The sequence below is a fragment of the Pipra filicauda genome, unplaced genomic scaffold, assembly GCF_003945595.2.
Source record: "Pipra filicauda isolate LSUMZ 115617 unplaced genomic scaffold, ASM394559v2 scaffold193_size2426894_pilon, whole genome shotgun sequence".
Lineage (NCBI taxonomy): Eukaryota > Metazoa > Chordata > Aves > Passeriformes > Pipridae > Pipra > Pipra filicauda.
This window is the reverse complement of record NW_024104302.1, coordinates 200,796-320,290: the sequence shown is the minus strand read 5'-3', so window position 1 is coordinate 320,290 and position 119,495 is coordinate 200,796. Positions and strand designations below refer to the sequence as shown.

Here is a 119,495-nt window from a genome sequence, read left to right as displayed (position 1 = left end):
TTGGTGTGAGGAGCAGTCGGCAGCATCGGTGTGGTGGGGACAGTTAAAGCTCTTGGTGAGGCCAAAACCCCCTCAGAGCCCTGCCAGGGTCTGTGCACAGTCCCTGCTGTGCTGGTGGTGCGAATCCCACCCAGGAGCCCTTTTAAAAGCCCTTAAGTAAAAAAAGAGAAATAATTCATCCCACATCGGGCTCCTGGGGCCATCCAGCAGGTATTGTCCCCAAAACCAGGTGTGACAGGGGCTGTGTGACGTCTCCACTGGGGCTGTGTGACACCTCCCTGCCCTGGAGGAGCTGCCTGGCTGTGGGTGCACCCCCAGAGCCCCAGAAGGGCTGTGCTGAGGGGGGAGCACCCCGGAGACCTGGGTTAACAACACATCCCTGGATGTGCCATCCCTTCCTCCTGTGGACTAACCATTCCCTGTCTCTCTCCCTCTTCCATCCTTATCTCCTGTTTCCATGGCTGTGTCTGGGTTCTCCCAGACAGGACGTGCTGGGTGCAGCTGATGGTATCAGTCAGTGCTGGCAAGGGGCTGTCACAGGCTGTTGCTCTGCTGTGGGGGCTCTGCAAAGCCAGATTTCTGTAGAATTTGAAAGACACGGGGTTCCTAAACACTTATTCTTTCAATCTGATCTTACAAACCCGTGGGTGGAGGAAGGAGGTAAATAATTAAAACCAGACTCACCCACTTTCCCTGGTTTTCCTGCGTTTGGCTCTCCTGCCTGGCAGGGCTTGCTGGGCTCATTAATTTGTGTGGACTGTGCTATCCAAAAATTGGACATGGGGTGGGTCCAAACCAGCCAGCCCAGTGCTGATGCCCCTCCTGCCCCTGGCAGAGCCACTGAGGAGAGACAGGGCACGATGGTCTCTGATGTGGAGGGGGACTGAGAGAGCCCTGAGCAGGGCCAAGGGCTGGATCCAACCCTGGGGGATCCGGGTGTGATGGGGGTGGTCTGGGCTCTGTGTGGAAGCTGGTGTGAGGTTACAGCTGAGCTGGGCTGGGCAGCTCACAGGGTAACACTGGGGTGCAATTTGAAATCCTGGGTTTGCTCCCCAAAGACTCGGGGGTCCCATGAGGGGCAGGCGCTTCTGGTCTGATCTCACGGGGGAGAGGGGCATGAAGAGAGAATGTTTTAGGTCTGGGGGCTGCACCTCTGTCACCTCTGACCCTTGTGGCCTGCAGGACCCCTCTGAAAAGAGGGGTGGGCTGCCTTCTTCCCTCCCTTCCCTCCTTTCCCTCCCTTCCCTCACCACCTCAGTCATAACATTACTCGCAAACACCCAGGAATAATTCCTTGATCCTGCATGGACAGAGGCTCTTTCCACAGCAACTGGGGCAGCAAGAGGGGGCCTGACCATTCCTCCCACCTCCCCAGACACCCTGGGAACACAGGACAGGACACAGGGAAGGCTCGGAAACCTTGTATTACAAAAATAAAAGAGCGCCTGGCGCAGTGTGAGGCAGAGCCGCCGCGAGGCTCCTGCAGAAAGTACCAGTGGAAGGCAAATATAAAAAAGACAGACACTGTTACACAGTCGCAGGGCAGCGTCCTGGGGGCTGAGCCACCCCAGCTGAACTGAGCTGATGTAAACCAAGGACCTTCGTTGTCCAGAGCCCCAGCAAGGCGGGATGGGGTGGCAGGAGCTCTGCTGGGACTCACAAGCTGGTTAAGCCCCCAGATCATCTTCTCCACGGTGACAGACCGGCAATGGATGAACAGGGTTGGGGGTCCCAGGGGGGTGGGGAGGGGTTGGCAAGTGCTTCTGGTCTGATCTCATGGGGGAGAGGGGCCTGAGGAGAGAGAGCTTCAGGTCTGGGGGCTGCACCCCGTCACTTCTGCCCTGTCCTTGTGACCCGCAGGACCCCTCTGAGCACCCTCAAAGCAGAGTGGGCTGCCCCCCTGCCCTGCCCTGCCCTCCCCTCCCGCAGGTCCTGCTTTACATCAGCTCAGTCAGTGCTGGCTCAGCCCTGGGCTCCAGGGGGTGGGTGGGCTGGCCCCGCTCACGCCGACTTGGTGCCACTCTCCACCTCCTTGTGCACCCACAGCTCCTTGTGCTGCTTGCGCCCGAAGCCCTCGTCGTAGTTGCCTTTACTCTTGAAGAGCTGCTGGAAGTGGGGCTTGCAGTAGAACTCCCCGTGGAGGGCGGCGTAGCTGCCCAGGCTGCGGAGGGAGGGCAGGGTTAGGTGGGCTCGGGGATCTGGGGCTGGGGGACACCAGGATAGGGCAGGAAGGAGGAAGGAAGGGGCAGGAGGAGACCCTTAGACAGGGCAAACTTCTCTCTCCAGCCAGTGCAGGCTGTTGGGGGCTATGAGCAGGTCTGTAGAGGGGGGGGTCTCCAGGGAGCTCAGCCTTGGCTCTGAGTGCTCTGGGAGGAGGCTCCGGCTCAGCTCCGTGTTCCCCTGGGGCTGCTCTCGAGGGGAAGCATCTCTCCTTCCATGCCAGGTGGGATTTAGCTGAGACTTGGGAGCAGGTGGGCAGATAAAGGTTTCTTTGCTGCCATGAGTGGGCTGGGGGGTCTTCGGGCACCACCCAAGCGAGGGGCTGTGATGGGTGAGGGGGTGGGTGCAGTGTTGGGAAGGGTTTCCCCCACCCAGGCCCAGCAGAGCTGTGGTGACACCTGTCCCAGCACAGGCCCCAGCCCGGCTCACCTGAGCTTGGTGTGGCAGTGCTTGCAGCAGAAGCAGGAGTTGTGGAAGACGAACTTGTCGGCCACCAGCCGCTCCATGGGGTACACGGTTTTCTGGCAGGCAGTGCACATCTCCTTCACCTGAGCCTTCAGGCTGAACGACTGGGCAAGGGGACACCAAAGGGAGACACGGGATGAGGAAGGAGCGTGGGATTCCCCGTGCCTGGCTCCCATCACAGCCCTCTTCCCTGGTATTTGTGCTGCCACTCACTGGAGCGTTGGTGAGCGTGAAGCAGCCTCACCTCCCCCCTCCCTGGGCCACCCCACTGATGCTGGGCTGGACTGGTGCTTGGGCCTGGGGTGTTTGGTCCTTCTCCCCTTGCCATGAATCAGTAGGATGAGGCACTGACAGAGAAGCTGTGGCTGCCCCATCCCTGGAAGTGTCCAAGGCCAGCTTGGACGGGGCTTGGAGCAACCAGGGATAGCGGAAGGTGCTTTTCCCATGGCAGGGGGTGGAACTGGATGATCTTTAAGGTCCCTTCCAACCCAAACCACTCGATATGACGTGGTAAATCCCAGGTACCTTGGAGCGCTGCACTGTGCTGCCTCCTGAGCTGCTCTTTGCCTCCTGAAAAGGGAAGGAGAAGAGAAATCAAAATGAGAGCTTGGCCTGACATTGAGCTGTGCTTGAGGAGGAGGGGAGGAGGATTGGCACAGGCAGCTGCTCTGCAGGACCCCGGGGCACACCAGCCCCTGTCACAGCGTGGTGACCGTCCCTGAACTCACTTGCCCAGAGGCCACGACATCTGTCAGGTCCTGGCGTGTGTTACTGCCTGTGCTGTGGTGCTTTTCCCAAAGAGAAAAGGAGGAGAGGGAAATGGAGAAAGAAGGGAAAACGTGGACATTTTGCAGAGAAGGAATGGAGCACCAGGCAGCTGTGGAACTTCCAGGGGCAGAGCAGCCCTTATCCAGCAAGATCACGGCACAGCTCTGTATTTTCCATGGCCAGGTACAGCAGAGCTGTTTTGTGGTGGCAGCAGCACCCACACATGGAGCCAGGAGATGTCACAGCATGGGCATTGCAGGGTAAGAACTGTCCCCTGCTGAGCAGCTCTCACCAGCTGCAGGCACTGATCCCTGTCCTGGGCCACCCAGTGCCACCACCCCGCACATCCTGGGATTCACATCCTCCCTCAGGAATAACAACAGCACAGCTGCCACATCCCTGGGGATAGCAAGGGCCTGTGGCAGGCAGAGAGGGTGAAAGGATTTGCTGAGCTGCTGCAGACAAGCCCTTGGCAAAACCCCTCTGTGACCTGCTCTGGCAAATCCTCACCTGTGGCTGATGCACCTACCAACAGCAGCTCTGCTCCCAGGTGCTGCTCCTGCTCCTTCCAGCCAACACCTACCCCCGGGCTGCAGGGGGATGATTAACTCCTCTTGCTGGGGGTGCCCAGGGCTCCAGCAGTGCTGCCATATGGCCTTGCCTGGGCTCAGGGGGTGGTGCCCTGCCTGTTCCCCCAGGAGCCCCTCGCTCTCCTGGAGCTCTGGTGCTGTTCCCCCTCAGTGGATGTTTTGTTTTGCAGTTTCCCTGCCCTGTTCCCAGCCCCTCACGCTGCTGCTGCTGTGCAGGAAATGCCCCCGAGGCCCTGCAGGCTCAGGGGGGTGCGGGGAGGGCAGAGGGGCAGCGAGTGAGGGCAGAACTGAGGATGTGCTTCATGGGGTCTGCAGCTTGTGGGGGGCAGATGCTGCTCCAGCACCAGGGCAGAGAGACCCAAACGCTGAGGTGCCCTGGGATTTCAGGGCAGGGTCTTGGTAAACACTCCTTCATCTGCAGCTGCAACAGCTCCTCTCTTCCCAAATCCCCCTCGCTCCCCTCCTCACCCTCCCCACGCCCACTGCACAGGTCCCGACAGCCCCCTGGGAGTGTTTCACCCGCCTTTGCACTCATGGAAATTCTCCCTCCTTCCTTCAAACTGTCAGGATCAAAGGGGCCATCACACTTCAGCAGGTCACCCTCAGGGCTGGCTCACCCTCTGCACTGCTTGTTCCCAGGGTCGGGGCACTGTGACCCCAGGATGTCACCCCAGGACATCTCCCCGCTGTCCTTGTCCTTGCCCTCGCTGCTCTTTGGCCCTGCCTGGCCAGTGCTGCCCCTCTCTGCCCCCAAGCTGATCCCCCACCCACCCCCCGTTCCTCCCTCTCTGCCCTTCCCCATCGTTCCTCCTTTGTATTTTTGGAAACAGTTTGTCTGAGAGACGCACAGGAAACTCTCCCCTGGCTGAGCTGCCTCCTCAGACGTTTCCCAGCTGCTCTCCCTGACTCAGGTCAGGGACGTGATTTTCCTCTCCCTTCCACGAGGCTGGAAGCAGGAGCCAAAGTCAACAGTGGGACACGGGCAGCGGGGAGGCTCCGGCCGTGTAAAACCAGTTGCATCCCCTGGCAGTGGCAGAACAACCGCGGGTGCTCTCCCGGGGTCAGGATTTAATGCGCTGTTTCCAGGCTCAGCTGAGCCAGAGCTGAGGAAAACGCTGCCTCTCTGGAGCTGGGATACATCCGTTCCCAAGGCTGCAGCAATCCACCGCGGCTCGTCACTTCTCGGCAGCCTCCTGGCTCGGGGCAGGCTCTCCATCTATCCCGTATCTGATCTATCTCCCCTCGGGGAAGGGCCGTATCCTGTCCCAGCAGGAGATGTTCTTGAGCCTTTATGTTTTTCCACCTCCGATCGCTCCGGTCCTAAGCAGCTCGAACGCTCTCAATTGTGATCACGGAAAGCCATGGAAACACAAACAAACAGAGGCAACTGGAGATGGGAGCGGGGTGAGAGCTCTGGATGGACCCGAGCCTGGGCGCCGGAGTGCTCAGCAAACAGCACCTTCTGCTGGAACATTCCTATCCCCAGCTCTGCTGTTTGAGCAGCAGTGACTGTGCCTTTGATCACCCTGAAATGTCAGGCCTTCTGTACACAACCCTCCCTCCCTGAGAACCAAAACTGGGGTGCAATTCCCACACGAACCGCGGGATCTACGTACGTGGGCTGGGGGTGGGCTGGCGGCTCCCGTGGCCTGGAACATGGTTCCTTCCCCTCCTCCGTCTGATTAGTCCTGAGCTTGAAGTCTGTGGGTCGATGTTCCCTGGGTAAGACAGCCTTTTTGCAACACCTGGAAGGAAATGTCAACAGCAGCGGGGTTGGTTTCATCACCCCAAACCCAGCAGCTCTGCAGGAGGTGGTGTGTGCTCGGCTCTCTCAGAGCAGCCTCGTTGGTCTGAGAGATTCCTGAGGGAGCCAAGAGGTTCAGGCACACCAGGCTGGACCAACAGACAGGAGATGCAGGTCTGGAACACTGTGATAGGGAGCTGGAGAGTCTGGGACTCTGAGCACCCTGGTCTGGTGTCCCTGCCCATGGCAGGAGGGTGGAATGAGATGAGTTTTAAGGTTCCTTCCAACCCAAACCAGCCTGGGATTCTGTGATCTGGGGCACTGAGCTCAGTAGCTCCAGTCCTCTAATCCCATACAAAGATAATCCCATACAAAGATCCTGGGCTGGGATGGGAGAGGACTGCTGGGAACATGAGCAGAAGGTGATGTGATGGCTTCTGCTCCAAACCCACATGTGGAGGCAGCTGCCAGGCAATGTCCAAGCCAAGGGAGCAAAACCAATGCCCCGTGTTTCACTGATGCAGCCACTGAAGGACTGGTGTTGCTGGAGGAAGGACTGTGATTTTAGTCTAATTTTAGCCCAGAAAAGTCTCTCTGATCACAGCTCAGCAGAGCGAGTGATGGGGATTTTGTCTTCTCTGGGGAGCCCACGTCACCCTCAGGCTGAGCCCTGTGAGCTGTGGCCTCGTGTGATGAGCTGAGTGCCCGGGAGGATGGGGCTGACAGGGACCAGCACAGGAAAAAAACCACCAGCACTGCAAATCACCCCTTTTGGTAAAAAACAGCTGAAAAGGCACTGACAGCTCCTCAGGGGTTTTTCCCCACCACACTTTACCTTCAAAGCACCCGTGAAAGATCAGCCCTGGTTTGCATAGACGGCACTGAACTGAGGGGTTGAGCGAAGAGAGGAGCAGAGCAGGGAGGAGGAGGGCGAAGGGGCAGCTCTGCAACGATGGGGATGAGCTGGGGGATGGAAAACCAGCACCACCCCTCCTGCCTGAGGCTGCTCTCATCTCCTGCTGAACCCCCTCGGCCTCATATTGTCACCTCAAAAACTTTCCTGCTGCCCTGAGAGAGCCCCGAGGGCAGAGACATGCCAGGGTGAAGGGCTGGGGGCAGGGGTGTCTCCTCAATGCCCACCTCACTGGGACATTTGCAGACATGCCCTGGGTTTTGGGGGCTCTTTGGCTGCCAAACAGCCGACACCAGGCTCGTGTTACAGCCAGCAAAGCACCCAGAACTCGTGGCTGCTTTCAGAGTTGAGAGACCTCTGCCCCAGGTCCTGGGGGTGCACAGCCCTCATCACAAACACTTCTCAGCCCCATCTGAGGCATGGCTCTGTTTTACCCAGATCATTTCCCGTCCCTCTGCGGTTTACTTGTTATTTCCTGCCCTCCCAGCTCGCTCACAGGCAGCTGCTGCCGAACCCAGAGTCTGCTGGGGCCAGTGCCCAAACCCACAGCCCCTCTCTGCCCCCGTTCCCTGGGACAGGACCTTCCCTTCATGACCCCGGGGTCTGTCAGGTGCCTGCAGCCCAGCTCAGGCCAGAGGGAACCTGAGGAACCCAGAGAACCTGCTGTCCCCACCTCATACACGCCTCTGGCACAGATGCACAACCCTCCCCCTTCCCACCTGCCTTTCACCTTCACCCCAAACTTTGGCACAAATGTTTGTCCTCCCCCTGCTTCCCTTCCTCCTCCCTCGCAGCTCATCTTCCTCCCCCACCCCAGCCACCTCCTGCCCCTCAGTTTTCCCAGTCCTTTCATCATCCCCCTCTTGCCCTTCCCCACAACCTGGGCCAGTGGAAGGTGTCCCTGCCCAGGGCAGGGGGTTGGAACGAGATGAGCTTTGAGGTCCCTTCCAACCCAAACCACTCTGTGATTCTGTGATAACCACACGGTTTCTTTCACCTACTATTTGTTTCTTTGCTTCTCATTCCCCCAAACTCTGTCCCCTCCAATTCCTCCCCACTTAGCCTACCCCATGGCTTGATGTTCTCCATCCAGCCCCGTCCTCCATCCTCTCCACATCCCCTCTGCCCTCCACTCACATACCCTCTTGTGCCCACGCTCTCCCCGCCGCTGTCTCTCAGCTCAGGGTGCAGAGAGTCCCTTCAGGCACAGGAGCAGGAGTTACTAAACCTCCTTCCTGCTGAAGGGCAGGAGGCAAGAGCAGAAATCTCGAAGGGGAAGGGTGTGCTGAAGCGATAAGGGAACCAGAACAAGTGAGACGCTGCAGGAGGGTTTCTAGGAGGCTCTCAGCTGCTCTCATCGTACTTCCAAGGAGCGCAGGATGGGATTTGAGCCCAAGGCAGCCAACACCAGCCTGATGAGTGGAAGAATGCTGTGGCACAGGCTTTGCTTAAAGACACACTGCCACACTGACATTGCAAAGCCCTCACAGTGGCTCGGGCAGCCCTCGGGGCTGTGCTGTGAGGAGCACAGAGGGCACCTCTGACAAAGCCAGAAAGCCAAGGCCAAGGCTCCAGGGTGGAGGTCAGCACCATGACTAGACCTGCCTGTTCCAAACCTCTGTTCCCTAAAGCCCTTGGCCACTTATGCAGCCTGGGAAGAGCAGGAGTGAGGACTGTGCCCTCCTGGAAACGCCACCAGCTTCAGGTATTTGGCTCAGGACAAGGTGAGAACACCTTTGCCTTCCAGCCTCTGTTCTTCCTGCCCCTCCTGGGAGCGACTGACGGCTGGTGTGGACTATAAAACATCTTTCCAGGGGACTTGGGCTCGTGCCACCTACCCGGGGTGATGGAGCAGCTCCTGCTGGGAACACTGATGGGCACAGCACGGCAGACCCAGGGAGGTGGATCTTGGTGTGGCACCACAGCCAGTGGGATGCACTGACCTGCCAGTTCTGCTGCCCAGGTCACCACCAGCAGCTGCTGGTCCTGCTCTGGGGGCTTTTTGGGTGATCTCAGCGAGCTGGTGTTTGAGTCAGGACCTCAGGGTTGGAATTTGTCCATCATCCAGAGGGGAGATGTGCCTGCTGCCGTGTGGAGCAGCTGGAGCAGTGCTCGGCTGCCTTTTAGCTCCGAGCAGGAACAGTTTGGAGGGAGGAAGGCAACATCCCTCCCAGAAGCTGCTCGATCACAGAGCTGTTCCCTAACAGCCCCCTCTCCATGCCCTCTCACCCTCCTGCCCGACCCTGGGGCAGATGCAGGGAGAGGGAACATCTGGGGTGGCCCCTCAAGGGAACTCCTCAATCACAACGTGCCTAAAAAGGATCACGTTTCCCACAGCCAGGACGGGTGCAGGGAGTCTTTCCCTCCTTCTCCTCTCCAGTGGGGTCATCCTGGCTACCCCCACTGCTGATCCAGCTGCCCCATTGCCCTTCCAGCAGCTCCCAGTGGGCCCCAGCCCCGCGCTGGCCGTGGCTCTCCAGGAGCCGCGGAGTTTCCGGCCCAGGGAAGCAGCAGCGTGACTGCGGAGGGCCAGAGGCCCCTCTCTGCCATCTGGTTCCCATTACAGCCCTGGGAAGGGCGTGTTTCCTGCAGGGATCACTCCCCCACGGCAGGGGCTTTCCCAAAGGCGAAGCACAGCGTGGGGGATCCGGGCCCCTTCCTCCTCCATCCCCCGAGGACATGGAGTGTCCCCAGTAGCACAGCGAGGGAAGGGCAGGGGCTCGACACCTTGGAGGGGCTGTCAGGGCTTTCCCCCAGGAAATACGGGCTGTGGGGATGGATGTGGGGCTGGATGTGCCCCAGATCACGTGCAGGATTAGTGAAACCCACGCACACAGCACAGCACTGACCCTGCAGCTCCACGGCCAGCCCAGCCCATCGTCCCTCTCAGCAGGACAGTGAGAGCAGGAGGTGAAGAGGAGGTGGAAAAGCCTGTCCCCAGAGCCTGGGAATCACCCAGCTCACTGCCCATCTGCAGCCTTGGGGGTCTCATGGTTGACCCACACCATGAAACAAAGTGTGCGAAGAGCCAGCATCAAGGAGAGTGCCAGAACCGGGCACAGCAGTGCCAGGGAAGGGGCACAGTGGGATGATGGAGCCAGCCCCGTGGTCACGGCTCCAGCTTCAGCCATGGAAGCCCTTCATTCAGCTGCAGGTCTTGGCTCTTGCATGGCTTTGAGCCAACCACTTGACCTCCCCAGTATTCGGGACCAGGGCAGGTCCCTGCTGGGTTGGCACAGGGTGGAGGACCCCAGGGAGGAGCATTTGGACATTCTGGGATTGCCACGACCCTGCTCATCCCATCTCTGGGGGGTGGGCCCATCCCTGCACCCCAGGGCCCAGCGCTCCCTTCCACCATCCCGCTCCTCTAATCCCCTTTCCAGCCACGTCCTGTGCCAGGGCTGCCTCTTGAAAGGCTGCCAGTGGGCAGGAAATCTGCAGCCCAAATGCTGAGGGATGCTGACAAGGAATAGTTGTGGGGAGGAACAGGGCTGCCTTTGTCAGGGCAACAATGGGGGACCCGCACGGGCGAGGGGGGAGCCGAGGGAAGCCCCTGCCCACCCGCTCCCCTCTCCCACCTTCACCCCTGCCCTGGCTGCCCTCCCCTGAGGAGGAGCTGGAAGGACCAGGGCCAGGGGGACTGGGCTGGTCCCCTGCCCCTGCCTCCCAGCGAGGGGGCAGATGTGCCAGGAGGATGCTGCAGGGATTCACTGGCTTTCCAGAAGCAGAAACTGAGGCACTGAGCAGTTCCTTCCTGGGATCATGGCCATGTTTAATGGCATCCATTAAAAATCACGGTCTGAAGGGAGTGTCTGCTCCCTGGGAGCTCCTGTCTCTCTAGGAGCTCAGATAAAGCAGAGAAACACTGCTGGGGGGTGGATGAGAAGAGCCTTTTCCAGGCAGAGACAAATCCTCAGTAGTGCCAGAATGAAAACTGCAGGTTGAGAGGTTCAGGCTGGACATGAGGCAGAAGTGCTTCCCTGAGAGAAACCTTGGGAGCTCTGCAGAGTGGCACTAATGAGGTGCAATATAGACCTGGTGCACACAAGCACAGTAGGCAAACAGCAGTTCATGCTCCTTCCCTTCCCCTTTTCAGCTTTTCCATTATCTCTTCCATAAACCACCTGTAAAACTTTACCTCCTGGTTTCCTACATAAATGCACATCCATTTACCATTATACATTATGCCTCCAGTTCTTCTTCCACCATATATTTGCCTCTCAGTGGATTTGTGATGATAAATCACATTCCTTATCAGTTTTTTTTTTTTTAGCAGGAGAAGCCAATCCCTTTTAACCTGTTCTCTGTCCCCACTCTGGTGGCCTGACACCAGCAGGTGAGCTGACCTGGCTTCTCCACACTGTGGGAGATCTCAAACCTCAGAATTCTGGTACAAAACTCCCCTGAAAACATCTGGCCTGATGTGTCCTTACACTGTGGAAGGATCCAGGTGTCCTCCTTCCACTTGGTTCTCTTTTCCCTGTCCTCTCTCCACCTAAAATAACCATTTCCTTGGGGCACTGTATCATGAGGCCCTGTTGTTTCACAAGTCATTTATCATATCCAAGGAAGACACTGAGCCAACGTGACATGATCTGTGTAAAAACCACCCAGCACTTCATTCTGCTTCCCAACAGCATGTCTTTGATTACTCTTCCAGGACCTGTTCTAGAAACCAACCTTTCCTTGTACTCCAATCAATGGATCTGTAATTGCCTGTAATTTCCTCTCTCCTCAAACACAACCCGTCAATGTTCTGTTGGCTGATTTCCTCTCCTGGAATATCACCTGTTACCCACCAGACTTTGGACTGGCATTTCCTGCAGTGGAGTCCCCATCCCTGGAGGGATTTAAAGCCCTGTGGATGTGGCACCTGGGGACGTGGGTTAGTGCTGGGGGAACGGTTGGACTCGGTGATCTTGGAGGGCTTTTCCAACCTTGATTTTGGGGGGTGAGCCCATCTCTTGAACCCTGAGAGATCCCCCCCAAGAGCTTTTGCTGTTTCACCACCTGCAGATGCAGCAAGAGCAAGAGTGAGGCCTGTTCCAGGCACCCCAAAACACAGCACAGCCCCTTTCCACAGTCCCTGCCTCCACACAACCCCTACAAGAGCTGCTCTTTGCTGCCCAAATGCAGACTGTGTAATTAAAAAAGCCACCAAAATCATATTTATAGTTAAATCTCTCCACAGATCATTCTTTGTGAGCTGCCCTATTTCCAGCCTTCACCTCCATCCTCCCTTTTAGGATCCAATACACCACCCAGCCCAGTGTAGGACCTGGTGCTCTGAAATTCATGGCACACATTCCAGTGTGCTGGGAAAAGCAGTCCCTGGAGAGGCACATCAGAGGGTGCTGAGGCACCTTGTGTCTGAAAACCCTGAGCTGGCCATATGGAGAGGGTTATGGGCACACCAGAGGAGTGAGAAATATGTCTAAAGTGTGCTTAACATTGATATTGCAATAATCCCTTCACCCAGATTTAATGTTTTCCATCTCGGAGCTTTGGCTAGCAGCGAGGTAAGCACAGCAACCCCCCCAGATGGCTCATAAAAATGACTTAACTGGGAAGGAAAAGGCAGAAGGCACCTCTGGGGGGGACATGGCAGCTGCCTGGCAATGGCCAACAACCCTGCAAGGGCTGAGGGTGAGAGAAAAGGAAAATAAAAACTCCACCACCACGCAGGACCGGGGGGTTGTTGAAGCCTCACAGAATTGACCAACCGAAGGAAACCAGAAGAGGAACTCCCTTCCCTAATGAGAAGTCTCGTGGGATTTTTTGTCGACCAAAAAAGGTCAGGAACCCAGTTTTGAGCTGAAAAAAAAAAAAAAAAAAGAAGATGCATCCAGTCACTTTGCAAAGCCCACAAGGTTGGTTCTGACAGGCCCTCACTTCGGAACTGGGAATTCGCTTCTCCCATTTAGAAAAGGACACGAGCACTGGGGCTGTTTCAGACTAAGCTTGGTCGGTTGCTCTGCAATTATTTTGTAATCTCTGTTAATAATTCTGCAGATGTGCTACTCCTGGCCTTAAATACACGACAGCTCAGCTGAGGCACCAGATGTCTTCCCTGCGAGAGCCCTCACACGACGCCTTCGGTGGACAAAGCACGATTTTCAAGGCTGAATTATCACGTTTTTTCGAAACCAATGGTCGCCCCATGAACAAAAATCAGCAGAAAATTGATCATAAATGTGATCTGCAAGGTAGCTTAGCTGGTTTCAAGTGATCCAAGGGGATTAGACAGATCAGACTGGCTTGAAACACGGTAGTTACAGCACCAAACCGGGACTTGGGAGAGCTGGGCTTGATTCCCAACTCTGCTGCTAATTTTTTGGGTGGCAGTGGACAATTAATTTCATTTTTGCTGTTCCCTTTTCTCCCCTCCCCAGCAAAAACAGAGCTGCTCTCCTTTGTGAAGCCCTGGGAGATCCCTGGCTGTTAAGGGTTATGTCAGAGCTCGGGGCATTTGTGTTGTTATTAAATCTCACAGTCATGCAACAGCCTCCCCAGGGAAGTGATGAAAGACCTGTCGCTGGAAAGGTTTGCATCCAGGCTGGATGAGGCGGTAGGAGACACACCATCGGGAATTAGCAGGCATTAACGAAGGGGGGATAAGGGAGTCGGGATCTAACAGGTTTTTCTTCCATCTCTGCTCTTTCTGATCAGCTTAATAAAATGGATCTGTCCAGCCCCCCTCCGGCATGTGCTGCAGCACACAACAAAGAGGGAATTACAGCCCGAACGGGGAGGGGGAGCCCCGAAATTTGCACCCCCAGACACCCCTTGCCGCGGATCCAGCCAGCAAAGGCCTCTGCTCGATCCGGAGGGGACCAGCCCCTCGCCCCCCGGCTCACACCGGGCACGGAGCCTCCCCCCCCCTCCCACAGCATCGCCCCCCAACAGGCCCCCGGAGCTCCGGCAGCACCTCTTTGGCCCCACCTGACCCCTGCCCAGAACAGCCCCCCTTGAGACCCCCCCCCAAACCTGCCTCCCGCGACCCCCTCGGCCGAGTCTCCTCCCAGAGCGGAAAGTTCCCGGAGGTCCCGGATGGTTCCTCCTCCTCCCGGGGGGCTGCCCGGGGCCGGGGGGGAACGAACCCCCATCTCCCGGGTGGCTCCAGCGGTGCCGCTTCCCGGGGTTCTCTCCTGCCTTTGCATCCCTCCCTCCTCTCCATCCCTTTCTCCCCGGCCGCCCGCCGATCGCTCTCATCCCTCCCCACCCCCGAGCCCCCCGCGGTGGGCAGCGAGCCCGGGGATGGGCGAGCCCCCCGTTTCCCATTTCCAGGGACCATCATTGTCTCCCGCCGGCTCTCCCGCCGCCTCCCCGTCGCGTTGTTCTCCCGGAGCCCGGGCTCACCGTACGCCTGGGGGATGCCGAGCGGGGGGCTCAGGGGGTCGGGGGGGTCCGTGCCGGTGCCGGGGGGCTCTGGCCGCCCCTCTCCCGCCGCAGGGGCCGGGGCTGTGGGAGCGGGAGCCGCTTCCTGCGCGCTCCCACCGCCGCCTCGCAGCCCTTTTTATCGCGGGGCCGCGGCAGCGATTGGCTCCCGGCGCCGAACCGTCTCCCAGCCGCTCGCTCCTTTGTGTGCAGCCAACCTCTAACCCCAAACCTTCCCCAGCCCCTCTCCCCCCGGCTCCCTCTCCCCGGACCCCCGCGGCCCCTCCCCGGCTCAGCGCTTGCCGACCCCCCGAGCGTCTCTTTCCGCTTTCTGGCAGCGTGGGTGTAATTACCCCCCCCGCCGTAATTAGCTTTTCCATCCTCTCCCCCTCCCTCCAGATTGGCTTCGCTCCAGACTTTGGACGCGGCCTTGGGCTCACCCACCCGCTCATGGAAGGTTTCCCGCGAGCATCCCAAAGGATCCGTCCCTCCGGGGTCTGTGAAAGCCGAATTCTGCCCACCCTGCAACACACGCACCCCCCCTCAACAAACTGTTTGCAGAGGAAGAATCTTATCAGGCAGCTGCAGAAAAGGGGAATCCCATTGCTCCCCACTTCTCACCTCCCAGGGGAGCAGAGCTGAGCGGTGATGGCTTCAGAAATCCGGGTTTTATTCCATGGACAGCTGGCGTGGAGCGTGGGAGCGGGGCCGTGTAAGGTGGGCGGCAGATCTGCCAGGGCAGGGTCTCATGGAGCGAGCAAAAGCACTGCCTGGACCACGAAGGCAGCTTCCCCTGGGGTTTGGAGGGCTGGGATTTCCCCAGGAACAAGGCAAAACATCAGGAATAAATAGGTTAAATATTAATAGTTAAAACCTGGAGGGAACTTGGGGGTGGTTTCACGGCGGCCAAGGAAGCCGGGATGGACCTGAGCCAGCAGAGAGGCAGCGGGAACCTGTAGCTCTGAGGGCTTCACCTTAACCTCCCAAACCCATTCAGAGGGGGATCCATGAAGGAAAATAGGCAGTGGAGAGGTGGGAATAGCTTTGATAATGATGATGCAGGAGCAAATATTCTTGTTTGGCTCCCAAACACAGCGTGGAAAGAGCCAAAGCCGGCTGGAGGTGGCCCAAAGTCTGAACCCAGAGGCAGAGCCAGGTGCTTTGTGTGCAGTTTGCCTGTAACTCCCTGTACAAAAAAACACAATCAAGGATTTTATGGAAGTGTTTACTGGACAAGGAGACAGCAGCGATATGATTTACCACGTCTGCCACTCTGCATTGCCCAAATAGCATCTGTGCTGAAGAGGCTCCCTGTCACCGAGAGCAAATAAAGGAGGGATTCCACTCCATGGTAAAATCAGCTGCTGCCGAGCAGATCCCGGCCCAGATGGTCACACAGAGCAGGCAGCGGAGACCAGAGGGACATGGGGAGGAGAAGAGCGTCCAGGGGGTCTCTTTTTTCCCAAAACGAGGGTGGGCGTGTGGGAAGGGAACAAGCACAGCACCCACGGGCTGCCCAGGCTCTGGGCACGGACACGGGCAAAGGATCCCATCTCCCTGAGCCTCGGGAGGGGGGTCTGAGGGAGGACAGGGCTGGGGACTCATCCTGGCACCTTCTGAGGGGGTGCTGAGCTGGGGCCTGAGCCCACGGCCCGGGGGCTCCCCAGCACCAGAGTCCTTGTGCGGAGAGAGACGCTGCAGGGGCACACGTGTGCTCACACACACACACGTGCCATGGCCACACAGCTGTGCACACACACCACACACACATCCCATGTGCACACATGGAGTGCTCGTGCCCTCTCACACATGTTCACACATGTGCACACACCCCAGCAGACATACACATGTACATGTGCACACACATGCCCACGCTGGCAGGCTCATGCATCTCACACACGTGCACACACATGCCCATGACCAGACATCTTGCACACGCACGCACAAACACACACACACATGCACACATGCCCACGCTGGCAGGCTCATGCGTCTCACACACGTGCACACACATGCAGTGCACAGCCATAGCCACACATGCATGTGCTGGCACACACACACCTATGCACACTAATGCACACACAAACACACATATGCACAGGCTGGCATGCTCATGCTGTCTCACGTGCATACACACACACACGAGCACACATGCACACACACATGTGCTCACATGCACACACTGCCACGCTCGTGCCCTCTCACACCTGTGTCCACATGCACACACATGTCCCTGCCCACACACCTGTGCACACTAGTGCACAAATGCACACACGTGCACGTGCTGGAATGCATGCATGTGCACACACGTGTACATGTGTGTGCGCTCTCACACACACGCACACGCACATGCACACCCACGTGCATGTGCACACACACACACAAACATGCACACGCTGGCAGGCTCCTGCACACTCACACATGTGCACACACACATGCACACCCATGCCCATGGACACACATGTATGCACACGTGCACATGTACACCTGTACTTATGTACACACACACACATACACACACACGTGCAACACACATATATACACGTGTACACACACACACTCACGTGTACACACACATGTACATATGTACATGCACACACACCTGTACATATGTACACACACACACGTACACACACATACACGGGCACACACAGGTACATATGTACTCACACATGGACATATGTGTACACATTCACATGTACACACACGTGTACTCACACACGGACATATGTGTACACACACGTACACACACATGTACACACACATGTACATACACATGTACGCACACAGACATACACACACATACACACACATACATACACATGTACACACACATGTACATACACACACATGTACATACACATGTACACACACATACACACAGGTACACACACGTACACACACACGTACACACACATACACACACAAACACGTTCACACACACGTGAACGTGCACACTGACACCCCCGCGGGGCACAGGGCCATGCCGGGGCACACACCCTGTGCAGCCCCGCGGTCCGGGGTCCCTCCGGTGCCCACCCGGGGGGCCCGGGGGGCGCTGGGACCCAGCGGCGTCCCCGTTGCCATGGAAACCCGCCGGGCCCTCGGGGAAACGAGGAAACCGCCCCAGCTGCCGGGCTCGGGGGCCGCGGGAAGGAGCAGGGGGGGAACGGAGAGTGCAAGGAGGGAGCGGGATCGGGGATCGGGGTCGGGGAGCGGCCCAGGGACCCCCGGGGACCCCCGGCCCAGCCTGGCGCAGCCCGGGGCGCTCAGCCCTCCAGGCCCGCAGGGGGCGCTGCCCGCGCCGGCCACCCCCTGTGCCGCTCTATCCGCCGCCCCGCAGTGTCGGCGGCACAAGATGGCGGAGGAGAGCAGCGTCTGCAGCTTCTTGTTCAAGAAGCGGGGCCGGGCCGCGGGCAGGGGCCGGCGGAAACGGCCCAGCAGCGACCAGGAGCAGGGTGAGGGCTGGGGGCACCCCGGGGGCGCGGGAAGCCGGGCCGCGCAGGGTCGGTGCGCTGTGGAGGCGAGGCAGGGCCTGGTGCCGCCCCCAGCGCTGCACCCACGGAGGGGCCGGCCGCCCTCCTCAGCCTGTGTCCGTGTGGTACAGGGCGGGAAGGACCCCTGGAGCTGTGCTAGGGGAGGGTCAGGCTGGATCTCAGGAAAAGGTTCTTCCGCCAGAGGGTGGTTGGCACTGACCAGGCTCCCCAGGGCAGTGGGCACGGCCCCAAGGCTGCCAGAGCTCCAGGAGGGTTTGGACAACGCTCTGAGGGACAGGGTGGGATTGTTGGGGTGTCCTGGGCAGGGCCGCGGGTTGGACTGGACGATCCTTGTGGGTCCCTCCCAGCTGAGGGTATTTATTCTGTGTGGTTCTGTGACCCTTCCCGGTGCCATGGGGGGGTGAAGGGCTCTGCCCCGGGGGGAAGGTTCCTCCGGCCTCCCGCGGCTGTCCCCGGGGGGAGGCTGCCTCGGGCCTGCCCCCGGCAGAGCGTCAGGCCGGGCTGTCCCCGCAGAGAGCAGCGGGGAGGAGGGCAGCACGGTGGTGAGGAAGGAGCGGCGGCGGGAGACCCCCAACCCCATGATCCAGAAGGTAAGGGGAGCGCCGAGGGGGCACTCCAGGGCCTGCCGGGCTCCAGCCAGGGCCAGTGCTGGGCCCTTCCACCCCCAATCCCTGCCCTGCCGCCCCTCAGACCCGGAGGTGCACCAGGGAGAGGCCGGAGTACGCCCCGAGCAGCAGTGAGGACGAGGACCCTGCCAAGGACATCGGGGTCACCTACAAATCCACCAGGTCGGCGGTAAGGACGGGCAGCAGGGGGGCTGGGCTGTCACCTCGGTGGGACTGCGGATCCCACACTTGAGAGAGAGGATTTGTGAGTGTGGGAGCAGCCATTCCCTCTTGTTTATCTATGGATGCACCCCCGTGTCTCAGCAGCCAAGCACCGTGTGCTGGGTTTATTCTGATAGTCCCTCCTTCCACTGGGGGCCATCAAAGGTTGGCCTGTCCCTTCCCACTAGACTTGCCCAACATTGTACAGAATTTTCAGGAGAGGGAGCACTTGGATCAGCTTTGCCCAACTGCTGGGTTTGCGTTTTCAGTGTGGGACCACCTTCCTTCCCAAGGAATTCGAGGTGACTTAGAAGGTGCTCCTGTCTTTGTCCCTGTGATTCCTGATGGAGTAAAAGCTGCAGAGAGGTCATTGGTTTCTTGGGGTTGATGGGTGGCATGTCCAGCTGGGCTGGAGAGAAATCAGCTGTGAAGTTTGGGCACAGCTCAAATTGCTCTCCCCAATAGGTTTTACTCTTAGTTCCCTCTTGATCCAGTGACATTTTGCCCATCAGTATCAGCCTGGGCAGGATATCAATAGGATTAGAAGAAGATATCCACATATGTTCCTCTTCAGAGCTGGTTCCTTACTGTGTGTTCTCTGTGTAAATGGGAATAATTCCTGGCTGTCCTCAGGCAAAGCTCAGGGTCAGACTGAAGTCTCCTTGTTGCATTAGAGACAAATATGAAAATAACCTCGTGCTGTGATTATCCACTGCTTTAAGCTGCTCCCAAAGGGCTTTGTTTGCCCTCCTTGCTGGAGAGCATGGGAAGGGACAGGAGGAGGTGACAGCTTTGGTCTCCAGAAGCTTCTGGCACCCAAGTTGGATTTGTGTTTAATTGAGGCTGGCTGTAATTATTCTTCGGTTTCTGTGCAGCTGTTCCTGAAGATCCGATAAAACCTAGGAAGAGGTGTCTGTTCAGTCCATTACAGAGGACTCTAAACCAGATCACTGTGTTAAAACTGAATTTTGGCCGCCCCCAGCTAGGTCAGAAGTTCAGATGTGACATCCCGTGTGTGGGCAGGAGGGTCCCGTGGTTGAAGTGTTGGACGTAGGAGACCTGAGTGCAGCTTCCAGCTGAGCTGGGACTGAGTGTGCAGGAGTAAAATAAGGCCAAGTGTTTCCTGACTGCAGCCTAAAATTTGGGAGCAGTGAGGAATCGGCCTCCAGCCCATGGGGGATTCTCCCTGGCAGTGCCAAGGGATGGCAGAAACTGATAGAAGGTAAATCAGGTGTGTCCAGTTCTTGCTCTTTGCCAACCCTTCAGGTAGCCAGGGAGCTCCCTGCCTTGTCCAGGTTTTCCCTCCACCCTTGTCACAAGTTTTCCTTGCTTTTCAGAAACCTGTTGGCCCAGAAGACATGGGAGCCACAGCAGTGTATGAACTGGACACAGAGAAGGAGAAGGATGCCCAGGCCATCTTCGAGCGCAGCCAGAAAATCCAGGAGGTGAGTCAGCCTTGCTCTGAGGAGCTGGTGCTCTGCAGCAGGAGTGCCTGTGCTTTACTCATCCCCTTCTGCACACCAGCAAGAGTTGGAGTCTCTACTTCCCTGGAAACTTGAAAAACCAAGAGTGCAACCCTTGTAAATAGGGGGATTCTGTGGCTTTGTTGGCATCTTGGTGTCAAGGAGGGCAGAGTAGGAAGGGAGGCTGGCATCAGAGTGGTGACAGCTAACCTGTCATGAAGCTTTCCTGATCCTAATCACCTCTTCTTGCTCTCCCAGGAGCTGAGAGGAAAGGAAGATGATAAAATTTACCGTGGCATTAACAACTACCAGAAGTACGTGAAGCCCAAGGACACGTCCATGGGAAACGCCTCCTCGGGAATGGTCAGGTGGGTTGGGATGAGCCTTGGGGAACTGGGACCATCCCAAAGGCACCTGTTTGGGGCTTGAACTTTGCTGTCACTGCCGGTTTCTGTTTGTCTGACAGGGCTGGTGCCTGGTTCTGGCCAGGCCCTGCTCCAGGGGTGCTGTGCAGGCACCCTGAGCCCTCTCCCCCCTTTCAGGAAAGGCCCCATCCGTGCTCCAGAGCACCTTCGGGCCACGGTGCGATGGGACTACCAGCCTGACATCTGCAAGGACTACAAAGAGACGGGGTTCTGTGGCTTTGGGGGTGAGTGGATCGTCCCTGCAGCTGAAACAGTGATGCACCAGGTCTGCAAAGGGATCCAGTGCAGCTCTGATCCCCTTTTGTGATGCTGAGACTGATTTACAGGCACTTCTGTGCAGGGCTGGGGTGTGATGCTGGTGCAGAGCTGTTCATGGAACGTTCTTGTCATTTGTGCTGGCCCTCCTGAAAGCTCAGGGCCTCTAATTAGGGATTATGGGAGTCCTGGGAGGGACCCTTGGGATGTCTCAGTGACCCACATTCCCACAGGTGTGTGGGCCCACTGAGGCCATGGGAGGGATGGGATTTCCTGTTCCTTATCCCGCTTCCCGCATGTATTAACTGCTGGCACTGTCCCTGTGGCACAGGGAGAATGATCCTCCCAGCCTGTCAACACTGAGGGATCCTGTACCTGCTCCAGGAGTTTGGCACTGCCCTGGAGCGGGGAGCAACCAAATTTCACCTGCTGGGCAAAGCTCAGGAATGAACGTGCTGGTAACACTGTGCCCTCTCAGCCTGGCTGTTGATTCCTCTTTTCCTTGTGCTCCTCAGACAGCTGCAAGTTCCTGCACGACCGCTCGGACTACAAGCACGGCTGGCAGATCGAGCGGGAGCTGGACGAGGGGCGCTACGGGGTCAACGGTACGGCCCCTCTGGGGGAGGAGGCCACCACATCCCGCCTCTCATCATGGATTTCGGTCTAGTATTAATCCAACCCCTGGTGTGTGCAGTGTGAGACAGCAAAGGGCTCTTTATTCCAAAGCTGTGGAACTCCCTGCTGCAGGATAAGCTTAGAGCTGCTGCTTTTGGACCACCACCGACTCCACTCCAGAGGGTGATTTCCCCTGTTGCTCTGTGACAGGAGAGCCCTGCTGTTGTGTGGGTCTGTGGAGCTGGAGAGATGGGACCATCTGTCCCACGGATGCCCAGGAGCTGTGACCCTTCCCTGGGCACATCAGTTTTTCTCACTCAGTGCCCATAGCTGTGGCCCAGGGTTCGTGAGCATTGCTGTGCAGCTCAAGGGGAAGAGGGTGTTCTCTGTTCAGTTGGAGCCAGAGTTTTGGTGGCAGCTGGTTTGGAAGAAAGTCTAAAAAACATGAGGGGGCTGGAGGATGTTTCTCTTTATAGCAGTGAGTGGGTGAGGTAGAAAGGAATTTGCTCTTGTGAGATGAGCAACAGGCCCGCTGGCTCATTAGCCCTAATTATAGCCCAGGCCCACATGTGTTACTGACATCAGCAACACCCAGATGCCAGAGCTCCGTTGTTTCCAGCACAGATTCAATCCCACCTGCTGTGCTCTCCTCATATTTAATATTTCATGCCCCACACATGGGCTGGGCTGGCTGCTCTTGCTCTGGTCTGGTTCACTCTCTCTTCTGCAGACGAGGAGAACTACGAGGTGAGCAGTGATGAGGAGGACATGCCTTTCAAATGCTTCATCTGCAGAAGTTCCTTCAAGAACCCCGTGGTCACCAAGTGAGTGGTGGTTTGGCATGAGGAGCTACGTGTCTGCTGTGGACTCAGCTCATGAGTCGTTCACTGTTGAGACAAACACTGCCCACAGGCTGTGGGTGGAACCTGCTTGTCGTCTGCCATGGCCTTCTGGGTGGGTGGGGAAGTCCTCTGAGAACCAGGGAGCCTCATAGCTGCATCTGGAGCACCCCCTTGGAAGGGATCTCAAGCCCTCGTTCAGGCACTTCTTAGATTTTCACAGATGCTGACTCGTTACATAACTTTTCCCCTCAACCTTGGGATTTTGTCACGCCTTCATTCCTCCTGGAATGGCACACTGCACTGCCTGAGCAGAGAAATGGGAGAAGGGGGAAGCCAAGAGCTTGGTGAGGAGGAGGAGGCTGAGGGCAGCCCTCTCCCAACACTGCTGGCTGTCCTGGTACCTGTGTCAGAAGAGGTCACTGGTGGCTCTGTGCTGTCACTCTGCATCAGTGAAGCAGTGCCAAAACACCTTCACTGGGACAGGGATGCAGGGGAAGCTCTGCCTGCGGCTCACTTTTGCTTCCCCTGGGGACCAGCAGTCTAATTTTTGCCTGCAGGCCACAGTGGTTGTGTTTGGTGACTTGCAGTGAGCCCTGTGTCTCCCTGCAGGTGTAGGCACTACTTCTGTGAGAGCTGTGCCCTCCAGCACTATCGCAAGTCCCAGCGCTGCTACGTCTGTGACAAGCAAACCAACGGGGTCTTCAACCCAGCAAAAGGTAACACACACCTGGGGAGAGACCTTCCAGAGCAGCAAAGGCACCAGCTCCTGATGGATCTTGGTGCTGGGCCTGGCCCTGGAGCTGAGAGCTCTTGGCTGCCAGCAGAGCTTTATTAGTGCCAGGAGATATTAAATCATGGCCTGGGAGGCTCAGTGGGTGCAAAATGAGGGTCTGTGCTTGCCCTTGGTGTGGAAATTCAGGGAGTGAGTTCTGGAGAGGGAAGGGGGATATGCCAGGGGAGCAGCTTGTCCCATCAGTAAGGCAGTGATGGAGTGACTGTCCAGCTCGTGCCTGGACTCGGCCAACACTGGATACCCTCTGAGGTGAGCCTCTGCAGGCGAAGGATCTTCAGTAGTGCCCTGGTTCTGGGTGTTCACAGGACCTGGCTTTGGTGTGGGACAGCCCCTGCACCTGTCACCTCATCCTGCCTGTTCCTGTTTTTCAGAGCTCATGGCAAAACTGGAAAAACACAAAGGGGAGGAAGAGGAGGAGCAGCAGTCAGACCACGGCGAGGATCCGCAGTAGCAGAGCACCCTGTTTTGTATATAACTGAATAAAGCTTTTGTAGGATAAAAAAAAAAACCTCACAGCTGGAGCCAGAGGTTGTGTATCCAACCAGCAGCTCCTGGAACAGTGTCCAGCTGTGCTGGACTCCTTGTTTGCTGCTCTGGCAGAACAGGTAAGGTCAGGCTCCGAGTTGTGGCTGAGTAGAGCTGTTTGCTACCCCCAGGACCCCAATGCACCCAGGGAAGGAGATGCTGAAAGCTGAATGTTCAGTTCATAACTCACTGCTTCTGGCCAAGGGGCTGCTGTTCACTCCTAATTCTGCACTGATCCTGCTGCTGTGTAAGCATAAAACTATCCAAGTTAATTTAAGTCCATAAGCTCTGAGCATGGAGCAAGCTGCAAGCAGGGACAGGGATGAGAAATATGAGCTGGCATCAAGTTCATCCTTCACCCTAAAAATGCTAACTCAGGGGAAAGCAGGCTGGAGCACTGCAGGTATTGGGGATTTATGCCCTCCTGTCTTGGTTTCTAGAACTTGTGAGGGATGGAACTTCAGTGGGCAGCACACCTCCTGAATCTGCCCTGTTTGTGAGAAAACCCAGCCCCCAACCATCATTCACTGAGCCCCAAAGGTTTCATGACAAGTGGTACTGTGCTTTTTCTTGCTTTAAGTACCAGGGATTCAGCCCTGATAAGGATTTTTGCAAACTGCAGACTTCATAGCAAACCAAGAAATTAAGATCCACTTACTCTAATAAGATTAAATCAGGAGACAAACCTGATCCTGGGGAGGAACTGGGCCTGACCTTACAAACACCCCTGTGCTGGGAGAAGGGTTTCACTGAAAGTTTCAGAAAAGAGTAAGTGCAGGTGTTTGCAGCTTCTTGATTTCACTGAAATATGTCTTTGAAACATGAAGGCAGCTGCAATGAACCGGTGACCTGTATGGAGATAAGAGCAAGTATGCACAGCCAGCCTGTGTCACCCTCTGCTTCACTCCCATCAGCCTGCAGAAACAGCAGACTTAAAAAACAACTTCAGAAATATTTTATTTGTTTTGGCAAAAAACTAGAGTAACAAACTTTATCTGGGTTCAAGTACAGTTTATAAACACAAGAAGGACCCGTTGCCAGCACCACTACTCCCATCAACTGCACCCACACGAAGATTCTCAGTGCTCCAATAAAGAGTAGACCTCCAGCACCAGTGGTCCTTGGAAAAGTCAAACGAAAAGCCTTAAATACACCTCCAAAAAAACCCCAAACACCGTGGAATGGGGGAGAGCTGCCACAGCAGCAGGGCAGAGTCACACAGCCGTGAATCACAGGGAGCCACGTGAGCAGCTTTTACCTGTCAGTCAGTCAGGGAAGGCAGAAGAGCAATGGTGATGGAGGGGTGAAGTTCAGTTCTGTACAGGAGTCATCAGCAAGAGGATTTAGCAGGAAAATCAACTTACTGTTCCTCTCTGCCAGGGTAAATCACTAAGAACAAGCTGGTAAGAGTGCTGCGTGCTGTGAAACCAGCCCAGATAGCGTGAGGTTCAACTGGATGGGGATAAAAAAGCTGGTTTGTGGTACAGGCATCCACTGCTCTGGTGACAGAGGCAGCTGGGAGGGGAGGCTGGAAGGTCCTGTCTGACCTGGAGTTCAGAGTGCTCAGCATCGAGGGAGGAGTCTTCAAAAGCCTCTCCAGAACTGGCAGAATCCAGTGCTGCAGAGGAATGCCCAATGCAGCAAGAGTGCCTGGAATGGCACCAGGTTGTCTTTGATCTCCCATTTTCCATCACAAAGCAGTAACTAAGAACATAATCCCTTTTGTCCCCATCAAAACTTGCCCTGTGACAACACTGAAACAGGAATCTGACTAGTTCTAAGAGAATGCCCAAAACTAAGAGCTGCCCACCTCCCCTCAATTCTAAGGCACCCTTAAAAGAGAAAGAACCACACAGGGTAGGGACATGCAGCCTCAACTGTGATAGGAGGAAGCCAGTGATTTTTAGAAACACATAAATAGAGACCATAACTACACAAACTCACTCAACCCCCTCAAGTGATCTACCAGTGCTCAGCCACAAGGGTGGGGGCTCTGGGCACTGCACCATCTGGAATACTCCACAGTTCCTTGGGTTGATCCTTTCCCAGCTCAGGCCTGTCCATGTTTCCAGGCTACTTCTTAAGTAAACAGGCAGTTGAAGTTCCTTCCCAAGGACCTGTAAACTCTTCTGTGTGTAACATTCATCAGCTTTTATGAGCAGGACCAATAAATACAATGTCCAGAGAGCTCCTCCAGAACGCGGCGTAGTCCCTGCTTTTCTAGAATTCCCAGTCATCCACATCCAGCTGCTCCAGATTTGACACCAACCCAAAAATGCCGCTGGGATCCTGGGGCTGTGTCCCTTCCAAGTTGGTGATGGGGGTGACGGGGCGCAGGAGTTCCGGGAGCGCTTCGGACGCGCGGCGCTTGATCTGCACAGAGCGGAGAGAACTCGGCTGCTCGGGTGCTGCTCCACCCCTGGGCAGCAACACCCGGCAGGAAACCCACACATCACTTGTTTGGGCTTGTGAAGGACCAGGTTAGAACTGCCTCGCCCCAGAACTCAACAGCCTGTGGGTGAAGAGCTGCTGTGACACATGGGACAGGCAGATTTACAAGCCCTGTTGGATAAGAGATGCACGCCCAGGAGGATGAGAGGATCACCACTGCACTGCAGCCACCAAACTGACTCAGCCCTTCAGAGCACAGAGGATTCAGCGACTCAACGGGCCCACCCTCGGGTTCAGTGACACAGCAAGACAACTACAGCAAAGCCACTGTGCTTTACCTGCAGACAAATTAGTTCCTTACCTGCTTGAAAAAGGGGTGACTGAGCAGAGCGCCTGCGCTTGGCCTGTGGAAGGGAGGGAGAATCAAGTAAGCACACAAGAAAACATGTCAGCCTTTGAAGTCAGGTAGTAGAAGAAAGAAAAGACCAGTCCTTCCTGCCTCTCCCATTTCTCATTTATTGGGTATCTCTCTTTTGTCACCAGTAGCACAGTTATTAAGTATTTAATATCACATATTTTATGTGAGGTGAGTTCCACCTTCTTTCTAACCTTCCAGTTACCTACTTGCTCCCCCCAACATCTGGCCAAGGACAGCTTCCAAGCACTGGGACATGCCAGAGAAGTCTGTCATGGCTATAGATGACCCTGCCCTCACCACAGAGGAAAATGCAGCTCTTGATCCCTTCCCATCATAATTCTCTGCTGGCTGAAGAGCAGAGTGATGGGAACTGGTAAAAGTGGTCTTACAGGGGCCAGAAATTCAAGTTGTTCAGTTTGTTTTCTTGATGTGCAGCACCATTCTACTCCCCAAAGAAGGGTGTCAAGGAATCCTTCAGGCTCTCTCATAGAAAGTGCTCGAAGTGTTAACACTGCTCTGTTTTACACACTCGGACTGCTCTCCTCAGTGGATGGAGCACATCCTCCCTCCACCACACTTTGGGAAACAAAACTTTGAACTTTGCTGACTCCCACAGCTTAACCAGGTGTGAAGAGCAGCTTTCACCTGGCTTTACCTGAAGTCAGGGTTCCTCTGGAGGCACTGCTCCACGAAGTTATGGAAGTAGGTGGAGAAGGTGCGGAGATAGGGGTGCAGGGCTGGCTCCCCGTTGGCCGCTCGCACGTTGCTGACGGCCGTGCTCTCACCCATCCCATAATTAGCACTGGAACGGGATGTCTTCATGGTCAGCTCGTCAGCAGGAATTGTGGTGGTGTCCAGCAGGCAGGGAACGGTTCCATTCAGCTTTTCCAAGAGCATCTGGAAGAGCAGGGCACAGGCAACATGACAGACAGCAAGCAAGACAGTTGAGACTTCCCACTCACACAGGCACAGCAACCTTCTGTCCTCACATCCCAGCGCAGCGAAGCACTTCCATGTGCCAGGATAAAGGATGAGAAAGGAGCAGCTTCCAAACCTCACCTGAGTGGAAGGCATGTCTTTAAACGGGACGTGTCCGTTTGCCAGCTCACAGGCCGTTATCCCCACGCTGTAAATGTCAGATTTTGCATCGTAACCCTGGAGGTTCTACATGAAAGGGAAAAGAAAGATTAGCCCTGGGGACTTAGATGTGATGGATTGGGCAATACCCATCATTTGATATGCAAGTCAGCAAACCCACATGATTAGAGCAGGAACAGCACAACCCACAGACAGACTGGTTTATTGTGGTGGGGTGTTTTGGTCTGTTAAAACACACAGTTAAGGGCAACACTTGTGCAACTGCAATCAGCCAGTTAGTAGGGCTGGCATCTGCCTTGGGGTAACTGGCACCTGATGTGACCCCTTCCTAATGAGACAATCTGTAGAGGTACCTACAGTTAAACTATTTAATCAAATAGATAACTTTGTCAGAGTTTCCCTGCACCCACCCCAAATCTGTTCCCTCTAGTCTCTACCCTTCCTTTTCCTTGCATTTAAACACCTTCTTTCTGTTCAGCAATTTCCCCTTCCAAGAGGAATACAAGTTTCCCCTTGCTAGGGGGTCACTGTTTGAGGTAAAAAGGACAGAAAAAAAGGACAGAGCTCATCACAACAAAAAGTGGCTCTGTGGGTTTTGTCATGTCCCCCCTCCCTACACCCCCTGAAGGTGCCCTAACAACTCAGAATATTACACAGAGATGCCACAGATCACTAAACACAAGCAGGTTTTTTAAACACACCTGCTGCAAGACCTCAGGACTGAGCCAAGGCAGCACTTTGATGCTGTATTTGGGGAAGTCATGAACAACTTTGAGTCGCTGCCCGTGGTTGATCATACTCAGGTTACTCCTCAGGCCAGAGAGGTACACCTTCCCATCCACAGAGATCAGGATATGGCTGGCTTTGACACTCCTGGGAAAAGAAGGGAAAAATAGTCAGGTTCTCTGCCTTTACTTCACTGGACAGCTCAATGCACAGGACAACACCTGATCAGCCTCCTACCAGGACACTGAGACTCCTAAACAACCATCCTGGGACCACTTCTACAAACATTAACAGGACTCTCTTCACCCCCTTTGCATGTTCCCAAAGAATGTTTCTGTGGCAAGGAGAAATGCAGGACTAAAGCTTATGAGCTGTGATTTCAGACACAGTGGTCTTTGGGATAAATTTGTTCCACAGTGACACTTTCCTGCAGCTTAGTAAGGTCAGTGATATCATCTCCCATGAGTATCAAACTGACTTGCTCCAACAGCAAATACAAAACTTAATGTGTTCAGTGTCTCCTGAATCATCCTCTCTACTCTACTCTGAGCAGTATTTCCAAGAGCTTCCAAAAGAAGGAAAATGGGTCAATTTATTTTTTTAATACCTATGTACATAGCCCATGTGGTGGATGTAGTCAAGTGCTTTCAATACACCTTGGAGGATATATGCAATGGCCAGTTCACTCATCCCATCCATAAAATGGGTACAGATTAAATCTTTTGCAGAGCCTAAAAAGAAACAAAACACCACCTGTCAGAACAAAAGCCCCAAGGATGCTTCACCTCTTCCACTTCATTTCATTTCACACAATATGATGGTCAGACAAAGGTATCCCCTCTCCACCTACCATAGGCCATGAAAGATGTCACAACCCACAGCTCATTGTCAGCTATGAAGGTTGCTTTGTATGGCACGATGTTCGGGTGGTTGAAGAGCTTGGAAACATGAAGTTCCCCCTGAAATAAAAAAAAAAGATGTTTTGATTAGGTTTAGTAAACGCAGAAACATGGCTGCAGTGTTGATAAGCACAGCTCTAGCTGTCTCTGTCCTCTCCTCAGCTGGCATGGTGGGTTGGTGTTACCTGCAGGAACGTGACCATCTCGTTTGTGCAGGCCTCCAGGTTCACTCTTCTGACTGTCACATACTCTCCTGTGGGTTTATACCTGGCCAGGTTCACAACCATCAGGTCTTCAAAGCCTCTGCCTGAAAGAAAAGGCATTAAAGCTTCAGCAACACCTCTGGAAGCACAGCCCTCTGGAGAAGTCCTCCAGCCCTTGACCCTTCAATCATCTTTACACTCGTTTACTGAAACTATTTTTGGCCTTGTGAAAAAGAGTAATCATTCCATCAGACACCACTTTCCTTGGCAGGTATCCCATTGAGAGGAATCCTCCTAGCCAGTAATATTATCCTGTCCTTCAAATTCAAGACTGAGGTAGAAATGAAGTGATTAAGACCACCAAGGACAGGTTTCAGGCTGCTTCTGCTGACTGTACTGCACCCCCAGTATCATTAACCCACCTCCCAGTTGAAAACCTTCAGGACTGGCATCTCATTTTTTATTCAAGTGAGTTTAAAAATCAAAGATGACAGACACCTAATGTCAAAAATAAGCAATCAATCAAGAAAAGGCCAACAATCTGTCCAAGTTGTTTTCTCTGCAAAGCAGACCCTGATCCTCCAGCCCTCCAGAATTACCTATGATGGTGAGCAACTCATAGCAGCTGCTGTCTGGAAGGAAGTTGCTCATGGTGTCCCTTTTAGGGGAAGAAGCTATCGACTCGGAGCTCGCCTCATTTGTCTGGGGGGAAAAAGGAAGTCAGGTCAAAAGAAACAAAGATCACCTGCTGGAAAAATCACCTGTGCCTCATATCACACACACCTCAAAATAATGGCAGTACTGAATACAGAAGAGGATTTAATTGCTGTTATAATACTCTTAAATAGTCATTTATCAATTGAAATTCAGGAGATGCCTCATTTCAGAAGATCCAGAGATCTGTGTTACCAAACAAGTAACAGGTAGGTTGTTAATCACTGTATGCTAGAATTTATTCAGGAATATTTGGATAAAGCCAATTATTATTTCCCAGGAGAGCCTGAGCACTGCTTTAAGGTAACTGCCTTTCTCCCATGAATTACAAACTCCTGTGCCACCATCCTGTTGCCTGAGCAAGAGCCAAAGGGAAGCTTGTTCCCAGCACTTCCCTTCACTGTGGCAGTTCCTGGTGGATGCTGGGGCTCCTGCTTTTCACCTGCTCACCTGGGATAAGCCCAGCACAGCTGAAGCTGCTTAGCTGAATGGCACAAGGGATGAAGAAAATCAGACACATGTGAAAAGAGAAGCTCCAGATGAAAGCAAAAACTGCAAAGCATTAGTGCTTACAGAAAAAAAAAAAGGGGAGGGAAAAAAGGGATAAAAAAGCCCCACCACTACATGGGAAGCAGCATTCCCAAGCCTGTCAGCTTTCCCTCGCTCCATCTGACATAAAGCTGCCTTATTTTCATACACATAAATCTTCCCAAGCAGGATTTTGCAGATGATAAACTTCAACATTCTTACAAAGTTCCTTTATGCCTTCCAACTCCCTCAAATTCCAAAGTCACCAGGAACGCATCCAAATGGGGATTAGAATTTATTTGGTGTCTAAAATCGTCTTTAGTTATCTCGAATTTCCAGCACATTAACTCCTCCTGACATTTGGAACGTCAGCTCAATTTTTCCACCTCATTCTTCATCAACAGCAAATGCCCTTTATCAGACCTTCTCTCATGGCACATGAAGCAGAAGAGGTTTGTGCCTTTTCCTAGTGCGACAGCAAACTCCCTTTTTTATTTCCATCACTGAAAGATGGAAACAACACAGTGACAGCTGAAAAACAAGGAACTTCCTGTTCTACCCTCAGCACAGGGTAAATGCAAAGAGCACAGACAGGACTTTGCTGAAAATTACCTCTGGGTCCCCAAGTGTACTTTGGGAGTAAACTAAAGAGTCACACTTCCCAAGTTCCACCTTTTCAGCTGGCTATGAACAGCACACTGCCTACCTTTAAAATATTTTTCCAGTAAGGGAAAAGGCAAAAATTAAGATTTGTGACCAGTGCTAGGGTATAATTTCAGCTCAAACAACTCAGTCACGTCTCAGGACCAGCACTCTCAAATCCTTTCTCCTAGTCCTAAGACTACAGTGCTGTTCCTTGGCTCAGAACAGGCAGCAACTTCCCACTCAGGATTTCAAACTTCTGCTAAAGAGGCCTGTCAGTTCTGATCCCAATTGTGTCATTCATGACTTCTTGCAGCAATTTCACACAGTCCTGCCAACAGCCAGACTGCCAGGAGAGACACACAGGCAGATGGAAACCTCTGAAGCAGGAAGGCACCACCAAGGAGATGGAAGCGGGAGCTGGGAAGCAGTTATGGAGCGGTGACAGCTGGTGAGACACTGAGCAATATGTAAGTGCTTTGCTTTATTAAAGTCCACTCCAGACAGAGCACGAGCCAACAAAACAGATGCAAAGAATTGAATAAATTTAATCTTATTAATGGTGTAGGCTGTACAGTAATGGAAAGATGCTGTAAATTCTCTTTTTAAGTCTTCCAGTAGGAGGTCTTCACTCACCTCTCCTCATGTTAGCAGTGACCAATAACAGAGTTAATGCAAAAGGAGCTCTACCAGGAACTTATCAACATCATACAAGAGTTTAAAAAAAAGAAAGTTAAACTGAAATGTCATTTATGAGATACTGCAAAAAGCTCCTCAGTGGTTTCACACGGGATAACTTTTGGTGTATGGTCAAAAGCAGCTTTATGGCCCGGCATTCACTCAGAGCTGGCTTAACAGCTCCTGGAGCTGATTTAATTTGAGTTAAAGGAAATTAACCTTTGAAAGGCAACTACTGGTATAAATGCCACAGCACAATCAGTTATGTGATGCTTGCAAGGATCTGCATTTGCCAAATGACATTCCTCTGAGTTAGGAAGAGGGAATATCAGTTTTGTTCTGCTGCCTTCCTCTCCATCTCCTCATTCCCTCACTCGCAGCACAAGCAACAAAAATTTTCCTCCCACCCCTCTCCCCAAATTATTTACTTTTTTCTACAGCCTTGCTGGAAAAAAAAGGCTTTTATTTAGATATAAAATTCAAAATGAGAATCAGCAAAAGTGTCCAAACCCCAGGTGAATACTTAAACAAAACCAAAACAGATGCTAATCTCAACTTGCTTCCAGCCCAGCATATGTGTAACACTCAGCCATTTCAAAAAGGTGTGAATGGACTCAATTTTATACAAAGCATTCCAAATACACCTCCTATTTTCAGCTTTGTTTGTGACAGTAAATTACAGACACTGGCACAAAAATCAATTATAAGAAGCTTAAACTGACACAGTTATAATCAAATCACACTTGATTCATGTTTGTAATTAACTTAAACTAGAGCAACACCTGCACACAGAGATGTTTCAGTGTGTTGTGGGGTGGTGGGGAATCGTTTTGACAAAAATACTGTCTTGTAAGTTGTGCTATTTTACGTGCTCATTATGAACCAGAGAGTGATCAGGTCCTGGAGAACAAACACCAGCAAGGTGAAGCTTTCAACTGCCACATTTTGGCTGTACAGTTTTGAACACCCCATGGCTGGGAGTGATTTTACTTTTTAGGAGGCAAATCAGGCATGGAATTGGCTCTGAAAATGACCACCAAACTACCCTCTTCCTTCATTCTCTGAAGAATCAGCTCTAAATCACCTCAAAAAGAGACCCTCAAGAGGCTGGGGGGAGAGGGGATGACGACACCAATACAAATCCAAGAGAGACTTGAGTTTAAATTTTTGGCTGATTCACATAAGAGTTTGAAAACCACACACCAAAATCTCCACTCCAGGGTGAAACCTGTTTCCACACTTGTAGAGCTAAATACAGAGATGAGATATATAACTAAGATAAAAAGAAAAAATCAAACTTCCACAAGGAATAATCTCCATGCAATGAACCACAGCACCACAGCCTGCACAAGTCACTTACTTTTCTCCGAGAGTCACCCGGAGGCTGCTCTGGAGTAAAGAAATTAATTGTTCACCATGTTGTGTTCAACAGACACCCATTAAAATATAGTTGGAAAACTGAGCAAACAACCCTACATGGCACTTTCTGATACCACATACACACAGTTCTTTGTTATTATTTAATTTATATAAAATTTCAATGCACATATGGGAATTAAAGAGGTTCAAATAGTGCTACTGTTCATATATTTGACAGAAATGTCAGGTGACAATTTTTTTAATTATAGCCCTAAATATCCCTCTGCCATGTCCCTGCTCATAGCAGGGGGGTGGACTACATGATCTTCAAAGGTCTCTTCCAACCTAAACTCTTTATGATTCTAAACACATTCAGAGGTGACACTTAAATACAGAAGAAACTATCGAAAATTATTCAGAGCAATAAAAATTCTTCCATTCCACCTGAAAGCTCAAGGTCTAGACATATTTCCCATGCTGATTTTTTCCATGTCATTGATCAGGAATTCTGCATCCTAGTGGGCAATTTTGGGGCTTATGCACAAGGCAGAGCACAAACCCATCAGGTCTCTGCAGGCACACTGGGGAGCCATCAGCAGTTTCAAAATCCACTTTTACTCAGAAAATTAACTTTACCAAACCCCAAATCCACCTTTTGCATAAGAAAAAAAGTGGTTATGTTGAGAAACACAGATAAAAATGGTACAGTAATCAACATGGAACTGATTTCCAAAGGACACTTCCACATTAAATTTCTGTGCTTAGCCAGCCTGAATAACCAGACCTGGTGCTACAACCAGATTTAATCACCTCTTTTACTGTTAAGATACGTCTTTACTACCAAATTAACAGACCTTGCAGCTAAAATAAAACATTTCTAACAATGTCATCTTAGGAGAGTAGAGAACTTACCTCCAAACAGCTCGAACTCTCTCAAACCCTCAACAATGAACTTCTCAGACACCCACCGCTGAAAGAAAGAAAAATCCTCCACATAATCAGTTATTCCACCTGGAGACAAGTTTCTTTTCCCCCTTCCCCACAAAAACCCAGGAGAGAATCATGTAACTTCAACAATTATGGAACTGATTTGCTGCATCATCAGTTATACCCTTACTCTGGAAAAGGACATTCCCTTTTTGTGACACCCCAGAGGTGCTGCTGTTATTCCCAACCAACATGCACTAAAATTACCATCATTTTAATAATTCAAACAAGTTTTTATACATGCACATAGAGCAAAAATTACCAACATGCAACAACTCCCTTTTACAGGCAAATTAATTGAGTTTTAGGGTGTAATAGGTGTTAAAAAACAAAAAAAAAAAGCTTTCACTATTTACAATGAGGTGATATCTTACAGAATTTAAGTATTTTGGTTATATGTCTATTGATTAGAACATAAAGGTTCTAAAGCTGTTGTTCTCTTCCAGAACTCATGTTTGAAATTTCACAGCATTTGGTTCTACCACTATCCAACACTGTAATTCAAAGAAAGAAAAATATCTACACAGATAATAAAAAACAGAATATGCAATTTTAAGCTAGCAGAGTATTGATCACAAAGTTAGTATTAAACAGTAAATCACAAACATTCCCAGGGTAGAATTTGTCTACTTGGCAAAATAATTTAAAAAACAGCTCATGTTATTTAGCACAAGGGAAGCCAGTCCTAGAAAGCACCGAGTGTTTAGGTGATAGTAGCTCAAAACTTGTCTATAGCAGTGCCATTTTAAGGCATTAAAAGCTGTTGTGTTGCAGGAAACCTCCTCACTTTAAAAAGCAGAATCAAACACAGCTGTTGAGTTTAGCTTTGCAAGCGAAGTGAAGGGAAAACCAAACAAAAACAGGTGACACAGGTGAGGTGGCCACTTCCTAAAGAAAAGCTGAAAACAAACAGCATTATGGCCCTTTTTCTTCATTACAAGGCCCACTGCAGCCCCACTGCACACCCAGGAGATACGTGTGCAGCAATAAATCCTTTACAGTGTTTTTTAACCAGCGCTGGTCGCACACCCATCCCCGCCCTATAATTAACCCCGTAATTAAGTTTCCCTGCGCTTTCACGGTGCTCTCCAGGCCCGGCCCCCTCTGCACAAAGCGCGAGGCTCGTCAGTACCGACTCGAGGGAAGCTGGAAGGTCTTCAACACTCACCCTAATGCGCTCGGGTTTACTTACAAGGAAAGACATGGATCCGCCGCTGTGGGACCGCGCAGCAGAAAGGGCGGGACACCTGCGGGACACACAGCGGAGCGTCAAAGTGTCACCCCCGCACGGGCAGCGCTCACACCCCCAGGCCCCTCAGGGACCCGCAGCCCCGGTAACCACCGCCCGGAGCCCTCACAAAGCACCGAGATCCCTGAATCCCCCAAGGCCCCTCACCCGCCCTGCCCAGCAGCCCCAGCCCGGGAGGGCCTCAGGGGAGCGGTAACCCCGGTAACCACCGCCCGGTGCCCTCACAAAGCACCGACAGCCCCGAACACCCCCCCGGGCCCCTCACCCGGCCCCAGGTCAGCGTTAACCCCGGTAAGCACCGTCAGGAGCCCTCACAAAGCACCGATACCCCGAACACCCCCCGGGGCCCCTCACCCGCGGCCCACACAAAGCACCGACACCCCCGATGTCCCCCTGAGCCCCTCAGCCGGCCCCAGCGCGGGAGGGCCCCAGGGGAGCGGTGACCGCGGTGAGCGCCGCCCAGAGCCCTCACAGAGCCCCGACCCCTCCCCGGGTGCCCCCCCGGGGCCCCTCACGGACCCCTCAGGCTGCGGCCGCCGCTCACCGGCGGGACGCGCTGCGCGTGACGTCACCGCGCCGGCGTGCGACGCGCGGGACGTCACGGCCGCGGCTCCCGCGCGAAGGGGCGGGGCAGGAACGGCCGCCATGTTGGGTCCGTGAGGGGGCGGGAGGGAGAACCGGCGGGCCCCGCGCTCCGGGGCACAGCACTGACGGCTGGGGCGGAGCGGCTGCAAAGCGGCTCTCCCGGTGCTGGTTGACAGCCGGCTGAACGTGAGCCAGCGTGTGCCCAGGTGGGCAAGAAGACCAAAGGCACCTCTGGCTTGTGTCAAATGGAGCGGCAGCAGGACCAGGGAAGCGATTCTTCCCCTGTTCTGGTGAAGCCACACCTCGAGTCCTGTATCCAGTTCTGGACCCCTCAGTGCAAGAAGGACATTTAGGGGCTGGAGCGTGTCCAGGGAAGGGAACGGAGCTGGGGAAGGGGCTGGAGCAGCAGGAGCAGCTGAGGGAGCTGGGGGGGCTCAGCCTGGAGAAAAGGAGGCTCAGGGGGGACCTTCTGGCTCTGCAACCCCCTGACAGGAGGGGGTAGCCGGGGGGGGGGTCGGGCTCTGCTCCCAGGGAACAAGGGACAGGAGGAGAGGGAACGGCCTCCAGCTGTGCCAGGGAAGGGTCAGGTTGGACATCAGGAGGAATTTTTTCCTGGAAAGGGTTGTTAGGCATTGGAAGGGGCTACCCAGGGAGGTGGTGGAGTCCCCATCCCTGGAGGTGTCCAAGGAAGGAGTGGACATGGCACTGAGTGCTCTGGGCTGGGGGACAAGATGGGGATCAGGCACAGGGTGGGCTCGATGATCTCAGAGGTCTTTTCCAGCTTCTCTGATTCCATGGGTCCCTCAGTGGCCCAGGCTGTGCTCCCACCAGTCCTCGGGCACAGGGAACCCACTCACCCACCCACTCTGCTCTTGCACCCACCCATAAACCCCATCCTTAAGCCTGGGGGCAAATCCTCCATCTCCACCATCCCAAACCTGCACCAGGGGAGAGACACCTTCTTCCAGCCCTCCCCCAGCAACCACCACCCTCCCAGGGAGCAGATCCCAGGTGGAAGGAATCACTTCCACCACCCACCATCATCACAGCAGAGGGAACAGCAGCTCCTGGATGTTCAAAATCTACACCAAAACCTACCCAGGACAAACGAGGCTTTGAGATCCTACTAAATGAAAGGAACACTGAGTCAAGCCAAGTAAAGTAGGCAAGTGGAGTGTTTCAATTATATTTTACTCTTTAGATTGTTCATTTGAATGTTCATATTACAAAATTAGCTGCCATGGCCCACAACTGGATGGGACTTCAAGAAAGCTGTCCACTTACTCAGAAGAGCACAAACTAGCAATTCCTTTTAAAGAACTCTGTGAAACAACACTGTATTAATCTTTAAAGCTAAATAGTGCTAAAATTTCACATACTCTACATTAGTTTGGTTTTAAATATTTTTACCAACCATTATAAAATGAATGTATTTGCATGTATCAGGTTACAGACATTTGCATTTCAATCAGGGTAAAGTATCCCATGCTGGAACAAGTTTAAGCAGTTGCTGTTTCAACAGCAGCTCTTTCTTATTGCCTCAGAACCAAGTTTGCACAAGGTATTGAACAAGAAAATGCAAGACATTGTTTCCCCACAAAACTGTTCAAAGTCTGTTACAAGCAACAATAAAATGCCTTCTGGATAGGCAGCATTTATAAAATGCAGAGCTCTCCCAGCAAAGTGCTTGCACAGGGCATTCACTTCCTTCTCCCCATTTGGATTCAAAACCCTCAGGCGACCACTGACCAGATGAAGAGGATAAATGTCCTCTGAAACGTTTTGACTGGCTTGGGGACGTTGGCAATTGCAGGCACCTCACTGAATCTGGCTCCTGGCTGAAGTGAGCTAGGCAGCAGCTGCTGGGATCAGGAGGAGAGTGTCTGAACTAAACTTGAACAGTTAAAAACACCCAAGGAAAGCTGGCTGAATTGCTAACTCACCATGCACTCACTCCTGAAGGAACACTAAGCTGACATCACAGACTTCACACTGTGCCAAGCTTGCAGCATCCAAACCCACAGGTAGGAAACTATCCATGTATTCCACTCCCTTGGTTCTAACCATCCCTGTCTTTTATACATAAGCCAATCATGCCCACAGGTGACCTAATACTGCTTCAGGCCCTTGTTTGTAAAAAAAAAAAAAGAAAAAAAAAATCACTGCTATTCTACTGGGCTTAAATCCCTGAAGAATCCATACTGTGTATGGAAGGCTCTAAGTTTTGTGCCTTGATGCAAATAAATGCACAGTAAGTGTTTATTGTGCAGTTTTCCTCCCCATTAAGTTTTCCCCCCTTTCCCTCCCACTAACTAAACCCAAAGTTTAAAACCAAAGCATGAATATGTTACCAGCACACGTGGACAGGTTTACAATCTTCTGTTTTTAAAGAACAAATGACAAAGAGCATTCAAGAATATTGCAGTATTTTTTTTGTTTGTTTTTTTAAACAGACAAGTAGCAAAACTTTTTACCACCTGGAATAAGAACTGCCGAGACAAAGCTCTCCACACACACCTGCATGTTGCTGCAATACTTAAATAAGTAACACCAATGCAAGAACTTTTCTCTGAATGGCTACTAGTGTTCAAAGAAGCAGAGGACTATGGAGTTACGTAGGTCTTTGTACCCGTGAGTTACAATTCCCCAGGTGGCACCGAGACGCCTCTCACATGGCTTTCACTTTGATTTGCTTCATCTTCATCTGCTTCTTCTCCAGCTTCTTCTGCTCCCGCCGCAGAGCAGCTTCCTGTGGGCAAGGACAGGGCTGTGAATAAACGTCAGGGATCTCCTCAAAGAGCAAGTGGAGCATTTCAGAGCCAAACAAAGCTCCCAGTGCTGGGTTCACCTCCCTCCCAGTGTGGGCTTTCTCATAAGGTGTGTGGGGGGGTCCCCACAAAGGCAAAACCCTTTCCCCAAAATTTAAGAGGAAGCACATCCCTCTTTTATGCTCCAGCCAGCACAGGCTCCACCATCCTCCCTTTGGTTCAGACAAGGCACAGTGCAGCCATGCCTCAGTTTCCCCATGTTTAACCAGCAGGGAAATCACAGAATCCCAGAAAGGGCAGGGACACCTTCCGCTAGCCCAGGTTGCTCCCAGCCCTGTCCAACCTGGCCTTGGACACTTCCAGGGATGGGGCAGCCACAGCTTCTCTGGACAGCCATCCCCACCCTCACAGGGAAGGATTCCTTCCCACTATCCAGTGTAAATCTACTCTCCTTCAGCTTAAAACCTTTCCCCCTCGTCCCGTCACTGCATGCCCAAGGAATCTGGACGAATGTTCCCCTTCCAGCCGGTTTCAGGGTGAGGGGTTGCCCTGTTTCAGGGAGCAGCAGTAAATACCCTGACAGCTGTCTGCCTTCCAGCAAACAGAAATCAAAGTTTCCACTGCTGGACTGTGCCAGCAGGCTGTGCCAGTCTGACATCCCCCACCTCCAGCCGACGCTGTTTCTCGGGATCCTCTTCGTTCATGATTCGCTCCTTCTCCGCCCGTTTCTTCTCCTCCCGGCGGGACTGGGCAGCCTCCTGTCTCTGCACGTGGGTCAGCTTGAGGAAGTTCTCCTCCACACGTGCCCTGTTCTTGTCAGCTTTCTGTTTACCCTTTCCACAGAGGGAGGGGAAAAAAAAAAGTTTATCTAGATTTCCCCACGAGCAGGATGCAGCATCTCCAGCAGTCACACATGAAACAAAAGGCTCCTGATCTGAAGGATCCAGAGGCAATGGCTGCAGTTTCACACAGCACTCAGAAGACACAAAAAGACACTACTTACTTCTCTGTTCAGCCGGAATTTCTTTGCTTTGTCAATGGAGTAGATGACCATGCTCATCAGAGGCAGCAAAGACTCCATGTCCTTTGGGGAAGTGTTGCCTGAACCAGGCACTGAAATAAAGAGTTACTTGTTCATTCAGAGAGACTGGCAGGACTTTTCTACTTGCTCTAACGCTCTTTCCTTATTGGTCACTGTTCATGAAATAAAGATGCTCTTATCCTCCTCTTTAGGAAGCTTCACTTGGAGAGACAGCCTTGAATTTTGAAGAGAACTACAGGTCTTTTCTAGAAGAGGTTCTCAACAGTCTGCTTTTATTTCAAACCAGGGTTAACCAGGGGAGTCTGTGCAAGCTCAAATGCAAGGCTCGTGGCTTAAAAGTAAGCCACCTGTAGAGGGGAGCATGATTTAAGATCAGTAGAGCAAGATTGAGTGTCCCAGTGTGTTGCTGCCTTGTGTTTATCAATTAGTGATCCTGGTACATGCACTGAAGTCATTCATCATACATTATTCTCCATAGATGACAGAACTGGAGCAGGTGACTTGCACAAATAAAGCCCAACACTCCCCCAGACAGACACAGGCACCAGTTCTCTTACCGTTAAATGTAAACAAAAGTGTCTTTTTAGTTTCGGGCAGTTTTGTAAGCTGGCCCTCCCTGGAGGAAAGAAAAAAGCGTTTGGAATGAGTGAAAAAAAATACAGGAATAAAAAATAACCTCGATTGTTAGCAAAAACCTCATCAAGAACCAACAGACACTTGGAAATTACTTAAATAAAACAAACAAGATTAAAAGCCTGTCTGTAAACCAAAGTTAAGTTTCAAACTATTCTGGTTCCTGAAGTGTTCTACTCAAAAGTGTGCAGGGAAAAGGCAGGAATGCAAAAACATGCAGCACCAGCCCATCTGACTGTCAGAGGGCCTCTGAGTACCAAGGGGGCCTGTATATTTTTAATTACATTCGTTTTTACATGTCCTGTTGTTTATACTACTAAAGATCCATAAATGTGCTAGGAAAACAAAACAACTTCTAAAGAATTCAAGTCTTCACTGCCCAAAATCCCACAGTATTCCCATGTGAGAAACTCAGGCCTACATTTCACAGATCCTCCACAATTTCAGTACAAGGTACACACGCTGCTGTCTTACAATTAAATCAAAGTCTGTTCCTTTTTTTGGGAGAGTTTCAAGTTTCGATAGAGATCAGTTATTTATATGCCTGTGAGTATAATACACCCTTGCAAAAACCTACATGATAATTCAGATTAGATCTCCCACCACCTGGCAATCCTGAAGCAGCAGTAAAGCACCTCTGGACTGGGAGGCTCAGAGAAACAGCAGAGGTGCTGCATCTGAGTATTTCTGAAGCACAGCTGTGAATTATCCTGAACAAAAGTCACCAAGGGATGGATTCAGCAGCAGAGTGTTTGGCTGTATCAAGGAGGGAAGGTCAAGCAGCCATGATGGTTTGTTTGGGTTTTTTTTACACTTCAGACTTGCTTAAACCTAGTTTTCAGTGCATTCAAACAGCACCTGAGTTAGGTGTTGAGCTCTCCTGCAGTGTTATGCCGTGGCCCTCTCACGTCCTGCACACCCTGGGCAGGATTTCTGAGCTGTTTTCCGTGCAGCTGAGTGCACTGCACCTGCCAGGTGCTGTCTGATCCCCAGAGCTGTCCAACCCACAGCGGAACCAGCACACAAAAACAAACATTAGGGCAATCCAGCACCTTGATCTTCTCAATTAATGCAGCGTTTGGAAGCACTGGGAGTGTATTTATTCACCTGTCTGACCTTTGCTTCCAATTTCCCCTTTGTGTGCGTTCCAGCAGGTTTCACACTGCAAACAAGGCCTCTATTTTATTTGGAGTTACAAAAGCTACTGGGGGCAGAGATCTGGCTTTGTACCTACTCTTGCATAAGTTTTGGACCGGAGAACTGGTCCGAGAATTGGACGGACTCGATCTTGTCAGCGTAGTGTGTGAGGAAATGTATCATCTGAAAGAGAAACCGGGGTTAGTTTTTCCCAACACCGACCCATCTGCAGCCTCCCCACTCCATATGGGTTTGCCAGGTTGTCTGCCCATGGCAGGGGGTTCGAACTGGATGATCTTTAAGGTCCCCTCCAACCCCAACCAGGCTGTGATTCCATATATCACTCAGAAAACTGCTGTGCTCAGCTTGCCACAATGACACTGAAATTTCAACTCCAACTTATTGCTAGAACGGGCCCCAGTGCATGGAAATAACGTGAGCAACTCGGATTTGGAACTCTCATTTGGGATTTTCCAGTTAATTTGAAAACAAGTCAGCTTTGAGGACCTGCAGATACACCATCAACACCTTCCTTCAACTGGCTGGTGAAGCTACTCCCAGGCTCTGAAAGACAATTTTAAGTCTGGAATTCAGGACAGACTAACAGTTGTGATGTAAAAAAGGAATAAAGAGAATTACATCCTCCTTCCAGCCCTCATGCTTCATTAGGGTCTTGATTTCCCTAGATCCCACAAGGGCCATTTGGCTCTCTTGCTGTGATGCTCAGAGGACATAAAGATTAGAACCTTGTCCCACAGGCTGTAAGTGCCAGGGTTTCCAAGGGATATTTGTATTAATTCATTCCAGTTTACCTTGGCGTCCATCATTCCCTCCGTGACCTCCCCCATCTCCGACAAGATGGCCAGCGAATCTGGAAGCCCATATTTTGCACCAGACTTGGGTTTATCACTGCAGAACTCGCTCTGTTTCAAAGAGAACAATGAGAAAGCAAAATAAACACAAAGCTTCTAAGTATCTTATCAGACTGAACTGTGCTGGAACACCGGGACCCCTAAAAGTACCAGAAAAGAAACAATAAAAAATACACTCGCTGAGCCTGGCCAGGGGACATTTCAAACAAAGTAAAGCACAAAGCATCGACAGTCTTTAAGTTGGTATTTCCCTTCAATAGTCAGCACTTTCAGGAAAAAGATAAAACAATTCTAATACATCCATGCTGGAATGCTCAAAGTGGATTAAGGCATTTTTGCTTACATTGATAACAGAACAAAACCTGGCATCCTCCCAACCACACTCTAGTGCTGTTACTTGAGAAAAAAAGATTTGCAAAGCACTGCTTGTTATCACTGGATTCTTTGCAAGCTTCAGGGCTGGAACATATGGGAAGTTTTCATTTCAGATCACATAAAAACAGATGACTTAACCCCAAATTTTCCACATCACAGATCACTAATGAAGTTTACTTTTCAAGCCCTGAAAAACTCATTTGTGCAAATTAAATGAGGTGAAGTGACATGTGTGTCCTCCCAATATACCACAGCCCCTCCCAAATGAGCTATACCCCAAAAGCTGCTTTCCACTCCTCTTTTCCTGCAGCTCTCACACTTCCAACCTTTGATTCCATTAGACTTTCATCCAGTAGATGAAAATTTCCCCGCATATTCCAACAGGTCTGTCACAAGTTTCCAGCTGTTCCCAAGCAAACAATGAATCTGCAGCTCAGAGGTTCTTCCATGCTGTTACTTATCAATGTGCAGGTACATACCAGGTCCTGCATCTCCTTCTGAAGTCGCACCAGGGCTTTTCTGGTTCCAACAGCAAACACATACGTGTCCATGTCTTCATCATTCATTGTCACTTTTATTTGCTGTGAGACAGAAGGTTATTAGTCCTGATCAGATTCCAATGTCTGACACTTTGATTCCTTAAGAACAAAGACTAAGCAAGGCCAGACACAGCTAAGAGGAAGGTGGCTGATTTAAAGCTTCCCAGTGTGTCTTAAAGTAAGGGAGCTTTTTAATTAGATTGAGCACTTAGTTCAGTGTCGTGGTGTAATGACAGGGAGTGGAACAGCAGAGCTGTAAAAATAATTTGCAATTAAATATTCTTAATAGATATAAGTAAGTACAATTAGAGATAAATGGAAAGAGAATTCACAGTGCACACAGCCTCTTCCTTCCAAATGTAACCTCTCTAGGTATTTATGCTCTCCAAGAGCAAGGGAGAAAGTACAGAGTAACACATCCAGACCGACATATGGATTAAATACTGAGCAGACAAAAGAACAATCATTAAGTATTTCAGATTGTAAAACCACTTTTTGTCAAGCTGAGGTCTTGAATCATGACAGACCGCTCACCAAACCACTCAAACGATAAAGCCCACAGATAAAACAAATTTCCAGCCATCAGCAGTTTGCATTTCACAGGCAGGAAAGAAATACAAACAACTCTTTGAGATTGTTTCAACAGCTGCTGAACTGGAAGATGTGGAATACTACAGAAATCACCTGGAACAACCAAAAGCAGCAGGGCAGAACCAAAGGAATGCAGGTTTATCCCAGCTAATCTGGAGGGCTCAGTACGTACCACTTGGTCCGACGCCGGCCTCATCATGCGCGCCAGGACGTTCAGCAGGTCTTGTCTCTTGAGAAACTAAAAACACAAGTTGGTAAACACAGAAAACAGCTGAACGGGCCCAGAGTGCAGCACTCCGTTGGCAGACAGCAGCAGGGCTCAAGTTAAAACAGGGCAGTTGTAAGGAGATGTTTTTATAGAATAATTTAGCTTTGAGAGGTCCTCTGAAGTTGGAGAATCATAGAATTGTTAAGGGGTGTGAATGGGCCTTAAAGATCATCTAGTCCCAACAACACCCTCTGCCACGGCAGGGACACCTCCCACTAGACCAGGCTGTTCAAGGCCTTATCCAGCCTGGCTTTGAACACTGCCAGGGTTGGGGCAGCCACAACCTCCCTGGGCAACCTGTTCCAGTGTCCCAGCACGCTGACAGTGAAAAATGTCTTCCTAAGATCTAACCTAAATTTCCCCTCTGTCGCCAATAGAGCTCAAAAGCAAGCCCACTTTCTGCATTAGATGAGCTTCTCAGGGCCTTATTCCCTCCAGTCAGGAGCTGAACCTACATGTGAGGCTGTTCCATCCCAAGTGCAGGGCTTTGTATTTGCCTTTGTTGTAATTCCTTGGAATTCCTGTTGGTCCATTCCTCCCTCTAAGCAGCAGCTGAGCTCTTCAGAGTTACCTCTGTTCACATTATACCTCTGGATTCTATACTCCTTCTGTAAGTGCTCACTCTTACCTACTCTGGTGGGCAGAACATGGGCCTGTACGGATATTTAATTATCCAGTTTTTCCTTCATGTGTGCATATTCAGAACTCTGTACCTGAATGTGAGCACAAGAGCCGAGCTGGGACTCCTTGTTGCTCACACTGGAATGGAAAAGCCTCTAGAACCTGACAGCTGGTGACAGGTAAACAGCACCACAAACTCCCTCATCCTTACCTTTAACTGGATGAGCATTCCTTCACAGCACACCCTCCCAGAGCACCACAAGTTATATATGTGTTCATTTTCTTGATTTAGCTTCCCAGTGCTTGTAGCTTCTTTATTAGTGCCATCATCCCCTGAGGAAAACAGCAGTGAGAGAGAACCACAGCCTAAAGTCACAAACTGGAACACCAAAGTTCACCAGAAGGCTTAGAGCTCACACCACGTTACAGAAAAGGATTTGCTACAGCCTATGTGGTCGAAACCCAGCTTTATTCAGATACTAAAACTGGATCTTTGTCATTATGGAACTCACCAACAAGAGCAAAGTTACTTTCCAGCAGCTCCCTGTGAGTGTTGAACCAAGCGTGAGCCAGCCGGTTGTTTTTGTTCTTCCCGATGATGTAGTTCATGATGTAAGCCAGGAGACCTGTCACCATCAGGATCTCCATGTAGTAACTCTCCCAGCTGTTCTGAAGGTGAGCAGGGACCTGTGTAAGGCAACAGAAACTTTTACGTATTGAACAAGTGGATTTTATGTACACAAACCATTTTGGAAATGCAGAGTACTGGAGAAGCTCCATCCCCAACACAGCAGGAAGCTCCACAAAGGCAACAGGACAGAGCTAAGCCTACATAATGCACTTGGCTCTGCTGGGGCACAGTGAGCATACAGGAAACAACTGGGAACAGCATTCCCAAAATACTCGCTTAATACAAACAAAATACTTCTCATTTCCAATAGAGCTCAGAGTAAACAGCCCAGCATTTCAACTCGCTGAGCATTTGAGCTTGATGCCCTGCCCATCACAGCATTATCTGATCATCATGTAACTTCTATTGAAATCCTGATGTCCAGGAGCATTTTTAGGATGCCACCAAGAGCCACAGACTGTGTGGGGGAGCAGGGAAGCCTTCCTGACCTTGCCACCTGAGAGATTAATTAGCCATTCTGTTATCACTGTACCCCCCCTTCAGTCACAGAAGTATCCAAACCTTAATTTTCGCTAACATACTTAAAAAGAGATCTTAGGGGTAATAAAAACGCACCTGATCATTCTGTGAAACACTGTCCTGGGAGGCAACAAGGTGATTCAGCATGGACAGAGAGACTGGTTTCAAAACCCATCCATTTCTAAGGTGAAACTTTAGTCACAGACAAGCTAAAAACCACACTTTGTACATTGCAGGTGCACATTAGTACCCCAGTGACATTCCTGGCACACTGCCTTGAGAAAATAAGTGATGCAACTCCAACTAGAAAGCAGATCAGCAGTTATACCTACATTAACTATTGTTATGGGGTCTTTGTTTTTGCTATGAGATGCATCTGGTTTCTCTTCATAGCCTTCAAACTCCTCATCATCATATGGTTCACTCTCAGTATCACCTTCCTAAAGGACAAAAATCACAAACAGCATGAAAATCCAAAGCCCAGGAAGTAAAATCCAAAAAGATAAGGTGAGAGAGAAAGAGACACTATTAGGAAACACAGAAGATGAGGCCTTACCTGTGTGTCTGCATCATCAAAGTCTTCCTGATTCTCATCCTGACCTTCAAGCTCTACAGTGGCTTCTTCTTCATCGTCTTCTGTAGTGATGATCCTCTGAGGAGACTCTGTGACTGCATCTTCACTCACATCTTCAAATTCAGCAAAGTCATTATCATCATATTCCATAATGTCATCTCCATCCTCAAATTCATCATACTTTGCCAAAGCAAAGCTCCATGGGATGAACAGGAAAGCAATAAAAAGATATAAATTCTTCATTTTCACTGAAAAAAACAAAAAGGGGCTCTTTACAATGACAGATTTAATTATCAATTTTTTACATCACACCATTACAATCCCCAACTCCCATGAGCTATTTAAAAACACTACGAGGGTCAGACCAGAGAGAGAAGTAAACCCCTGCCTGATCTTGCCATTTTCTCTATAAAGTGACTACTGATACAAGAGAAAATAACTTTGAAGGTGAGATCGCTTGTGGCAGCAGCAAATTCACATCTGGCCATGCTGTTCAGATGAGCAAGTTTGGAAGCAGAAATGTTCCACTATAAAGCTCCCTCCACTAGCATCTCCCACCCAGCACTGCCAGCTCACTCCTGAGACCACACTCTGTGCCTACAGTTGTTATTAATTAGCAATTAGACACAGTCAGCTCAACCAATGTGGAACAGCAGCAGTAAATCCTAAAATGCACTTGATCAATTTTAGTGATGCTCCGATAGTCTCTTAGTTCCAAAGTGCCCATCTGTGATTTTCTAGGCTGCCTGCTCAGAATCAGGTCCCACAGTGTCCCAGCACAATTTCTGCTTAGAAACAAAGACCTTTTCTTGGGAGTTCAACCAAAAAAAAATAAAAGGCAGGAAGAGGATGGGTATTACACCAGGCCCTGAACCAACAGAGTAAACTGGGGCTCATGAGCCCAAAGCTCTCCCCAGATCAGCCACAAACCTGCAGAGAGTTTATCAGTTCACCTTTTTTCCCCCTCAGCTTCCCGTCTTTTCTGCTCGATCTCAAAACAGTCCCGGCCCAAGGAGGAGCTTCTCCAAGGACCAAAAACGGAGCCCCAAAAGGCTGCTCTAACCCTCCTGCTGCACTTCCCAACCAGCCCCGGAGGATCAGCTGCACCCGGAGGATCAGCTGCACCAGGCTCGGCGGGAGGCTCATTTTACTCCCTCCCGCAATCAGAGCCGAGTGGGAACCCGAATGTTAATGAGAGCGTGCTCTTACAAACTCAGAATAGAAACGATTTTGTTTCTAAATTTGACCAGCTCTCCTCTGAGTGCCTCACACAGGGAACCCACTGTGAGATAGGGATGACAAGGACGGCAAAAATAAACACCTCTGTCAAAGACTCCTCACTCCAGCAAAACCTGCACAGAACACGTTCACAGAATGTTAAAACAGGATGGAAAGCACAAGGCAGTACCATTGTGTGCATACCTCGTAATTTTATGTGAATTTAAGCAGAAAAAAAACCCCAAACCACTATTTAGATAGAACAGAATTTGCACCCAGAAGTTAAAAACCACCAGGACAACGGAGCCACCTGCTCGACCAAACCCCAGCAGTTTCACAGTAGGAATTTCGAGACTATTTGAGCATATCCACTCTCAGAAGACCCGACAACTCCAAAGAGCTTCCTGGAAAATAAACCGTGGCCAATTCCAAGGGCACGTTTAAGCTGGAGGTGGGTGGAAGCTGGAGCACCCCCTCAGCTCAGCATTCGCTTAGAACAGGGTCCAAGTACAAACTCCAGGAAGCAGAATATGCCTTGGCAGGCTGTCCACGCTCCACACCCCACCGAGGGCCGGGTTCCCTCCCCGATCTCCACACAGGCTGCCCAGAACTCAGTGGCAAGAGAAACAACTTCACCGTAACCCGAAGGTAAATAAACAGCGCTGCTGCTGCTCCTCGTGCAGAACATTCACCCGCCTGGGACTTGCTCAATAAATCTCGAGTCTAGACCCGGCTCAGTAGATTCTGGACAGGGGCCGGGCCCCGGCAGGTCGGGCCCTCACCGTGACCCCCCGTCCGGTGCGGGGACGCCCCCGCAGGTGCTGCCCGTGATCCCGCCGCTCCCGGCACAGCTCCCGGCACAGCTCCCGGCACAGCTCCCGGCACAGCTCCCGGCACAGCTCCCGGCACAGCTCCCGGCTCCTTCCCGGGACACGAGTCAACGTTAAACGAGACAAAATCAGCGACCTGCCTCCCCGCGGCGGTGCCCCCCTGGCCTCCCCGCGGCGGTGCCCGCACCCCCGGCGCCGCGGTGCCCGCACAGGCCGTGCCCTCCGCGCCAGGCTGCGCCTGCCGGGAGCACCGCCGGCACCGGGCACCCGGGAAAGGGGCGAGCGCCGCCCGGCCGGCCCGGGGAAGCGGGAGCGTGGTGTACCATCCCCGCAGGGCCCGAGCCCGAGCCCAAACCCGAGCGCCCACCCGGTCCGGCCCCGGCGCCGCGTTACCTGAGTCACGGGCCCGTCCCCCGCCCGCCGCTCCGTGCTCGCCGGCCCGCGGCGCATGCGCGGCGCGGCCCCCGCCGCATGTGCGGGGCTGCGCGGGCACACCCGCGTGGGCGCGGGGCGGGCGAGCAAGCCCCAGCCCTGCGGGCGGCAGAACCACCCGGGAGGCACCGGGGGAGCGGCGCGGTCAGGGGGCCGCCGGCGCCGTTCCCCCCGTTTTCTCCCCGTTTTTCCCGCTCCCGCCTTTGCCCGGTCCCGCCGCCCACACTTCGGCGCGGCTTCACCCGCGGGCAGCGCGCATGCGCCGCGCGCGTCGCTCGCGTGCCGTGCGTGGGCACGTCAGTGCGGCGCGTCTCCACCCCCCGCCCCGGTAACCGGGGCAGTGGCGGCGGCGGCGGCTGCGGGGCCGGCGGTGAGTGAGGGGGCTCCGAGGGGGCACCGAGGGCAGCGGGGCCGCAGAGCCGCCCCGTCGGGTCCCCCCGCGCGCCGGAGCCGCCGGGGTTGCGGCCTGGCGACGGGCGCGGGCGGCTCGGGCCTGCCCCGCACAAAGGGCCCGCCCCGCGCCGCGGCCCCGCGGGCGGGAAGGGCCCCGCGCAGGGCCCCGGGCGGCCGGGACAGCGCCCGCCCGCGACTGCCGGCCCTGCCGTGCTCAGGGGAGCGGGCTCCCGCCGCCCTTCGGCCGCGGCGCGGCCCTGGGGAGGGGTCCGGGCAAGGGTCCGTGCCTCGGGAGCTCCTTCCCGCGGGACGGCGGTCGCGGGGAAGCGAAGCCTCGGGAGGTTGCCCGTGATCCCTGTACTCGCTCGCCGCTGGCGCCGCGGGCAGACTGAGCACGTCTTGTGCTTTCGTGGCTGTACGGGAAATAAAAAAGTGGTTCTCCTTATTTTCTGCGGTAGTGGGAGGGGAAAAAGAAAGTGGATAAGTACAGGTGGATAAGTACAGTGAGGAAGGATCCTTGCAGTCAGGTTTTAACTCAACGGTTTTAACATAAAAGGTTCCCCTGTCAGCAGCAGAAGTGCAGCTCCACCTCTCACCCCTCTGTGGCACATTTTGAGCTCTCAGCTGCCGCAGACCCGCAGGTGTGAAGGCCACAAGGTGTGTCAGGGCTCCAGGGTCAGTCCCTGCCACGCAGAGCTGAATAGCAGAATTGTCCCTCAGATCTGCTCCTGAGCTCTGGTCTAGACTCGAGGTTTATTGAGCAAGTCCCAGGCTGGTAAATGTTCAGTACAGGGAGCAGCAGCACTATTTACCTTTGGATTATTGTGAAGTTGTTCCTCTTGCCCACAAGTTCTGATCTCATCAAGGATTCTCAGTGTGAGGATTTGTTTAATGAGACTTGTAGCCTTTGGACAGCTGATTATAATGCACTGGAAAGCAGTGGGTGTCTTGCTGTTTAGTGCCTTACAGGTATGATTTACTTGACCATGCAGATAATTAAATTATTCAGAATGGAAACTCTAAATCTTAATATATCAGTTCAGTCTTCATCTTAGAAAATCAAGGTCTGGGTGGACGTGGTAGGTGTAGTATTTAAAATATGGTTTGAAAAATGTAGGTTGGAGACCTTATATATTATCTAGAATATATATACACACATATATATACACATATGTATGTGGCTGAAGATGCTTTCTTAAGAGGAAGGAGTTGACTTTTTGGCAGAGGTGTGTCTGGTCTCACGAAGAAGCTGTTTGCTGCTCTGGGCCCACTTTTCTAGAGGTTGCAGGAGTGCTATTTACACTCAAGGATGGGACTGTGGACATGCAAAATATGCACCAAGCTGACTTTTCATCTCTTGTTCCTCCTGATGTTCAAAGTTCTGGCCCTGAGGTTGTTTGTCTTGGACTGCAAACAGATAGGATAGGTAACATCTTAAATATGCTTAAGTAAGCCTTGAGGGACATGACCTTTTTTGGAAAATAAGCACTTGGGGGTTTTTTGTCTCTGGAACTGTGGATGTGTTCCCACTGACAAGAAAAGTACAGAACCAAGTCCTCTGTGGGAAGCAGATCAAACTTGTCACTCACATTTCCATAGCTGGTGTGATCCACTAACAAGAAAAAATCGTGACAATTATCTCTAACCTCCTAAAGCAGAAAGGGCATTAATTTGTCTTTTCTCATTTTAACAGGTACATTGAGGACATCATGAATTGGAATAAAGGTGGACCTGGTACTAAGAGAGGCTTTGGGTTTGGTGGATTTGCCATAACACCTGGGAAGAAGGAGGAGCCCAAGCTGTCCCAGCAGTCCCACAGCGCTTTCGGAACAGCCGGTTCCTCGGCAGCCTTTGCAAAATCAGGGCCTCCTCAGCTGCCTTCCTTCTACAAAATTGGGTCAAAGAGAGCGAATTTTGATGAAGAGAATGCGTGAGTACAGTCATGCCTTGTGTTTATCAAGCTGTACATTTTACTGTTTTAAAGTTTCCAAGGACAAGGGAGGTATCCGTGACATTTATATACATACATATATATATAAATATACATTAATATATTTAAAGGACTGTGAGATACTCCAGCAGCCCACAGAGAGCTCTCCTCCTCCAGCCTTCCCCTCTCTAGAACAGATCCCAACTGAGCCCCAGTCAGCTCAAGCTTATTCACTCCATGGTATGTTCAGAGTTGGAGCCAAGCAGGAGAAATTTGGGTGTCTTTTGCACAGGGAAACGAATATTCAGCTCCACAGTTCTTTACTAGCCCTTCTGTTGGCTGCATAAATGGATAAATTAAGGCTGAGAGAATTGAGATTGTTCAACCTGGAGAAGAGAAGCTTTGGGGTGACCTGATTGTGGCCTCCCAGTGCCTGAAAGGAGCCTGCAAGAAACATGGAGAGAGACTATTGACAAGGGCCTGGGGTGACAGGGCATGGGGGAATGGCTTCAAACTGAGGTTTGGATGGGATATTGGGAAGGAATTCTCCCCTGGGAGGGTGGGGAGGCCCTGGCACAGGTTGCCCAGAGAAGCTGTGGCTGCCCCTGGATCCCTGGAAGTGTCCAAGGCCAGGTTGGATGGGGCTTGGAGCAACCTGGGCCAGTGGAAGGTGTCCCTGCCCATGGCAGGGGGTGGGATGAGATGGACTTTCAGGTCTCTTCCAACCCAAACCATTTCATGAAATCTGTCACATGGAAGGGGGGATGGGTCAGAAAAGCATCCCATGTCCACCAGCCCGGGAGAGTCACTCAAGAAGATCAGTTTTGTGATATCTGTTTGTCCTGCAACCACTTTGACCTTATGACATGAATAACTGTAGGTAAATTAATAAATCTCAACTGTCCATCCTGACTTTTATTACCCGTGTGGGAACCCTGACTCATTCAGAAGCCATGAAAGACAGCACAGTGCTGTAAACTATGTGCTGACTGGGCTGTTGGTCGTTTCTTTTCAGGTACTTTGAGGATGAGGAGGAAGATTCCAGCAATGTGGAATTGCCCTACATTCCCGCCGAGAATTCCCCCACTCGGCAGCAGTTTCATTCCAAGTCAGCAGACTCTGACAGCGATGATGATCCTCTGGAAGCATTCATGGCTGAAGTGGAGGCAAGACCCGGCTCGGGAAATGTTTATTCATTGGTGTGGCCACAGTCAGGAGCAGCAAATGCCACTCAGGGCTTTGGCAGCTGCAGTCAAAATGTCATTTAACTTTGTTTTTTGTGTGTTAGGACTCAAAGGTGGGTTAGGTAGGGAGAGGGTGGATCTGATTTACAATAACTTAACTGCTTTGAGCACATCAAAACAATACAACACAGAGCTGTGCCTGTCTCTGGATATCAGACTGAGGTTTTCTGCATTTTTCACTGCCAGAATGTTAATTATTTGTGTTTATCATGGGCTGTTTCTTAGCTACAGTTCTGTTATGAGCGCAGTGTTTTCAGGAGGAATATGGGTGATTTATTTTTTCAACAACACTGCCACAAACTTAAGAGTATATAACTTCAAAGGTATTAGTAGGAGAATTTATTTAGGATAATCAGATATGGAACACGAGCAAGTTTAGCCCAAAAAGTGTCATCTCTGTGACATAATGGTCTAGTTATGCAGGAACATTTTCCCCTTCCACGTTTTATCATCTTGGTCTTTTTAACATATGATAATTTTATGACCTGTTAGGATCAAGCTGCTCGAGACATGAAGAGACTCGAAGATAAAGACAAAGAAAAAAAGAACGTTAAGTAAGTTCTCTTTTGTCATTCCCATCCCTGCTTGTCTTGTGTGGTGCTGAGACAATTCCAATGCATTTTTGTTGATGATGGTTGTTCTGTAGACAGAATGATATATACCTAGTGAACAGCATTAAACAGTGCATGATATTCCCTGTGGGTAAAGATTCTGTGCTGTAAAAATGGGATAATAGGAGGGAAGAATCCATGGCAGCATCCTGTGGTAAACTGCAACAACACTGAGAGTTATCCCACGCGAGGAGCCTTTCTAGGCCACAGAAATTGGGGCAGCACATTGTACTCCTGCCACCTTCCAGAGCAGCCTGGATAGTTTTTCTTCTTCCCACACCCTTGGAAAGATCAGGATGGTTTAGTTTAAAATTGCAGTTATATGAGCAAAATAACTCAGTGCTGCTGTCCCTGAGTCCTGGAGATTCTTCCAAACTTCAACTAGGTTTTAAGACATTAAAGCTGGTATATCAGGTAGCATGTGATAATTGGGATACTAAATTTGGAGTTCAAAAGCAGTTTAAATTTTTGCAGCTGTTTTGAGCAAGGGAAATAGTTCTGCTGTTGATTCTTGATAGAAATGTCAGATACATTGGTTAGAACTTGCATTGCATGGGGTTGATCAGATTATACGTGGTCCTGAAACAGAACACCGGATCCAAATCACCACCTGGGGAAGTTCTGAACTGGATTTGCTCTTCCTGGCTCATATTCCTCTTCAGTTATGAGACTTCTGTAGCATCAAGAGCTTTAGACCAGGATGATCTTTGATGTGGCTTCTACTGGGAAGACGGAGTCCTAACCTTTCAGTCTCATTACTAGAAGTAAAGAGAAGTCTTGCAGGGTCGCTGTTATGGTTGGCACCAGATGTGAAAACTCCATGGGTTGGGATTATAAATGTTACCGAGTTGTTAGTGTTGTGTCTTCCACGAAATCTGGAGCTCAGCACTAATCAAATGAAACTGTGGAGCTGAGTCTGTGGAACACTTGCAGGGAAGTTTTTTTTCTCCGCTTGTTTTTCCAGGGGTATTCGAGATGACATTGAAGAGGAAGATGACCAAGTGAGTTCCTATGCAGTCTTTCTATCTTCTTTTTTTGTTGTTTTGTTTTCTTTTACCTTCCCTCTCCAAACACATAACTGCAAGGTACAAACAAAACTCCAGTATCATGCACAGTACCCGGACAGTTCAGCAGGAAGCTCTAGGGGTCACCCTGCTGCCTCTACCCTTCTAGGTGTTTCAAGAAGAATATTAGGAGACAATTGCATTCATTTAAGAAGATTTTTTTTCAGTCAGTTTGAACTTCAACTTCCTGTACAGGTTTTTCAGTATCTGAGGGTCTCATCAAATTTGAAATGAGCACAGTCACCATGGGACACAGGGAGAGGCTGTTAGAGTGTGGAGGTGACTTGCAGTGGAATTTAGTGTCTGTTAAGGGCAAGAATCAGGCTTTTTGCTCTTCATTTTCAGAGGAACTCCAGTTCTCACTGGGGATTATAAGCATCGCTGTAACAGAATTAGTAAAGAGGAAAGACTTCATTTCAAAACATACCTTACCACTAAGTTGTAATTCATAACTCTTGTGTTACTGGCATTAATGCAGAGTTTGGCGGGGTTGTCTGGCCTCAAGGCCTTTGCTTCCAAGTGTAGCTGTGCCAAAGTTTGAGCAGAGGTGACTTACACTTGGAGACAGCTGTTGTTCCAGTCTATTGAGTGAATAGCTGAGAGACTGAGGGATAATCGACCAGGAAAGGGGAAAAGCCAGAGGAGTAAATGCATATATTTTTAGTTGAACCTTGCTTTAAAAGTCTGATCTTAAACGTTTGCTTCAAGTCAAGTGAGACTGGTGTTTTCTCCCTGAGAAAGTCTTGGTGTGCCAGTGGGATTCTGAGGGACACAGACATCTTTGTGAGCTGTGAGGGTGGCATGTGACAGTGGTGACAGGGACTTAACTTGGGCTTGTCTTGAAAGACTCTTCTGAAATAGTTTCTTTCACATTTGTTGTTGACTGTCTCAATGAAAATTAGATACGTTTTCATTTCTTAGAGTCTAGTCAGGGGAAGAGACTGTTTGGCATAGTGTGTTTAAAAAAACAAGCGTCATATACTTAGTAACATCGTGTCCTCTGGTTAGAAACCTGCAGCATTTGTGCTTTGTTCCTGTGGAAATAAGAATAGATTCCCTTCTATTGCTGAACATAACAAGACTTGGTGGAAGGAGTTGTTAAGCAGACATGTAAGAGTAGCTTGTTTTTAAGAAGCACTTTGTGGTCTAGCTGACACTTAGAGTTGTTTTCATTTGTGCTTACTGTCCTTCTGGACGGATCTCTTGGTGCTTATTGCAAGAATCAGTTCTAGTGAATGTGGCTGGTTTTTTTCCTCAGTGGTGGGTATGAAAGCAAGCAGCCATTTAGCATTTACACTTGAACAAACAGTGGTAATTTTGCATCCTATTGTATGTGATGGTGCTGATCTGTTTTGCTGCAGGAAGCGTATTTTCGCTACATGGCTGAAAACCCCACTGCTGGTGTGGTCCAGGAGGAGGAAGAGGATAACCTGGAGTATGATAGTGATGGGAACCCGATTGCACCCTCCAAAAAAATCATTGATCCTCTTCCACCTATTGACCACTCAGAGGTAGGAAGGGATTTTATTCCTTTTTGTTCTGTTTGAGGCTTTCCAGAAAGCAGGAGCTGAGGAGGTCCCATAATGTTTCAGTGCTGTCGTAGGTAAGTCACATTAAAGGTCCTTGAAGTAGCTTCATATTAAAGGAATGTACTTGCAGACAGTTAAGAACCTCAGAAAGAAAGGAATCTTGAATCTGGACTAACTTAGTAATAAACTACCTTGCAGATTGAATATCCACCCTTTGAGAAGAATTTCTATGATGAGCACGAGGAGATCACCAGCCTGACCCCGCAGCAGGTGGTGGAGTTACGGCACAAGCTGAACCTCCGGGTAAGCTGGACACAAAACTGTCCTGTCACCATCTTTTCCCTCCCATTCCTTTTAGATAATCTTAGTTTTAATGGAGATTTTCACAAGGAACTCCAGTTTTTGAATCCAAGCCTCTCAGACACCTGCAGTGACTTTTGATTTCGTGAAAGTCTCCTCTGGGGTTGTGGAAGTGGGCAGTGAGTGTTGCCAGGATTGCATGGTTGCACTTGGAATAAAGAACTCCAGAGCTGGGAATTAAAACTGGAAAAGTTAGATGCAAAAATTAGTTCTTTTGCCATTTGTGCCATGTTACTGGGGTGACTTTCTATGAAGGGAATTATAAGAACACCAATTTTACAGGGAGGTAATTGTGACATTTAGTAGCTCGTCTTGATTGACACTTAATCTAAATTTTCACACCTGCAAGTCCTAGTTACACAACTCCTCTGGAATTTGCATTTGTTCATAAAGTAAAAATCCATTTTCAGAAGCAGTGATACCCTGTTTTTATTTTTTGTACAGATTGCTCTTTGTTTTTCTCTTACTGTTCCACAAACAAAGCTCTTTTTGTGTTTCCAAGGTCTCTGGTGCTGCTCCTCCAAGGCCTGGCAGTAGTTTTGCTCATTTTGGATTTGATGAGCAACTTATGCATCAAATTAGGAAATCAGAGTATACCCAACCCACTCCAATACAATGTCAGGTGAGTGTTGCTGCTGCTCTAACATCTAAAGAAAACTAATCAAACACATGCCAAGGCCTCTTGTCCATATGAGGATGTGATAGCTACAGTTCTGATTGTCTGTTGAGAGTTGTCACAGAGAATTTGTGTTTTTCCAGGAAAATAGCTTTGATGTTTTTTAAATAGAGGTTTACCCACTTTTGTTCTTGGTAAGTGACCACTGTAAATATATCCATATCCTTTTCTTCATTTGTTTTTTGATGAAGACTGAAGAGCATTCAAGTGACATCTCTTCCATATAGAAATGTGTGAAAGCCTTGGGGGGGTTGTGTTTTGGGGGTTTTTTTTAGAAATTGTATTAAAAATAGCAGTAGCTGAATAAAGAGCCATCCACTGACAAATTTATTCCTTCAAGAGCCATGCAAACAAAAGGGAATTACTGCATCTGTAGATTGGTTGCCATAAGTAATTAAGGTTATCAATAATGTGATTTTAACCACACCACTGCTGATGCTTTTCTTGAGGTACAAAGAAGGATGTGATGCTGTGTCCAAGTGATGCATTTTAGTCCTTAGTATTTGTAAAACCCTGTGGTTGAGAGGTCCTTGTAGCAGCAGTGGGGATGAACTGAGGCCTTCAGGCCTTCAGCACTCAGAGTGGCTACAGAAAGAACAGGCTCAGAGAACTTTTAGTGTTCTTAGAACTGCACAGGGTTCATTTGTGCACATGTAACTGTATCCTTGGGCTGCTGTACTGTGCCCAAACATTGATTTCATACAGGATACCATCAATCCAACATGGTAATGGCTTCCAGCCCTAAAAACAGACTAATTCAGATCTGAACTTGGCAATAAAACTCTGTAAGCATTGACATATTGTTGCTGTGAGTCCTCTGTAATGTGCTTTCCTCTTGTTACCTGAGTTCTCATGTAAAGTCTAGCACAAGGATATGCTGAGGTAGGCATAATATGGGCTTAGAATCTCCTTCTTTTTAGGGTGTTCCAGTTGCACTGAGTGGCAGAGACATGATTGGGATAGCTAAGACTGGAAGTGGGAAAACAGCAGCCTTCATCTGGCCGATGCTGATTCACATCATGGATCAGAAGGAGCTGGAGCCAGGGGATGGTCCCATTGCAGTGATTGTCTGCCCCACCAGAGAGCTTTGCCAGCAGGTAGGTGTGTGGCATTCCTGTGTGTGCCTTCCAGAGTTCTTGGAGAAGAAGACAAAACTCTGGGCAAAAATTATCAGAGAACCTCAGCAAAGTGTTTAAAGAAAACTGCTCTGAGCATGAGTAGCGTGGCTCCAGCTCACAGCTCTTCCCTGCACCTTTTTCTTGAGGGATCAGGACAAATCTGAAATGTTAAATTTTTGCACAGTGCTCCCATGTTGTTTTCAAGTATAAGAATGCTGTGGATCCATTGCTACAAACTGTATGTGTAAAAAGATAGAGCCTGCAGGCTGAATTACAGTTGGTTTCTGAAATTACTAAAACTTATCCACGTGTTCAAGTATTCAGCCCTGAGGATTTCAGAATAATTTCGTGAAGTTATTAGCTGAAAGGTGTATTTCAGGAGCTGGGCTGTATTTCCAAGGCAGATGTGTTTTCTCAGAGCTGTCTGACGTGGCCTGTGATGTGTCTGTTCCCAATTCCCAGATCCACTCGGAGTGCAAGCGCTTTGGGAAGGCCTACAACCTGCGCTCCGTGGCTGTGTACGGAGGAGGGAGCATGTGGGAACAGGCCAAAGCCCTTCAGGAGGGGGCAGAGATCGTGGTCTGCACCCCTGTAAGTACCTGTGTGCACACAGGGCAGCTTTTTGTTGCTTACCTGAAGCTGAGACAGGTCTTTAATTCCAGAGTGATTCAAAATTAGTTGTCTGGTCACTGAGACCCGAGTTCTTCACAGGCTGTCAGGTGTTGAGAGCAAATCTGTCGAGTTTAATCTTCTCCCAAGAGAAACTGAGGAGGTTACAGAGCAGCAAGCGAGATCTGTTTGTGTCAGCTGGGCACAACACCAGCTTCTGATTGCTGAGCCTTAAATTCACAAAGAGAATTCCCAAAATGTCATGATCTTGAGTGTCATCTTCCTGAATCCGTGTGGAGCCAGTGGCAGTAACACTGCGGGGTTGAAACATTGAATCAGGATGGGTGTTGGTGCTGAACAAGCACCACTGACAACTGGTTTTGCTTATTGCAGAAACTTGTTGTGAACTTGGACAAAACGGGGCAACAAATGGTTGGAGAAAGTTTTATTGTGGCTATTTATTTGGTACCAGGCAAGAAAAGAAAGTATGAGAAACTCCCTTGCCAAAAATTGGGGGATTAAGCAGGCAGTTCACATTTAAAATTTAATTATAAGGAAGAATGGAAAATTGTTAAACTGTTAACCTTGAAAAAACAGCTATAAGTTCAGATTGTCGGGCATAGTTGATGAGAGTTTTAGGAATCTTTCTATGATTTGAATATTGACATTTCTAGACTGAAGCCTTGAGATATTTTCTGTTCAAAGTCTCTGGTAAGTGAGGATAAAAAGCAGTGAAGTGCTCAAAGGTTGTATATATCAAGCTTGTTTAAAATACACTTTAAAATCTTGGTTTTTTTTTTTTCTTAATAGGGTCGTTTGATTGATCATGTGAAAAAGAAAGCTACAAACCTTCAAAGAGTCACTTACCTTGTGTTTGATGAAGCTGACAGAATGTTTGATATGGGGTTTGGTAGGTATTGAACAAAGGTCACTGTTTTTGGAAAGCAGGGGTGTTCAGTCCCAGCTTAGTGGGACTGTGAAATGAAATAATGAGTGAGAGGCACTCATTCATCCCGTGGTTGTCTGTTAAATAAAGCAGTGAAGTTGCATTTTGAGTTATTCTCCTAAATAATGAGCAACAGTGGTGATTAGAGCGTTATTTCTTCTCCTTTGCAGAATACCAGGTCAGATCAATCGCAAGCCACGTCCGTCCCGACAGACAGAGTGAGTAAAGGTCTCAAAGTAACCTCCTGGGAGTCACAGGAGGCTCTGTGGTGGGGCACCAGTTAGGAGTCTGGAGCAGAGCATGAATTCCCAGTTCTGGACACAACCACACAAGGAGACTTGTGCCAAAGTGCACTGGTGTGACTCTGAGCGTGGGCTGTGGGGAGGGAGCAGTTGTGGCTCGTGGGGATTTGGCTGCTCCTCACTCTAATCCCTCCACTGGCTGCACTCAGAGGAAAGCTGATGAGCTGAATTCGTGTCCATAATGCCTCGAAATTCAGTGTTCTGAGCTGCCATGAGAGAAAGTTCCCAGCAGTGCCACGTATTATCAGCGTTCCAGGTGCCAGGAAATGTGTTCCCACGCTTTGAGGCGTTCTGAGAGCGATTGATAATTTCCATTAGAACCTGGAAAACAGAACTCAGCCTCCAGATTCCTCAGGAATAATCCAGGCCCTCGTTCACAACATCTGTGCTGTGTTTTCACAGTTCTGAAAGCAAGTTTCCATTTCAAACCCTGTTTCTCTTCCAGCTCTCCTGTTCAGTGCCACGTTCCGTAAGAAGATCGAGAAACTGGCCCGGGATATTCTGATCGACCCAATCCGGGTCGTGCAGGGAGACATTGGAGAGGTAATCCCATGGTGCCTGTGAGACAGTCAGAGCAATGAATTGTTCCGTTTCTGGTCTCTGAAACTGAAGTTAAACTGCAGCAGTCATCGTTTATATTTAAGAGTAAATACTTCGTGCTTAACAAAAAATAGTAAAGTTTTGTGTGTTGGTTTTTTTTTTATTTTATTGACCTTTCTTCCAGCAAATGTAGTGGTGGAAGGTTTCATCAAGGAGGGAAACACCACTAATGAAGTGATTTATTTTTTAACTTTTTTGTATTAGGCTGAATCATGGGTATATCCTTTTATTTTGTCACAAAAATATAAATAAACCCATTAGAGCTCTATTTATTTTCTCTTATTTAATTTGCAATGATTTTTATATTTTTATTTATGTTGCAATGAAGGATTTGAAGCTTAAGTTGTAATGTCTTTCAGCTGGGTTATGTGGGAATGTTGATGCTGGACTTGCTTGACAGTAGCAGCTGAACTATCAGCAGGCTGAGGATTTGGTGGGAAGCTGATGAAGTGGGCAGAGGGAAACTTGCTGTAGGGAAACTTTGCTTATTATATATGAAAGCTGTTGAGAAATTTCACAGGATGCCTTCAGAACACTTCTTTTTTCAGCAATTCTCTGTGTTTATTTTTTCCATCAGGAATATGATGTTACTTTATAACAAAAAAATAATGGCTACCTGAAGCCCCTTCATTCTGGGAATTTTTCCTACTAAATTTTGCTTATGAAAAGAAACAGCTTTCCCAGCTCAATCACAGGGTTTTTATTCTTTGATCTGAATTATTACTGTATTATGAGAGCATCATCCTTGAATTAAATAATATTGAACCGTGTAAAAATTAAATCTTTCAGGGAAACTCCCCGGTGGTGCTGGGAGCTGGACTGCACGTTTATTACTTTTGATTCAGGGTGCACAGAGAGCTTGTACCTCCCCTCTTCCTGACTCCAGGGACATTTCTCCCCTCAGGCAAACGAAGATGTCACTCAGATTGTGGAGATCTTCCCCTCTGGCCCCAGCAAGTGGAACTGGCTGACCCGGCGCCTCGTGGAGTTCACGTCCTCCGGGAGCGTCCTCCTGTTTGTCACCAAGAAGGCCAACGCAGAAGAACTGGCCAATAACCTCAAGCAGGAGGATCATAACCTGGGGCTGCTCCATGGGGACATGGACCAGAGTGAGAGGAATAAAGTCATTTCAGAATTCAAGAAGAAGGGGATCCCCATCCTGGTGGCGACCGACGTGGCAGGTGCGTGACGTTCTGGGAGCCAGCCCGTGCACACCGTGGGGATCAGCAGAAAGGCAAACTTGTTTCAGTGGAAGGCAGCCAGGTTGGCTTCTGCATTTTCAGAGCACTGTGTTCCAGGTGCTTTTCAGAACCATAGAACTCTCTTGAGTTGGGAGGGACCCACGAGGATCATCAAGTCCAGCTCTGGCCCTGCACAGGACACACCACAAGCCTGTGAATGACAGCATTAGCAAGGGGGGTTATTTTTAGTCTCCTAATGATGCTTGCATTAGGCTGATGTATTGTTTAATATACAGAAGGAAAATAAGCTGTGTCTTAAGGATGTTGTTGCTATTCATTCATCAGCTGACATTATACATGTTTAAATGAAGAGGTGAACACACTTGAAACCTGCACTAGAACAGCTTTTGTACACAGATGTCTGCTGAACAAAGAGTGAACTTTGGTGTCCTCTGATAAAGCCCTCTGTCTTCCTTGGAAATACAGCCATATGAAGAGATCCCTTCCATTTCCAGTCCTGTGAATTTGGGGATTGGTGTAACTTATATGAAAGTTAGACAAGGTGTTGCTGCACTGAAGAGTTTTAGAACCATAGAATGGTTTGGGTTGGAAGGAACCTTAAAGGTCATCTCATTCTACCCCCTGCCATGGGCAGGGACACCTTCCACTAGCCCAGGTTGCTCCAAGCCCCATCCAGCCTGACCTTGAAGCCCAGGAAAGGTGTATTAACCGAGATGGGTTCCTGTGGAAACTCCTTTGGTGTGCTGGAGCAGAATGAGGTGACAGGCTGGTATGAGTGGGATTGCTGTGAGTTAACTGGGGATAACCACACTTCCCCTTATGTTGCCCTTTATTCCAGCTCGGGGGTTAGACATCCCTTCCATCAAGACTGTCATCAACTACGACGTGGCTCGGGACATAGACACCCACACCCACAGGATCGGCCGCACCGGCCGCGCGGGCGAGAAGGGGGTTGCCTACACTCTGCTGACTCCCAAGGACAGCAACTTCGCTGGGGACCTCGTCAGAAACCTGGAAGGTGCCAATCAACATGTCTCCAAAGAGCTGTTGGATCTGGCAATGCAGGTATGGATGAGTAGAGGAAGGTTCATTCCACGACCAGCACAAAACCAGGGCCGGGGGACTCGTTTCTGGCTCCATCGTGTGTTAGCAGTGTCCTGTTTTAAAGTAGGCTTCCCAGTGTTTTTAATGGCCTTTGGCAGGATCCATGGGTATTCTGGAACACAGTGTGTGATCTATTTTGGGGCCAGGCACTGCCCAGGAAATTAGGAGCTGTAATCTGGCTGATGCCAGTGTCTCATTACAATCAGATTTTCGATGCACTTTTATGGCAGGCACCTGGGAGGTGCAGCTGAGTTGAAAGCTAAACTAGAAAACAATTACAGGGACATTCCCTCTTGTTGCTTGATCACTCCATGTGCTTGGCAGTGCTCTCTGGCAGATTTGCTATATATAGGGATGACAGGTAGCTGCAGCAGTTGTGCTTGTGCCACTGAACTCATCAGCTCTTTCATTTTTTGTCTTTTGCTGCCTGTGTAACTGCAAGAGAGGGAAGGCTTTTTGGTCATTCCCAAATTCAGAGATGGATTAGCATGCCTGTGGCTTCATTGCCAAGCATCTTGAACAGCAGCTGCCAGAATAAATACTTTTTCTGAGGTACAGAAACAGCAGAAGGGACAGAATTTATGGGGCAGAGCTCCTCAGGCTGCCTTTGAAAGGAGAGTGTCAAAGCAGAATGGTTTGGCCAACTGGCTTCTTCAGATTTGGAGACTGGAGGGCACAAAAAGAGGTGCAGCCAACCATTATTTAAACACCTGGGAACAGGAGGTCTGGTTGGGGTGACATTTCCTGGCCACTGCTTGGTGCAGGAAGTTTTGCTGACAGACCCTCATTTCTCTTCCAGTGAGCAGTGGGCTAAACCAGTGAAACCAAAGCATGAGCAAGTGCAGAGCTCCCAAGTGATGGCACTGGAAATTGTATTGATTCCTGGGTTTATTAGAATGCAAACCCCCACAACTTAAACATGGATGGAAGTTGAGGGCATAAAATCAGTTTTCATAGAAAGCATTTGTAGCAAAAATCTTCAGACCCACGTGACAGAAGTGGCTACAGCAGCTGTGTGGTTGAACAGAAAAACAGCACTTACGTTTTTTATTTTCAAATGCTCCAAATCCTTCTTTTCTGAGCCTCATTACATGCATTTATGAAGCTCCTTATTCCCCGTGAGGAGAAACATTTGTCCTTTTTGTTACAGAATCCGTGGTTCCGGAAATCCCGTTTCAAGGGAGGGAAAGGCAAGAAGCTGAATATTGGTGGTGGTGGCTTGGGGTACCGGGAACGCCCCGGGCTGGGCTCAGAAAATTCTGTAAGTAGAGATGCTGAAGAGGTTGTTTACAGGTTCTTGGAACTTTTACACTTAGTATTGATTGCTCTTTAATTTAAACAATCTCAGTACTGGATTACAGCCTGTGCTTTCAAGGGTTTCATAGCTCAGCATCTTTCAGAGTTGGTATCAGAGATCTCAAATGAAACTCTCCTGTGCTGTTCTCCTCTTGCCAAGAGCTGCCCTCCTTGGGGCCAGAGTGATCCAGAAGGTTTGCAGGTTCTTCCCAAAATAGACTGTCGCTGCAAAATAAATGCTAATAAATGACTTGAAAAGCCATTTCCAGGCTGATTCTTGGCAGAAAAAAATCTTGCAGCACTGGGGATGCTTATTGAGGCACATCTGTGCTAGGAAATGAGCTCACTGCCAGTGTGTACAGGGGCAGAGCTGTTGAAAACATGTCATAGAATCCCAGAATGGCTTGGGTGGGAAGGGACCTTAAAGCTCGTCCAGTGCCACCCCCTGCCATGGGCAGGGACACCTTCCACTAGCCCAGGTTCCTCCAAGCCCTGTCCAGCCTGGCCTTGGACACTTCCATGTCCAGCATCTTTCCAAAAGCCACAGCTGGAGCCTTGTTCACACTTTGCCCTGGCTGTGACCTGTGTGAAAAACTCCATTTGATTCCATTTTACTTTTAATTGCACTATAGGAGCTGGAAACTGCAGTTAAACTGTTACCTGTCACTCACTAAGACTTAATGCTTCTTTACTTCATGGTCCTCGAGGTCATGGCTCTGCTGCTCAGGACTCTCACAAGTCTGTCATCCTTAGGGGATGAATTTCCTGGGTGCAGGGTCAAGGTAGATTTGGAGAGTAGCTGAACTGAGAGTGTCTGTGTGGGATAAACCTCTGCAGTTGCCCTTTGTGTTTTTGCACAGGACCGTGGAAACAACAACAGTGTGATGAGTAACTACGAGGCCTACAAGCCATCCACGGGGGCCATGGGGGACAGGCTGACAGCAATGAAAGCAGCTTTCCAGGTTGGTTCCATCACTTGGACTCATTTTCTCCCCTGAAAATGCAGCAGCCCCGTTGATTTCAGGGAAGTTGAGCTTGGTAGTTGTGACCGTGTCGCTCGGAGCACTGCAGTGTGAGGTGGTGGAATTCGTGTGCAGGCTGGACTGAACGTGTTTGCACAAATTTGCCAAACTTGCTTTGTTTTCTGCTGCCTCTTTGCTCTTTTTCCCTCCTGGATTCTGCTCCTTGGCTTGATCCTGTTGAGGTTGCTTAGCAACAATAGTGTAATTGCAATCCAAAAAAAGGGGGAACAGAGAAACTCTTTCTCTTCAGTGTGAAAATTAACCCCACCATATAGGAGCTCCCTTGTTTCTGTGCTCTGGTAGCAGATGCCCGTTACTAATTCTGTGTTCATAAGCACAGCAGGAATGTAATCACGCCAAGATTTTTCCAGGAACTCTGTTTCCTGGGGGATCTCCCCGATCCAAGGCAGGCTCGTGAGCCCGCGATCGCTCCCCGTCCTGCAGGGCAGTGCAGAGCCAAACCTGCTCTCTGTTCTCTCCCTCCCCCTCTCCTGCAGTCCCAGTACAAGAGCCACTTTGTCGCCGCGAGCTTAAACAACCAAAAGACTGGGAGCTCTGCCGCCGGTGCCAGCGGCTGGACCAGCGCCGGGAGCCTCAACTCCGTCCCGACGAGTTCGGCGCAGCAAAACGCCGCCAACCCCGACGGCCCTGCCGCGGCGGCCAAGGGCGTCCCGGGCTTCACCAGCACAGGGACTCTGAGCAGCGTGCCCACCTTCCCGGGGGGAGCACAGGGCTTCAACAACACAAGTGCCAGCACCAACAGCCGAGAAGGCGGCGGCGGCGGCGTTGGTGGCATTGCCAGAGAACGGTACAACGACAACCGGAACAGTCGCCACAACGAGGTCCCGCGGCGCGGAGAGGGCGGTGGTGGCCGTGCCGAGGGCGGTGGTGGCCGTGCCGAGGGTGGTGGTGGCCGTGCTGAGGGCGGTGGTGGCCGCTACAACGATGTCCAGCGCCACGGCGAGGGCGGCGGCCGCCACAGCGACGCTCCCCGGCACGGCGAGGGCCGGCACGGCGACATCCATCGCCACGGCGAGGGCCGGCACTTCACCGACTTCCCGGGCGCCGGCGGCCGCAACAACAGCGGGGACAGCAGGAACAGCAGCGAGGGCAGGAGCAACGAGAGCAGGAACGGCGAGAGCAGGAAGGAGGCCAACAGCCGGGAAAACAAGACAGATGGTTTCGCCGTCCCGGAGCCCCCCAAACGTAAGAAGAGCCGGTGGGACAGTTAAAAGCCGGGGTTTCGCAGCCTGGAACCTCGGCAGGTAGCGTTGTCTTTTTCCAGAGGATTTCTTAGGGGTTTCTGGGAACTGGTTGTTGAGCAGCTGGGGGAGGAGAAGGAAACCACGAAGGCCCCCGTGCCAGTCCGGGCCGGTACATCTGCGGCCAGACCCGCTCGTGACGTGCACACACCACGCGTAGTCAGAGAAGTCACTTTGGTAAAGCTCCCTGGGCTCTGCTTTGAAACACTCAGTGCTCGAGTGACTGCTGGATTTAAACAGATCTTCTTGACAAAAGGAAGCTGTTCCACATCCTGGGAACATGGAGAAACTGTTGTCCATAGAAGTATAAATTAGTCTTTTCTTAACCAGCGTTCACATTTACAAACCAGTCCAGCCCACCTAGAGATGCTCAGGACCTGCCTGGTAGACATTAATCCCTCAGCAGTTTGGTCAGTATGGTGAGTTCTTCCCCCATCTCCTCTTCACATATTCTCTGATTCCCAAATAATTTGGCCTCCTGGTTGCCCTTTACCTCTCTCCCCATCAACTGAGAATGTATGAATTTACATTGCTGAAGGTGGGATGGAGCAAGTTGATTTTTTTTTTTCCCTTTGTTTTATTTTTTATGGAGCTGTTCAAGGGATCCTTCTCCAGCCCAGCAAACCACAAATTCACATGTAGTGTAGGTTGGACTCCCTGGCTTGTCTGTGGTCAGTACATCACTCCCAGTCCCATTGCCCAGGTATTTTTTTCCTTTCAAAGAACCTCTTCTTTCCTAATATCCTTCATTCTGGTGGAAGCCTGCATAGCAAACCTGTCTCTCTGCTGTGCCTATCCACCCTCTGTTCTGAGAGGGTTGAGTGCTTTCTTCAAATTAAAAGCAAAAAAAGGGAAAAGAGTGTAGATCCAGCACAACAATCAGAGGCTGGAGCCCCCCAGGAAGCGTTGCTAAAGGCAGAGGCTTCACTCAGAAATTCAGGGATCTGCTGCTCAGAAGCCTTTAGGGAGAACCCAAAAAAGCAGTGAATGAAATGGAACAGCTCAAATCTGGCCCCATATTGAACACATATAGGAAATCTGTAAAATCTTGCTTGCCCATTTTTAACTCGTGTGTATTATCCGTTTTTTAACTTGGTTGTTTGTTTTGTTTTGTTTTGTTTTTGCCACAAGGTAGGGAAGAACTTTTCTGTTGGAACGTGTCAGCACCCACTGCTGGCTCGTTTCCACTGGAAGAAGTATCAGAAGCTGTCAGGGTTTTGTGACATTGTGATGTTTTTCTTTATCAGCTGTGCATTTACTTTCTGCTTGCTCTAGTAAATGTTTTATTACTGGTACAGAAATATCCAGCATGTGCTTTTTTATTCTCCTCCTCCTCCTCTGGCTGCTCTGGCATGTGGATGGAGAACTGACTGCCTGGGGATTTGACTGTGTGTGTCTCTTCCACCAGGAGTTGTGGGTTGTAGTTGATAAAAGACTTCCTGTGGGTTTTCTCAGTATCTTTCCCCCCAAATTGTTTCACAAGCCCTGTTTTAGCTTCAAAGCCTCCCGGGGAATAGGTTGTTCTCCACTTTATAAAAGGAAGGGATACAGCCCAGGACATGTGACTCATCCCAGCTTTTCATGGGGTCCTTGGCAGACCTGGAAAGAGAACTCGGCAACAGCCTCATGATGTGACTTACATGGGAACTGACTTCAGTCAGGACACCAAGGGATTATTTGGGCCCCCTCACTAACAGCTCTGTCAGTTGGAGTTTTATAAAACAGCTTCCAGAATTCCCTCATCACAGTCCAGGCAGGAGCCTCGTTGCCCTGGTCTGAGCTCTGCACATTTGGTGTTAAGACAAGTGTGTTCCAGGGCAGCTGTGGCAGGGGTTTGCAAGCTGTTGTGTTCCCCTCCTCACCCTGAAGGTTTATCACTCTGCACAATTAAAGATCAGAGTTTCAAAACAAAATACAAAAATAGCTCCATGGTCTGAAGCTGCCATCTGCTCCCTCCCTTCCCAGATCCCAGCTCCCTGCCACTGGGAGCTGGCCCCCTGTGAGGCATATGCTTGGGTTTCTCCCCTTCTTTTTAACACTTCCCTCTGCTCTTTGTAGGATTATTGAAATTCCTCACCCCTCTCTCAGCTACCAGGAGCCTCCTGGGAGCTGAGTGAGTAAATATTGAGCAGTGACAGAGAGCTACCAATGTCAGCTCTCAGGGCTGTGTCAGGTCCACAGGAGGGTTGATTCCATCCCCACAGAACAAGGGAGCAGTGTGAGCAGCATTCCAGCTGCCCTGAGAGGAAATCTTGCAGTGGCAGCAGTGCTGGTGTCTTCCAGAGAGACCAGAGCACAGCCCAGCTGAGCAAATCCCTTCCAGGGAGCTCAGGTTGGCTTGGAAATGCAATCCTTGGGACTCTGCTCCTCTTTCTATGCCTACACATCAGTCCCCCCTCTGCCTGTTTTCCCCCTGCTGCCACCTCCCAGCTGTGCCCTTCCCACAGGGAACAGCACTTGGCTCCTTGGTTGGGAGGTGGTGCCAGTGTCCCTCACCCTGCACTGTCTTCTGGAGCCTTTAAACTGACAGAGTAGATTTAGATGGGATATTGGGAAGGAATTCCTCCCTGTGAGGGTGGGGAGGCCCTGGCACAGGTTGCCCAGAGAAGCTGTGGCTGCCCCTGGATCCCTGGAAGTGTCCAAGGCCAGGTTGGATGGGGTTTGGAGCAACCTGGGCTGGTGGGAGGTGTCCCTGCCCGTGGCAGGGGGTGGAACTGGAGGATCTTTAGGGTCCCGTCCAACCCAAACAATTCTGGGATTCTGTGATTTGGGTTGGAATGAAATGGGCTTTAAGGTCTCTTCCCACCCATGGTATAAACCCATAAACACGGTGTTTAATTCATCTGTTGCTGTGTCCACAATGGAACACAAGGATGGAAACAAGCTAGACAGACTCTCTTTATTTGTTTTTAGCCTGCAGGGAGATGACAGGGCCACAACTCTTGCATGCAGGGGCTGTGAGTTCATGGATGGAGTGTGGGGGATCCAGGCATTTCCTGCACCCTTCCAGGCCATGGAACTTGTCCTGCCTCCCTCAGCCCACCGTATCCCAGTGACTCCTGCTCCCTGTTCACACCATCCATGAGCTGGATGTGAGTGAGGGCAGGGTGGGCTGCAGAAGGGCTCTGGGGGCACTCTGCTCTCCCAGGCTGGACAAAGCTGGAGCTGGTGCTCCAGAGGCAGGACTGTGAGCTCATGGAATCGGCTTTACACACGCTGGAGAGGTAGGAGTGAGCATGGAGGGTTGTTCCCTGGTGAAGACTCAAGATTTTGCATGCGCAGACATCACATCAGTCACTTGCACGTGGAAGAAAAGGAGGTTTTTATGGCTCGTTTTAGGGCCAGGTAGGGAGGAGTGAGAGCTCGTGGTCCCTTTGCACACTGGCTGTGAGGGAAAGGGAGCTGGGTTGTTCCAGCTGCTCTCCCTGCCCTGGCTCTCCATGCAGAAAGGAGCCCGCAGCGGGAGGATCAGCATCTTTCCGGGCACGGCTGGGGAACACGCTCGGGAAACACATCGTTCGTTCCCTTCACAGCATCGTCTCCAGCTCTTTGGTGAGGTTGGGGTGGCACTGAGTCAGGTCCGTCAGATCCACCGTGTTCTCCCCCCGGGTTTTCTGGCTCATCTCCTGGGCGGGGCAGTGCGGGAGGTGATGGGAGGCGCAGGAGCCGGGGAGGTACCCCGGCAGGCTGGGGTGGGCCGGGAGCAGCAGCCCCCGCCGGGTCCCCCCTGGCCCCGCCCGGCCGGTGCCGCAGCCCCGGGGGCCGTGGGGGGCCGGCCCGGCACAGCAGCAGCTCCCGGCGCGACCCTTCTGCCCCAAATCCAGCGCCAGGAGCCTCCGAAGATGGGCTTTCTTGATCTCTGCCTGCACCTGGGGGAGAGGTGTGAGAGGGCTGCTGTGCCCAGACACAGCGGAACTGCCTTTCCCTTCTCCCTTCCTTTCCTTTCCCTTCCCCCTTCCCATTCCCTCCCCTCTTCTCCATACCCTTCCTTCCCTTTCTCCTTTCCCTTCTCTCCCTTCCCTTCCCTTACTTTCCCTTCCCTCTTTCCTCCATTCCCCTTTCCCCTCCCCTCTTCCCTTTCCATCCCTCTTCTCCCTTCCTTCTCCTTTCCCTTCCTCTTCTCCTTCCTCTTTTCCTTCCCCTTCCCCTCCCTTCCCTCCAAATCCCACTGAGAGGGGATGGATCCCGGTTTTTTGGTGATTATCCCATCCTGGGGCTGTGTGTTAATGTCCCCAGCCCTGAAGGGGCTGGAACAGGGAGCTCACTGCTCCCGCTCTCACTCACCTCCCCGTTGCAAAAGCAGTAGATAAAAGCCACAAAGAAGCCCTGCCAAGAGACCCAGAGAGGTGGAGTTTGAGGCCTGGGCCGGGATGTTCTCCCTGAGCCTCCCTGGAGGAGCCTCACTCGGTGCTTGGGACAGGCAACACACCTGAGAGGAGTTAAAGAGCATCTCATAATGCATCTGGATCTGCCACAGGACCCCGGAGACCTCGGTGTAGGGCATGGCCATGAACACCACGTAGTGGACTCCAAAAAGCGGCATCAGCACCAGCGTGGACTTGAGCAGCTTCCTGAGAGGAGCAAACCTGGAGCCGTCAGCTGGGACCCGCTGGACAGCCCGTGTCCAGCTCGGAGATGGGAGCAGGCAGAGCCTGAGCTCCTGAGCCCTCTTTGAATCCGGCTGAGCTGCCAGAGGCACCGGCTGCCATCGTCCTGCCACCCTCCCTCCCTCCTCCAGCCCTTCCCACACCTCTGCTCCTCATTCACAACCCTCTGGGAGCTGTTCAGGCTGGACAGGCAGGACAGGAGCCAGGCTGGACTGGGGAGGCTTTGCTGCTGCCAGCACTTGCCTGTACTGCTGCCGGGGGTCCAGCTTGCCCGTGGTGGTCTCCCAGAGCTTGGAGGCCAGAACCCGGACGATGTTGAGGAAGAGGAAGAAGTTCACCTGCCAACAGCCACCCTGTTGGGTGCTGCCCACAGTGACCTTGGGTGTGCCCGAGCAGCCCCCCATGACACAGACAGGCAGTTCTGGGTGAGGAGCAGGCAGGGACAGGGGGGTGATGCCGTGGCCAGGGCAGGGAGGGACCAGTGCCCCTGGATCCCTCTGGGTGCTGAGAACACAACCCCAGTGACCACAAGCAAAGGAGCTCTGGGTTGATAACCTTCCCCCAAAAGGGATTGGGAGATTCAACCACAGGATTCAAGCACTGGAAGGGGCTGCCCAGGGAGGTGGTGGATTCCCCAAACCTGGAGGTGTTTAGGGAATGACTGGACGTGGCATTCAGTGCTCTGGGCTGGGTGACAAGGTGGAGATCACTCAAAGGTTGGACTCAGAGGTCATAGAATCATATTTCTATGATTCTGTGATTCTTACCACGATGGCAGCCAAGATGGGGACCTGATAAATCCACTTCATGTTCCCTGCACTGAGGTCCCAGCACCTGAGAAGACCAGTAAAGAAACACCTTGGAGAAACGTGACATCCCTGGTCGGGAGAATTGCTGGCTGATGGCTCCCTTTTCCCCCAGCCAACACCCACCTCATTCCAAATTCCTGCTGAACACTCGGTGGCCTTTGTCCTTTTAAAATGCCTCACTCCAGAACATGCCCTTTAACATTTGTCTTTGCACTGATCAGTTTATGGTGCAAACCTGCATCCACCATCCCCCCAAATGCAGAGCAAAACACCATCACTCTGCATTACTGACAGTGTCAGGAACAAGCCTTGAACACGTGTTGCCTCCTCTTGTTCTCTTCTGGAAAATTTTCATTTCCAAAAGCTCTGGTGCCCACAGATACTTTGCTGGCACCAGCAACCCCCCTTTCCCTCCCCAGGGATCGCTGGAGAAGGTGGGTGTCACGTACTGTGTGTCTGCCAGCGAGGCCCTGACGCTGGCCCAGATGGACACAAACACGGCAGGGAGACCTGGAGGGGCAGAACCAGAGCGAGGAGCAGGGATGAAGCATCACGTTTGCAGATCAAACCAGCTCCTGCCTCCCACTGCCCTTCTCCGGGCGCTCACGGCCGATGCCACAGCTCCCAGCTGCTCTCGGGGAGCACGGCTGGGCTCGGGCTCTGTGCTCACCCCAGCCGATGATGATGAGCACCCACAGGTAGCTCCTGTTGGAGAGGAAGGCCATGAAGATCAGGCTGTGCAGGTAGAGACCTTCCACCAGGATCCAGTAGTGGTTGGTGGCCAGAAAATAGAGGAAGAGAGTCACCACCACCTTGCAGCCAACCTGTGAACACGGTCAGAGAGGTGCCCGTGTCAGGCTGGTCCCCAAAAGCAAAACCTGGTGGCTTTTGCTCTCTGACCAACAAAACTCAGCTGTGCCCCATTTTCCTCTTGCAGGGACCTGCATCTACTATTGGGATATTCCAATATCTCCCATAGCACAGGTATTCCCTGTCCCAGGACACAAACTGCAGACCACTGTGCTCAGAGGCTCTGACCCTCACTGTGGCACCAGGATGAGGAGGAGCCGGGCAGACCCAGAGGTGGCCCTTCATCCCCTCCCCCTGAGCAGCACAGCCCTGGTCTGGGAGGGTCCCAAGCACATCCCTTGTACCAGGGCTCCTAAATCCCCTTTTCCCCCCATCCTGCCTCCAGTCCCAGTGCACCACTTGCCAGGTGGCTCCGTTGTCCCTGCGAGGGTCCCATTCCAGCCTTGAAGTCGTCCTCCCTCATCCTGTCGGTCTCGCTGGCCAGGGGCCCTGAGTAGAGCACCATGTCCTTCACGAAGATGCTGACGGCCCGGCAGATGAAGGAGGTGAAGAGGTGGACGTGGATGTAATTCCGTGTGCAGTGCAGGCGCCTGCAGAGAAGGGATGTGACACCAGCCCGGCCCCGGCTGCCCAACAAACTCCTCACACCTGGGCTCAGGCAATGGGGGGTCCCAGAGATGGGCACCGGGGTGTCAGCCCTCCCGTGGGCACAGGAACCACATGTGGGGGCAAGTGGGGTGTCCACTCCTTCCAAGAGCGGGGCGGAGCAGATGGAGCTGGTCATGCCGGGGGTGTTTTGATGTCTGTGCTGGGCCTGGGGTCAGTTCCCATTCCCTCGGGGCTGCCCCCGCTCAGGGGCTGGGGGTGTGGGCAGTGGGAGGAGGAGGGTTCTCCCCACACAGGGCTGGGCCTTTGGCCTGTCCTTACTTGAAGTAGGAGAGGATGCAGACGGCGACGATGAGGGAGGCCAGGGAGATGGAGTAGCCCACCGTGTACATCAGGTGCAGGCGGTCAAACACCTCCTGCGAGAGAAGGGCTGAGCTCCACGACCCCTCCACAGCCAGGACCCCCCACCCCCGGGCTGAGAGCACAGGGGGAGTGGGGCTGGTTCGGGGAGTGGAGCAGGAAGAGCCCCCTGCTCCCAGCAATCCCCCTGGCCTTTGGTGCAGGCTTGGTCCCCTTCCCAACACCTTTCCCAGCACCCTTGGCAGGCAAGGTCACCTTCTCACGGCTCCGGCCCTCGGAGGAGAAGAGCAGAGCACACTCAGTGTAGTTGGCCCAGGTCTTGTTGATGCTGAGGGCCATGGCCCAGGTCCCGTAGGCGCTGCAGTACCTGTAGGCGTGACCTGGGGACAGCAAAGGGCACTGTGACAGCAGAAGGGCCCGTGGGATGCCCCAACATGTCCCTGCTCCATGGACTGTCACCGAGGTGAGGTCACTCCCCGCCCAGGTACAAGCACTCACCTTTGTGGTTGAAGTCGTAGATGTAGTCGGGGCAGGGCACCGACACCTCCTGGCTGGGGGAGCCCCTTGGCCAGCAGATGATCCCATCCCACTCCGGAGGGCAGCTGGTGTCTGGCCAAAGGGCAAAGACACATCTCACATCTCCCCTCGGGGCCTCAGCGCAACCTCCGCCTTCCCCAGGGCGTGTGCTGGGCCAGGGAGAGGAAAACGCTGCCACACGTCCCCCCTGGGCTGCAGAGCTGGGGGAGTGTGTGGGAGCCAGGGAGGGAGACACATCCCATCCCATCCCATCCCATCCCATCCCATCCCATCCCATCCCATCCCATCCCATCCCATCCCATCCCATCCCCCCTCTTCCAGGGGGGCCAAGGCCCCTCCTCAGCTCCCTTTGCTGTTGTACCTGGGGCTGTCTGGAAAACACTGCAGCCAGCGCTGGCTCATCAGGGTGATGCCTTGATTAGCACCTAATTGCACCCAGAGCAGCCAGGAGCTCCACAAGCCCTCAGGAGCCACATGTCCCTGGCCCCATCCCGTTGTGGGGACAGCATTTCCCACGGTGTAACCCGCTCCACCGGGGCTGGCTGACCACGCACAGGGGAGGGACAATACCTCTGATCTTCTCCAGCTGGGCCTTTATGTCCCTCTGACACTTCTCCTTGGCTTCCACCAGGAGATAGATCTGCTCTTCTTTTGTGAGAACATCATCAGGGTCAACCTGCCCGAACAAACTGAAGTGACCCCTGGGCTCAGGCCACGCTCTCCCAGCCCTCTCCAGCAGAGTCAGGTTGGGGTGGCTTTGGGTAGATTCAACAACACAGGGAAGAAAAAAGCTCTTCCTGCCTTCCTGCTCTCATTTTTCCCTCTTCCAAGGCTGAGGGTGACCCCAAGTCCCCTCCCACCCTGTTTATGGTCCATGTCCATGTTTAATCAGCATGTCAGGCTCCTGCCCTCCGTGTCACCCCCCCACCAGTGGTGCTGGGTGTCCCTCTTTCCCACGCTGAGCTCTCCAGGCCAGCTCTGGCAGCCTCTGGATAAAGTGCTCAGCAAGCAAGTGGGTGCCCAGTGCCTGGAGCTGGGTGGGGCAGATGGTGCAGCCTGGGACACCTTCAGCCTCCTGGTCACACCACATGTGCAAACGTCTTTTGGGATGTTTTGGGCTGAGCTGCTGCAAGGAATTTGGAGCTGGGATGAGGAAACAGTTTTGGAAGTGAAAAGGAGCCAGAATGCAGGGGGTTTGCTCTTCCCAGACTGTCCACAGTCCATGGGAACACGGCCAGCTCCAGACCCAGAGAGGACTCCCTTTCATGTTCCTCCCAGACCCAGCATCTGGGTGGGTGGGTGGGTGGATGGGAGACTCGTTAGGGATGTAGGGCACTAGTGGGGGCCCTGGGGGTGCCTCAGCAGGGTGAGGGCCTGGCTTTGGGAGTCACTCTGGGTGTGCCCAGCTCTGCCCTGGCCTCATCCCCCCAACCTCGCCCGCGCTGACCGTAAACCGCCCGCTCCGAGGTGCTGAACCCTGCCCTGGATGCAGCCAAGAAATGGAAAAGCCATCACGCCACAGTGCCTCCATGGCTGCTGGAAAAGCTTTTAGCAGGAGTGGAGATGCTCTGCCCGCCCCGCCCGGCTCCTGCCCGGCAGCTCCGCGGAGCGGGACGTGCGGCCGGGAGCGCACACGGCCCCGACGGGGGAGGGCGGCACAACCAGCGACCTTTAAAGCCGGGAGAGGGACCGGAGCAGCCCACGGGGCCACGCGGACTTACCAGAGCCCACGCAGAGCTCAGGAGGCAGCAGCAGAGGAGAGCCACCGTGACACCTCCCACGGGGACGGATGCCTCCATGGTGCCGCTGTGTCACTCGACGGGGACCTCAGGGACCTGAATCGCTGCCAGCCCGAGGCCGTGGGTGATGGAGAGGGCTGGTGCGTTCAGCAGGACAGAGCATCTTCTGGGAGCACCTTCCTGGCCCTGCCGAGGTGAGGTGGCAGCGGGGGCACAGCCCGTCCCCGGGAGCTCAGGGCCGGGGGAGCCCCGGGGCGAGCCCCCTGTCCCGGTGGGCACTGCCCCGGCAGCACTATCGGGATCTGCTCGCAGGCTCTCCAGGCAGGGGGGGGTTCTCCCCCCACAATGCTTGATCCTATTCCCTCTCCGTGTCTCGCCAGCTTTAAGCAGCTCCTGGAGCGTGTGCAAACAATTCCCGTTCGGATGGGGACGGCGGAGGTTTATTGGCTTAGCCCTAGGTGCTAAAATCCTCTTCGTTCAAGGCAGATTCCTCTTCTCTTTTCAGAAACTTCTCTCACTGCCTGGTGGCTCATTTTTCAGCTGTCACAGCATCCTCCCGTCGCCCCCAGGCTCCTCAGTCCCCTCCAGCCCAAGAGTGGTCCCGAGGAGCCCGGGGAAGGTGGGGAATATCCCAGCGAGGTGGCTGGAGCCAGGGAGGCAGAGGGTGCAAGCACGTGAGCAGCACCTTGAACTGATGCTCCTGAGAAGGGATGTCTTCCAGGCAGCCTCCAGTTTAACCCTTTTCCTTCTCTGGGGCTTGGAGTGTGTTTTGGGGAGATGTGCTGGGATCAGTCCTGCTCCCCCAGCCCCTGCTGGGACCTCACTGCTCAAGGCTCCTGCAGAGAGGGGCTGGAGGCTCCGTCAGCTGGGCAGGGACACGGAGCTGCCACCTGGATGGGGTCCCACCCAGCCGGGGGGTCCTTGGGCCTCGTGTCAGAGCTGGTCCCACTGCAGCTGACACTGTCCCTGTCACAGCCATCCCTTGTCACCTGCATCCCCCCAGGGAGGCCCAGGGCTGTCCCCTGTCTGTTGGGATCATGCTGATTCCCAGCTTGCTCCCACTACCCCGCCAGTTCCAACACCTTGTGTCCCCCCAGCAGCCCAAATGTCCCCCCGGGGAATGGGGCACCGAGAGGGGAGTCCTTGTTCCCTGGGCAGGTCATCCTTGGTGGGATGAGGCTGAAATTCAACAGCCCGGTGTCAAATCCCAGGAGGAGCAGCTCCCAGCCTGGGCCTCTCCCTTGGCCCGTGTAATCCATGTCCAGGCACAGCTCTGGCTGCCTCTGCCAGTGCCACAATCCCACACGGAGCAGCAGAGCCCCCGGAGCCTCCCTCGGGGTTTTCCTGGTCCTAACCACGAGCCCCTTTGGCTGTGTGGAGGAGGGTCAGGGTCCTGCTGGGCTCCCGTGGCAAGGGAAGGAGCATCAGCAGCTGAGGGGGCACAAAAATCCGAATGACAGGGCACAGGAGGGGCTGCTTCTCCCGCCGATCGACTCAGACAGGAAAACAAGCCCTGCCGCGGCCATCAGCTGACAACCAAGGAGGGATTAGGGGCATCTTCGGCAGCTGCCCGGCCCCCCAGCCCAATTTAGCCGCCCGGCGTGGGTGTGACACAGCCCAGGGCACTGCTCTGCCGAGCGGCACCGCCGGGGATCCTCAGGATGCTGCTCGGCCGCGGAGGGCAGGGGAGGGATGAACAGCTGAACTGCGGGATTAACGTTTTCTGAAGGCTCTGCTGGGTCTCATTTCTGACCCAGAAGCTGCCGAGGAGTGAGGATGGAGTTAAGGTGAGGTTATTTTGGAGTCGGATGGATGCTGAGGGGGAGGCAGCTCAGGGGCAATTTGATTCCCTTGATTTCCCAGGCGAAACCCGACCCAGGCTCCGAGTTCACACTTAGCAAAACAGGTTGGGTTTTTTTAGCTAAATCACTTGTTATATTCTAGAGAGCTCTGGAAAGCAATGATTGCAAATGACACCCATCCAGCCCCATCATCCAGCCCCCTCACTCCCCATTCCACGACAGCACTCAGGAAATGATGGCACGCAGCAAATTCCCAGCAGTTTGTGGCTGCTCCCTCCTCCTGAGTGACCCCCCCAACCCTGCTGGTGATGGCTCAGCCTCTGGCTTCAGCAAGGAAGAGACTGGGGGATTCTGAGCACAGGGCTGGGTTGGTGACACCCCCATTCCCATCACTCCTGGCCCTGTGGCAGCTCCTGAACAGCCTGGTCATGCCAAGACTGAGCCACTAAAACTACAACTATGATGGCATTTTCTATATCTATGTATAAACAACACTTAAATACACACATATAGAATGTGTTTATATATATTTATGTAAAAATATCATGGCTCAGGCTCCAGCCAGCACTGAGACCTCATAGCTCTGGCACCAGGACTAACAACATCCCACAGGACTCTGTTCCACCCAAAGGCTTCCAACCATCCCTGAGCCCAACTTAAGCCCATGCTGGAGAGACGAGGCTGTGCAGCACCTCCACAGTGCAGAAGACACTCTCATCTGTTGTAAATCATTTTTTTGTCCATTTGCTTCTGTTACCAGAACACCAGCTCTTGGATCCCAGTGCAAATTTGGGATGGGTTTTCACAGAATATCCTGAGTTGGAAGGGACCCACAGATGTCCACTAGTCAAAATCCTGGCCCTGCACAGGACACCTGAACAATCCCACCATGTGCCTGAGAGCATTTTCCTCCTCCTGTGCCCTGGTACAACCTGGCTACGTTTAAGTTGATGGTTTAGGATGTCTCAGTGTAACCCTGGAGCCCCGTTTCCTGGGATGCTGAACCTTGATGAGTTCTTCTGCCTATTCCATGGGTCTTCAAACAGTTGGGAGAGGAGGGTGAGAGCAGGAATGTCTCCCATTGGAGCCTGCCCAGTGACTGGAGGGGAGCCAAAAGGAGATCCCATCTGCCCTGCAGGTTTTGGGGATGCTCGGGGTGGGGGGTGCAGGGCTGGGAAAGACCCCGAGCCGGTGAATTCAGTGCTGGCTTTGGCCATCATTTGCATTACCCCATTAGCCACCCCGAGGGAGGTGAGCACCGACAGCGTGGCGTTTTCCAGGGCACAATCCAGCCCTGGGAAGACAATGGGGCAAACCAGACCCCGAGCACGAGGCCAGGGGGATCATTCAGAGAGGTTTTGAGCTCCTTTGAAGGAGCAGTTCATAACCCCTGGGCTTAGAAGGGCTCTGCAGCCCCGGCCCTCGCAGTCCTGCCTGGAGACAGGCGCTCTCCCCGCGGGTATCACAGCAGGTTTATCAGCCATCATTTGCTGTTTCCTTGCCAGGCCCCCGTGGCCGTTCGAGTTTAGGTTTTCAGTGGTCATTAGCAAGCAGCCCCCATGCAGCCCACCCGGTGCAGGTGCTGGAGGGGGACGTGTCCCCCCTGATGCAGCTGGGGGGGCGGCCGGTGGCTCCTCGGAGCCAGGAGGCGATGACAATGGGCAATTGTCAAATTGGGGCCCCTCTCGTTTGAGTTTTCTTCCTTTTATAGTAAGTAGCAGTTGCTCCAGCAGCTGGCCTGCCCCTCCGGGGTGAGGACTGGGCTCCGTATATAAGGGAAGGAGCAGCCTTTGCCTTTCATCCCTCCGTTCCCTTCCCTCGCTGGGCGGCAGGAGTCCCCCTGCACCTCCGCAAATCCCGGCGATGCCGCTCAAGAAACCCGACCCCAAGAAGGAATCGGCCAAAGCAGGCTCGGAGCGGGAGCCTGCCTTCGATCCCAAGAGCGTGAAGGTGAGTGAGGAACGAAGACGTCACCGTCTTCCTCCATGCCCGTCATCTGCCAGGCACGGGCGATGCAAAGCGCCGCACAAAAGGCGTCAGCCAGGCTGGGAGCCAGGCTTGGGAGGGGAAAACTGCCGGACTGTGCGGATGCAGCAGGCTGGGAGCGATGCTCTCCTCACCGGGGGGATGTTTTAGTCTTCCCCACCCAGCCCTGCACGGCGCTCACCGGAGGGACCCGCTGTGGATTTGCTGCTCCCAGAGCTCCGGCCGTGCAGCCAAACCCCCACAGCTCCTGCTGAGACTCCGTGTCGGGGCCCCAGCAGCAATAAAAACCTCCTCTGCCACCCACCGTCTCCATCCTAAAGTTGCCTGTGTTGCTTCCTCCACATAAGAGCCTCTTTTATCCCAGACTCCACAACGGGAGCTTGCTTTCCCCGTGATTCCCCGGGACAGTCACGTTTTTGAGCCGGAGCTGTGGCAGGAGAGTCATTAAGAGCAGCCTCAGCACGCTGAGGCTGTTTAATCACTTGAACTAGGGATCAGACCTTAAAAATAACATCCTTTTCGCTCAAAATAGCCCTGACTGTGGTCTGAGCATCCCTCCTGCCTGCCCCCCGCCCTGCTGCTGGCTGTGCTTTCCGCAGGGATCTCAGCTCAGCAGCAAGGGCTCCTGGGCATGGCGTGGCTGGACACGGCATGGATACGGCTCCTGCCCTGAGCCCGGGGAGGGGGAGATCCAAAGAGATGGCAGAGCCCCTTCGTTCCCCCGGCAGTGACCCCCCCCTCATGCCCAGCTCTGTTCCCTTCTCTTCACAGATTGAATTCACAGCAGAGCAGATCGAAGGTAAGTGGCGAGCTCAGTGTCTCCCAGAGATGGCTTTAGAAATGGGGAATCCCTTTTCCAGGTAGTTTTTCACCACAGACATGAGAGCCAGGGCCACACATCAAATCCCCTCCTGGGGGGAAGCTCAGCGGGATCCAGAGCCTGGCAGGGAAAGGGTAATTTTCATCCACGGTGTGAGATGCAGCCCGGGTCAAAGTCAGGGGTTCTGGTGGGAGGAGCAGCCTCCGGAGATGCAGGGACAGCCCCAGAGAGGGGAGATCCCAATGGAAAAGGGGATGAGCAGGGATGTCCTGCAGCAGAGCCTGCTGCCGCGGGTGCAGGGATCCAGCAGGTCACCCAGCCAGCTCTGCACGGGTGACAAAACCTGCTCGAGCAGCTGAGCGACTCCTCCGAGGAGCCTGGCAGCCTCCAGCCCGCCTTGCTCGAGCTCACCCAGCGTTCAGAGGGCACCCACCCCACACGCGTCCACCCCTTCCCTGCCCGCCAGGCAGGACGAGCTTCGGTGGGGTGGGAGATGGGGCGGGCACAGCCGGGGACATCCGAGCGCTCCCTCCCCGCAGAGTTCAGAGAAGCCTTCGGGCTGTTTGACCGGACGCCCGCGGGGACGATGCAGATCAGCTACGGGCAGTGCGGGGACGTGCTCCGGGCGCTCGGCCACAACCCCACCAACGCAGAGGTCCTGAAGGTGCTGGGCAAGCCCAAACCAGAAGGTGAGAGCAAACCGGGGACAGGGTGGGACAAGCAATCCCTGAGCTCCCTGGCTGCAAGTAGAGCATATGTTCCCTGTAGGAACAGCCCGGCAAGGTGAAGGAATTGGGAAGGAAATTATGCAGACGGTCTTCATTCCTGTGTATTCCTTCACTCCCCTTCCCCATACCATGGCTGACACAAGGGATAGGCGGTGCTCACCCAGGCACGGTGGCTACTGATGCTTAGCAGACCTTATCCTGAACTGGTACCAACTGGTGTAACCTGACCAGTCCCAGTGTGGCCACATAGCCCTGGTGAGAGGGGACCCACCTGCTGCTTTAATTTTGGGCTGATATCAGGGGTGTTTGTGCAGTCCCCTGATGTCAATACCTTATTCCTCATATGGATCTTCCAATTTCAAGTATAATAGAATAGTTCCATCTCCTTGTGGGCCTTCTCCCCTGTACTCTGATGGAAAAGAGCCCAGGAGGGTTAAGCAGGAGGCCCTCAGAGGCCGAGTTCAGCCTCAGAACCTGCTGCTTATAACGCCAAGGTTGTGGGTTTGATCCCTGTGTGGGCCATTCACGCAAGAGTCGAACTCAATGATCCTCGTGGGTCCCTTCCAACTCAGAACATCCCGTGACATAAATGCATCTCCGACCCCACCTCCTCCCCCCCTCCCTTCCAGAAATGAACACAAAGATGCTGGACTTCGAGACCTTCCTGCCCATCCTGCAGCACTTCACCCGCAACAGGGAGCAGGGCACCTTCGAGGACTTCGTGGAAGGGCTGCGCGTCTTCGACAAGGAGGGCAACGGGATGGTGATGGGGGCCGAGCTGCGCCACGTGCTGGTCACGCTGGGTACGGGCTGGCCCGGGAGGGTGTTGCCGTGGGATTTATGGCGCTGAAAAATCTCCCGGAGCAGTTAATTAGGGGTGAGACAAGAAAGGGTTTATTTTGCCAAGGCTAAAGATGCTACAAGACGCGCGCCCGCCGTGCCCGAGAGGTTACATTTTTATAACACCATCCCATCCAATCCCAGATGTGTCCACCCTGTGGCCTTTACTCTGGTCCGCCCCGGGTCCACCCCCTGAAAATGGGGCTGGGGTGCATTTCGGGACCCCCTGTTCATCCCATCTTCATCTCCCTCAGAGCACAAAGGGTACATAGTTACCCAGTTTTTGACCGTGTTCTGTGGTTTAGGCCCTGATATGCTGTTCTGCCAACAATCTAGGCCTTGCCTTGACAAAAGACTAAACATTTCTATTGGATTCAGGAGTAGGATTGATATAGGGAGCATAGAATGGGGTAAGAGGGTTAAGGAATGTGTAAACAAGGGTGCTACAGAGAAAGGGATGTAAGGGAGTGAGGGTTGCTGCTTTTAAAATCTACCTATAAAACTTACAAGGCTTACAAATATTAGAAAAATAAAAAACCATTAGGGGCTTAAGGCAGCAGGGCAGCAGGGCAGGGCCACCCCCAGCTCTGCCTGGGCAAGTGGCTGGTCTGGTGTCGCAGGGACCCTTCTCACCCTGCTGCTCCCAGGCTCTTGTAGGAGCCAGTGGCTCCTGACTGTGGGGCCTTTCCCACCTTATGCCGCAGCTTCGGGTGTGACCCAGGGGAGGTGGAGAGTCCAGAACACCCTCAGTTATCAGATAACTTTTTGCAGCTTGGTCCTCTCTCCACAATCTCCCACCTGTCTGCGGGCACACAGCTCCTCTCTAACCCCCTGTTCCTTTCCTCTGGTGGCTTTGGCTCTCTGGAATAAGGATGGGAAGGTCCTGGCAGGCTGAGAATCCTTCCCCTCACCTCTCCATCCTCCTCTTCCAGGGGAGAAGATGACGGAAAGCGAGGTGGAGCAGCTCATGGCAGGGCAGGAAGATGCCAATGGCTGTATCAACTATGAAGGTGAGAGTGAGAGATTCCCACTGGGGCCATCTCAGGCACGGCTGTCTTGTCTTAGGATGAAAATTTTGGTTGGACTCAACGATCTTAGAAGTCTTTTCCAGCCTTAATGATTCCATGATTCTGTGACACTGCTGATCACTAGGAGGGAGGTGTGGACCACCCTCCAAAGCCCTTCCTAAAAGAGCACTGAGACAAGTCAGCTGGGGTGGGAGCAAGGCAGTTGTGCCAGTGATTTCCAGGAAAAGCAGCTGAAGGCAGCATGTTTCCAAGGGTTTCGGGACTGTTTTATCCCTGGTTTTGGCACTGTTTTGTTGTAAGCTATCAAAAATAAACAAAGCCAGTGTCTTTCACAGCAGAGGCTAATTGGGAACATTTGGAGACTTGGATCACTCGTGGCTCCAAGAGGGTGAAAATCTGGAATAGGGGGTGGTTAAATTTGGGAACCACTAAAATTGGAGAGCGTTGAGGAAAAGAGGGGACCCATTCCCCTTGGCCTCAGAAAACTGGGGATAACAGTACCAGCTCGTCTCCAAGGGTTGGGATCACTCTAACCAGGTTGGGGGGGGCATGCAAAAAGTGGGAACAGAAGAAGGAATATCAGTCCTGGCATTCCGGGGTCTCCCAGCTGGGGGTCCCCCCTGCTGCCCCTCCACCCTCTCCCCCAGCTCACACCATCCTCTGACCTCTCACACTCCCATTTCTCCTCAGCTTTTGTCAAGCACATCATGTCTGGCTGAAAGGAAAAACTTCAGGTGAGTCCACGGGGTCTCCTGCTGCTTCCTCCAAAATTGGAAATCCTGCATGGAACAGCCATGGGCAGAGGAACCAAAACCCAAACCTGCAGTGGATTAATGCCACGGGAACAATCCCAGCTCTGGAGGCACAAAAAGCTGTGCTGATGATGAGGAATCTCATTTGTTACTCCTGCCAGTTAGAATTTACTGGGACAGAATCACTCCCGTGCTGGTCAGTCGTGGTCTGGGTAATTGTGTTGGAAGAGGTTGAGGTGGAAAAGAAAGAGGAAAGAAAGAGGTTGGGGTGGTTTATGGTGCTAGATTTTCTAACCCACCAGGAGCTAAGGGGGTCATCAGCAACAGCCAGTGGGAATAAATATTTTAAGACCTGCAGCAGTGAGTGACTCGATGTTAAGAAAATACAAAGTACTTAGAGAGGAAATTTCTGAACTGAGAAATATCAACGTTCCTCCTAACATTAGAAAGAATATGGAAAATGTACCGTGGATGTTTGTGAAGCTTTTTTGTGTTCCTATAAGTCTGCCTGAGGAAAACAGAAGAAACAGGTTTCTTTTAGGGTGAATTATCCCTCTGAAATCTATTCAATTTAAAAGAAAATCCAAATTGCTGGCTCCCCTGCCAATTTCTTATGGTTTCTTATCTATTTACTTTCCTTAAACATTTCTCCTCCCCTCAGCTGTGTGAAGCAGCAGGGGAAAAAAAAAAGAGACATAAAAATGACCTTCAGGTACTACTAAATACACAAATTAAACATTTAAAAATCTCCCCCCCCATCTCTTTAAACATCAGAAGATTAAAACAGACACAGACAGAAGTCTGATCTTTGAATGTTCAGCATCCTTTTTATTTTCTTTTTAATCCATTTCTCTCTGGTTCCTGCTCATCAGCTCAGCAACAGAGATGGTTGGGTGGCAAACCCTGCCAGGAGATTTAATTCTTCACCAAACTATTTGCACATAAAACTCTTTTTTAACGGTATGGAATGACAGCTATTGGCATTTTGGGTTTATCTGGGAAGGAGCACTCTCACACAGACTCACTGCATTGAGCCCTCTCCTGCTTCTCTCCCAGGCTCTTGGAAATGTTTGAACCCACCTGAGCACCAGGAAGAGGGAGATTCCTCCATCCCTGTCCTTTCCATGGGATGTTTCCACGTGAGCCACCCCTCCTTGGTCTCCGTGTGTGTGCCTAAGCCTGGTATTAAATAAGACACTGGCAACTTGGTTTGAAACCTTAAGTTATTCTTTTTGGGTTTTCCCTGCGACGTTTGGCTCATTAAACGAATTCCTTCCTCCCTGACGTGGTTTGTCTGCTTTGGCTTTGGGCAGCTCATGGATGTGGTGGGTGGAGGAGACCCCTCGGTCCCCAGCAGCTCTCGGGGGCAACAGGATATTCCCATGGAGAGGGGGAAGAGGCAGGGAATGTGAGGGAAGAGTTCAGACATGGGGGTGAGGATCATCACCCCACCCTTGGCACGGGCCTGGCCACCTCCTGCTGATGCAGACCTGGAGCAAGGACAGCATGAGGGACATGTTGCGTCACACAGACGCCCTGGTTTTGGGAGGGTCTTCACCTCCTCTCTGCCCTTAAACCAGTCCTTTTTCAAACCTGTAGCCCTTGTAACCCCATGAGCATTCCCTCCAGGTCCCGGGTGAACAGCACCATGGAGCACAGAGGGACCTGCTTGGCCCTGTCCCTGTCCCTGTCCCTGTCCCAGGAGAGACCTGCAGGCATCTCTCCTTCATCAACACACTGCCTGTCCCAGCCAGAAAAGGCCCTTAAAAACCCCAAAACATTAGATAAAACATCAAAAACATTCTTTCTTCTGCATCATGGACAGATCCAAAAGTTTAGTTTTGAAGGTTTCCTGGAAGTTGAGTCTTGATGAATCAGCAAGGGAGAAGGAAAATGGGGAAAGAACAGGTATTTCTGGGCCAGGTGCCACTTCCACCCTCCTGGCACAGGGTGACTGGTCCCTGGGGTGCAGGTGGTGACTTGCCTGGGATGGAGCCCAGCCAGGATGGGCTCCCTGGATGGTTCCTCTCTTCCAGGAGCCATCTGGGGGCTGTGTGATACAAGCTGGTGACTCTCTCCCTCTTCCTACCTGCAAAACAATCATCAGAGCATCACCACAGGTGGTGAATAAATTCACGGCAGCACAACACCTGGGAGCAGAAAACACTTTCCTTTGATTTGTCCCTTTTTCCAACGCCCTCCCTCTGACTTTGCCTGGGAATGGAAGGTGTTTTGCCCCGACGGGGTTGACTTCAGCTGCCACTGGCTCGTTCCTGTGCAGTCACTGAGGAACAGCTGCTTTCAATTCCCACTGTTTGATTCAACTGCTCATAAAAAGCAACATAAGCTGTTTATAGATGCAAGATTAGATTTGAGCTCCTCTCTGTGTTATTCCTACAGCTCCCATCAGGCAGGATCTGGGCACCTCGTGTCTTTAATGTACTATCCAGTGTTTTAACCTCTTAAAGGACCGTGGTGACAGGGGGAGAAGGGACCCTGCTTCCTCTGGGGTCACGTTTGTCCTTGTCACCACTGTGGCATCAACTCCTGCAGAGGAACGTGCTGTGGTGGAGAGGAATGAGCAGGAGAAAGGCAGAGACCTTCCTGGACTCACAGAGGAAATCCACAGCAAGGACTGGGGGCTCTAGAGCTGCAATATCCCTGCTAGAGCCATGACATCCCTACTATAGCTGTGATATCCCTGCTAGAGCCATGACATCCCTACTATAGCTGTGATATCCCTGCTAGAGCCATGACATCCCTACAATTGCTGTGATATCCCTGCTAGAGCCATGACATCCCTACTATAGCTGTGATATCCCTGCTAGAGCCATGACATCCCTACAATTGCTGTGATATCCCTGCTAGAGTCATGACATCCCTACTATAGCTGTGATATCCCTGCTAGAGCCATGACATCCCTACTATAGCTGTGATATCCCTGTTAGAGCCATGATATTCCTGCCCTGGCAAGCCAAAAGGCTGCACTCTCACTCCTCTATGCAGGGCACAGGCTCTGTATTTAAAACCTCCAGCTCCTGTGCTGACAGCAGTGACACTAAATTAAAACCAAAGTGAGACCTGCAAAGAGACAGACAGAAAGGGAGCAGTGGGAAATGACAGAACTACAGGAAAGTGTAGTTTTCCACGTGAAAAATCCAGCCCCTGAGGCACCCTCAGGGTAAGAGCCTGCTGTGCTTTGCTTTGGGCACCTGCTCTGCCTCTTTAGGATATGAAGCAGAGCTGGTTTGTAGCAGAGCAGGTTGGATTGATGCACCTGAACAGGCACAGTATATATGTCTGTACCTCTCCAGCTATGTACCTCTGAATGTGCCTCCATGCCTCCTCCCCTGGAAAAACTGCTCCTCTCCTCCTCTGGAAAAGCTGAGGATTCCACAGAGTGAGTGGTTTTATCCCACAGACATTTATAAAAGCTTCTGTGGATGCCAGTGAGTGATCCCACAGGCAGACCTGCACTGGAGGAGTCTCTGTAAATCCAGATCTCCAAAGACAACAGCAGACACTGACCTTTTACAGTTTGGATGCTTTACAGCATCCAGGGGACTCTGAGGAGAGGCAGAAGGAACCCCCACACTCAGGAGAGCCTGTATCTCCTCAGGCTGTGATAAGACAGACTCTCATACCAAAGAAGGTCTGGATGTCAGGAGTTCTGTGCCCTGTGGAATGGGAGACAGATGGAGCCAGCTTTCATCCCCAGGAGTTATCAGCAGTGCACAAGATCAGGAGGAGGACGATGAACATGAACTGTGCTCCTTGAAAGGCTCCTCAGGGCCCCAGGCCACGTACACACACATCACCATCATCATCCTCACCAAAGGCCTCTGGGGAGGTGACACTTCACTGGCCTGTTGCTCACCCCCTCGTGTCTGGTGAAATGACTCGAGTCAAGCTGACACTGAGCCAGGTGTCCATCCCAGGGGAAAGCACTGCTCTGTGCCCCGGCTCCTTATTTGTCTCAGGTGGGGGACTGAAGAAAGCTTTGCCTGCTCACACCCTGAAAGCAAACACCTGCAGATTTGCTGCCGATAACAAACACAACTACACCTTTCAGAGACGAGGGGAAAGAGGAAGGCTGAGCCCTCTCTGCTCCACACACAGATTTTATCCTCACGTAAAGATGCATCCCCTGCTCGTGTGTGTTCAGCTGCACATCAGGATCCGGCCTTCGGGCAGCTGAGTGCAAGTGCAAAGCACTGGGAAGAGCAGGACGGAGCACAGAGTCCGTGTGTAGGTGTGTGTAAGGGTGGTGTTGTGGCTGATTGTGTTTCAGGAAGCCCACAGAAGGATTTGGAGAAGGAAGGCCTCTGCTACTTGCAGGTGGCTTTTGGTAGGTCAGTATTTTTAATAACTTGAGGCTTAGCTGTGCATCTTTATCCCATTCTTTTGGGAAAGCTCTGTGTGCCAGGAGACATGGCACCTTCAAACCAAACTGTAACTGGCAAATCAACCCCTTTGTCCCCATACCCCAATCTGTGTGTTTTACTTCTGGATATGAGGGGCTGGAGCGTGTCCAGGGAAGGGAACGGAGCTGGGGAAGGGGCTGGAACAGCTGAGGGAGCTGGGGAGGCTCAGCCTGGAGAAAAGGAGGCTCAGGGGGGACCTCCTGGCTCTGCAACCCCCTGACAGGAGGGGGGAGCCGGGGGGGGGGTCGGGCTCTGCTCCCAGGGAACAAGGGACAGGAGGAGAGGGAACGGCCTCCAGCTGTGCCAGGGGAGGGTCAGGTTGGACATCAGGAGGAATTTCTTCCTGGAAAGAGTGGTCAGGCATTGGAAAGGGCTGCCCAGGGAGGTTTGGAGTCCCCACTCCTGGAGGTGTCCAAGGAAGGAGTGGACATGGCACTGAGTGCTCTGGGCTGGGGGATAAGGTGGGCATGGGGCACAGGGTGGGCTCGATGATCTCAGAGGTCTTTTCCAACCTGAATGATTCCGTGATATCGTGGCTGAACCTCCCTCAGGACCCGTCAGAACAGGACCTGGGCAGTGCTGGCCCCAACCGTGGGAACGGGGACAGGGCCGGGCTGCCTCTGGACACGCCAGCGACGGCAGGAGGGAGCCCTGGGACCAGCACCGCGAGGGACGCGGGGTCTCCCCACAGACCCGGGGAACCCCAGAGCCCGTTTTGTGGCACAAAGTCCAAATTTCTACATCCCGTGGGCACAAAGGGGCCCTGAGGGACGAGCCCCAGGCCCTGCCGGAGCTCCACCGGCCCCTTCACGCTCGGCCATTTCCGTTACCACTCGGCCATCTCCGCCGCGGCTCGGGCGGCTTCGCCCTGCGTCGGCCATCTTCGTCCAGACTCGGCCATCTCCGCCACGGCAGCGCTGCCGAGCGCGGCTCTCCCAGCTGTTTTCCGTCGGCGCTCGGCTCTTTCCGCCCCCGCCTTCGGGTATTTCCGGCGGGCCGTTCGGGTGTTTCCGCCGCCGGTTCGGGCGGACTCGGCGCCCGCCGGCCTCGCTCGCTCCGGTAACGGTCGGTGCGGGTTCAAATGAGCCGCGGCCGGGCCGGGCCCCGCCGGGACTCGCTCTGAGCTGGGCCGGCACCGGGGCCGCGACCGGGACCGCCCCCGCTCGGGCTCGGCGACCAGGAGGCGGAGGCCGGGGAGAGCAGGATGACGGTGCTGCAGGAACCCGTCCAGGTACCGACCCCCGGGCGGCTCAGGCCCCAAGGCCCGGCCCGGCCCGGGTGAGGCCGCCCCGCCCGCGCCGGGGCCGGGGCCGCTCCCGGGGGGCTCCTCGGCCGTGGGCCCGCAGGACCTCCGGCTCCTCCGCCCTCTCTCCCGCCGGGCTTCCCCTTCCAGCCTCCCGGCCCCATCCCCGCGGCCCCGGGACCGGCCGCCCCCGCCCCCGTGTCCCCCCTCGGTCCCCCCGCGGCTCCGCGGCCGGTTGGGCTCCCGGGAAAGGTCCCCCCCCTCCGCCGCAGATCCCCCGGGAGACCTGTTGATACCTCGCTCACCTTGCTGCGTTTGCTGCCGTGTCGTTTTTAAATGCTCACGGCGTGCTCGGCTCCTGCGTGTGCGAGTGAAGGACGTTCCTCCCTCCCTTCGGGTTGGTGGGAGACCTGGGAGAGAAAATAATGTAAATTCCGGTTTTCTACCACGTCTCGGTCTCGCTGCATTTGCCCCGATGGGCTTCCTGCTCTTCCCATCCAAAAGACGTGATTCACACATTTGAGAGTTGCTTTTTCTTTCCGCAGTTGCTTTATGCCCGTTCTCTAACTCTTCGTGATCGTCATTAATCAGTCATCTTATTCATGTTCCCATTCTTTATTTTATTATTATTTTTAGCTTTTTAACAGGCTGTCTCGGGGTTTTTCTTTTCTAGTTACAGCAAGAGGTTCCTGGCACAGGAGTCCTGGCAGAACACGGTTGTGTTCTGTAATGAACACTGTGAGAATTCTTGCTCTTGGCTCTTCTCCTTCTAATGAAAAGGTAGAAGGGGAAGAAAGTCTTCTCCTGTGGAAAACCACTCTTCTGGCTTGACCCTGCCCGTGCAAGGTGGTGACAGTGAGGGCACTCCTGCAGACATGGGCTTTGTGCCCTCGATGCCACCACACTCTGCTCGTCCCCTCTGAGGCCAAGGGTCAGTGCAGCGCTGGAAAAGCTTTTGGCCACCTGGTCCCTCTCCTGCCCTGGTCATCCCGCAGCACTGGTGTTACCCTTGGAGCTGGGCTGGGTGTTTTGCACCAGCTGGGTACTCTAGGAAAACATGGGATTACAATGGGAGAGGAAGCAGGAATGCAGTGCAGAGTGAATGACAGGAAACAATACTGAATGTTTCCGGTGCTGTGCTAATTAGACTGACCAAGTGGAAAATATGTGCTATTCTGAGAGCTCTCTGACAGAAAACTGGGGTCTGCTTTTCACATTTCAGCAAGGAAAAGACCTCTCTAATGCCATTCTCCATTCTTAACCTCTTACCACCCTGGATGTTTTGATGAGGCCTTGCTATGTTGAATGTATTTTTTGAATTAAATATATCTACTTAGATTCTGCTTTCAAATGCCACATCATTCCTTTAGCACTGGTTTTGCTGCTGTCAGCTTTGCTGCTGTTCCTTGCTTACAGCAGCACTGGTAAGTTGAGGAATTATTGGTGACTGGGTGAAGCCCGTTGTGTTTCTGAGTTCCCCGTTTAGCTGAAGTCCATGTACTTAGTTCTGTTTTTCTAATTTTTTAAACACTAGTTCTCATTTTTGTCATTGCAGAGATTTTTTCCTGTCTGTCAGTTCTCTCCCAGCCTTTCAGATGTCTACAGGGCTCAGCATTCCAGGAGAAAATGCCCTCCTTACAGCTGTGACGTTATTTATCTATCACAGCACGATAGATAAATAACAGAATCTATGTTTGGATGTAGCTTTATAAATCTTGGGCTGCAATTCCATGAAATTAACGTCCCAAAAGGCATCCTGGTCGCTGGTTAGATTTTTACTAACTTTTTTTTTTGTTCTTTTAAGTTGAACAAAACACCAGAGTTTACAGCTCTGATGTGGTCGATTTAAAACCCTTCTGCTCCAACATAAAACTTTGTGTCCCGTGTGTGCTGAGGAACAGGCTGGATGCCTTCCAAATACTTCTGAAAAAAACATCTTGGAAACAAAATGAGCACTTTGCTTGGAATTTAGCTGTTCAAGGTGATCATCTGCTGTGACTCACTAGAATGGTGCTTGAACTTGGCTGGGAACGTGCAGCACCGAGGTCTGTGTGTTCAGGGGGCAGAGTTTGGTAACTGGGGAAGGCAGCACAGCTCAGCCAGAGCTCTCCTCCCCTCTGCCCACCCTGGAGACGTCTTAAATCATGGTAGAATCTGCTTAGCATGGCAATACAGGCTAAAAAGCTTTGAAACTCGTTTCCAAGGCTATATAACTGTCAGAAGAGAACGTCTCCTTAAGAGCTCTTTGGCTTAGAAATGAAGTGACACTTGGAAAATGGACGGGATTTTGTGGATAGAAGATGGACCTGTCTGAATGTGATTTTATTTTCTTGCTCTCCTCTCTGAGAATGCTTCACTGCAGGGCTGTGGCTGGTATGGTAGCTTTGGAATTCCCTGTTCACTTTGCAAAATAATTATTTTTAAAATGAGTGTTTAGGACCTGGAGGTTCATCTGGTCTGTGAGCACGCTCAAATAAAATTTGGAAACGCTTCCAGCTTCTCTCCTGTCCATGACAGAGCTCTGAGAACAGGGCTGAGAACACTCTCCTGTTGTGGTTTAGCAATTGTTGGGTACCACTAATGCCATGTAGATGCACTGTGCCTCTGCTAGAACAAACTAAATTACTGTGCTATAAAGAGATCGATGTTCCTGTCCGAAAAGGTGCACAAGAAATCTTCTTTTTTGAGGCACAGTCATAGTTTGGACATCTGTTCTCGTGGAAAATCATCACTGCATAGGTATGGCTGATTCCCTGCTGCCTTCCTTTTCCTCCTCCTGCTCTTTTAGGAGAGTATATGTGAGGATCCAGGCTTCAGCATTGATCAGTTCAGGGCACGAGGCACCTTTTGGGCTGCAAAGTGACAGTTGCTATGTAACAGGGATACTGTTCTACCAGCCACTTGTGCTTTCACTGGGACTCTGCTCAGCAACGATTGTTATTTGAGCTGGTGTGTAGTGTAACTCTCACAATGTGGCTGTGACATGGCCCCAAATCCCTTGTGTCCCCTCTTAGCCTTTGGCAGGATTGTTCCTGGCAGCTTGCTCTTGTTTGAGAAGTCAAATGACCCTGATTTCACCACTCCCACCCCCACACCTTTGTTTTGTAAGCTCGCTGAGCCTTGCAAAGGCAGGATTTTTAACCTGGAGATGACACAACTTGGCTGGATTCATCTGAATGTCACTTGTGACTTGGTAAAGGAGCTTCTGGGAGCAAAACACAAAGACCTTGGGCTGCTCTCACTTGGATATGGCCTGAAAGATTTCAGCCCTGACCTTCTGCCTCAGTTTTTGTACTGCTCTGTCTGCTTGGAAGCCTGGGAGTGCTTCAAGGTAACAGGGAATAATCAGTTCAGGCAGGCTCTGAGGCTGCACTTAGATAAGTGTGGAATACAACCAGAGAGACATAATAAGGAGCTTGTATTATAACAATCAAACTAAGAGAATTCACTTTCAAACGCTTTAAAATCCTTTCGCACGAGCTTAAAAGCAGCAGTTGGCTATTTAAGTGTATTCTTGGGACCTACTGATAGGAGAAAACAGTGTCTCTGTGGAGATTTTGTGTATAATGTTTGTGTGTAGTCCTTGGGAACTCTGGTGTGTGCTGTTCATGACGGCTGTGTGGGCATCCTGCGAAGAGAATTCGCGGTTTTCACACCCTGTGTTTGTCAAGTTTGTGTTGGAAGAGGGAGCATATGGTACATGTAACTCTGTGATGTTTGGATATTTTTTTTTTTTTTAGATGAAACTGGCGCTTGCCTTTCCCACCGGGAATTGCATCGCAGGCTGGTGTTGCTTTCATTCTGGGAGATCTCTTCTAGTTTTGGAGTGTTTGATGGGTATCAGAAGCTGATTCTGCTTGTCTTTGGTTGCTGGTGAATATTAGAGAAATCCTAGACCACTGTGCCTTGAGTTCAGATCTTGTTTGGGATCGTTAATGGCAAAACTGCTGCAAAGTGGCTCTTTGCTGCTGGTGGGAATCGGCTTCAGAACTGGAGCAAAGACATCAGATGGGAAGGAGCTGCTGTCCTGATCCCAACCCTCGGAGCACCAGCCTGCACACCACCCTTGTAGATGGGGAGGAAAGGCTAAAGAGATCTTAAAAGACATCATTTTTCCCATCTCATCCCATTTCTATGGATAACAGATGACTTTTAACCTGATCTGAAGGAAGTTGGCTGAGTAGTTTGTGTGAAACCCTCTCATGCCAGCCCTGGCCTTTGGCTGGACAGCTTTTGTAGTTCAGCTGATGGTGACAGAAATGCAAGTTACTGTGACCCTGCTTTAGTGGTGCACAGTTTGTACACCTGTGTGTGTGTTTGGATTTCACTGGAGTGCTGCCATCTTTCCAGTCTGCACAAATGTTGGCTGTCACAGACTCAGGCTTGGTGTTCATGAAAAAGAAAAGAGCACCCGTAAGGAGGGAGCTGGATTTGACTAAGTGTGGGTCCATGAGCTGAATTCAGGAGTAGATTTTGTTCTATATGGCTGTATGTATCAATTTGTCCTTTTAATTTACATTGCACTCATTCTTGGGTGCTGCTTCACAAGCCTAATTAGTGGCAGTGAAGAGGTGGCTGATGAGCCAAGACCCAAATAAAACACCACACGAAAAGCAGTGGATCACGTTCATCAGGGAACACGGCTGCCTCTTCAGAGAAAATCCTTTATATGTAACATTCTCAACCAACACAAGTCTTATAATGACCATCTTGGACACTGAGAAGTTTCTAGTCCTGTTGGGTTTTGATTTGGCATCTCAGGAGGGGATGGTTTAATGGGATATGCTCTGGTGACCAGTTGGGGAGGTGGGTTTGCTTCCACGTTTACCTAATGTGTTGTCTGGTGTAGTTTGCAGTAATTCCTGCTGAGTTTTGCACCAGGCTAAAACTCACTGTTTCTGAGGTTTTTGGAAGATTGTGTCTGGTAACTAGTGAACAACATTCTTGGATTGGTTCATGACTTCAGTGCTAATTTTGGTGGGTTTTTCTTAAGTCAAAACAGCTACAACTTGACCGGCGCGTTCATCCTTCCTCCCCCCCTTTTTTTTTACGATTCCATAAAACCAAATTGAACTTCGCCTTTTGCCAGTAAGAGCTAATGAATTTTGCATTTTTAAATCTCCCTCTAAATCCAGGTTATCCCCTTGCCTTGCAGGCTGCTATATGGCAAGCACTTAACCACTACGCGTACCGCGATGCCGTGTTCCTGGCAGAGAGGTTGTATGCAGAAGGTAGGTATTTTATAAATATGTTTTGGTGGGGTTTTTTTTTCAATTTTAAATTTAGGATTTTTGAGCCTCTGCTCCAGCTTTGGTTTTTCTTCCTGTTCTGATAATGAAGTGTCACCTTCTGCTTGGGGAAAGCAGAAGAATACCTCACAACTAGGTTGGAAAATCAAACCAGGAAATGTCAGCAATGTCATTTTACAGTAAAACCTCCTTAAAAAAATTAGACTTGGAGTTGTGTGTTTAAGTGCAATGTTTACAGTGATCTGTTTTCTGGTATCAAGTGGGAGAGTGTTGCTTTTTTAAATAACCTTAAGCATTGCATGTCTTCCAAGGGCACTTGAGGATAAGGTGCAGCACACGAATTCTGCAAATTGGCTTGACATTGAAAGCTGTCTTTGCTAATAATGGTGTTCAGATACGTTGGTTGGTGTGTTGGCTGAAAGAGAGAATCTTGTGATGGTGAGAGAGACTGAGACAGTGAGAATCAGAACATGGGACAGCTGTCTGCAGTTGAATTCCTGTTAATTGTTACTTCATTGTGGTGCTGTCGGGTCTGGGATGTCTTGGATACTGGGCAGGCAGCAGTAGCACATCTCCACGTTTTCCTGGGACTTTCAAATACGTTTTTTGTTGTGTTTTAGCCCATTTTCTTCCTTTAACCTTTCTTCCATGACCTCAGATAAGCTTTTTGATCTTTGATATTGGTGGCCAACTTTTCTTCTCTACTTTGAAAGGTATTGTCCCCTAATCACTATTAGGAAGAAACTCCAAACCCATATAATTAAATATAATTTCTCATGCTAAACAACCTGAGCTTATAATGTTAATTAAGCTGTATAAGCTATTTCATGCTCTGTTTTGTAATGAAATGTTTTGCTTCCCCGTCTGCCATGCTCTCAATGCACTTCTTTACAATGCAAGAACAAATCTAATTTTTTTATTAAAAAAACCCCTCTTTTTGTTAATGTCAAGGTTACAAATGAAGTCCTGGGTGTTTGATCTGGTGCTCAAATGAGAAGTGTTGTGAGGAATATTATGGAACTCGATAATCCAGTTGTGCATGAAGGGAAATAGTGTTTTAGGGGTGACAGAAATGGTAGGTTGAAGGCAATTTGCAAGGATGTAGGAACGAAGAGAATCCCCTTTCTGCAGCAGCCAAGAGGAAAAATATCTGCCTTAATACTGACACATCTTTACAGAATAATTCTCTGCAGGAGAACTTCAAACAGCTTTTTTTCAGTGACCAGCAGTGCTGAGGGAAAGCAGCAGGAACGCTGTCACTTGGTGCAAGCAATTAACTGCTAACAAAACATCTGGCTCCTGGTTAAAATAAGTAGTTACTCTGCAGAGTAGAAGCTACAGAACTTGAATACTGTGGCTCCACGTTGGCAGCAGTGATTTCACCCTGAGAAGAACTTCTTTTAAGTCTACCTGCAATTACTGTCCTTGTGGGGACATCTGTGGCTTGGTCGTTTCCCAGAGCTCTGAGCCTGTTAAAGTAGTGGATAAAAATTGATTTAACTTGAATTTTCAAAAAGATCTTCTGGTGTTTTTAGCATAAGGCCAATAGAATGCCCTCTGTTTCCATTGTCACTGTCTAGGTGATGACTTAAAAGAGTCAGTTTTCAGTGTAGCAAAGGGTTTGGGCAGATTTCCCAAAGAGGTTTCTGTACAGTGCTCATATTGATTTTTCTGAAGAGGTCCCTGTAGGTGGATGGACAAAATTGTGTCTTTTACTGCTGAATTCCATTTGCAGGATAGTGTGTTCTGACCAGTATAAAGTAATGTGGGTTTCTTAATTGTTTAGAGTTTGCAGTTGCTTGTGTTCATGGACAGCCTTTGATTTAAAAATATATCATCGTGTGAGGGTGGTTTGAGTGGAACATTTGGGGAAGTCCAAAGAATGGGCTAAGCCACCATGGCTGTACAGAATCTGGGAGTTTACAGGAAGGATTCAGAGGGTTAGTTCTGTCCTTTGTGCTGTAATCACAAGTGAAATCAGGCAGTCTGACCTCAATCTGAAAACTGGATGGCAAGTCAAGCTCTTTGAGTAAAACATCCTCAACTTGGGAAGAGGATTTATAGAATCACAGAATAGTTTGGGTTGGAAGGGACCTTAAAGACCTTCCATTTCCACCCCCTGCCCTGGGCAGGGACACTTCCAACTAGCCCAGGTTACTCAGTGCCCCATCCAGGTTGTAGGAGAACTTGTCCCTGTCACTAATTACCAACATGAAATAAATAAAGCATCTGAATGGTGATGGTTAAGCCACGTTCCCAATCAAATAGTGAGGGTAGGCAGCAAAAAGGACAAGACTCAGTGTTGGGGAAGAGGTGACTGAGTTTAATAGTCATTAAAATCATCAAATGTGCTCCACTGAGTGATGTGAAGGTAAAGCATTGAGGGCTTTAGAACATGAACAGAAGTAAAATTGCAGACACAGAAAGACTGCTTGAAATTGGGCTTAAAACTGGCTACTTGGGCTGGAATAGATCTTCCTTCTGAAAGTTGTTGTACTTCCTGACAGCCACGGTTGTGCCAGTGTTTGTGCACTGCTTAAACCAGTGCAAAGTGTCAGTGGGAGGTGTGGTGATACTTTGAGCCAGGTCTTGGGGTGGCCAAAAGGTCGTTAAAGCAGCTCTGGAATGGCTGCTTTGCTTGGCTTGCTGTTGTTTTTACAGCCAGCTGGCTAATCACTTCTTTAGGTTGGGTAGCCAGAAGGCTCAAAGTTCTCTTACAGCAGTAGATATTAGGGGTTGTTCTGACTATCCAATGGCATGGAAGTTTGGGAAATGCCAATGCATAAAGAAATGCACTTCGTTTACCAATTAATTTCTCTGATATACCCATTTTTTTCCATCTTATCCCAGCTGGCTTTTACTCCCTGCCTCTAAATTCTTTGTAGTAACACGATGAACAGCTAACTGATGATTTTTTTAAAATGTATTTTACTCTTCAGTACACTCAGAAGAAGCACTGTTTTTACTGGCCACGTGTTACTACCGCTCAGGAAAGGCCTATAAAGCTTACAGGCTCCTAAAGGGACACAGCTGTACCACTCCCCAGTGCAAATACCTGCTTGCAAAATGTTGTGTGGACCTCAGCAAGTAAGTAAATCCTTTATGTTCTTTCCAGGGTTTACAAATGCATTTGTTTTTTTAGCTTGGGTTTCTCTCTGAAAGCTGTGGTGTTGCATGAACTAGAAATTCGTTGGGCCTTCAGCTCTCAGTTGAATTCATTTTGCCTTCAGATATGAACCTAACAAGCATTAACTTATATTGCAGAAGCCTCTAAAAGGTGTTGAATAACTTAGACAGGAGTTGTCAAGCTGTGTAGAGGGAGAAAACATTGATTGCAGAGATGACTCATCAAGTGTTTGCTTTGGGTTTGTGTTTCTCTGATATTTTGCCTATTTCCTGAAGTGTTTCCAGTGTGTTTCCATTAAGGATCAGCCACTTCCCTCAAACACTGAGCTTGTTCCTCTTATGCAGTAACTGCTAATGGGGGTGAGGGAAGAGGTGGCAGACAGGACTCTGTTTTTAAAAAAACCACGACAAACCAGCCTGGAATCCACATCCAAGAATCCTGTATTCAACATCAGAATTAATCTTTACAGAATCACACTGTCAAGGTGTCCTGCAGGTTTTCTGTGGTCTAACAGCAAGATTTTTTTTTTTTACTGAAATGGCTTGAGCTTCAGGCTCTGATGCCCTCAGAGTTTGTTCATAAGGGTATTTCATGTCTACACAGATTTTTTTTCAGCTCAAATGCAGGCAGCTGTCTGGCTGAGGTGCAGATTTGAAAGGGTGAGGCATCAAGAAAGGCAAAAACTTGTCCAAACTGCTTAAAATGCAGTGGGGGTTCTTTACAGAAGCTTAAATGTCTCTCTACAAAGCAGCTTGTGTGTTTTTGTTTTTTTTTTTTCTTTTTGGTTTGAGTTTTTTGAGTGTCCCTCTTTCAATGTCAAAAAGAAATGTTTGATTTCCTTAGAATTGGTCAGGGGATGTTTGGAGTTTCACATGCTATGATGTGATTATTCTGCAGGATTTGTGATCCTCCTCATGACATGTAGCCAAACACAGCCCTCTCCAGAGTGTGCAGGGAAAGCTCCTTAGTCTTTGCTACTCTCTTTCGTGGGCAAGTCCTTTGACATCTTTAGAGTAGCCAGGATGTCTTGACTTGTTGTGCTTCCTTTGGCACTCCTGGAGCTGTCAGGGCACAGATTTCTTTGCACCTTCCATTGAAAGGGAAATCACGTTAATGTTCTGCTTCAAAAGGGCCCGGTGGAATAAATTCAAAGCTGATTGTTCTCTCCCTTGCTTTTACAAAATCTGCTGTGTGCACATAGTACATCAGCTCCTGTAAGATTTCTTAAACATATTCCTCAGGATTTGTTACGTTTAACTGTCACTGCTGGTAGTTCTATGAGCTCATTTACACAGCTCTGCCTGGCAGTGGTCAGTGCTGGTAGAAGCACCTTCCTACAAGTAAAATTTCAAGTGGGGGCAAGAAGAGGTGATTTGCTCGTGCAGGTGTTGGTCTCAGATGCCAGAAGATGCCCAGAAGTTGCATAAAGCCATTTTCAAACCTGAGACTGAGTGGCCCATTCCATGTGAGTGGCACCACTGGCTGCAAACTGAGCTTTGTTCTCCTTTTGAGCCCTTCTTGCAAGAAAGCAGGGCATTAAAACCCAAAATACCTGCCACATCCCAAAATTGGATCTTAGCTGAGCATGTGGGACCTTACAGATTGTATTTCTCTAAGAAACAAAGCCAAATTAAGCCTTGTCTTAGCTTGCTAGTACGTAAAGCACCTTCAAAAATCGAGTGTCTGAAAGACTTTCTTGTCCTCCATCCCAAGATCAATCACTTTTGGAAAAGTCCTGTTGTATTTTGTGTCTCTGGTTTTGGAGTGGGGTGGGATTTGGGGTTTGGTTTGTTTTTCTTCCCTCCCAGTAGAGCTGTTCGGCTTCAGAGTCCTGAACCTCCCTGTTGTAGAGGAACCCATCAATTATTTAACATTCATTTGCAGGAACTTTTGGGTTGTTGTTTGAAACCTGTGAACACTGACAGTGGATTTCTGTTTTTGTTTGCAGCAGGGTGAAAACACTGGACTGCCAGTACTGTGAGCCTTGTAACCCCTTTAAACCTCTTGTTTTTTAAAAAGGCTTGCAGAAGGAGAGCAGATCTTGTCTGGTGGAGTGTTGAATAAACAGAAAAGCCATGATGACATTGTTATGGAGTTTGGTGACTCTGCATGCTTTACACTCTCCTTACTGGGACATGTCTACTGGTAAAGTTGCTTTTTCATTTTGCCCGATAAAACTTGGGGAGTTTTCACTTGGCCAAGCCCAATTTTAGTCAAACACACCTTTAGTCACCACAGGACACACCTGTCTCTGGGTTACACCGTTTTGGAGCATGATAGAGCAGTTTGTGGAATCCACCTAATTTGGGAATGCAAGAATGGTTTGTTTTTCACCCAAAACTTCTGACTGAAGACACAAATTCCTCTTTCCCAGGTGGTTAAATATGCAATCCCAGAGTCTGCTGTTTTGGGGATTTTACCTTTGGATTTGCTCTGTGTTCTTCCCTAAGAAAGACTCTCAGGGCCTGTTTTTCAGTGTTGCCATTTAGATTTTTCTGTGTCTGTTTTGCACATGTGTAGCTATAACCTTCAAATCAAAGTGCTGAGGATGCCAGGCAGAATAATTTGACAACTTTAAGCATTTTACTTTTGCCCAGACCCAAGAAAGGTTTCAGTAAATGTGAATGATTGAATAGGAGTAGTGGGGTGCTTGGATTCTTCTCTAGTATATCTGTTCTCAATTATATTCAGAACTATTTCTTTGTAGCCAAATCCTTAAATGTTCAGTTCAGCCCCTAATTTAGATGCAAAAATATTATCCATAGATATTTAAAATGGCTGCAAGGCTGGCAATCAGGTTGCTGTTTGCAAAAAAGAAACAAGCTGTTGCAAAGAACAGCATTTTCCTAAAATGAAAATTCTCAAGCTATTCTAGTGCTTATGTAACTTTTTTTTTTTTTTTTTGACAACTGTGTCTAAATATGTCAAATAACTTCAAAGGAACTCAATATTTCTCTGTGGCTTGAAAAATGAGGAATGTTGCTGTGCCTCTCAACATGTTTTTTTGTTTTTCAACTCCTCTTCTGGAAAGCTCTCTTGAACAAAAGTGCTGTTCTTAAGTTTCCCCCATGAACTGTTCCATTCTTTTTTGCAGCAAGACAGACCGGCTTGCCAAAGGATCAGAATGTTACCAAAAGAGCCTTAGTTTAAATCCTTTCCTCTGGTCCCCTTTTGAATCACTATGTGAAATAGGTGAGTCTGCAGCCCTGTTTTACTCCTGAGGATGTTTTCTCTGTGTCTGGTTCTGTCAGCCTTTCCCTTCTGCCATCACCCCAACAAGGATTGTTCTGCTCCTTGTCCACAACTCGGCAGGGAAACGGCAGCAGAATTCTTTGGAGAGGTTTTGTGAGCAGCAATGAGTTTAAAACTCTTTGCCAGTGTTTAGGACTTTTGTATTGTTTTCTTCCATTTTCACTGTTTATACATTTTTGGGTTTAACAATACCATGTGTTCTCCAACCTACAGACCCTTAGAAACTGTGTTTCTGAGAATAGCTTGAAAAAACGAGCCTATTTATAAATTGATTGTCAAGGGGTTTGTAGTGGAAGAACACTTCAGATTTAGTGTCAGGGGGCCCAGAGCAACCTGGTCTAGTGGAAGGTGTCCCTGCCCATGGCAGGGGGTTGGAACTGGATGATCTTTAAGGTCCTATCCAACACAAACCATTCCATGATTCTGTGAAATGTGTTAAAATACTTTGTCCCTGTCCTTGTTTCAGACTGAATATTTAGACCGTAGACTCAGGAATAACTATTTGAATCTCCTTCCACTCTTACAGGTGAAAAGCCAGACCCTGACCAAACATTTAAATTAACATCTTTACAGAACTTCAGCAGCTGTCTGCCCAACACTTGCACAACGTTGGTGTCTAATCACAACATATCCCACAGGCAGCCCGAGAGTGTCCTCATGGAGACGCCGCAGGACACAATTGTGAGTGTTGCTGAAGTGGTTGTAAAATCACTTGCTGAAATCATTTAAAGCAGTTTTTCCAGCTTAACTGAGAAGTGTTAACGAAACCACACTGTGAGTATTTAACAGCTGCCTTCCATTCTTCAGGAGTTGAACAGAATCAACTTAGAATCCTCCAATTCAAAATATTCCTCCTTGAACTCGGATTCTCCCGTGTCTTACATTGACTCAGCTGTGATTTCGTCAGATTCTGTCCCTCTGGGCTCAGGAACTGCCATATTGTCTAAACAGGCTCAAAATAAACCAAAAACTGGACGGAGTTTACTGGGGGGACCTGCAGCTTTGAGCCCACTAACTCCAAGGTGAGTCCTTGGGATGGACACCAGCTGTTGGGAATTTGGGATTTGGAACAGGGAAGCTGCTGCACACTCAAACACACATGTTGATGGAATATTGTACATAATGCTGCAGAACTGAAACCTAAACAACTTCAGTAACTGCTCTTGGTCCTAGCATTGGGCTCTTCTGGTTTTTAAACGAACAGTTGGTGGTTTGGAGAGGAATTGTTGATTCAGGATATTGCTTTATTGCCATGTTCACACTGGAAAAATCTCTAAAGGAATATAGTTCTGCTCTGGAGTAAATATATTATGAAAGGCTACCCTGAAGAGCTTTTCTTGAAGAATAGGTGTCTTGTAAAGAGCATGTTGTGTCCCATATATCTCATTTAGGCAGCATTAAGGTACAAGCCATGGATGGTCTGTGTCTTGGGTGTTTTGCAGGCAGGCAAAGTTCTGTGTTCTTTGATTTCAGGAACAAGAATATTTTCTATGAAAGTGTCTTTTATAAATGAGGGTTTTAAGATATAGAGGGTTAACATAAATCAGTGAAGTAGTTCTGAAATACAAGTTGATCATCTGTGTCAGGGCAGGGTCAGGTTGGATCTCAGGGAAAGGTTCTTCCCCCAGAGGCTGGTTGGGCACTGCCCAGGCTCCCCAGGGCAGTGGGCACGGCCCCAAGGCTGCCAGAGCTCCAGGAGGGTTTGGACAATGCCCTCAGGGGCAGGGTGGGATTACTGAGGTGTCTGTGCAGGGCCAGGGGTTGGATCAATGATCCCTGTGGGTCCTTCCCAGCTCAGGAGGTTTTATGATCTGAGTCTCTGTTTAACCCCAGCTCTCCTGCTCTGACACTGACCCTTCCTCTCTGTTTTGTTCTCAGCTTTGGAATTTTGCCACTAGAAACCCCAAGCCCTGGAGATGGAACCTATTTACAGAACTACACAAACTCCTCCTCTGTAATCGATGTGCCATCCACCGGAGCACCTTCAAAGAAGGTATTTTGCATTCTGGAGTAGAGTTGTTGCTCCAAGAGCTTGACATTGCAGTGCACTCTAAAGAACAGTCCATAATACAGATAAAAAAACCACGTGAGCTGAGTTTTTTCCCCACCCAAAATGCACAGACGTGTCCAGGCTGCCCTGCTGGTGTTGCTGGAGTAACCTGAGGAAGTTGCTATGTTTTCTGTCACCTCCTGTCACAGAGAATTGTATAAATATTGATGCTTCTAAACAACAAAAGATTCAAACTTTTCAGTGTACAGGGTGGAGCATGAAGACTTACAGTTTTAAGTTTTATTTAATTAGTGTATTTTCAGAAGGAGCTGAAGCTCCTGTTTTCTTGCAAGCAGTTCTTGAGTTCTGGTTTAGAGACCAGAGTAATAAAAGTCCTGCTGGTGGTCTGTGGGGAACTGAGAGAATGGTGCAGTTTCACTCAGCCAAGTCTTGTGTAGAGGAAACTAAAAATTGTCTTTTTTTCACTCAGGAAGAAAGTGCTGTAGTTGCCATAGTGATAAATGAGAGGTGGAATGCTGGTGACTGTTGAAGAACTATTTGTTCCTTTTTAAAACCTGAGGATCTTTCCCTGTGATTTTAGCAAATCTAGAAGTTGCATGGGGGGGGTGTTGGTGTTTTATAGGGGGGCAACTCTTTGAAGTAAAAACCCAGTGCAAATAACACTCTTGAATCCCTTGAAAAGTCGAATTTGAATTTCCACTTTTTTACTCTGGACAAATCTCAGTGCCCATCTTGCTGTGCCCTTCTGAAAGGGAAATTTGGGAGCTGTGCTAAAACAGTCTGCTGGGAGAGAGTGCTCCATGTGGATCCAATTCCCAGCCTGGAGTTGCTCAGGGCCAAGCAGTTTTCCATGGCACACTTGAAAACAGTGGATTGTGCATGTGCAGGGAGGTGAATTTCCACGAGCCTGAAAATGGAAATAGTGCAGTGCAGTTCAGAGGGCTGGAAAGTTGTGATGGAATCCAGGGGGATTTGCTGCTGTTTTGTTGCTTTGAGTGTGACACAACAGCACCAAGGTACAAGTTTACTGCTCCATCCTTATCCCCTCTGCCCAAATGCATCAGTGCTACTGCCAAAACACAGGTATTTAATACATTTTAGTACAGTTCTGGGCTGTGCTTTGCCCAGTGCCAGGGATGACTGGGCCAGTGTCAGTTCTGCTCTCGGTGCTGGGCGAGGTTCGGGGGAGCTGTGGGAGCCCGTGCCTGGCTGAACCCAGGCAGTTTCCTAGGAAACACTTATGTAAGGGAATGAAACATCAGGATGGATCCAAAGGCTTCCTATCTGAGTGGGCAAGTGTGCTTGGGGCTGCCTAAACTGCCCTCTGATAACAGGAACTGGGGAGGACAGAGCAGAGGTTGGGTAATGCATGAATCAGCATTGCTGGTGCTTCCCTGATCCCACTTGTCCTTTTCTGGGGTCTTAAGGAACATCCCTTCCAACCAGCCATCACTCAGTTGAATGTTGGTGTCCCTGGAGTGGGCAGAAAGAGATTTTTTTGTTGTTGTTGTTGTTTTGAAGCTTTTCTTTTTAGGAGGAGAAGAATCTGTTCTGAGCCCATCAGACACTGAATTTCCCCCTGCCCTCGTTCCTTGGGTCTCAGGTCCACAGTTAAGTTGTCACAGCTCCAAGTTCCCACACCTCAGCTGTGCCTGGGGAGGCATCAAAGTGCACATTTTATATCTTCAGAGAGTTAAGACAGTGTTTTAGTGCTAACTCATGTTACCTGCTGGCAAATAAAAGGCACCAAAGCGTGTGTGTGCACAGTGTTGCTCAACTGCCTTGTAATAACTTGGCTGAAGGTGTTTATCCCTTGATTTTCTGTGCTGCATAATTCAGGTCCCTTCTTGATGAAGCAGGTTAGTTCTGTGTCTGCAGTAAAGACTTAAATTGGGTAATTCTGATTTATGCTATAGACAGGTGTGTTAAAACAGGCTCAGGTGCTGTGCAGTGTCAGTGGGGAATGGGTGGGATTGTAATAGGATAACTCAAAAATCTTTTTCTTTCCATGGTTTATTTTTGTACAACTTTGTGCAAAGAAGGAACTTGAAATATGACATCTTTTAATTCCCTGTTATGCTGTCACAAATATTTTAGCATGCAGTTTCTTGCCACTAGGTGGAGATTTTATATCTTTTAAATAATGTGCATAAAGCTGATAAACTTTATTAAGTTCATCATAAACTGACAATTTAACGGGTAGAATGAGAAATACTTTTGATGGTTTCTCCTTGGGATGGGAAGAGGTGTCAGTAATAAGTGGCTTCTGGATGGAATTGTAATAGGATAACTCAAAAAATCTTTTCCTTTCCATGGGGTTTTTTTGACAACTTTCTGCAGAAAAGAAATTTTAAATATGACACCTTTTAATTCCCTTTTATTCTCACATAAATATTTTTAACATGTAGTTTCTTGCCACTAGATGGAGATTTTATATCTTCAAATGATGTGCATAAAGTTTGATAAACTTGGTGTTATTAACAGACAGAATGAGAAATACCCTTGATGGTTTCTCCTTGGAAGGGGTGAACTCTTCCCCTTTATTGAAATAATTCCCTTTCTGCTCCTCAGGCAGTTTTTGGTGGGCAGGAGAGGTTGGGTTTGGTGTGGCAGAGATGGAGATTCCTCAGTAGCATAATAACAAACCTGTAGAAACTCTGTGTTGTGCAGACTGTCAGCAGGATAAGCCAGGCTGGGACAAAATCTGTCTTCTCCCAGAGTGGGAACAGTCGGGAAGTCACTCCAGTTCTTGTTGCACAAACACAGAGCTCTGGTCCACAGACAAGGTAAGAAATCAAGTCATCTTGGCATTGCCTTTTGCTTCTGTTTTCTTGAAGGAATTTGGTGCTTTATTTGCCCAACTTGTGTGGGGTGTTCCTGCAGAATTCCTCTTTGGGTGAGGAAGTGTGAGGTTCTTTGTTAGGTGAAATAACTCCAGTTATTTGTTGAGGTAATTTAAATTAAACAGTTGAATCTCCTGTGCAGTTACACCGTTTTCATCAGTAAATAAATAGCTGGAAGGAAGCTCTGCTCTTATTCTTGACATGCAACAAGTAAATTTGGGGTTTTATCCCTTGAAATGGGAATATCTGTGCTACAGTACTTGAGCATTTCTGTTTAAAACAAATATAAAAGCTGTTATTATTAAAAAGAGGAGCAAAGGACTGTGTTTTTTTAATGTGCAATTGTTTTATTTTTGGTTTCCAGTACAACACCTCAGGTATTGAGCCCCACAATTGCTGCTCCACCAAACTCACTGCCTCGAAGAAGCTCTCGCCTGTTTACTAGTGATAGTTCTACAACAAAGGTAACAAACCTCATCCTTTGGGAAATTTGGGGCTTCTAACCCATTCCACTGTACCAGCTCTTAATTTCCAATATTTATAGCAATTTTAGCAGCTTAAGAACAGATTCTTTAGTGATTCTTTAGTGTTATATATCATTTTACACGATTCACTCAGGTTTAGTTTTCTGAATTTAAAAGACTCTTTGATTTGTAACTCTCACTCTTCTTACTTGCAGGAAAATAGCAAAAAATTAAAAATGAAGTTTCCACCTAAGATTCCAAACAGAAAAACAAAAAGTAAAACAAATAAGGGAGGAATAACTCAACCAAACTTAAATGACAGTTTGGAAATCACCAAACTGGACTCTTCCATCATTTCAGAAGGGAAAATTTCCACTGTTGCACCACAAATCCAAGCTTTTACGCTCCAGAAGGCAGCAGCAGGTCTGTTTGAACACTACTGGACCATAGTAAAATTGAATATATCTATTTTTTTTAATGTTGAATGAAAAAATAATGTTGCTTCAGCGTTCCTTTGTTTCCTGTTTCATTTAGCCTGCAGCTCTCACCTTTTGTATGATTATAAAAACTCATTTGATTCAGTATCTTCTTAACTCACAACATGTGAAGAAGTGTTAAAAGTGGCTAATTGTCAGCAGATATATCTTGCAAGCTTGTTCTTGTTAATTATTAAAGTATTTTCTAGTTATTGATATATAAAGTCTTATAAATTACATCTAGTATATTAATTATAATTGTACAATATCTTATACTGTTATAATTATATCAAAACATTATATTACAAAATATTAATAGAATAATATAAATTATTGTAAAGGACTAATGATTCAAGTATTATCCTTGGAAGCTCAAAGGAGTTGCTCATAACCCAGCCATCTTCCCTCAAAGTGGGGTTTATGTGGTCTGTTCTCCCTTCATATTTCCCTTTTGTTTAAAAACAAGTTCTTTATTGAGACTGTGAGAAAAATCTTAGACAAACTGCTGAATTCCTCCCTTTTGGCTCAGCAGTGTTTCCAGGCAGCAGGAAGATGTATCCATGGCTACCACGTGGCAACTGTGCTCAGAGCCAGTGAAATGCTTGAAAAGCTGCTGGAAATGCAGAATTCCACTTGCCCTGAGCTCCAGAGTTCCTTAGGAACTCGTTCCCATCTGACTTCCCTCGCAGAGGTTGATATTCAGAATATCATGCCCAGGTTAGGAGCGTCTAAGGCTGTGTTTGGAAAGAGGTTTTTCACAGGCAAATTCCAGAGCCACAACGGAGAGCTTTTGGGATGAGCAGCTTCAAGGAAATAAATCTCAGCTGTTCTTCCTTTCCTTTGCCACTCTTTACTTACTGTGTTTTTCTCCCAGAAGGTTTGATGAGCCTTCTCCGGGACATGGGGAAGGGTTATTTGGCCTTGTGTTCCTACAACTGCAAGGAAGCGATAAATATCCTGAGCCACCTGCCCTCCCACCACTACTACACGGGCTGGGTGCTGTGCCAAATTGGGAGAGCCTACTTTGAGCTGGCAGAGTACATGCAGGTAGGACCTGGGGGGTTGGTTTTCCTCTTTCCACTTTCCTTTGGCAGTTTTTTTTGCACGAAACCTGCGGAATTCCCGCGAAATCCGTGCGAAGTTTGCGGTTGTGATAAGTGTGGAAATATGAAGGCTATAGATGGAGTGGATTTAGATGTTGAATCTGCATCAGTAGAGCTTCATCACTGAGCTTTCCTGGAGGTCTCTTTTCATATTATTTGCTCTTGCACCCAACTATTGGGGTCTCCTCCTTGTCTCTTCCCCGTCAGCTGTGCTGATGGAACTGGTTGTACAGTGTTGTAAATCAGATCACTGAAACAATCTGAGCCCTAAACCAAAAACCTCCTCTGTGTTTTAGTTCATTCAGATCACATCAGTGACCCAGTTTCCCTTTCAGCCTCAGCAGCACTGGCACAGCTGAGGTGGTGGCAAACTGCTTCCAAAACAGAAGTGAGCAGTTCAGGGTAACCCCACAGATTAACTCTCCTTGGCTCTGTTGTTCCTGGCAGTTGATGTGCCCGATTTTTTCAAATTTTTGAAACACTTTTTGGCAGAATGTGTGCAGGAGACAGACCCAGAGGGTTTCAGAGGGGGTTTTTAAACTGTGAGATGGAGCCTGTTGGGCTGCTTAATAGTTGATTTGCAAAGCTGAGGCTGCAGCTCAAATCCCGGATTGGTTTGGGTTGGAAGGGACATAAAGATCCTCCAGTCCCACCCCCTGCCATGGGCAGGGACACCTTCCACTAGCCCAGGTTGCTTTGGAGCAACCTGGCCTTAGACACGTCCAGGGATCCAGGGGCAGCCACAGCTTCTCTGGGCAACCTGGGCCAGGGCCTGCCCACCCTCCCAGGGAAGGATTCCTTCCCAAAATCCCATCTAACCCCGCCCTCTGGCAGTTTGAAGCCATTCCCCCTTGTCCTGTCACTATTTATTAGGATGTTTAACAATCATAACTGGCCCATAAAAGTCTGTTCCTCTCCCTGATTTCGTGGGGACCGTTTTTGCCTCATTTTGCGCTGTGACGGAAAAGGGAATTCAGTGGGAGTCAGCAGGAGGGAGGACTGGCTGCATTCCTGCTGGCACAGACATCCTGGGACACAGTCAATTCCTGCTCTGGAAGGGAAAGTCCCAGAACTTGCAGCTCTGTGTAGAACACTTCCAGAGCAGGGAGGCTGCTCAGGCTGGACAGGAAACCTTTAACAGTGACCTCTGTGCTCTGCTCTGGTGGTGGAATCTTGGTTTTCAGTTCACTTTCTGTTCTTAGGCTGAAAGAATATTTTCAGAAGTCAGGAGGATTGAAAACTACAGAGTAGAAGGCATGGAGATCTATTCAACCACGCTCTGGCATCTGCAGAAAGATGTTGCCCTTTCAGTTCTTTCCAAGGATTTGACGGACATGGATAAAAACTCACCGGAGGTATAAAATGCTCTGGGTTTGAGGGAGAAAAGGGGAACTGGCCGTGGCAAAATCAATGAGCTCTGAGCTCTAATCATGTTTTTCCCTCTGGGGGTACACCTGAACATGGCAAAACTGGAGAGGGAGGTGGCAGGATTGTCTTTTGAAGTCCTGATGCCCAAAATGGCTTCTTAAAATCCAAATATCTGCTCACAGGGAACAGGTTGAAACCTTTTCTCTGTTAATGATTATTTAAATTTGCATTGGCACCATTCATCCAGGAAGATCATGGGTTAATCAGTCACTCCTGCTGCTGCCAGGGTGCAGAGATAAGGAATATCTTTTTCCTGTACCACCTCTTAATTGCTGTAGTTAATTCACTGGCATTTAAAATATTTGTCCTAGAGTTTATTTGCAGACATGATGTTGCACATTTTTATGCCAAAGTCCATTAAACTGCAAAGTGTCTGGTAATGTAAAGTCATGAGATACAAAAATCCAGGAATCAACACCTGGGACCCACAAATTGGGGTCGAAACTGGTGCCACAGTAAAAATCAGAGATATATATATATTTGTAAAGGTGCTCTTAAGAGCTGAGAAAAGAGTAGAGGATATTGGGATTTTTTTGTTGTTGTTATTGGAGGAGAGAATTCCTGTTCATATTGTCATTAGCTTGTCTAAGAGTGGAAAAACCAAGCCCAGTGAAGCAGCTGGGGGTTGTAGTGAGATAGGCTGGAGAGAGGGAAATGCAGATTCTAATCCAAGGAGTGGAGAACAATTATGTGGTTTGGCACTGAGGCTGAAAATTTGGGCAAGGGAGTGACCCCAAGCTCTGATGCTTCCCAGTCTCGATGCTGGTTCCTGTGCAGCAGGGAAAGGGGAGGCTGCTGCTAAAATTTTTTCCCCTGCAGATTTCCAGATTTGTCACTTAAGAGTGAAAGTGCCATCTGCCCCTTCATTATTCTTAAATATCAAAGATGTTTTATTTTTGGCCTTTTCAGCTTCAGAAGCTTTAGTCATTAGTCATCAAAGGATCTAATTGGCACAGACTTGTCGAGTGTCCTCAGATTCTCCATTTCCGTGTTTCAGCTTGGGTGTTTATTTATTTTATGAGGTGTGTTTAGGCCTGTTTTTGCCTCACAGGAATGAGACTGAACTGTTGATTTATTACTGTTATTTTTTTAATCTAGCAGGAATTTATTTCTAATTATGTAAAGCAGTGTGGAAGAATGTGTTCAGCTCAGCTTTAGTCACTCTGAGTTGCAGGAAGGATTCCAATCCTGTCCCGTTTTTTCCCAGGCCTGGTGTGCTGCAGGAAACTGTTTCAGCCTCCAAAGGGAGCACGACATTGCAATCAAGTTCTTCCAGAGAGCCATCCAGGTGGATCCAAACTATGCCTATGCCTACACCCTGCTGGGACACGAGTTTGTGCTGACAGAGGAACTGGACAAAGCCCTGGCTTGTTTCAGAAATGCAATCAGAGTCAACCCCAGGCACTACAACGCGTGGTAGGTTTGGGTTTGTCCCCTGCTGTTCCGTGGGATACAAGATCCCTTCAGGAGGAATGTCTCCTGGATGCTGCCACTGCTGGGATTTCATAGAATCCCAGGATGGTTCGGGTTGGAAGGGACCTTGAAGCTCATCCCCATGAGCAGGGACACCTTCCACTAGACCAGGTTGCTCCAACCTGTCCTTGGGCACTTCCAGGGATGGGGAATCCACAGCCAACTTCCCACTCCTCTCTCTCAGAAGAGAGCAAAGCTGTTCCTGCAGAAGATGTGGGATTCATGTCTTTATTGAACAGTTACTTCCACAAGGAAGGAGTTTTTTGATTTTCCCAGGTCTTTTAGGCTGCATTACCCAGCTCTTCTGTTCTCCTGTGCAGCATTCCTCGTGCATCCAGTTATTTTTTCCTCACTTGCAGTTCAGCGAGGAACTCAGCCCCTTCATACCTTAGGATACAGTTAATTTCTTAAAGCTTTTTAATATATAAAGCAGTAAAAGTTAGATTTGTGAGTGTAAGTCACTTAGTCTTTAACTGTTGTATTCCTTTTAATTTGTGGCTGTTTACCCAGTCTTCCTGGAGTTCTTCAACTGCCCAGTTGATAAAGAAAGCCAAGTAAATTTTAGATACAGCTTTTCCCCCAAGAAATCCCTTCCCACCCTGGGTTGGCAGGTCTAGAAACCATTCCTGCCACGTCACATTCACTGCCAAGAACTAATTGGATTAAAAGACAAGTGTTACTTAACAGAATTGTTTCTGTGCTCGCAGGTACGGGCTGGGAATGATTTATTACAAACAGGAGAAATTCAGTTTAGCAGAAATGCATTTCCAGAAAGCACTTGATATCAACCCTCAGAGCTCAGTCCTGCTGTGTCACATCGGAGTAGTAAGTAATTGTACTTTATCCTTGGCTTCTCATCCCGTACTTTGCAGGAGAAAAATCACTTTTGCAGCTTTTGGAAGTGCAGTGATTTCTGTCCTGGCTCTGTGTCCCCTTTGCCTTTTTGTTCCAGGCAGGTGTAGATGTGACAACCCACTTCTTGAGCCACTTTATACCAAGTGGGATTTAATTAACAGGCCATATTCAGGAGGCCTCAGGCACCATCCCTCAGTTCAATTTACGGGGCTGTTTGAAAAGTCAGTCGTGTGTCCCTCTGCTCCTGCAGTCCTGAAAAACCAGTGGCCTCTCTGGCAAATCCTGCTCAGAGCTGGGAAATAATTCTTGGATGTTAAGTCTGTGTGGGAGTGAGGGGTGGTGACCTGCTGGCTCTCATTTGCCTGCTCTGTGGCACCAAAACTGTGTCAAATCCGACAGGGACTGTGGCTGCTTCTCCCTTAAATACAGAGAAAGGCTTTGGGTTTGCTCCTGGTGAGAGGTTAAATGATTTCTGCAAGGCCTTGGGTGGGGAGAAGGTTTTGGAGTGGAGACAAAGTGGATTTTAATTCCTGTGAGGAAACCTGTCTAGAATTGGTCTAGAATTGGGCCAGTGTTTTTTTAAAGGATCAGAACATAAGCAAACAGAGTCAAAAAGGCTTGTCCCTGCCTGGCAGCTGAGCTGTTATTTTCCCATTTCAAAGTTGTTCTCCCTTTCTGTGACAGGTCCAACATGCACTGAAAAAATCTGAGAAGGCTTTGGACACGTTGAACAAAGCCATAAACATCGACCCCAAGAACCCCCTATGCAAATTCCACAGAGCCTCGGTGTTGTTTGCAAATGAGAAGTACAAGGTGAGCTTGGGGGCTCCTGGCAACCTTCAGCTGCCTTGGAATTCCTGGGGCTGGGAATGGGGATGCCCTGGCAGCTGAATGCTCACAGAACACACTGGGGAGCATCAGGGCTTGCAGGAAGAGCCTGAGACCTGTGAAATACTTGGTTTGCAAAGTGCCACCTTCACCAAGGGAACTGTATTCAGTTTTTTCATTGTAATAAAATCTGGGGCCAACAGGTTTCTAATTATTTTTATTATTAATTTTAAAAATTTATTTCTATAATTATACCTTATGTATGTTTAATTTTTTAAATGTTTATGTTGTTATTACTTTATTCTGACCCATTATCATGAGTTTATACTAAATTACCAAAAAAAACCCTCAGCAAGCTGCCCCATATCCAGTTACAGCAACAGGAACCAGCTATTTCAAAGGTTGTGTTATGGAGGGAAAAATCAGAAGCTGAGCAGTTTTGGGCTGATCCCCTGATGACCTGAACCCTGTTTAGAAGAAGAGAAGATCTTCCCACAGTCCCATTCCAGTGACTTTTCCCCTGACCTGTTTTTTTTGGCCACAGAAAACAAGCCCCAGTCTGGTTTTTAAACCTTGCTTCAGAAATGTGTGTGCACATGCAAAGGGAAAACTTGACTTAGAACTTCTTTTTTTAATTCATAACTGAATAAATTAATTACAAAATGTGTTAAGATTAAGGGCTTAATTGCCCATTCATAGATTGTTTTCAAAATGTAAAAGCAGAGGAATAAATAAATATAATAGTCCATTATCTTATTGCCCTCGTGCTGGTGAAGGAATTTTTTGACCCTGGTGAAGCAGAGAAATAAAAGATTTGGGCTCTTTCTTTCCCAGGCTCAGACTTACAAGACTGAAGTTGTGCTGTTCACATAAACTGCATAAAACTTAATGAACTGTCTTGGCTTTTAGCACCAGTACTGAGGGAACTTGGACAGGGGGATAAATGTTGCTGCTGTTGGGTAAAGAAATGTAGATTTACACTTTGATTTCTGTGGCAAGCCCCAACTTGAAATTGTGTTGACATGAGCAGGTTTTAGAGGATTGAATGGACCTTTTATAACTAAAACCAATATTTATTTCTAACTGCAGACTAAGTATTTTTAGGTTGAATTTCTTTGTGATGCCAGGTGACTGTCACAGCAGAATAAGTAGCTCCAGCATCAACAATTATTTTAATAGTAAAGTAGAAGTCTGACTAAATATTTTGGGTTTCAAATGCATGATATAAACACAGTCTTTTGTAGAAGTCCCCAAAATGCACATTTAAACCCAGAAGTTTTCAAAAGCATAGGCTTGAGACTAGTACACGCACCCCAAAATACATCACTGTTATGTTTTAGAAGTTCCACTAATTCTCCACTGTGAACACCCTGCCAGCTGCTTGTCTTCTGCCCTGTTCAACCTTACTGGGATCAAGACATTTTATATCAGAGTTTGGGTATTGTAGGAGACCAAAGCCCAAAAAACTTGCTCTGTTTCTGCAATAATGGGGCTGCAAGTTTTAGATGAGAAACTAATGGAAAAGGAATTTGAGATGCTTCTCATGAGACTGTGCTGTTGTTCTTGATGGAATAAGCTGGATGGAAATGCCAACATTAATTTCTTATTAAATTAATAAGCCACAGTTTGGTGATGTCACAACTGGTTGCAGATCTGTGGTTTGTACTCACTACACTTTTTTTTTTTCCTTCCTTTCAGTCAGCTTTACAAGAACTTGAAGAATTGAAGCAGATTGTTCCCAAAGAGTCTCTTGTTTACTTTTTAATAGGAAAGGTAGGTAAAACCTCACTGTGATCACAAGTTCTTTGGTTTCCTTTGCTGCTTAATGAGAAAATGGGATGCCTGTCACTAAGCTGCTTCCACTTGGAGCAGTATTCTAAAAATTCCCAAAGCTTTAAATAAGGCTTAGTGCTCACAGGTTTATTATGGATCAGCTTTTAAATGCAGAGGACAGTTAAAGAGAGCTGGAGGCTGTTCCTGTGATAAAACAAACCAAGAGAAAAATCACCCAGGCCACTGTTACTTTTTGCCTGCTTTGATTTCACCACTGTCAACTGAAAAGATAATTAATTTTAAAAAGCTTTCCTGGAATGGCCTGGGTTGGAAGGGACTCTAAAGATCACCCAGTGCCACCCCCTGCCCTGGGCAGGGACACCTTCCCCCAGCCCAGGTTGCTCCAAGCCTTGTCCAACCTGGCCTTGGACACTTCCAGGGATCCAGGGGCAGCCACAGCTTCTCTGGGCAACCTGTGCCAGGGCCTCCCCACCCTCCCAGGGAAGAATCTCTTCCCAGTGTCCCATCTAACCCTGCCCTCTGGCAGTTTGAAGCCATTCCCCCTTGTCCTGTCCCTCCAGGCCCTTGGAAACAGTCTCTCTCCATGTTTCTTGTAGCCCCTTTGGGCACTGGAAGGATATAAAATACATATAAACTGATCTCTAAATTGGTCCTGATAAAGATCCTTCACTGAAAAGGGACACATGGCTGTGCCATCACCACTGCATCTGTCCTGGAAATGGAATTCTGTCCAGACTTGACTCTTAGAACAGCAGTGATGTTAGCAGTGGAAATCCTTAAAATCTGGAGGGGGGTAGCCCATCCACCAGCAGAGTTGGTTATTTGCAGGTGTACCTATTAAATATTGAATCACATTCCAGTGCATTGTGTCAGAAATCCTGAATAAGAAGTAATTGCATTTTTTTGTGTGTGAAATGCCAGAGGAGTGACGTGGTGACAGAAATCCTCCTTTCCCACCCCCTCCTCTGCTCTGGAGCTTTAAACAACTCCTGCAGCTTTCTGTACTTGGAACCAACCAGACAAACCTCTGGCCCAGTCCTGGAGAACTCTCAATCAGCAAGATTTCTTTATTTTTTTTAGAGTAGGGAGAGATTAAAAGGGTTTGGGCTGAAATGTGTTGACTGGTGTTTGTCCAGGAGTAGCTGGACCCCTAAACTGACATTAGACTTGCCATGTCTTGATGAATTTAAATACTTTCACTGTTTAAATGTTTAACACAGATAAATTATTTGCTCATCTGCCCTTAATGATAAGGAATCAATGAACTACTGGTTTAATTTAATTTTTGGATGGAAATGCTCTTTTTACACATACTTATTATTTCCTTTGGGACTCATATAATAACTTTTTCATCCCTCCCCTCTCTTGTTTTTCATGAAACACCAGTTCACTGTGGCTTGGTACATTTGTTGCCCAAACCTTCAAGCAGCAGCTTTGTGTAAATGGAGCCTTTTCTGCTTTTTTTCTTTTTTTATTTTTTTTTTTTAATTGATTTTCAGGTTTATAAAAAACTGGGTCAAACCCATTTGGCCCTAATGAACTTCTCCTGGGCCATGGACTTGGATCCCAAAGGAGCCAACAACCAGATCAAAGAGGCCATTGATAAACGTTACCTTCCTGATGATGAGGAGCCAATAACTCGAGAGGAGCAAATCAGTGAATGTTACCCCTATGAATCAGGTTTGTATTCCCAACCCCTGCTCATTTAAGGAGGTTTTTTTCCACTCAGTTGTAGGAAGAATCCCAGGTTTAATAAGTGAAACGTTCTGCTCAGCAAATAAGAACTCCAGAGGCTCTTCCTTCAGCAGGATCCCTTCATTTTTCCTGCTCTGGGACATTTCTTTAGGTGTATTGGGACAGAGATTGTGATAACTGTAAATTCCTACAAATCATGGGGGCTATAATATCATCCCAGGAGAGCAAGACCTTCCCAGGGCTGCAAATATTCCATCCTAAAGCATCAAATCATTTCAGAGTAACTGAATGGCAACAGAAATTTGTCTGTAGGGGCTTTGTCAGGAGTTTAAAATGGATGTTGGGTGAAAATACTTGGTGTGCTAAACATAAAAGGTGGCTTTTGATGGAAGCCATGGAAGCAGTTTGGTTTGAATGAAGAGAAAATAAAAACACTTTGGGGAATAATCCACAAAAAGGAATAGCCCAGGTTTCTCTTCTCTCAGCTTTTGATTATGAGCTTAAATTGTTTTGACAGTCATAAGTGTTGACCTCTTTGCAGACTGAAGCAGAGATAGAAAATAAATGCTGATAAGCAATTTAATTCTTTTCCTGAAAAGAGGAAAATATAGCAGGGTTGGGATTCTTTATTAATAAACATATTGTCCTGCAATTCCAGATCCTCAACTAAAAAAGTAGGAAAAGGTGGCAGCTGTCTATCACATTGATTTTTATTGATCCTGTGTGCTTTTTGATATGGGAAACTTACCCTGCACTGCTCTTCCTGAAGTATCCATCTTTTTTTTTCCTGCTGTTGGAACTGGGTTAATTTAAAGCCCCAGCTCACTGGGGCTGAGCATGTTCTGACCAGGAGATGGAGACAGAGACTGGAACTGCTGAGCAGCACCAAAAAAAACACCCCAAAAACCAACCAACACCAAAAAAAAACCCAAGCAAAAAAACCAACAGCTTAATTTGTCCAATAAATGTAAACAAAATCAAAGTGCTGGACTGTGTGCCACAGTCCAGCCTCCCTGGCTGTGCAGAGAGACTGTCCCAGAGTTCCACAGCCTCAGCTGAACGACTCTCTTGGGATACATGAGACAAACTGAAGTAATTTAAGGTAGTTCTGGGCAAGGGGGGAAATTGTTTGGAATATTTTGGGTAGTTTAAGGCATTTGGGGCATTAAATTGCCCCCTGGGGGACTGACTATGTCTGTTGTGCAGAAACCTGGAGTGTTTTCTTTAAAGCAGTGAAGTGCATCTGTGTTTCTCCACATGAAACAATTGAGTATTTGGGGATTTACAGTTAATTTCCTCGATTGTGCTCTGGAGAGCAGAGTCCAGTCACGTTCCTGTGGGGGAAGAACAACCCATCATTAGATATTTGCCTTTGTTCTGACCTTAACAGGCATAGGAGTTAAGTATTTAAGGGTGGCCTTAGGTACTGTGTGCCATGTTCTGTGTCAGGGGAGCAGGGAGAGCTGCCCAACCCTCCTGAGGTAATTTTGGGATCCTCCATGGATCCCTCCCTGAGCAGTGCTGGAGGTTGCAGGCATTTAACAGAATGGGGCCAAGCAGGGGGTTTTGTTAATGTGCTTTGTGGTTTATTGGTGTGTACTTTGTGTGAATTCCTTTGGAAATTCATTTAGGGTCAAGGAGCAAGTGAAAGAAGGGAGATTTGGGTGAGATATTGGGAAGGAATCCTTCCCTGGGAGGGTGATGGGGCCCTGGCACAGGTTGCCCAGAGAAGCTGTGGCTGCCCCTGGATCCCTGGAAGTGTCCAAGGCCAGGTTGGACGGGGCTTGGAGCAACCTGGGCTGGTGGAAGGTGTCCCTGCCCATGGCAGGGGGTGGGACTGAGATGAGCTTTGAGGTCCCTCCCAACCCCAACCATTCCAGGTGTCTGTGATTTCTTTAGACCCCTTCGAGCTGTCAGGGCTCGGTTTTTGAAGGAAAACGGGAGAAGCCACGTGGCTTTAAAACACTCGGAGGGGGGAAGCCCAAACCTGTTGCTTTTGAGGTGCTGGAGCAGGTTGTGGGGGGATCCTGGCAGTGAAGCAGCCCAGTGGGGTCTGACCCTCCCTGTTCCTCTCCCTGCAGTCGGCACAGACGAGTCCCAGGAGAGCAGCATGACGGACGCGGACGACACTCAGCTCCACGCGGTGGAAAGCGATGAATTTTAACCTCCAAGAGCCACTGTCTGAGCTTGAGTGTGTGTGACTGGTACTGTCGTGTCCTCCCCTTCCTTCCCATCCTGGGTCTTCACCTCTCTGAGCCAGCACTGTCGTCGACCTCCACTGACACCACGAGTGCACCTCAGCCCCGACCTGTCCCAGGGGTCGTGGCAGTGCAATATCCAGCTGCTGCTGAGTCTCACTAGTTGGCTCTTACACATTTATCAAAGTGACTGAGGAAGAAATGCTGGTTTTGGACTCCCCTTTGCTGGAAAAAAATATCATGGAAGACAGACTTGTGCTTTGCTGTATGGAAGGCAGTAGATGTGGGGATAGTACTAATGACGAGGTGTCTTGTTCTTTTTCCAGAAATGTGTCTTAGTTTGGGTCTTTCTTGGTAAGCAGAGTGCTGAACCTCATTTCCAAGTTCTCCAAGGACAGTGGTGACAAACAGGACTTTTGCATATTGTAGTGTTTAACTTAAATGCCAGGGAGTGTCCATGACCTTAAAGCTGCAGTGTCTCCAGTGAGCAAACACAGGACTGGGAGCGTGTCCCACCACGGAAAACACCCCGTGGCCCTGCTTAGAGTGCAAACTGCAGGAGAATCACATGGCAGGATCAAAGCTTTCATGAAATGCTTTCATGTTCTAACCATGAATTAATTTATTCACCCGGTTTGGGAAAGGTCAGTGTTTACTTTGTACTTGAGTCAGCACCACCTCGCTTCGTTTTTCGTACACCCCTTGACTTGTTCTTCCCCTCTTGAGAATAAAAATTAATAAAGGGCAAAATCAAGAGACAAATGAGATACAAGTGTAATGTGACAACATCAAACCCTTAATCCTGAGAGACTGGGAAGACTGTGGAAGCCTTAATACAATCAGAACCTTGGTCCAACACCTCAAGTAACTGTCTCGGGTTAGTATCTCATTAGACCTGTGATCACTTTTAAAACTCTTTTGTAAAGCGTGGTCCAAGCAGGATGCAAAAATGTGCAATTATCAGTCTTTTTCCTTATTTTTTTTTAAGCTGTTCTTTCAGTTTCTCACTCCAGGAACACTTTCCTTTTCTCCAGGGGCTGTTTCTTTGAGGAGGAAGCTGCACCACGTTAGCAAGTCCAAACTGCTCTCTGTAGCCTCCTGCAGCAGCAATTGGTGCCCTTTGTGCAGTGATGACAAAGAAAGTGTATGATATAAGCAGTTTTAAAGAGCAATTTATGCCTAATAAATTGGGAATGATACAGATTTCATAGCAATGTATTTGTTGTGATCAGTCTTAATTTTTTTTTTTTAAGATCTATTAGTTTTTAGGGGTCTCTTAGTTACCTTTACACTTCAATTTCTTTTAAATTATCCTTGTACACAAGGGACATCTTCTGTCCCAGCTCCTCTCTGCTCAGAAGCCACATGGACACCTTTATCCTTTGAAAAATCATTCCCAAGTTCAGAGCAAAAAAATAGAAATTCTCTGGTTCGTTGGTGTTTTTTGAGGTAGGAGGATGAGCAGGGGAAAACAGGCTTCAACTCCCCTCACAG

General features: G+C 49.9%; 8 protein-coding genes across 21 annotated transcripts; 4 read left to right on the top strand and 4 right to left on the bottom strand.

The window, feature by feature from the left end:
* Nucleotides 1-1,406: 1,406 nt before the first annotated feature.
* Nucleotides 1,407-14,767, bottom strand: LIMD2 (LIM domain containing 2). 3 transcript variants are annotated; one of them, XM_027748165.2, is made up of 5 exons: nt 14,699-14,767; nt 5,660-5,788; nt 3,211-3,255; nt 2,650-2,789; nt 1,407-2,161 (listed from the first exon to the last, which is right to left on the bottom strand). In XM_027748165.2, the coding sequence occupies exons 2-5, from the start codon at nt 5,699-5,701 to the stop codon at nt 2,002-2,004; spliced, it is 387 nt and encodes a 128-aa protein (XP_027603966.1). In that variant the 5' UTR covers nt 5,702-5,788; nt 14,699-14,767; the 3' UTR covers nt 1,407-2,001. The 3 variants fall into 3 exon arrangements, with proteins under 3 accessions (XP_027603966.1, XP_027603957.1, XP_027603940.1); XM_027748156.2 differs by lacking the exon at nt 14,699-14,767 and adding an exon at nt 14,522-14,548; XM_027748139.2 differs by lacking the exon at nt 14,699-14,767 and adding an exon at nt 14,060-14,257.
* A 2,541-nt stretch (nt 14,768-17,308) lies between these two features.
* Nucleotides 17,309-23,307, top strand: LOC114000712 (E3 ubiquitin-protein ligase RNF113A-like). Its single transcript, XM_027745240.2, has 10 exons — nt 17,309-17,535; nt 18,088-18,164; nt 18,265-18,369; nt 19,739-19,846; nt 20,123-20,232; nt 20,407-20,513; nt 21,060-21,149; nt 21,890-21,983; nt 22,611-22,717; nt 23,166-23,307. The coding sequence occupies exons 1-10, from the start codon at nt 17,436-17,438 to the stop codon at nt 23,243-23,245; spliced, it is 978 nt and encodes a 325-aa protein (XP_027601041.1). The 5' UTR covers nt 17,309-17,435; the 3' UTR covers nt 23,246-23,307.
* A 944-nt stretch (nt 23,308-24,251) lies between these two features.
* Nucleotides 24,252-35,760, bottom strand: STRADA (STE20 related adaptor alpha). 6 transcript variants are annotated; one of them, XM_027745174.2, is made up of 13 exons: nt 35,731-35,760; nt 35,155-35,209; nt 33,888-33,945; nt 32,977-33,005; nt 29,654-29,756; nt 29,037-29,158; nt 28,803-28,911; nt 28,560-28,683; nt 27,928-28,099; nt 27,188-27,292; nt 26,784-27,025; nt 26,072-26,114; nt 24,252-25,692 (listed from the first exon to the last, which is right to left on the bottom strand). In XM_027745174.2, the coding sequence occupies exons 2-13, from the start codon at nt 35,164-35,166 to the stop codon at nt 25,540-25,542; spliced, it is 1,272 nt and encodes a 423-aa protein (XP_027600975.1). In that variant the 5' UTR covers nt 35,167-35,209; nt 35,731-35,760; the 3' UTR covers nt 24,252-25,539. The 6 variants fall into 6 exon arrangements, with proteins under 6 accessions (XP_027600975.1, XP_027600934.1, XP_027600957.1 ...); XM_027745133.2 differs by having other exon boundaries at nt 35,131-35,209; nt 35,731-35,746; XM_027745156.2 differs by lacking the exon at nt 35,731-35,760 and adding an exon at nt 35,566-35,646 and having other exon boundaries at nt 35,131-35,209.
* Nucleotides 35,761-36,953: 1,193 nt separating this feature from the next.
* On the bottom strand, nt 36,954-48,900 carry CCDC47 (coiled-coil domain containing 47). Of its 2 annotated transcripts, XM_039380387.1 has the most exons (14): nt 48,817-48,887; nt 48,482-48,495; nt 46,349-46,614; nt 46,125-46,232; nt 45,155-45,329; nt 44,854-44,975; nt 43,926-43,991; nt 43,103-43,204; nt 42,189-42,299; nt 41,474-41,559; nt 40,164-40,222; nt 39,568-39,677; nt 39,230-39,397; nt 36,954-38,545 (listed from the first exon to the last, which is right to left on the bottom strand). In XM_039380387.1, the coding sequence occupies exons 1-14, from the start codon at nt 48,885-48,887 to the stop codon at nt 38,465-38,467; spliced, it is 1,539 nt and encodes a 512-aa protein (XP_039236321.1). In that variant the 3' UTR covers nt 36,954-38,464. The 2 variants fall into 2 exon arrangements, with proteins under 2 accessions (XP_039236321.1, XP_027601054.1); XM_027745253.2 differs by lacking the exon at nt 48,482-48,495 and having other exon boundaries at nt 48,808-48,900.
* A 215-nt stretch (nt 48,901-49,115) lies between these two features.
* Nucleotides 49,116-67,415, top strand: DDX42 (DEAD-box helicase 42). The gene is made up of 18 exons (XM_027747486.2): nt 49,116-49,216; nt 50,933-51,169; nt 52,185-52,335; nt 52,906-52,967; nt 53,989-54,025; nt 55,450-55,599; nt 55,816-55,920; nt 56,480-56,599; nt 57,574-57,750; nt 58,234-58,362; nt 59,191-59,290; nt 59,497-59,544; nt 60,074-60,171; nt 61,133-61,409; nt 62,269-62,495; nt 63,685-63,795; nt 64,691-64,792; nt 65,350-67,415. The coding sequence occupies exons 2-18, from the start codon at nt 50,949-50,951 to the stop codon at nt 66,082-66,084; spliced, it is 2,850 nt and encodes a 949-aa protein (XP_027603287.1). The 5' UTR covers nt 49,116-49,216; nt 50,933-50,948; the 3' UTR covers nt 66,085-67,415.
* Nucleotides 67,416-69,641: 2,226 nt separating this feature from the next.
* Nucleotides 69,642-75,642, bottom strand: PTH1R (parathyroid hormone 1 receptor). Its single transcript, XM_027747112.2, has 13 exons — nt 75,565-75,642; nt 74,414-74,519; nt 73,805-73,915; nt 73,562-73,686; nt 73,268-73,362; nt 72,744-72,930; nt 72,201-72,354; nt 71,980-72,040; nt 71,489-71,555; nt 70,965-71,059; nt 70,544-70,685; nt 70,399-70,440; nt 69,642-69,983 (listed from the first exon to the last, which is right to left on the bottom strand). Exons 1-13 carry the CDS (start codon nt 75,640-75,642, stop codon nt 69,642-69,644), a joined length of 1,605 nt encoding a protein of 534 aa, XP_027602913.2.
* Nucleotides 75,643-79,150: 3,508 nt separating this feature from the next.
* LOC114000663 (myosin light chain, embryonic) lies at nt 79,151-84,822 on the top strand. Its single transcript, XM_027745123.2, has 7 exons — nt 79,151-79,334; nt 80,142-80,169; nt 80,730-80,879; nt 81,548-81,721; nt 82,691-82,768; nt 83,477-83,520; nt 84,595-84,822. Exons 1-6 carry the CDS (start codon nt 79,248-79,250, stop codon nt 83,503-83,505), a joined length of 546 nt encoding a protein of 181 aa, XP_027600924.1. The 5' UTR covers nt 79,151-79,247; the 3' UTR covers nt 83,506-83,520; nt 84,595-84,822.
* Nucleotides 84,823-89,014: 4,192 nt separating this feature from the next.
* On the top strand, nt 89,015-119,219 carry CDC27 (cell division cycle 27). Of its 6 annotated transcripts, none has more exons than XM_027745113.2 (19): nt 89,015-89,193; nt 94,361-94,436; nt 97,394-97,541; nt 99,601-99,726; nt 100,676-100,773; nt 101,360-101,514; nt 101,641-101,855; nt 102,712-102,826; nt 105,515-105,630; nt 106,052-106,151; nt 106,367-106,574; nt 107,505-107,674; nt 108,933-109,085; nt 110,366-110,574; nt 111,339-111,456; nt 112,171-112,299; nt 114,013-114,087; nt 115,200-115,208; nt 115,681-115,746. In XM_027745113.2, exons 1-19 carry the CDS (start codon nt 89,167-89,169, stop codon nt 115,744-115,746), a joined length of 2,313 nt encoding a protein of 770 aa, XP_027600914.1. In that variant the 5' UTR covers nt 89,015-89,166. The 6 variants fall into 6 exon arrangements, with proteins under 6 accessions (XP_027600914.1, XP_027600904.1, XP_027600889.1 ...); XM_027745103.2 differs by having other exon boundaries at nt 107,502-107,674; XM_027745088.2 differs by lacking the exon at nt 115,200-115,208 and adding an exon at nt 117,885-119,219 and having other exon boundaries at nt 89,016-89,193; nt 107,502-107,674; nt 115,608-115,788.
* Nucleotides 119,220-119,495: the final 276 nt, after the last annotated feature.

Excerpts from the sequence above, each read along its gene's own strand:
- LIMD2 (XM_027748165.2), bottom strand. The coding sequence starts at position 5,701 with ATGTTCCAGGCCACGGGAGCCGCCAGCCCACCCCCAGCCCAC. Across the intron at positions 3,256-5,659 it reads CCAGCCCACCCCCAGCCCAC|GAGGCAAAGAGCAGCTCAGG; the intron begins GTACGTAGATCC and ends TTCCCTTTTCAG. Across the intron at positions 2,162-2,649 it reads CACTGCCACACCAAGCTCAG|CCTGGGCAGCTACGCCGCCC; the intron begins GTGAGCCGGGCT and ends CTCCCTCCGCAG.
- LOC114000712 (XM_027745240.2), top strand. The coding sequence starts at position 17,436 with ATGGCGGAGGAGAGCAGCGTCTGCAGCTTCTTGTTCAAGAAGCGGGGC. Across the intron at positions 18,165-18,264 it reads CCAACCCCATGATCCAGAAG|ACCCGGAGGTGCACCAGGGA; the intron begins GTAAGGGGAGCG and ends GCCGCCCCTCAG. Across the intron at positions 18,370-19,738 it reads ACAAATCCACCAGGTCGGCG|AAACCTGTTGGCCCAGAAGA; the intron begins GTAAGGACGGGC and ends CTTGCTTTTCAG.
- STRADA (XM_027745133.2), bottom strand. The coding sequence starts at position 35,166 with ATGTCTTTCCTTGTAAGTAAACCCGAGCGCATTAGG. Across the intron at positions 33,946-35,130 it reads GTAAACCCGAGCGCATTAGG|CGGTGGGTGTCTGAGAAGTT; the intron begins GTGAGTGTTGAA and ends TCTTTCTTTCAG. Across the intron at positions 29,159-29,653 it reads TGAGTTGCTCACCATCATAG|GCAGAGGCTTTGAAGACCTG; the intron begins GTAATTCTGGAG and ends CTTTTCTTTCAG.
- CCDC47 (XM_039380387.1), bottom strand. The coding sequence starts at position 48,887 with ATGCGGCGGGGGCCGCGCCGCGCATGCGCCGCGGGCCGGCGAGCACGG. Across the intron at positions 44,976-45,154 it reads AAGTAACTTTGCTCTTGTTG|GGGATGATGGCACTAATAAA; the intron begins GTGAGTTCCATA and ends TGTTTTCCTCAG. Across the intron at positions 43,205-43,925 it reads GGCCGGCGTCGGACCAAGTG|CAAATAAAAGTGACAATGAA; the intron begins GTACGTACTGAG and ends TCTGTCTCACAG.
- DDX42 (XM_027747486.2), top strand. The coding sequence starts at position 50,949 with ATGAATTGGAATAAAGGTGGACCTGGTACTAAGAGAGGCTTTGGGTTT. Across the intron at positions 51,170-52,184 it reads AATTTTGATGAAGAGAATGC|GTACTTTGAGGATGAGGAGG; the intron begins GTGAGTACAGTC and ends GTTTCTTTTCAG. Across the intron at positions 52,336-52,905 it reads CATTCATGGCTGAAGTGGAG|GATCAAGCTGCTCGAGACAT; the intron begins GCAAGACCCGGC and ends ATGACCTGTTAG.
- PTH1R (XM_027747112.2), bottom strand. The coding sequence starts at position 75,642 with ATGGAGGCATCCGTCCCCGTGGGAGGTGTCACGGTGGCTCTCCTCTGC. Across the intron at positions 73,363-73,561 it reads AGGGCCGGAGCCGTGAGAAG|GAGGTGTTTGACCGCCTGCA; the intron begins GTGACCTTGCCT and ends CTTCTCTCGCAG. Across the intron at positions 72,041-72,200 it reads GCTCATCATCATCGGCTGGG|GTCTCCCTGCCGTGTTTGTG; the intron begins GTGAGCACAGAG and ends CTGCCCCTCCAG.
- LOC114000663 (XM_027745123.2), top strand. The coding sequence starts at position 79,248 with ATGCCGCTCAAGAAACCCGACCCCAAGAAGGAATCGGCCAAAGCAGGC. Across the intron at positions 79,335-80,141 it reads TCGATCCCAAGAGCGTGAAG|ATTGAATTCACAGCAGAGCA; the intron begins GTGAGTGAGGAA and ends TTCTCTTCACAG. Across the intron at positions 80,880-81,547 it reads GGGCAAGCCCAAACCAGAAG|AAATGAACACAAAGATGCTG; the intron begins GTGAGAGCAAAC and ends CCTCCCTTCCAG.
- CDC27 (XM_027745069.2), top strand. The coding sequence starts at position 89,167 with ATGACGGTGCTGCAGGAACCCGTCCAG. Across the intron at positions 94,437-97,393 it reads AGAGAGGTTGTATGCAGAAG|TACACTCAGAAGAAGCACTG; the intron begins GTAGGTATTTTA and ends TTTACTCTTCAG. Across the intron at positions 102,827-105,496 it reads CCGGAGCACCTTCAAAGAAG|AAACTCTGTGTTGTGCAGAC; the intron begins GTATTTTGCATT and ends ACAAACCTGTAG.